The sequence below is a fragment of the Lactuca saligna genome, chromosome 2 (genome assembly GCF_052625555.1).
Source record: "Lactuca saligna cultivar CGN05327 chromosome 2, ASM5262555v1, whole genome shotgun sequence".
NCBI lineage: Eukaryota > Viridiplantae > Streptophyta > Magnoliopsida > Asterales > Asteraceae > Lactuca > Lactuca saligna.
This window is the reverse complement of record NC_136418.1, coordinates 183194738-183337825: the sequence shown is the minus strand read 5'-3', so window position 1 is coordinate 183337825 and position 143088 is coordinate 183194738. Positions and strand designations below refer to the sequence as shown.

The window sequence follows — 143088 nt, the reverse complement described above, 5'->3', positions numbered from 1 at the left end:
TTATGCCTCTCAGCCACACCATTCAACTGTGGTGTCCTAGGAGGTGTCAATTGAGAAAAAAGAACAAACCAATGAGCTCCTAGCCTCATTGATAACCTTCAAACACAAGACCACATGATGGTAGTTATGTGTTTAATCATCAATTCGCCACCTCCCTTTGTTATCCCCCTTACATCTAAGTCGTCGCCAACACAATTTAACCAACTTCCTCTCTTACACCCATTTTTACTACACATTCTAAAATGGTACTGTAACACCCTGCCTCGGTTCGTTTCATAATGTGGGTCCGTGACCCAAGGATCAAGTATCATAAGGCTTTGGGGCTTGGAAATGAGAGTTTTAGACTCATTTGGTAGTGAATAATGTAGGTTGTGGGTATCGAGTGTTCGGTTTGTGTTTTGGAACCCAAGGGTATAACGGTAAAGTGATGGTATGGGCTTTACTTAAATTTTGTATTTAATTTCAAAAAGTTTCAAGTCAAAGGAGATTTGATACAATTATAAAGATTCTCATTACCTTCCTGTGGTTATAAAGAATGTCAAAACTGGAGTTGGAAGGAAGAAGTTATGGACTTCAGAAGAATGGTGGTTTTGGTCCCTAGCCGAGTATGTTGGGCGTACTCTAGGGGTACGTTGGGTGTAGTGGCTCGATGTCTAGATTGCGGAGGCACCCACGTATGTGGGGCGTACGGCTAGTAGGGGAAAACCTTAATTTTTAGGGTTTATGCCCTATTTAAACACCTTAAGTTGCTTCTATACTCTCTTACGACCAGCTTCCACCTCTCCAAACCCTAACAATGAAACCTTAATTGTCCTTTGAGTGTTTTGAGCTTAGAAGTGAACTTTGAGGGCGTTTCTGGTGATTTTGAAAGAATAGGAACTCTTGGAAGTTACATTGGTGTGGCTATAGCTTGTGGATCCATAATCATCATCAACTTAGAAAGCTATTTGAGGTATAAAGCTCTTAACTTGATGGTTCAATTTGTTAGATCAAGTTAGGGCTTGTTTTTGTGCTTTTTATGGCCCTTTAAGTCTTGCATGAGAATATGAGCTACTCTAAAAGATAAGGATGATAGATCTTAGCATTTTTGAGGTCCCTTGCTCATAAAAATGCAATCTTGATGAGTTATTAAGGGCCATGCATGAGTTAGGGTTCTTATTATGAATTTTATTGAGTATTGGGTCCTATTAAGCCATGTAAATGAGTAAAGTTGCCAACTTTACGTGTTAAGACATCATTCGGGATCATATCTGAGAATTAGACATAGTAGCTTAACCAATTAAGCTCTTAATGGAGAAGATTATGCATGTTGTGAGTACATTAGGTGTACCCAGCTCGTACGCGGTACGTAGCGTAAACAAGCATACATAGGGCATAAGTTTGAGTATGATGGGCGTACTGAGCAGCCATGAATTTTGCTGACTTTTGCGATTTGGACCATATTTGGACTATTAGGGTTTTGGGCCTTGTTAGGCCACTAGTCTTTCTGACCTTGGGAGATTGTTAGACTTTCGACCTTCTTGGATATTGGACCATAATGGGTTTTGGGTCTCATTTAGGAATTTGGCTCATATTAGGCTTTTGGAGCCATTAGGTTGGGCCTCGGTTATTAGGCCAAGTGAGAAAAGGTTAAAATTGTCATTTACACCGGAAGTTGGACAAATGAATCAGATTCCTAGTTATAGTTTATGGCCCAATTAGTAATTGGGGTTTTGTTTGATTGATTAGCGCGAGGATTATCCGGATCAGCAGTCCAAGCGTTTATCTGATTTTCAGCAGTTTGAGGTGAGTTTACTTCACTATAGCCGTGGGTCGAAGGCACCAATATCGGCCCACTAGATTATGTTTGTAGTAGGATGATTGTCTTTGTGACATTTACTTGTTATGCCTGTATCTACCTCATGTCTCTATGACTATTATTGTTATGATTATATGTGTATTGGTAGGGGTGAAATAGACCCAATACCGGTTGAAAGATATCGAAGGGGGGTGACATAGACCCAGTATCGGTTGAAAGATACCAAAGGGGATGAAATAGACCCGGTACCAGTTGAAAGATACCGAAGGAGGTGAAATAGACCCAGTACCGATTGAAAGATATTGAAGGGGGTGAAATAGACACAATACCGGTTGAAAGATACCGAAAGGGGTGAAATAGACCCGGTATGTTTTTTGACTGTTATATACTCCCTCCGTCCCAATATTATTATCCATAGACAAAAAACACACAAATTAAGAAAACATTAACTACCACTGACTTTATATAATAAAATGATAATTTTGTCCTTACTTTGCATTTACGTTCTATTAAATGTTTAGTTGGTTAAGTGATAATAAGGAGGTATTTTGGTAAAAATATTATTTATTTTTAGAAGTGGACTATTATTTTGGGACAAACCAAAAAGAAACGATGGATTATAATTTTGGGATGGAGGGAGTATGTGTGTGGTATGAGGTATTTTAGGGAACTCATTAAACTTCGTGTTTACAGTTTTCAGTTTATGTTTCAAGTACTTCCGGTTCGAAAGGCAAGTGTCTGGTTTGATCGCAACGCATCCACTCATGTTCCCACAACTTTATGATTTTGAGATTGTATTATGATAATTATTTTCTCTCTGATATACTTTTGAATGATTGAAAATGATAAATGTTGTTTATGATTGATTTAAAAATGAAATATTTATCTTTTGATTTTTGGGATGTTATAGATACACTCAATTTGTTTTTAAATTCATCCGAATTACTACATGCGATCTCACAAAACCTTTATAGATCATTTAAACTTTGAGACCCTTATGATTTCTTTTGATCCCTAACTTGAACAAATGGATAAGGTGAGAGAGATTGATGAGAGGTAGATGTTGGATTAGTAGCATACATCAGCTCGTTCATAAAACAACTAAAACAAGTAAAAACGTAATTACAATTTTACTCCAGTGGTAGAAATGCCATATTACTTGTATTTAACGGGAAATTCTAACAAAGTTAACGGGTGGACAAATTGTGCAATAACTGAAAACCAAAGGGACTAAAATGGCACAAAATAAAAACGTGGATTAAAATTGCAGTATTCGAAAAACTGTCGGGACAATTTCTGAAATTATTCAAAGCTTTATTAGAAGCTATGGGAATGCTCGAATGCCTTTTTACCGACATATAAAACTAGAAGTGTCTGCGAACAATCCACATCAACACATTAGAAATGTGTAGATCTAGGTATCAAGAGTTTACGAGACGTTACATGATCGAAGAAGATTGCCTATAAAACCGATAGAGATAACACAAGGTGACATCGATCCAATCTCCTGACTCCTGCTACACAGACACAAGAGTACTCTCACAGTCTCACCCACAACACAACAACGCAACCACCATGGTCAAAGCAATTAGAGTCCATGAGCATGGCGGCCCCGAGGTCAACGTTCACCTTCTTTAATTGTTTCTCGCTTTCTTTAAATGATTAAAAGACTAATGGTGTTAGTTTCTGTTACAGGTGTTGACATGGGAAGATGTTGTAGTCCCAGATCCAAAAGAGGGAGAAATCAGGTTGAAGCAAAAGGCAATTGGTATAAACTTCTTGGATGTGTATATGCGTCGAGGGCAGTACCCTCAACCTGTACCGTTTACTCCAGGTATGGAAGGAGCCGGAGTTGTAACAGCTGTCGGTGCCGGAGTAACCAGCTGCAAAGTTGGAGATGTTGTGGCTTACGCTAGTGGGCAGGTGGGTTCTTATGCCGAAGAGAGGATACTCCCCGCAGATCAAGCGGTGCCTGTCCCTTCTTCTGTTGATCCCGTTGAAGCAGCTGCTGTCATTTTTAAGGGACTCACAGCATATGTCATGATCCATCGAGCCTTTAAGGTGACAGAGACACATCCAAATTAGTCTTGATTTATGTATCTATCTGTACTATGTTGATGATAAAACTTGCTTAAATATTATATTAATGGAGCACCGATTTCGATAGGTTGAACCTGGACATACAATCCTGGTACATGCGGCGGCAGGTGGAGTCGGGTATTTGATCTGTCAATGGGCAAGTGCGATCGGAGCCACCGTGATCGGAACAGTGTCTACCAAGGAGAAGGCGGTGCAGGCGAAAGAAGATGGATGTGAGCATGTGATTCTTTACAAAGATGAAGACTTTGTGGAACGTGTGATGGAAATAACATCAGGCAAAGGGGTGGATGTAGTCTTCGATGCCGTTGGGAAAGACACCTTCAATGTAAGAATCATATTAATCAATTCCATATGTAATTCTTTTTGATTTGTTGGCTCCAATTTATAAATGTGACTAACAATGATGATGCCTGTGTACGTTTTGAAATATGAAGGGATCATTAGAGTGCTTAAAAACACGAGGATACATGGTGGTTTATGGGACTGCATCAGGTGAACCAGAGCCGATAAGTGTGACTAAACTAGCACCCAGATCCATCTATCTTACATTTGCATCACTCGGGGAATACATCGGAGGTAATCGAGAACATCTGCTTATAGCTGCTGAAGCCTTGTATTCTAATGTTGCAAAGGGAGTATTGAAGGTTCGTCTGAATCATAAGTATCCTCTGTCTCAAGCAACCCAAGCTCACATTGCTCTTGAGAGTCGAAAAACAACGGGTTCCGTTGTGTTGATCCCAGACGAGGAGTGATTCCCTTATCCTTATGTTTTCTGTTTTAGATTTATTTACTTTTTGTTATTTCTGTCCATGAATTCTCTTGGGCATTAAAGTAAAGTGGTATGAATCATTGGTCCACTAACGATTTTCCACCGACTCATATTTATATTTTATTTTAGTGGCATGGATACATCATCATTATGCTTTTACTTTTTCTAAATTACAAATTTAATCAATTACATACTTATTCTCATTCTCATTCTCGTAATATATAAATATGTGATAGAATTGTCGTGTTTCTCTCAAATGCGTTTATTTTTGAAGTATGTTGTAGAAAAACGAATAGTAATAATTTAAATCGGATAAATGTTACTATAGCCCAACCATAGCCCAACCATGTTAAATGTTATGGTTTAAAAGTTTTTTTTAGGGGAACAAATTGTTAACTTATCTATTCTTAAAGCCATTATGTTCAAACAAGGGATGAGCCCGTCAGGGACGGACGCACGAATACATAGTAGGTTTTATCAGGGTTGAAGAGGTGTTGTTAGTGCATGAAAAATAGGTAAAAAACCCCCCAAAAAAAAAAAAAAATCAAAATCAAAATTTTAACCACTACGTACAGGAAAAGTATACATTGTCGGTGCCACACTGGGACACCAAACAAAACCATCCCTGGAGCCCGTAAACCTCGTCCTAGTCAGCACGTTTAAAGCCCACCTCATCTAAAAAATATACAAACTAACGTGCCGTGTAATAAGAAGCGTGTTTGTTTTTTAACATCTGCAACCTATTGCAGATATTAAAAATTTAAAATAAACTGATTTAATAAACCGAAAATAGTTTTTCAATACCGAAAATTTAATAATTCCAGTCTTAAAACATTGAAATAAAATTCATATAACCAAATCAGGCTTACAATAACAATTTGAAATAAAATTCATACAACCAAACTTTAGTAATTCGCATTCCATATTTTGCATCAATTGCTCGGCAATTTTATCCTGTAATTAAGTCATATATATTCACGATCCGCTATAGTACTATGCGTTGGAATCTCATCTTCATCACCATCAACGACTACATTATTATTCCGAAGCGAGACATTTGGTTCATCATATCGTGCAAAATACTCATCACGTAATCTCTCTCTTCTTGTAAAATTATGAAGTGCAAAACATGCAAGAATAATGTTTCGTTGTGTAACCAACGAGAATAGTGTCATCTTCTTCAATGTAGGGAATCGTGCTTTCAAGACACCAAAAGAACGCTCAATGACATTCTGAAGTTTTACGTGTGCATGTTTAAATTTTTCTTTGTTGGTTAATGGTTGTTCCTAACTTGTTCTATGAATGTTTGTGCAAACTCAAACTTTTTCTACTCATAGTTTATACTTCTTCAATACAATTATGCAATAAGAATTTTATTTGCTCATTGGTCCATATATGTTTATCTTCTATTGCTAATAACAAAAAATATATATTGAATACATACTTTAGCAACAAAGAATAATGATATTTTAACATAATTATAACTTAAATTGATGACATTTCAACAACAATGTAATATGAATAAAACACACACACATATAAGCAAAGATTATACAATAAAATCAGCAAATAAGCATAAATTTTCATGAGTTTCTTATTTCAACAAAGATTTTAACTAACATTGATAACAAATCAGCACAAATTATGCATAACTTTCTTATTTAAACCAAAGTACAACATGAAAATCAACATAAATATCCATACTTTTCTAATTTTAGCAAAAATTAAAAAATCAGAAAATTGTATTTATAATTCATTCTACCGCAAAGATTCTAAACAACTCAACAAAAATCGCTTTCAAGGAGCATAAAATCATGAGAATGATTTCAAGAAGCATGAAGACGTTGGCTACATCAGAAATAAAAAAAAAAAAAAGTACTTGCCATAGCAGATGAAGACGATGGCGAAGGACTAGTCGTCGGCGACGAGACAGAGGTTGAAGATGACGACCAGCGGACCTACGAAGAGCGATAGATGAAGGTCTCCTATGTCCGACTTGATGAAACCTGAGAACGAAAGCAAATGCAACGATGGGTAATGTGTAGACCGCTTTTTTTTTTCTTTTAATTAGGTTAGGCATTTTTTATATTATGTTAGGAAGAGGTGAGAAGAACCAAGCCCAATGTTGTATAGGGCAAAGGACGGGAAGAGGTTTTTGATCCCGAAGTCGTTTAAAAACAAACTATTGCGAAATTAAAAGTGTTGCGTGTGTGTACGCCGCGCGTCAATAAGTGGTAAGAAGAGGTTTTTATTAAAAAAAAAAACAAACACCACCTAAGATTCCACGTCACCTTGTCGTTAAATGAGCTTGCCCTTTAAATATTTTGACAAAGAACAGTCGATGTCTTGTTCTTCCCCTTTTTGTCTTACTGTTCTCCTAAAGTCTCGATACCATGGTCGTTTATATGAAGATTGATGTTCATTTTGCTGGGTTTTTTACTAGGTACCCAGTAATTCGTTATATGGATGGAGCGGATCAAAGGTTTGAGGATGTCGATTATTGTTGGAATGTACATGAACGATTTGTGGTGTTCCTTGAAAGATTTGCAAACAAGAGGTGTGTGAATGTTAATTTGTTCATGCCCGAAATGGAGTTTCCAGATAGATTGAGGATATTAGTTAATGAAATAGACTTCCAAGAGTTCATCGAAGTTAGGTATGTTGTTGCTTGTGTCGTGGATGTATACATGGATCGTTTTGGTGTAAATGTACATCAATGGATTAATGATGAGCAATTTGATGTAATCGGTGTGGAAGACAACAGTCAGGGGTAGCTGAAGTTAATGAAGAAGTGCATGTTGAAGGAGTTGTTCAAAATGACTCTGATGAATTTCAAGGTAATATACATGATGACCTTGAACATGTAGATTGCATTCCAATGACTAAGACCATGAATGATGTGTTTTTTAGCAAGCTATGCCCTAAGGTGTAGTCAACCACAAACAGTCCACCCCATGATGATATGTATGTTAAGATAGATGACAATGAAGCAAATCTTGAAGAGGTAACTACATATAATGAAAATGTGCATTGTAAAAACAAAGACATGTCTTAGGTATGCGATTTGATAGTCCAAAATAGTTATAGCATATGTGATGTAATTATGATGTTGCTAATGGCTTTCAGTTGTGCTACAAAAAAACTAACAGCAAAAGACTTTCAATTAAATGTTGTTCTGGGCAGTGTAAGTTTAGACTGTAGGCTTCATGGATAAGTGAATAACATTCTTTCCAAATTAAGTCCTTAATAGATGAGCATAATTGTGCAAGAAATTTCAAACTGGGTTAAATTGTTAGTTATGCTTGGATTAGCAGCCATTTCATAACTAAGTTCTTACATAAACAAAAAATGAGTGTTACGCTGCTTAGGGAAGAGGTCAAACATAATTTTGGTATTGGTGTGAGTATGGGTTAGTGTAGGAGAGAAAAAAAGCATGTGATTCAGTTACTTGAAGGCACATTGGTTGAGTACCATGCAAAGCTTTGGTCATATGGTGACGAGATAAGAAGATCAAACCCTGGATGTACTGTGAAAATAGATGTCAATAGTATGCCATATGGGAAGACATATTTTATTAAGTTTTATGTATGTTTTGAGGGACTAAAGCAGGGCTAATTAGGTAATTGTAGAAGAGTAAGAAACGTGGATGATTGTAGCCTGAATGGGTTATTTACTGGAGAGTTGATATGTGCAGTTGGCAAGGATGGTAATAATCATATATTCCTAATTGCATGGGCAGTTGTTTGTGTGGGAAACAAAGAGAACTGGAAATGGTTTTTGGAGAATTTAAAAGATGACTTAGGCTGGACGGAATGGAAGCGGAAAAGGGCAACAACAAGCTTCCCGCCCGGCGGAACACCGCACCATCGGTGCGGGAAAGGGTGGCGTGGGAACCGGTGAGGGAACCCCTTGCCGCGTTCTCTCTCCCTTATCATTTGGTGGATTTTTTTTAAGGGAAAATGACTTGTAAGGGTAACGAAGTATTAGACTTGTACAAAAAATACCATTGAACTTTTTTTTGTACACATATCACCAATCAACTATAGCTTTTGTACACATATGACCATCAAACTTCACCTTTGTTCAAAAAATATCATTATGTTACCGGTAATAGTAGGTCACCAGCCACGTAACATACCACGTGGCATACCATGTGGCTGCCGACGTGGATTTTATTGTATATTATGTAGACATTATACCATTAATCTATTTTTTGTACATATTATACCATTAAACTTTTTTTGTGTACATTTTACCATTAAACTTTTGGTACACATTTTACCATTAATCTTATATAATTTATTCAAAAAATATCATTTCAAAAAATACATATTTTTACATAAAATGGGTTTTCCATCACCTATTGTGACTCCCTGATTTTGTAAGGTTTGGGGGAAACGGTTTGTTTTTTACAATGATACTAAGGACTTTCTTTTATAACTACATTGTGAATTTATGTTGGTCATACATCAATTGAAATCCACGAGGTTTGAACTTGAGACTTTTATCTGGAGCGGCGAAAAAAATACTCAATTGTTCATTATTTTAGCTAATGTCTAGTAAACATATTCTTATAAGTCATTTTCTTAGGAAACTTCGTTTGAGGCACACTTATAAACTCATGAAACATTTTGTACATGTTACCTTATTATAATCCCCCCCCCCTCTTCTTGATTATGGTTGATGATTAAAAAAGTGCATTGAAATTATGTCGTTGTTTATCGATAGGAAAATGACTTATAATGATAAGCTTACTAAAATTTAGAAAATCAGTAAAATCCACATCAGGTGATGGGAAACCTACTGTTATGTAATGATATGTATTTTTTGAAATGATATTTTTTTCAATAAATTATATAACATTAATGGTAAAATGTGTACAAAAAAAAGTTTAATGGTAAAATGTGTACAAAAAAAAAGTTTAATGGTATAATGTGTACAAAAAATAGTTTAATGGTATAATGTGTACATAATAAACAGTAAAATCCACGTTAGCAGACACATGGCATGCCATGTGGCATGCTACGTGGCTAATGACCTATTATTATCGGTAATATAATGGTATTTTTGAACAAATATGAAATTTAATGGTCGTATGTGTACAAAAGCTATAGTTGATTGGTGATATGTATACAAAAAAAGTTCAATGGTATTTTTTTTACAAGTCTAAAACTTTGTTACCTTTACAAGTCATTTTCCCTTTTTTTAAGTATCCGTTTTTTAACGGTAAATTTTTTTACCAACGGCTATATGCATTAAAACTCAATTTTTTTTACCCTTTAAAACATCTATAAATACTCATAACTATTTACCTTCAATCAACATTTAAACAAACCCTCTACAACCTCTATTTCTTTAAAAAAAAAATGAATCCCGACAATCAAACCCCGACTTCCGATCGAAGGAAAAAAAACTCATGTTTCGAGTTTAAGCACCCCTACTCGAAATATTTTTTATATTGGTTCATCATCACAAGGAGTTTATCGTCCCCAACTCGATGCTCCAAATCAATCTCCACTACAATTTCAATACCAAATTATTAGACAATATTACCCGATCCAAATTCTAAATGTTACTCTGCAAATGTTTTCAAACTTTGTTGTTTTTTCCAATAAACATTCGCCAAATCATATATTCCTAATTGCATGGGTAGTTGTTTGTGTGGGAAATGAAGAGAACTGGAAATGGTTTTGGAGAATTTAAAAGATGACTTAGGCTGGACGGAATGTAAGCGGAAAATGGCAGCAAGAAGCTTCCCGCCCGGCGGAACACCGCACCATCGGTGTGGGAAAGGGTGGAGCGGAAACCGGTGAGGGAACCCCTTGCCGCGTTCTCTCTCCCTCATCGATTGGTGGATTTTTTTTAAGTATCCGTTTTTTAACGGTAAATTTTTTTACCAACGATTATATGCATTAAAACTCAATTTTTTTTACCCTTTAAAACATCTATAAATACTCATAACTATTTACCTTCAATCAACATTTAAACAAACCCTCTACAACCTCTATTTTCTTAAAAAAAATGAATCCCGACAATCAAACCCCGACTTCCGATCGAAGGAAAAAAAAACTCATGTTTCGAGTTTAAGCACCGCTACTCGAAACATTTTTGATATCGATTCATCATCACAAGGAGTTTATCGTCCCCAACTCGATGCTCCAATTCAATCTCCACTACAATTTCAATACCAAATTATTAGACAATATTACCCGATCCAAATTCTAAATGTTACTCTGCAAATGTTTTCAAACTTTGTTGTTTTTCCCAATCAACATTCGCCAAATCAACCTCAAATCCAAACCCAACCCCAAACCCAAATGTGACATCCCCAATTTCACGGCCAGAAAAACCGATTTGTTTATGCTTTGTTTTTAAAATCAGAGTAATCGTTTAAAGAAAACGGTTGCGGAATTTGTTCCCAAAACAAGATATGATAAAAAGTTATCAAACCATTTCTCAAAGAGAATGTATTTTCATAAAATAATAAAACATCGGGATGTCATGTTCCGATACAGACACATAAGCATAAACAGAACATACATTCATTTACTCTAGTGATTTACATCTCCTTTAATCTCTCAGTGCAAAGCAGCTTCGTATCGATACCTGTGATACAATTAAACTGAGTGGGTCAGGCTTGGGAGCCTGGTGAGCATATAGGGTTTTCAACCCACAATAATATAATTATTATATTTAATCATCAAACAATCAACCCAATTACCCATACCCATTATCTTCTTTTAATCTTCCCTAAAGATATTATCCTAAGGGTCATCTCCTATATCATATTTACTGCTCATCTCCTTACATCTTATATCCTTATATGCTTGTTCCTAAGAACTTTTCCTAAGGATCACCGCTTACATTGCATAGACAATACTAATTCGGGGATCACTCCCTCAATATATGTCTAGTAAGGGTTAGGGTATCATCGCATGATTACGCAGCCTCAACATCGCCTAGACTCGTAAATCATAATAAGGGTTAGACTATCATCGCATGAATACGTAGCCACAACATCGCCTGGACTCGTAGGTCATAGTAAGGGTTAGTCTATCATCGCATGAATACGTAGCCACAACATCGCCTGGACTCGTAATTTATAGTAAGGGTTAGAGTATCATCGCATGAATACGTAGCCACAACATCGCCTGGACTCGTAATTCATAGTAAGGGTTAGAGTATCATCGCATGAATACGTAGCCACAACATCGCCTGGACTCGTAATTCATCACCTACAGGTTATGAGCCTGCTGGTGTTTCCACGGGGTCATCTAGAATAGTCCGTGGTCGCCATCTATACTCTGGTAGATGACTACATCGCCAAATTGCCACATCGCCGGTCAAGGTTATGGTATCTCCTCTCATCTCACATCACCTATTTATCATCACCTATCTATCATCACCTTTCTATCATCACCTATTTCTCATCACCTATTTCTCACCACCTAATTATCATCACCTATTTCTCATCACCTAATTATCATCACACATCATCTAATTCATCTACCCATGTTCTACCCAACATATTTATAGATATAAAATACATATACATATTAAGTCATTTAACACCTATATAAAACATCCATTCCACACTCATCTCAAATAAACAACAATATATAAACACATAACACATATTTCATAGCAAATACTTAATATATATGTGTTAGAAGAAAGTGAACACACACTCACACATATAAAAAACAATATATGTACACATAGCACGTATTTTATAAAATACTTCATATCTATGTGTAAGATGAAAGTGACTACACACTCACTTCATCAGAAGATGATCGGACAACACTACGGCTCTTCAAGTAGATATTCTTCGGTGAAACCGGGATCACTTCACACACCTAGTTTCTCGCGGGTAGAGCTTCGGTTCGGAAACTCTTTTCTTCTCGGGATCTTTGGACTTCGGGACTTGCTTTGGGTCTCGGGGTTGATATCGGGTCTTTGGGGGTACTTCTTTGCACGTAAATCGATGTAATATGGGAGAGAGATGAGAGAATGAGCAACCAAACTCGGTTGACCCTTCAAATCTATTTATAGGGCAAAACTGGCCCTTGCCACGTCGTGGAACCTTTTGCCACGTCGTGGGCATGATCGTCACTGCATGCGTCATCCCAAGTTGCATTTGGGGGACTCCCGGAGGTGTCACGAGACTTTCCACGTCGTGGCACTGCTTGCCACGTCGTGGTCTCTGACAGTTTTGGGGTTTCGCGCCCCGAACTTCATAAATTCATAACTTTCGCATACGAACTCCGTTTTCGACGTTCTTTATATCGACGCGAAGGTGAGATTATGCTCTAAAACTCTCGTTTAGACTCCATTGGCTAATTTTGATTTATTTTTAATATATTATTATTATATTACTTATATATTATTTTTAGTAGGTCGGGACAGGAAAACTCCGTTATAAACTCATAACCCCTTCATCTGAACTCCGTTTTCGTCTGTCTTTTTATCGTTGGACTACTATCGATGAGATATTCAATTCTCATTTAGATTGTTTTGGATAAATATCGCTCTAACATAAATTCACTATTTCGTGTTGTGCATGTTCTGTCGCGAAACTTCGACATGTCATAACTTCTTTGTTATAACTCGGATTTTGGCGTTCTTTATATGCACAGAAACCTTGTGACATATACTACAACTTGGTTAAGATTAATCCTTTTAAATAATCTTGCATCAAAAAGTCATTTTTGATGCTTATTGTCTCTAAATTGACTAGCCCGGATCTACGGGCGCTACACCAAACCCAAACTGAAACCTAAACCCAACAACAATTCCAACTTGTCAATGAGTTGGATGACTCGAAAGAAGAAGAGATGGTTCCCGAAACTCAACCCACGCCACCCCCACAACAACGTCAAGGGAAAAAACAAGTGCGCGAGGGTGTCGCACAACCAGGAAGACAAAAGCCGACAGCATGGCTTCCACAAGAAGAGCTAGTTTTGGTAAAAGTTTGGGCTGACATTTATGAGGATTCAATTCATGGAAATGCACAACAGGGAGAGAATTTTTGGTTACGCATTTTAGAACGCTTTCGGGAGGAGCTAGAAAAATGTGATGACTACCGTACAAAACACCAACTGAATTCGAAGTTTCGAGAAATAACAAAGGGGGTTTCAAAAATAAACGGGTTGTACAACAACCTAAAAACCCAATGAAAGAACGGCCAAGGCGACAAACAAATACTTCAAGAAGCTTTGCAATTTTACCTTGAGAAAGTAACCATTCAAGTGGTACAATTATTGGAAATTATTGATTCGACGTCCTAGGTGGAAAAAAATACGAGCAAGATTTTATTTTTGGAGGCCAACAATCAAAGCGAACAAAAATGGGCTCTAGTGGTTACACAACTTCCTCCGATGCTCGGGTCGGTCTAGATTTAAATCATGATGACGAACTCGAGCTAGAAGAAATTGTCCGACCGATGGGTAGGGACAAAGCAAAGAGGAAGGGAAAAGGGACTTCTTCGGGTGCATCGAATTTCAACATGGAACTTGACAAAATACGGAAAATAACAACATCGTTTGATTGATATAATTTTAATTTCTCCAAACGTTTGACGTTCGACAAAGAAAAATAATAAGCAAGGAAGAAGGAACGGGCGGAGAGACAAGAAATGGAGGATATGAAGTTCTTGATGGAAAACCGACCATCTCTCGGGGCCGGCTCTCGAGCTCATGATGAAGAAGGCGGAAAAAAAATTTATGAAAAAAAATATTTTCCGTAGGTTGTTGTTGGGTTATTTGATATTTTTGTTTGTATTTTTTTAATTTATAAATTTTTTTTATTTTAGGTTTATTGTAATTTTTATTTTAACTAATGAAATGCATTTTCTTTTTGATTAAATTTTTTGGTTGTTTTTAATTTAAAAATTATAAATCATAAAAAATAAATTAATTTTATTTAAAAAAAATCAAAATAGTGAGGAAAGCTTTCCACCTATTCCTTGGGTTTTAGGTGAGGCAAAAAAAGTGAGGCAAAATGGTTATGTGGCCCACAAAAAGTGAGGGAAATTTCCCGCCCACTCCCTCCAGTCTTAGGAATGGAAAATCGTTTTGGATTTACATTAATGTAAGTGCCTTACTAGTATTCTCTTTTTATCTGATTTTTAGTTGTACTTTTTTTACCAATTAAACTCTTTGTGTAAGGACTATTGGAGGCTGTGAAAGAGATTTTGCTTACTGCTGAACACACACAGTGTGCAAGGCATATTCTTTCCAACTTTAGGAAAAGCTTCTCTGGAGTACACTATGAGAAGATGTTTTAGCAGGCATGCAAGACATCTATTGAGCCTTTATTCAATGCAACAATGAAGGAAATCCAACTTCTTAATCCTTCAGCCTTTAAATATCTAATGGAAAAGAGCCCACAATCATGGTGTAGAGCTTTCTTTCAAGAGGGCAGGATATATGATGCAGTAGAAAATGGATTGTCAGAGAGCTTTAACAATGCCATAAGAGATGCAAAAAAAAAAAAAAAAAAAAAAAAAAAAAAAAAAAAAACCATCACAATGATTGTATGTTATGGGAAGGAAAATTTAATTTGAGCATGAAAGGCAGTTCATGGCCTGAATTTAAACCTTATCCATCAATTGCAACATTACTTAATCAACTAAAAAAAAACTCAAAGGTAAAAAAAAATTGTTTGACTAACATCAACACTACTAAACATAGACTAACTTCTATACAATGTTATTAGATATTGGCAGGTTTTACTAACAAGTTTAAACCAGATTGAGACAAGAAACTTGATAGAGCCTTTTGTGGTGGATTTGGACAAGAAGATATATTCTTATAGAGTATGGCAATTAAATGGATATGGGTGTGTGCACTCAGTTGCAACAATCCCCTACTTAAACAGAGATGTTGGAAGTTATGTGGATCCCATGTTCTTTGGAGTTGTTTTTAGGAACACTTACAAGTAGACAATGCAAATATGTGTCCATGCACTAATTTCATAGCACCACTGCCACCTTTGAGGAGAAAGATGCCAGACAGGCCAAAAGTTAATAGAATGAAGGACCCAAGTGAAAAGACTACTAGAGATATTGTATCCAAGGTAGGGAAGAAAATTCTATGTAGTGTATGTAAACAAGTTAGTCACAACAAGGTTACATGTCCTCAAGTTGAGAAACTCAAAAAAGTTGATAAGCCCAAAAAACTCAGGGTGAAGAGAAAGATATCAAGTAGTAAAGATGTTTGGGGGGGGGGGGGGGAGTAGTGGTGTAAAATTAAATGAAGCTGTAGGAGCTGAAGTGTGACATCCCCAAAATCACGGCCAGAAAAGACCGGTTTTGTTTATACTTTATTTCAAAATCAGAGTTATCTTTTAATAAAAGGTTTGCGGAATTTGTCCCAAAACAATAATATGATAAAGATTTATCAAAAGCATTTCCATAGAAATGTATTCATTAAAAGACTCGGGATGTCATGTTCGTACAGATCAAAAGTATAAACAGTACAATATAAGCCTTACTACATTATTTCATATCTACAGGCCTATATCCGTAATCCCTCGTCCAAAACATCACACCTATGCTCATGCGCCACTACCTGTAATGCATAAAACTGAGTGGGTCAGGCTTGGGAGCCTGGTGAGCACATAGGGTTTTCAACCCATAATAAATAAGTTTATTAGTTTCATCAATCAATAATAACCCGATTACCCGTTCCCGTTATCCTCACTTTACGTCCCTAAACACCTATCATAAGGGACCTAGCCTAAGGATCATCATCGGGATGGACACTACTGCTAAGGGGATTCCTCAGCAATAAATGTCCTAATAGGCAACCATGTGGGGGATGGAGTACATCTGGTGAGCACACAGTTCAAATAAACACACAGTTCAAATAAACACCTACAGGTTGCGAGCCTGCTAGTGTTCCACTGGACTGTCTAGAATAGTCCGTGGTCGTCATCTATACTCCGCTAGATGACTGGATCATCAATAACATCTATAACGAGACCTCTCATTATTTTATTTCATCACACAACAACTATTACATCTACCCATGTTTTACCCAACACATTTTGTAGATACAAAATACATATACAGTTTAAATCATTGAAAACATGTATAACAATGTTCATCTAGTATAGATAGCAAGTATTCAGATAATATGCACACATAGCACGTAATTTATATAAAATACTTCATATCTATGTGTAAGCTGAAAGTAACCATGCACTCACTTGATTAGGTGGTGACTCAGCACTCGGTCAGCGCTTCGATACTCTCAAAATGATATTCCTTCGATAAAACCTAGTATCGATACCACTAGGGTTTAGTCTAATGATAACCGTGACAAATTAATTGTCTGAGTATTATTAAGCATTAATAATACTCGATATATCTCATAATAATAGCCCAAATAATTATTTTAAGGACCTAATAACATTCCTATAATTATTTGAAAGCTATATTAAAAATTGCGTAAGCGTAGCATACTTACAGCGAATTTTATCGAAAACCGGGACTTAATTGGAGCAGTGTTTCGAAACCGAAAAACTCCTTTTTCTCGGGACTCTGGAAGCCTCGGGGCTTCCTTAGGGTGCTAGGGGTTCGCCTAGACTTTAGGGAGGGTTCAAAACCCTAGAGAGAGAAAGATTTTAGAGAGAGAATGAGAAATGGTGTGAAAAATCCGGAGAACCTCGCCCCTTTTTATAGCCTGCGAGCTTCGGACTACGCGGGGCGTAATCCTCGGCTACGCGGCGCGTTCTCGCGGATGAGGATGCCAGCTCGCAGCCAGCTGTTTCGCACACTGGTCGGATGGGAAGCGAAGGTACTCGGGGGGTACCGGACCTCGTACGCGGGGCGTAATGCGAGTCGTTGTGGCGCGATCCGGAGCAAAGCCTTGGTCAGCAAGCAACGGTTCAGAAGCGGCCACGTCATCAGCTTCGCAACAGTTTTCGCATTTTCGAGTTCTAACTTCAAAAATTCGTAACTTTCGCATACGAGCTCCGTTTTTGACGTTCTTTATATCCACGCAAAGGCGGGAACATACTCTACAACTTTCGTTTAGACTTCGTTGGCTAATTTTGACTCGATTTTAAATTTTATTTTATCAACGGGTCGGGATAGGATTGGTCTGTTAAATCCTCATAACTTCTTCATCCGACATCCGTTTTCGCCCATCTTTTTCTCGTTACGTTACTCTTAACGAGATATTCGATTCTCGTTTAGGTCGTGTCGGCTAAAAACCGCTCGATCAAACATTTGAATTTCGGGCAGTACATTTGAATAAGCTGACGGTCAAGAACCGTTACCCGCTGCCGAGGATCGACGATTTATTCGATCAGCTTCAGGGAGCATCTTGGTTCTCCAAGATTGATTTGAGGTCGGGCTATCATCAGGTGAGAGTGCGGGACGAGGACGTCCAGAAGACAGCATTCAGGACACGTTATGGGCATTATGAGTTTGTGGTGATGCCTTTCGGGCTCACTAATGCCCCGGCTGTGTTCATGGACCTCATGAACAGGGTATGTCGGCCGATGTTGGATCGGTCGGTGATTGTTTTCATTGATGATATTCTGGTATATTCGAGATCAAGTGAGCAGCATGAGGAGCATCTGAGGGAGGTGCTTGGGGTTTTGAGAGCAGAGAAACTTTACGCAAAGTTCTCCAAGTGCGATTTCTGGTTATGGGAGGTCCAGTTTCTGGGACATCTCGTTAACCAGAAGGGGATATTGGTCGATCCGGCCAAGGTTGACGCAGTGATGAGGTGGGAGGTGCCGAGGTCACCTTCTGAGATACGGAGTTTTCTTGGGTTGGCAGGGTATTATCGGAGATTTATTAAGGATTTCTCCAAGATTGCGGTTCCGCTCACCAGATTGACCCGGAAGGGTGTGGCATTTGCATGGGGTCCCGAGCAGCAGACCTCCTTTGAGACGCTTCGCCAAAGGTTGTGTGAAGCTCCAGTATTAGCCCTTCCGGAAGGTATGGAAGGTTTTGTGGTATTCTGTGATGCATCGATCCTAGGATTGGGAGCGGTATTGATGCAGAAGGGTCATGTGATAGCTTATGCATCGAGGCAGTTGAAGCCTCACGAGACGAGGTACCCCACACATGATTTGGAGTTGGGGGCAGTGGTGTTCGCCCTCAAGATTTGGCGGCACTACTTGTATGGGGTTCGTTGTACGATTTACACGGACCATAAGAGTTTGAAGTACTTGATGGATCAGCCTAACCTAAATATGCGGCAGAGGAGATGGTTAGATGTGGTCAAGGACTATGATTGTGAGATCTTGTACCACCCGGGCAAGGCTAATGTGGTAGCCGACGCGTTGAGCCGCAGGGCGGAGAGTACTCCCCTGCGAGATGTATGTTTGAGATTGACCGTGATAACTCCAGTTCTGGACGCCATTTGTGGGGCTCAGGCCGAGGCCGTGCGTCCGGAGATGCAGAAGAGAGAGCGGGTTGTTGGGATGGTTTCTGAGTTTGTATCGGATAGTCGGGGCCTTATTACTTATCAGGGCAGGATCTGGGTACCGTTTGTGGGCGGTACCCGTGCTACATTGATGGAGGAGGCTCATAGATCGAAATTTTCGATCCACCCCGGGGCCACGAAGATGTATTTGGATCTAAGGAAGGAGTATTGGTGGCCCTGTATGAAGAGGGATGTAGCGTGGTTTGTCGAGAGGTGTTTGACCTGTCGAAGGGTAAAGGCCGAACACCAGAGACCGCATGGCAAGTTGCAGCCATTGGAGGTTCCCGAGTGGAAGTGGGAACAGATCACTATGGACTTTATCACCAAATTGCCGAGGACTGCCAGAGGAGTTGATGCAATTTGGGTGATTGTGGATAGATTGACAAAGAGCGCTCACTTTCTTGCCATCAGTGAGAGTTCTTCAGCAGAGAAGTTGGCAGAGGTTTACGTGAGGGAGGTTGTATCTCGGCATGGGGTGCCGATCTCGATTATTTCAGACCGCGATGTGCGTTTCACTTCCCGTTTTTGGAAGAAATTTCACGAGGAATTGGGTACTAAGTTGCATTTTAGTACCGCATACCACCCCCAGACCGACGGTCAGAGTGAGCGGACGATACAGACACTCGAGGACATGCTTCGAGCTTGTGTATTGGATTTCGGGGGTAGTTGGGACTCGTATTTGCCTCTAGCGGAGTTTTCCTACAATAACAGCTATCATTCGAGCATTGGTATGCCGCCCTTTGAGCTGTTATATGGTAGGAGGTGTCGGACTCCCATATGCTGGGGAGAGGTTGGGCAAAGGGTAATGGGCAGTACAGAGATCGTGAATCAGATGACAGAGCAGATACAGCTGGTCAGGCAGAGGTTATTGACCGCTCAGAGCCGGCAGAAGAGTTACGCGGATAGGCGCCGGTCCGAGTTGGAATTTCAAGTCGGCGACTTTGTTCTCCTGAAGATCTCTCCTTGGAAAGGAGTGATCCGGTTCAGGAAGAGGGGCAAATTGGGACCCCGGTTTATTGGCCCGTTTCGGGTGATCGCCAGGGTGGGCCGGGTAGCCTATCGGCTGGAGTTACCAGCAGAGTTGGGACAGATTCACAACACTTTTCATGTATCGCAGTTGAGGAAATGTATAGCCGATGAGTCGGCAGTGGTTCCACTTGAGGATATTCAGGTTGATGCAAGCCTGAACTATGCGGAGAGACCAGTGGCTATTAGGGATCGGAAGATCAAGGTTTTGAGGAACAAGGAGGTACCTCTGGTATTGGTTCAGTGGCAACATCGGAAGGGATCAGAGATGACCTGGGAACCGGAGGATATGATGCGGGAGCAGCATCCGGAGCTGTTTTAGAGCGGGACTTCGAGGGCGAAGTCCAGTTCTAGTGGGGGAGAGTTGTAACATCTGGATTTTTACCAGGTATGATGAAAGTTTAATTATGTTATTTTGTAAGAGGGACTCGGCGAGTTGGGGCTCAGACTCGCCGAGTAGGGACGCGGGATTGAGCGAAGGTGCGCGCTTGGACTCGGCGAGTCCAGGGTATGGACTCGGCGAGTCTGCGCTGTGTTATGAAACCCTAAATCCCCGGGTTTGTGGCCTATTTAAGGGGCCTTATGGCCGTCATTTGCACTCATCCAACCCCCAGAGTGTGTCCCTAGAGTTCTTGAGCGTTTGGTGAAGGATTGAGAGCAAATCTTGACCTTGTGAGTGTTGTTTAGCAAGAAGAAGGAGGCTCTAGGCAAGAGGAAGCAAAGGAGGTTGCTATTTCGTGGATTTGGAGCTTGGATCATCACTCTAGAGGTATTATTTTCAGACCATTTCCTGTTTGGTGAACTTGATGCAAGTTAGGGTTTAATATGATCATTTATGGGGTGATTTGGTGCCCTTTTGTTCCCTCTTTGAGTTGAGACCATGGATCTGGATCCATAGAGGTCCAGAGGGCCTCACTCAACAAGCTTTATGGGTGAAAATGGAGTCCTTGGCCTTGTGTTGAAGTAATAGAGTCAAAATCATCATTTGTGATCATGTAGAGGTTATTCATGCATCAAGATTGTGACTTTACGTGCTAAATAAGCATGGGGGGACTGGATCTATGGATTAGTGGACTGGATCTGGCCTTTAGAGCAAGATTGAGTCAGTGCATGGCATGGACTCGCCGAGTCCGAAGAACAGACTCGGCGAGTAGCTTGAATGTTGCACGACCACTCAGCGAGTGGCCTCGCCGAGTTGGGATGAGTGAACTCAGTGGGTCAAGGGGGAGTCAGGATGGACAGGTGGACCGAGTCAAACCGGACTCGCCGAGTCGTTCTTGAGACTCGGCGAGTTGAGTCGTGGTGGCCCCACAACTCGTGCCAGGTGGAGCTCGTCGAGTTGGGAAGGGATGCTCGACGTGTCAAGAAAGGGTTTCAGGGAAATTGGTGATTTCGCTCAGACTCGCCGAGTCGCTATAGTGCACTCGCCGAGTCCGGTCAAGTTGACCGTTGACCAGCGTTGACCTAGATTGTCCTGTTATGGTATGGTCAACCCTAGTTGAGAAAGTGTTAATTAGAGATATATTGTGCTATAGGGGGGGGGGGGCTTCAGCTTGGCGGATCGAGTGTTTAGTGATTTCAGGGTTACGGCTTACCAAGACACACGAGGTGAGTCTTCTCACTATACTTTACCTTGAGTAGGTAACCAGAGTTATGTGTTAGAGTATTTGTATGCCATACATGTTATGTGTTGTACCGCATGACTTTTATGTGTTTGATGTTGTGCATGTTTACAGAGCTAGAACCGGAAGGTTCACAGAGTGAGAACCTGAGGGTTCACAGAGTTTGGGTGCACGGACCCACAGAGTTATAGCCTCGAGTGGCTAATATGCGTTGTATGTAGTATTTTGGGAACTCACTAAGCCTTGTGCTTACAGTGTTGATGTTTTTGTTTCAGGTACTAGTGACGACCGTGGGAAGGCGCCGGCTTGATCCGTACACACACGTTTGGAGCTTGACATTTTGATCTTGGGGATTTTGTAATATATTGTTGAACAATTAAAAAAGGGTTTGTTTCTATGAATATTAATGGAATTATGCTTTTATAAAAATCGAAAATTTTGTTGGAAAAATTCAGTGTTACACTTCGATCAGCCTTTTATTTTCATCCATCCTTAACTCTGAGATTGGAATTATGTCGGGAACATCTCCCATGAATTTCCTCAAATAACACACATGGAAGGTGTTATGAATACCATTGAGTTCTTCGGGCAATTCCAGCTTGTAAGCTTGGTTCCCAATCCTCTGAAGAACGTTGAACGGTCCAATAAACCTTGGACTCAACTTTCCTCGTTTCCCAAATCGTATAAGTCCCTTCCACGGTGAGACTTTAAGTAAAACGGAATCCCCAACTTCGAAGGTTATCGGTCGTCTTTTCTTGTCAGCATAGCTCTTCTGACGATCCTGAGCTGCTAACATTCTTTCCCTAATCACCTTCAATTTCTCAGCAGTCTCATGGACTATCTCGGGGCCCATAAACTGCTTCTCTCCGGCTTCAAGCCAACAAGATGGTGTACGACACTTCTGTCCATACAAGGCTTGATAAGGTGCCATCTTGATGCTCGAGTGAAAACTATTGTTGTAGGAAAATTCAACTAGAGGTAAGTGCTCGTCCCAATTCCCTTGGAATTCAAGGGTACATGCTCTCAGCATATCTTCCAACGTCTGAATTGTTCTTTCGCTCTGACCATCAGTTTGCGGATGGTAAGCAGTACTCAAACACAACTTTGTACCCAACTCCTCTTGTAGACTCCTCCAAAACCTCGACGTGAAACGACTATCACGATCTGATACAATCGTAAGAGGGACACCGTGAAGTCTTACAATTTCCTTCACGTAAGCATTTGCGAGCTTATCCATAGACCACTTCTCGTTGGCTGCTATGAAGTGTGCACTCTTGGTGAAACGATCCACAACTACCCAAATCATGTCATGTCCGTTCTTCGTTCTGGGTAGCTTAGTCACAAAATCCATGGTGATGTCTTCCCATTTACCCATGGGTACTGGTAAAGGTTCTAAACTCCCATACGGTTTCTGATGTTGTGCCTTAACCCTCGCACATGTTACGCACTCAGCCACATACTTCGCAACATCGAGCTTCATCGTCGGCCACCAGTAGTAGGGTTTTAGGTCCCTATACATTTTAGTGCTACCGGGATGAATTGAGTACATGGTCTTGTGTGCTTCTTCCATTAGAAGATCTCTTATTCCTCCCGTCTTAGGTACCCAAATTCGATCTTGGAATACCTTCAGTCCTCGACTGTTCGTATCGAACACTAACGTTTTTCCCAAACGTTCTTCCTTTCGGTCATTCTTTTCTAAGGCTTCTTCTTGAGCTTTCCTGATACTTTCCACAATCGTCGAGACGACTTCAATTCTTAACGCTCTTGGCCTTTTTCTTTCAAGATTGACTTTCCGACTGAGAGCATCAGCAACAATATTTGCTTTACCTGGGTGGTAAAGTATCTCACAGTCGTAGTCCTTGAGAAGTTCTACCCAGCATCGTTGCCTCATGTTCAACTCCTTCTGATTAAAGAGATACTGGAGACTCTTATGATCAGTGAAGAGCTTGCACTTCGTGCCGTAGAGGTAATGCCTCCATATCTTTAAGGCAAATACTACCACTGCCAACTCCAGATCATGAGTGGGGTAGTTCTTTTCGTGCTCTTTCAATTGTCGAGATGCGTATGCTATCACCTTTTCTCTTTGGGTCAGAACACAACCCAACCCGACTCCAGATGCATCACTATAAACTGCGAAATCTTCGACTCCATCGGGTAGAGAAAGTATCGGTGCTTCACATAACTTCTTCTTTAGCTTCTCGAACGCCTCATCGTGTTTCTCACTCCATGTATACGTAGCTCCTTTATGGGTCAAAGCTGTTAATGGAGCAGCTATCGAAGAAAAGCCTTGGATAAATCGTCGGTAATATCCGGCTAATCCTAGAAAGCTTCGAATCTCCGTGGGATTCTTCGGACGTTCCCACTTCATTACAGCTTCGATCTTGGCGGGGTCAACCATTATTCCCTCCTGGTTAACAACATGGCCCAAGAATTGAACTTCCCGTATCCAAAAGTCGCATTTGGAGAACTTTGCAAAAAGCTTCTCCTTCTTTAACACCTCCAACACTTCTCGTAGATGCTTGCCATGCTCCTCCTGGCTTTTCGAGTAGACGAGAATGTCGTCGATGAACACTATCACAGATTTATCGAGGAATGGTTTACAAACCCTATTCATCAAATCCATGAATGCTGCGGGAGCATTGGTTAATCCGAATGACATAACCAAGAACTCGTAGTGTCCATATCTTGTTCTGAATGCAGTCTTCTCAATATCCTGCTCTCTCACCTTCAGTTGATGATATCCTGACCTAAGATCGATCTTTGAGAAATAGCTCGAACCTTGCAGCTGATCGAATAGATCATCAATCCTTGGCAATGGATACTTGTTCTTCACCGTTGCCTTATTCAACTCTCGGTAGTCTATGCACATCCTCATGCTTCCATCCTTCTTCTTCACGAATAACACTGGAGCTCCCCAGGGTGATGAACTAGGTCGAATGAAACCGCTGTCCAACAGCTCCTGAAGTTGCGTCATGAGCTCCTTCATCTCCGTCGGTGCTAATCGGTAAGGTGCCTTTGCTATCGGTGTTGTTCCTGGTAATAAGTCTATACGAAACTCTACTTGCCTATCAGGTGGTAATCCGGGAAGATCTTCGGGAAAGACTTCCGGATAGTCGCACACAACCGGTATATTCTGCACCTCTTTCTTTTCTTTCTTACCATTGATTACGAATGCCAAGTAGGATGCACATCCTTTGGACAAACATTTCCTGGCTTTCATCAGGGAGATGATTCCAGAAGTTACTCTGCGTTTGTCCCCGTACACCATAAATGATTCCTTTCCGGGTGGGTTTATCCTAACTATCTTCTTTCGGCATAATATCTCGGCATCGTTGGCGCTAAGCCAATCCATACCCAAAACGATGTCGAAACCGTTTAACTCTATGGGTAGTAGTTCCTCATGGAATTCGTTTCCGTTTAGGTCAATGACGATGTTCCTAATACGATTACTAACAGGTATGAATATGCCACTGGCAACTTCTACAATTAGGGCGTTATCAAGTTTTTCTACAGGTAATGCTAATTTCGCACTAAATTTATGCGACACAAAGGAGTAGTTGGCTCCGGAATCAAACAGTATATTTGCAGGCAAACCATTTACAAGAAAGGTACCTGAAGCGACGTTTGCTGCCTTCTCTGCAGCCTCGAGCGTCATCTGGAAGGCTCTCGCCTTCGGCTTCGGTGGTATGTTGGGTCTTCCTGCATCTTTCTTCTTTGGGTAATCCTTAGCAATATGCCCTTCTTCATGACACTCGTAGCACACCTTCTTGTTGGTGGTGCACTCATTGGCATAGTGCCCTGTTTTCCCACACTTGTAGCAGGTTACTTCATCGCCACATTTTCCCGAGTGCTTCTTCTTGCACTTCTCGCACCATTTAAATTCGTTTCCTCCCCCGAATTTTTTTGAACCGAACTTGTTCTTTTTGTTGGGTTTAGCAGACCCTTCAAATTTCCTCTTCTCGCCAACCTCGATTTTGCTGGCAGCTCTTCCCTTAATCATGTCCTCCACAGACTTGGCAACCCAGATAGCTGCCTCCAAAGTAGGTGCCTGACGTACTGGCACCGCATACTCCCATGGAAGTCCCTTTGCGTACTTATCAATTTTCGTCAGCTCATCCGGAACAAGACGCAAGGCAAACTCCATCTTTTCTGTGAAGTTGTTCGTGTATTCATCGATTAACATGCTTCCCTTCTTCAGGGTTAGAAACTGGTTCTCTAACTCTAGCAGGTTTTGAGCCGAGCAGTATTTTCTTTTGAATTGCACCAGAAATTCTGCCCATGTCAGTTGCAGGGGCTTGTTGGGGCTTAAAGTCTTCCCCAAGGTATTCCACCAACGTACAACGCCTCCTCGAAACTGACGTACTGCAAATGTGGTTTGTAGCTTTCCTCTGCAACCGCACGTCATGAAAGCTAACTCCATCTCCGAGATCCAATCCATGACCCCGATTGGATCTTCTTTTCCCGTGAAAGTCGATGGCTTGCAAGAAAGAAAATCCTTGTACTTGCATCCATTCCTCTCGACTTCGTCACCTTGGTTGTTTTGTTGAACTAGTGGTGGGTTGGCTTGACCAACGGTTCCACTGTAGTCTCCTTCCTCAGTCTGCCCTTCGTTCAACTCGGGCTGTTCGATTTGAATAGTCGCTTCCTCTCGATTTTGCTGGAGCAAACGCCTGGTTTCCTCCATTTGACGATCCAACATTGCCTGGATCATCGTTTGCACTCCGGCCATCGTTATTGGTTCGGCAGCGGCTTCCACAACTGGTATTTTCTCGATCACAGGGGGTTGGTGTCCATTCCCATTTGCGTTTACGTTTCCGCTACGGGTCCTTACCATCTTGATCTATACACCGAATAAGGCGAATTCAGATCTTTATTTAGGAGAGACGTTTTAAATCGTCCTTATCACTCCGAAACGTTTTCATGCTAGTTCTAATAGCGTAGTCGTACGTTTCGAATCCTAAACACATAAGGTTTCCAGATCCGGTCGGCAACAGACCATAGATCCGAACATAATAACAGCATATCATGCATAAAGCATTTAGCACATAAAAGCATTCTAGGCACAATTCCTAAAATAAGCTAGTGCTCACACCTCACAATCATCGCTTAGCATTCTAAGTTTAAGTCTAGAAATCCTACAAATTCCTAGTTCGCTTAAACTAATGCTCTGATACCAACTGTGACATCCCCAAAATCACAGCCAGAAAAGACCGGTTTTGTTTGTACATTATTTCAAAATCAGAGTTATCTTTTAATAAAAGGTTTGCGGAATTTGTCCCAAAACAATAATATGATAAAGATTTATCAAAAGCATTTCCATAGAAATGTATTCATTAAAAGACTCGGGATGTCATGTTCGTATAGATCAAAAGTATAAACAGTACAATATAAGCCTTACTACATTATTTCATATCTACAGGCCTATATCCGTAATCCCTCGTCCAAAACATCACACCTATGCTCATGCGCCACTACCTGTAATGCATAAAACTGAGTGGGTCAGGCTTGGGAGCTTGGTGAGCACATAGGGTTTTCAACCCACAATAAATAAGTTTATTAGTTTCATCAATCAATAATAACCCGATTACCCGTTCCCGTTATCCTCACTTTACGTCCCTAAACACCTATCATAAGGGACCTAGCCTAAGGATCATCATCGGGATGGACACTACTGCTAAGGGGATTCCTCAGCAATAAATGTCCTAATAGGCAACCATGTGGGGGATGGAGTACATCTGGTGAGCACACAGTTCAAATAAACACACAGTTCAAATAAACACCTACAGGTTGCGAGCCTGCTAGTGTTCCACTGGACTGTCTAGAATAGTCCGTGGTCGCCATCTATACTCCGCTAGATGACTGGATCATCAATAACATCTATAACGAGACCTCTCATTATTTTATTTCATCACACAACAACTATTACATCTACCCATGTTTTACCCAACACATTTTGTAGATACAAAATACATATACAGTTTAAATCATTGAAAACATGTATAACAATGTTCATCCAGTATAGATAGCAAGTATTCAGATAATATGCACACATAGCACGTAATTTATATAAAATACTTCATATCTATGTGTAAGCTGAAAGTAACCATGCACTCACTTGATTAGGTGGTGACTCAGCACTCGGACAGCGCTTCGATACTCTCAAAATGATATTCCTTCGATAAAACCTAGTATCGATACCACTAGGGTTTAGTCTAATGATAACCATGACAAATTAATTGTCTGAGTATTATTAAGCATTAATAATACTCGATATATCTCATAATAATAGCCCAAATAATTATTTTAAGGACCTAATAACATTCCTATAATTATTTGAAAGCTATATTAAAAATTGCGTAAGCGTAGCATACTTACAGCGAATTTTATCGAAAACCGGGACTTAATTGGAGCAGTGTTTCGAAACCGAAAAACTCCTTTTTCTCGGGACTCCGGAAGCCTCGGGGGTTCCTTAGGGTGCTAGGGGTTCGCCTAGACTTTAGGGAGGGTTCAAAACCCTAGAGAGAGAAAGATTTTAGAGAGAGAATGAGAAATGGTGTGAAAAATCTGGAGACCCTCGCCCCTTTTTATAGCCTGCGAGCTTCGGACTACGCGGGGCGTTCTCGCGGATGAGGATGCCAGCTCGCAGCCAGCTGTTTCGCACACTGGTCGGATGGGAAGCGAAGGTACGCGGGGCGTACCGGACCTCGTACGCGGGGCGTAATGCGAGTCGTCGTGGCGCGATCCGGAGCGAAGCCTTGGTCAGCAAGCAACGGTTCAGAAGCGGCCACGTCATCAGCTTCGCAACAGTTTTCGCATTTTCGAGTTCTAACTTCAAAAATTCGTAACTTTCGCATACGAGCTCCGTTTTTGACGTTCTTTATATCCATGCAAAGGCAGGAACATACTCTACAACTTTCGTTTAGACTTCGTTGGCTAATTTTGACTCGATTTTAAATTTATTTTATCAATGGGTCGGGATAGGATTGGTCTGTTAAATCCTCATAACTTCTTCATCCGACATCCGTTTTCGCCCATCTTTTTCTCGTTACGTTACTCTTAACGAGATCTTCGATTCTCGTTTAGGTCGTGTCGGCTAAAAACCGCTCGATCAAACATTTGAATTTCGGGCAGTACACTGCTAGTCCGAAACTTCGAAAAATCGTAACTTCTTCATACGAAGTCAGATTTGGGCGTTCTTTTTTTATCGATGTTCTTAGTTTAACATATTCTACACCTTTTGTTTATATTTCTAAGGCTAAAAAGTCTTCTATCGTAAATTCACTATTTTATGTCTTCCGGTGCCGTGTCGGTTTTGCCGTAAAACTTTGGCGGGTCATAACTTCTTCGTTATAGCTCGGATTTCGGCATTCTTTATATGTACGGAAACCTTGAGACATATTCTACAACTTTATGTAGAGATATCGGGATTATCTCACACTTTAATTTTGACGCTCATTTTTTATTCTTTATTAATTATACATTTATAATTAAATAATAAACACATAATTCACATAATACTCAAATATTTCATATTTATTACTTCAAAAAGAGTTACAATAGTTGACCTAGACTATTACATTGACAAAAATGCTTAGCCCTGAAACCCGGGCGTTACATGAAGAGAAAGCAAAACAACGAGTACACGGAAAAGGAAGCTTTCTGAGAGGATTATCAAGAAAAAATTGGCTAAAAGGGTTGAAGGGAAAAATGGAGAAGGTAATTCAGGTAAACATTGTCACACCCCGAACCGTCAAACGGACGGCAGAAACGTTCGGAGGTGGATGACGTCATATGTAGTATCACAACAATTGCATCATAGTAATCATAGTAAACCCAACCATTACATTATAATATGAATATTTACATTGTTTCGATATAAGATTTGTATACATCAAAAGTAGCAAAAGATAAAGACAAGACTCCAAAATGCTCCGTCTTCTCCAAAAGCCGGCCAATGTACCTGTCTATTGTTGTCCTGAGAATACAAGCGATTTTGAAAATGTATCAGCATAAAGCTGGTGAGTTTATAAGCATGTTTTTGTAATGAAAACTAGTCATTGAATTTGTATAAATGTTTGTTTGCTTTCCCAGAAAATCTAGTATTTTCTTTAGTAAAGTAGGAAGAAACCAATTCCCTTTTATCACCACTTATTCATACTAGTCACCTATATACCAACATCGAACAGATAGTTGATTATGTGGATCTGCTCTAAGCCCACAACCAAACAAGGAACAAGAAATTAGGCGGAAGTCACATACTTCACGATCTATTGAATGTTCTTTATAAGTAACCCTGATGTATAAACCAAGAGGTTATAGAACTAACCATGAATGTTTGTTATTGTATCCTTTGTAATGTAAGAGACGTGATAGTTTGTATGTTTGGTTACTACTAGTATGTAAGCTCTTGTTTGAAAAACCCTGGCTCCCACCAGTAAGTAAGGTACTTGGAGTTTGACTAGGAAAATCCCTTATTTTCCCTTGTATTTGTTTTGTTGCTTTAATGGCTCTGAAACGATGAGGCATAAGTATTATTCATACCTATGTTATTAAAGCATTTGTTCACAAGAAGTGTATTATTACGTAAATATGTCGTACTATTGGCGAGTTTTATGACCATACTTAAACTTGATACGACGTGAAACGGACGCCGATATCCTCTATGACATTTGTCACACGTAGACCTGTTGTCCGACTGTAGCTAGCAGAGAGGTGCATGATAGTCAGTCTCGTATAGATCTATACACAAAGACCATGCTTTCCCTCTAGGAAATTCTGGTTCATAAGGGTAGTCCTCCACTTGAATTCGAGGTATATCTTGTAGGGTAGAAATAATTATACTTAAATAATTATTAATTGTTGTACTCTTGTAATGTGTGTTATAAACTAAATATGTCATAGTTTATTTGTTCAACCATGTAAGCAGTTGGTATTCGTAAAACTAGTAAAGAAGTTCCTAAACTATACCTATTATAGTTTGACTGAAAAGTTATGTTTGTCATATGTTCTGAGAACTATGCAATTTTGATTAGAAAATGACCCTTAAGCTCTGCATGATACAAAAGGGATAAGTATCTAAATACTTTATGAAAACCGTTGGTTTGTATAAATTACATAAGTTTTTGATTCATTGAAAATCCTTTATGTTTGGCTTGTATTCCCCCTGAAAACGTTTAAAATCATAAAAGCATAGGGGTACAAACTCACCGTTGGACATAGGATTCGAATGTAAGATCAGTATGGATGTTGAGTGTCAAATGAAGCCACAGACACAACCGTATACTATTTAACATATAATAGCACATATATGTATTAGATTAGGGTATTTCATAACTAAACATGATAGGAAACCACTCTAAGGGCCTGGAAACACTTGAACTAAGTGTCGAAACCATATGTGGTCAAATGAGGGAGATGTACGGCCATGGGTGTATGGCACATGAGTGTACGACCGTACACTTATGAAGGAATGTGTTTTTCAGGTGTTTCCAAGGTCCTAACTAGTATCCAAGAAGTGTTCTAGGTCCCATGCTTAGTAGTTTTGCAAGTTTGAGGCCAAAAATGATCATCAAAGTGGGCGTACGGCCCTAAGGGTGTGTGTGTAGCCGTACAAAGGGGCGTGCAGTTGTACACTCTTCATTTACATGCTCAAACTATCGATTTTTAGGTGCATCAAGGCTAAGATCGTGTCCAATTGGAAGATAGGGGCCAAACTCACACTTTAGAGGGCCTTTAAGGTGTGTACGGACAACCATATGAAGGTGTGCGACCGTACACCTTCAAGTGATGAAGAACAAGGCTGAAACATGAATAATCAAGAGGTCTTTCAAGTATAACGAGCTAAGGGATGAATTACTTACGTTTTCGAAGCCTTTGGAGGGTCCTTGGATGAAGAATTTAGAGAGAGAAAGTAGTAGTGTGCAACCAAAAGAAGAAAAGAATGAAGGAACGGGATCTCCTCATATATATATATATATATATATATATATATATATATATATATATATATATATATATAGGGATGGGTGACCCACCAGCCCGAGTGTGCGGTCATGGGGTGGGTGTGCGGCCGCACACATGTGTGTACGACCGTACACTCCTCCCAAGAGGGTGTATGGCCCGATTTTGCTACTTTACGACTTGATGGTTCGTACCTAATCTCAACCTTGGTTGTACACAAGCTTAGAACACTTAAATGAAACCTCAAACGGTGCTAAAAGGTGGCAGAATCGAGTTTAACATTGATAGAATTGACCAATTGTACAAGACAGAAGTTCCGGGTTGTCACAAACATCTAGTAGATATTGATTAGGGAAAACTGGTTGTATGATGTTTGATTTAAGTTTGCTTGTTAGACTACTATGTTGGTGGGGTTTAACTTTGATGAATGTTATGAACGAAACTTGGTTGTTCGACTAATATGTTTATTGTCATGTACATGTATGAATGTAATGGTCGTGCATGGTTATATGAACCATATTATATGTTATTGTATTATAATGTGGTCCAATTACTAGTACAATTGTTGTATTTTGTATATTATTGTATTTGTATGTGGGTGCAATTGTTTTATATTGTAAGTTAATGTTGGATCTTATTGTATTGACATCTATATAACAAAGATAAGCAATTATGTGTGTAATGTGCACACAACACAATAACATTTTCATTAAATAAAAAAAACGATTTCAAATCCATTACAAATCAATTACATATACATTGTTAAACATAACAAGAAGCATGAAATTAGAATGTTAAACATAACAAGAAAAATCCATTACACATCAATTACAATTTATAGACTAATATGACAAAGAAAACAACCCAACTTAGAAATAACCAAATTTTCAGCTTCCTAACATTCGATTGAAGCTTCTTATTTGACCTAACTAAAGTTGTAAACAACTGTTCGTCACCACTTGTGTTCGTAATCTCCACTTCATCTGCCCAACATATAAACCCATCATGAGGACCCTAAAAATAAAAGTTTTAGGAGTATGTAAATCTAGGCCAACAACGGAATGAAAATGCAATTGACATTGTATCTTTTTGCAACAAGCATAGAAGAGTCGACCAGGGTTGAATGAAGTAGTTGGAGTTCTTATTATTGCATCAAATCCACATGAGCATGCCACCGTTTTCATCGACCCCTCAATTTAGTAAGGTCAGTTGAAAGGAAACAAGAAGAAAAGAGCACTGTCTCAAATTTGTATATACTTGAAATGTGAAAGGACGAAATTACTCCCTCTTTGACACTAAAGGTTATTGTCTTAAAGAAAAACATAATTTGATTTTTTAACCCTACTAAACAACCCAAACAAATATATTAAATAAGATAGTCAGGTTATAATAATGACGTATTTTCCATTAACAAAAGAGGATTACACACATGGCTATACAAAATTGCCCGTCTATACAAAGGTCCTCATCCACTTTCACAATATGAACATCAACATACTAACTAAACTGAACAACAACACATCTGAAACACATAAACCCTAATACACACATAAACCCCAAAACAAACACAATACTACCTGATCAACACAAACACTACAACGACGACCAAATCACTTCTTCAAAATATTAACAACCTTCGCCACCAGAAACCCAAATAAGACAAACACCAGTCCGACCACTAACACAGTGACAATGCAGCTTATTCTCCGTCTGCTCTAACAGACGACACAATGCTAGTAGGTCCACCCTACTTATGACAAAATCTCAACCCATTTCTTCTTTCAGACGCTCCACTTCAAGTTTTTGTTCCACAATCTGAGCTCCACATCCACAAAAAATACTATGAAAATTGTTAATCGGATTGTTGGTATCGTAATGCTAGACGGTCCCTTGAATTTATCGATACCGATTCGAGTGACTGTGATGGTGGGGTAGCCATCATGATTCACATGAACGGGATGTTTATCGGATTGTCGGTATCGTTTAGTAGAAAAAATGAATGAATATTTAGGGTATTAACCCCTCTTTTTATCACAAGGGAGGGTCCACAGTAAGTAGTAACCCTTAGGGCCTAAGTATTCCACATCAACCCAACTCAGTGACATGACCATCGATTTGATTCAAAGTTGACTCACTTGCTTACTGTGTAGTGTGACTTGTACGAGTAACCTTTTTGACTAATTCACCGCTTTATTAACAATTAGTTACCCTAAAAAACAAAACAATAAGAACCTTTTAAACCATAACATGTAACATAGTTGTGCTAAAGTGACATTTACCCATTTAAATTTGAGAAGCATTTTTTTAATTCTAAAATTTCATATTTTCATACAACTTATCCTCATATAAAATGTTTGTTTTATCTTTTTTATCATATTCTAAAAGTTTGTTATATAAAAAATATTTAATATAAAATTATAATTATTTAAGATAAAAATTATGGTAGAAAACTAGAAATCTCGTTAAAATCTTAAAATTAAGTTATATTGTCAAACAAATTTATTAAGTTGATTCGCAATGTTTATTAATTGTATTCGTATTAAACAATACATATTAGAATATCTCTTTCAATATATATATATATATATATATATATATATATATATATATATATATATATATATATATATATATATATATATAATAAAAATAAAAAGTAAATTATAACAATTCCATATTTATATATGATTCACATGGAGCTAGAATGCTCTGAAAAGTACCACAGAAACATATTTGAAAAAGAAAATAATAATAATAATAATAATAATAATAATAATAATAGATAATAAAACTAAAAAAAGCCGACACCTCAGGTGTAGTTTTTTTTTTTATTATTATTTCTTTTTGAACGGCGGGCCCAACCAAGATTATGTTTCTCTCTCACAAGTGGCAGATAATAATTGATGATTATATTTAACTTTTTTTATAATATAATCCTATCGAATAAACATATGTTGTATTAAATAAAAAAAAGAAAGAGAAAATTTTTAAAATTTGTCCCTTTGATTTGTAAGGCTTTTGGATTTTGGTCATGTGGTTTAAAAATTGCATAAAACATCCTTACGTTTCATATGAACCTAACCTTTTATATATATATATATATATATATATATATATATATATATATATATATATATATATATATATATATATATATATATATATATATTAAGGCCAAACTTTGCAATTTTCTGTATATACAATTATACATATTTTTCACAACATTTATCAAACTTTGTTCATAACAAAATACATTCATACCAACACACATTAAAATTTAAAGATAAAAAAAATATGTAGCATTACTTCATATAATCCCAGAAGAGTACAATACCAAAAGAGTACAATTACATTGTTTTTTAACCACAACAAATATATACAAATGATAAAAACATCAAATGACATCAAAAGAAACCAAACATGCATCAAATTATGTCATCCCCGACCCATTGTTTGCAATTAAAAGTTCAGAGTTCTTCAGCTTCTCTGCACCTTCTATAACTTCATCAATTGAATCATTCACATTTAAATAAGACTTTCCTAATGAAGATATGATAATATATTAGTCCTTACATTGCTTTTAGTTTCCCTCTTTGTCGCTTCTAACCGTTTGACTATACTTGCTTCATCAAAATTTAAGAATAGTTTTTCGATAGTAAAATCTAACCTCATTACTTTAAGTATGTTGACCTGACAAAATATGTTGCAATATGTTGCATGCATTATTCTATGTAGGACAAAGTACACGAATGGTCCCTATGGTTTAGTGTTTGTTACGCACCTAGTCCCTAACTCCATTTTTTAACCATGCCAATCCTTAATAGTTTGGTTTAGTGCACGGATAGTCCCTCATCTAACATTCCGTTTGATTTTGGAGTTAAAACCCCCACGTGCCTTGCACGTTGAGGGGTATTTCCGTCATTTTACTTATTCATCCTACCGCCAGTTTAAGAAATCGATGCGTTCAATTAAACGATCATACTCTACATTACACAATCGTATACCCAAAAAAACACACAACTTTGTGCAAAATCCTTACGTGAAAACCCTAGTATCGACGACTGCAAGAACAAAGAATTGCAATGGTTTCTTGGCACATTCGTGGTGAAATGGATGAAATCGACGTTGATCAAAGTTATGGTATGTTTGATTGACTTTCGTTTGAATGATATTGACTGTTAAAGGTTTAATTTTGTTAGCTAAAAACGATTCTCTCCTCTACAGCTGGACATCCGACAATGTTTTCAATAAGAATGCACCATGGAGGTGACTTTACAAGCTTTCCTGGAAGGAAGTATATTCGTGGGAAGAAAACATTTGTTGATTTACTGGACATTGATACCTTTTCCGTTCATGACATTGATGAGATGATGGAAGACCTAGGGTATGCTTCAATAGGTAAACCACTTTACTATCACTTTCAAAGGCCTTTAGGCGATTTAGATTTTGGGTTATTCGCTTTAGCTAGTGATGAAGATGTTCGTTATTTGGGGAGTTTTGTGGCTAAGCATAAGTTAATTGAGGTATATATAGAGCATGACAAAACTACTCTGCACACCTATTTAATGTCCCCAACCCACAGTAAAGTTCGTATAACGGAGATTACTGAACCTCCATCTTGTTCAAAGACACTGTTCCTGGAGTGGCATAGCACACCTGTTGTTGACTTGGAGGATGACATGGATCACATGGAGAAAGAATCGGGTAATGATCCTACACCCACTGGTCATCTGGAGAAGGATTTGGGTAATGATGCTACTGTCACTGATCATATGGAGAATGATTTGGGTAATGATGCTACTCTCACTGATCATATGGAGAATGACTTGGTTAATGATGCTAATGACTTTGGTAAGTTTGGTGAGTTAGAGAGTGACAATGATGAAAGTGATGATAGTGATTTTTTTGTGGACATTGAAAATATATTGGATGATATTAATGTGGATATGCAAGATTTTGAAATGAATATCGACAAAGATGTGGAATGGGTTGGAGGGTCGTCTAACACTGTGGTTGATGAAGGCACACAGGATGAAGCTTTAGAGGTGATTAACACTGACTTTTTAGCATCTGATTCATCATCAGATGAGGGGATTAATGGTCAAAGAAAGAAATCAATAAGAGCAATTCAAAGGGCACATGAGAATGATGAAGCACTTGTTAGTGAACCCTTCTATATTTTTCAAAAATTTGGTTCAGCAAAGGAGTTTAAGGATAAGGTAAAACTCCATGCCATAGAGACTAGAAGGGAGCTGGCTCTTGAAAAAAATGACAAGAATAGAGTGAGATGGGTTTGTAAGGGAACAATACCAAAGCTTGGGCCTAATGTAGAAGTCAACGATGAAGAAGAAATATGTCCTTGGGTCTTATTAGCTAGTAAATGGAAAAAAGATGTCAACTGGACAGTTAAAACGTACAACAAAGTCCATAAATGTCTTCAAACTAGAACAGTAAAAGCATGTACGTATAAATTCCTCTCTTCTAAAATTGTTGAACAGGTTGAAAGTAACCCTGCTGTTCCAATTAGGGCTTTGCAAGAACAGCTACAACGGAGGTTTAAGGTAGATCTTTCTAGGATGAAAACATTTAGGGCAAAATCTGAGGCTCTAAACCTTGTGCAAGGAGATTTCGTTACTCAGTATAGTTTACTCAGAGATTACATTGTTGAGTTGCAAACTCGTAACCCAGATACGACTGTTAGGGTTGATGTTGAAAGCGAAGGAAATCCACACAGTGAAACGAGGACATTCAGACGCATTTACATATGCTTGGGAGCTTTAAAGAAAGGCTTCGCAGCTGGAAAGAGGGATTTTCTTGGCTTTGATGGTGCTTTCATGAAGGGTCCATTTCCAGGACAAATTCTTTCAGCCGTGGTAAGTTTTAGTTATGGTTCTTTTACTTATTGTTATACATAAAAATAAGTAAAAATCTATTCATGATTGTTATTTATCATAAAATGCAGGGACTAGATGGTAATAATGGCACATATCCATTGGCATATGCGGTGGTTGAAACAGAGAACATCAGTTCATGGACTTGGTTTTTGAGTTGTCTTGGGGAGGATCTTGGCTTGAATACCAATTCTAATTTCACTTTTATAACAGACAGACAAAAGGTACTAAAATCATAGATTTTTTTTTACTTTATTTCTAAATTGTTTACTAACAAAATCTATGTATGATTGTTAGGGTATTCTAAATGCAATTGCGGACTTGTTTCCTTGTGCTGAAAATCGTTACTGTGTTCGTCACATTCGGGATAACATGAGGAAGCAATGGAGGGGTAAACCTTTCGAAGACCTCTTATGGACATGTGCAACTGCAACACATGTACAACAGTTTAACAAAGGCATGGAAGAGCTAAAGAAATTAAACAAGGATTGTTATGAGTGGCTTAAGAAGATACCACCTCAGCACTGGTCTAGGTCCCATTTCACTGGTATAATATTTAACTCTAATAACATTCTGTATGTTTTCCTGGTTTGTGTAGTTTTATTTAATTGACTTTAAGTGATGTGATTGGACAGGGAGAGCACATTCTGATGTGATTCTTAATAACTTGTGTGAAACATTCAATGGAAAACTGAATGAGGGTCGTGATAAACCAATTATTACTTGCCTAGAGTTCATTAGGGAATATCTAATGAAGAAGATTGTGAATGTAGAAAAGGCCATTGGGAAATGTACTGGTCCTTTGACACCTACAGCTATGCAGACTTTGGAAAATATAAAAAAACAGGCAGAAGATTATAGATCTGTATTTTGTGGAAATGGTAAGTATCAGGTAAGTGGCCCTTGGATGGACCAATGCGCGGTGGATGTGGTTCAACAAACATGCTCCTGCAGGAAATGGGAACTCACTGGGATGCCATGCAAACATGCTGTTGCTACTATATGGGAGATGAGGAAGAATAGTAAGGATGTTGGAATACCAGAAACTTGGGTGCATGAGGTATATTGGCTAAAAACTTGGAAACAGATGTACTCATTCAAAATTGAGCCCATTAATGGGAGAAGCATGTGGGAAAAGTCTGTGTGTCCAACAACTTTGGTTCCTCCTAAACATCATGTCACAATTGGTAGACCAAAGAAGAAACGCAGAAAATCAGCTTATGAAATTGATGACATGGTGAAGGGTAATAGTGCATCAAGAATCCTTCAGTCGGTTACTTGTTCAAAGTGCAACAACATTGGTCATAATGCAAGGAGTTGTAAGGGACAAAAAGCTAATGCTCCTAGTGGTTCTGGTGGTCCTGGTGGTTCTGGTAAGGGAAAAGGAAAAGCTGGTTGAGGGAAATTGATGACATTGTCTTGATCTATTAGTGAAAGTTTATTTTGTTGGTTAATAGTTCTTTTGGTTAAATTGTGTCTTTTTGGTAAAACTGTGTCCTTATGGTTAACACTTTTGGGTAAATTATGTTTCTTTTGGTTAACCATTTTGTTGATGTATGAAACTATTAACCGTTTTGTTGATGTATGAAATTATTAACCATTTTGTTGATGTATGAAACTATTAACCATTTTGTTGATGTATGAAACTATGTTATGGAAAGTATGGAAACTAAATTACCCTTTATTAAATCCCACTTGTGCTATTGGTTGTTTATGTCGATTGTTAGCATATGTTATTGGTTGTTTTTGTCAATTGTTAGTGTTTACTTTTCCAAATAAGTTCCAGAAACACTTGATGAAAATACATGGCTCATAGAAGTCAAAATAAGCTCCAAAAACACTTAATGAAACACTTAACCAAAATATTATCAAATTCACAAACACTTAATCAAAATACATTCCAGAAACACTTCAAAACACTTCAAATTCACATACAACAACCAACTAGATGGATCATAGAAGTCAAAATAAGTTCAAAAAAGACAAACATCAGACATAGCATACTAGTTGGATCTTCTTAAGCACTACAACTTGTAAATAATGATTCCTATGAACACCCAACTTAAAATAATGATTATCTTCAGCAGTCGATTCTCAGCTTCAACTTTGTTCTTAGCCTTCAACAACCCTGGAATTATCCTAGTACATCGTCCACATCCTTCCTCATCAACCCATCCAATAAACTTACATTTAGGTCCCTGTCAAGTTTAAATCCAACAGATTTGCGGTCATTGTCACACAAAAGCTTGAGTTAGAATCAAAACGACCTTACCTTCTTTGTGCAGCCATAAAACTTCCTTCCGGGGTTGTCGTCGGTCCATGATGTCAGTATAACACTTGGTTGCCCGCAATTACATTTCATCATTGTTGATTTTTTGTCCATTAAAGAAACGAGAGATGAAATGAGAGAACAAACGTAGAGGAAGAAAAGGGGGATGCACTGATCTAGGGTTTTTATAGGATGAATAAGTAAAATGACGGAAATACCCCTCAACGTGCAAGGCACGTGGGGGTTTTAACTCCAAAATCAAACGGAATGTTAGATGAGGGACTATCCGTGCACTAAACCAAACTATTAAGGATTGGCATGGTTAAAAAATAGAGTTAGGGACTAGGCGCGTAACAAACACTATATGGGGAATGTAAACTTACAAGGGGTTATATACATTTTCAAAATTACTACTTGAGAAGTTGAATGTTAAGTCATTGGTTTTAAATTTAATGTTATAGTTTTTATTTTTAAAATGTTATGAAATATATATACTTTTTAATAATAATAAAATAGAAAATGTTGGAGGCATCGGAAAGCAGTACACAAAAGGGATGTTGAATTTTTTTAATAATGATAAAATTGAAAATGTTGGAGGCATCGGAGAGCACTGCACAAAAGGGATGTTGAACATGCGAGGCGGAAAAAATAAGAAATTATATACAAAGAACCCATAAAGCTGCCCAACAACATCTCATTCACGATTATTTTGATGAGTACACAATTTTCCGAGACTACTTGTTTCGACGACGATTTCATAACACAAACATTTGTTTCAGCGTATAGTCAACAATGTCACAGAAGCATAATCATATTTACAACAACACTCAAATTCAAAAGGTACATTAGGTTTTTGTTCCTTATAAAAATATATAGTCCTACTTCGTATGATAACATATGTCATTTCCCTATAATTCGTAATGCTGAAATTTACCAAGATCTTCATAAAGATTTATAGAACATATTTAGAGAGTAGACCACGTTGATTTTAACACACTCAATGATTTATAAGGCACATTTTTGGATGAAGACTTCATATAGATTGTTTCTAGCTATGAGGTTTTTAGTTTTAAGATTTTAAGTTTATTATTATTATTTTTAAGTTTGTAAGTTTGTAAGATTTTAAGTTTTTTATTTACTGTTATCTATTTGTTATCTTTTAGTAATAAAAAATATTTAAAAAAGTTACAATTTATTTATGAAAAAATGTGGTAAAGTTCCATCAAAATGACAATAAGTTAGAATGGTCTGAAAAATGTGAAATGATATTTAGGGGGTTGTTAGCGATTAAAAGGGTGTTTGAGATTTCATTTTAAAGTTTAAAAAGGATTTTATCCAAAAGGACTTAAAAAGTGTTTGACTTAGTTATGAATGGGAAAAAAAAGAAATTTAAAAAAAATGTTTGTATTAGTTTTTTAGCGACAAAAGTCAATAAGTTAAAAAAATATTTAACTAATTTATTGACGTTTTTTAAACTAATAAGTTATAAGTAATTCCAAGAAATCATAAATTGTAACTTTTTCAAAATTTATTTTTAAAAGCTAAAGCAAAAACTATTTTAAAAATCTTTATTAAATATCAAGACATATTTTTTTAACTTATTGACTTTTTAAGAAGTCAATATAGTTTTTCGATGAAATCTCAAACATAGCTAAATGGTTATAAAGTTGTTGCGTTTGAATTTTCTTAAAATTATTTAGTTTGCTTCCATTATTTACTACAATGAATTATTTACTACAATGATTGCATATTTAGGTACTATAATTAAGGGTGATAGACCAAATAATATTTTATTACATGAAAAATGGACCTATTAGAAAAAATATAAATATGAGGACAAAATGGTTTGGAAAGTTTTTTTTTTTATTTGTCTAAATGTAATCTTTATTATAGTTTAGTAATCTATTGTTAATAATAATTGAACATATTTAATTATTATGAATTTTTAAATTTTATTCATTTTTATAGTTTTATCCAGTAAAATCGATTATTTCTATAAAATTTAAGAGTTTTAATGAACCACGAAAATAATAAAACTAAATATCTCTATAAAACATAAGAATTTTAATAAATAAAAATACGCAAAATGATAAAATTAAAAATAAAAATTACAAACCTCCAACTTTCATAAACCTAAAATACCAAAACGGTAAATGATTTTATTGAGTTTTTATATCATTGACCATTTACCCGTTCAAAGCCAATAAATAAATTTTGAGTTTTGAAACACACATCCCAAATACCCCATCGGATCTAGTCATGCATTCTAACTTGCTTTTCAATCGTGGTGTTTATGATTACCAGGTACTTGAAACTTACAATTGAAATTTTTATGGTTTTCTGCTCTACAATCTATAACTATAATTCATGATCGAAGTAGAAACATGAACTTGGTGTTTATGATTACAATGTCATATAATTAGGGCTTTTTTTTTTGTTAAATGTCTGTTTTAATTTCAGTAGTGACAGGATCGTAATTAGTATCATCTTCTTTGCCCACGTATTTCTTCCAAAACCAGTGCTTCTTCCATATCCGATCCATCTTCTCAATCGGCACATTTTTAGTCTCCGGCAGAAAAAAGTACACAAACACCGTCATCACCGCCACCCATCCACCAAAAAAGAAGAAAGTTCCCGACTTCAAATGGCAAAGCATTGTTAAAAACGTTTGAGCCACTATGAAAGTGAAGAGAAATCCCACTGCAACAGTGATGCTTTGTCCTGCAGATCTAATCTCCAATGGGAATATCTCACTAGGAATCAACCATCCTAATGGACCCCATGATAAACCAAAACCCGCTACATAAGTACATATCAAGATCAACACAGAAAAACCATATCCCTTACTCAATCCACCATGATCCCCTAGTTTTGCTGCCATGATTGCCCCCACTAGCATCTGTGAAACAAACATTTGAACACCTCCAATGGTGAATATAGTCCGGCGACCAACTCTGTCCACTATCAGCAACGATAGAAAGGTCATGCTAAGACCCACAAGCCCAGTCACCACCGCTGACATAAGCGAAGCACTTTCACCAAATCCTATTGTTCGAAACAGAATCGGAGCATAGAACGAGATCACATTGATTCCTGTAACCTGCTGAAAGAATGGAATCGCAATTGCCATAACAAGCTGAGGTCTGTACTTTTGCCTCAAGATGTTCTTGAAAGGGTGTTTAATGGTTTTTGAGATTTCATTCGCTGTCACAAGATCATCAAATTCAGCCTTCACATCATCTGTCCCTCGGACTTTCTGTAGCATTTTCTTAGCCTTATCTGGATCATCCCTGTTATGTTGTATTAAGCTGTTAGGTGTTTCCGGGAGAAAAAGAGCTCCAATTGTTAGAATTGAGGCGGGAACAGCAGCCATGGCTAATGAGATTCTCCATCCCCAACCACCTTCTATCTTTTGAATCCCATAGTTTAGAAGATTTGCAGCTAGAACGCCTATACCAACACAAAATTGAAACCCCATGTTGAATGCTCCTCTGTATCGCGATGGTGCCATTTCCGATAGATATAATGGAACCGACTGATGATACAAAACACACGACGTTTTTAAGTAAAACAAAAGTAAATATTTGATTCATTCCACATATCAGACTCCATTTAATTTTGGTAAAGAAAATTAGGAAAAGTGGTTCACCTGGTTTGCGAAACCAACTCCAACACCAAGCAAGACACGGCCGATTATAAGCATGTATATATTGTAAGCGGCCCCACCAAAAGCTGCACCAGCAAGGAATGCGACCCCACCAATAAGAATGGAGGGTTTGCGTCCAAAAGCTCGAGTGATAGGAGAAGCAAAAAAGGTTGCAATCAGACCAGCTACATATAGTGAAGATGTGAAGGAAGTCAGTAGTTGGCTGTCGAATTTGCAGTAGTTGCTTATCTTGGTGTCTTCTTCCATTTTCGTGTACACTTTTCGGAAGAATTTTTTCAAAAATGGCTCCATGGAGGTCACTCCACCTTCAGATTCATAAATTCATTACAGCTTGTTACTTATTGAGGATTTAGAGAAATATAATAATAATAATAATAATAAGAATGAGTGGTTGTTTGAAAACCTGAAATTCCGATATCATATCCGAATATGATACCTCCTGTGGCAGCAACCATACATGACAACACCACAAATGGTGTGATCTGACCATTGTATTTCCCGACTTCACTGCCTACACTTACACCCGACCCAACAGCCATACATGCAGAGTTCTAACTGGAGTAAGTATATTCTTTCTATACGTATATATGTGTGTGTATATAACATACTGAAAGAACATGAGGTGGTTGCTGAATAGTCTACCTCGACTGCTGGAGGGTTAGATACCAGTCCAATTTGACTGCTAGAGATCAGCATCATCTAATTTATATATGGTTGAAAAGGATCCTACTTTAATTGCCATTCTATTTCTATTGATACAATTATCGAAAATGAATCCAAAATAATCCTTTTTAGGTCAACTTTGTTGACTTGAGTGACAAACATTTTCCGACAAAATTATAGGATTGTGCACGCAAATTGGTCTTGTATTTCTTTGATAGGAGTTAGGAGTGGAGGGCCATTGGAGTTGAATTATGTGGATGTGACAAATTTGTAGGCTCATGGCCAGTTGGCCACTCGCTATCACTCTTTCACAATAAAAATTCAAAGTTGTCCAACTCTATTACAATCCTTATCAACATAAGACATATTAAAGTGAAAAATTAAATAAAATAGCAATTAACTATGATTTTTTTTTAATGATTTTCTAGCTGGATCTATTTTTTCACAACATGTTGACTTCTAATAAGACTATTGTAGTAAGTAGTATGTTATCTTGTCTAGATATATGTAAAGTAATATTTTATGGGCTTCATTAACTTTTTAAGGGTCGTGATGTTTCTGCTGAAGTATTTTATTCATCAACTTGATATTAGAGTATTTTGGTATTTTTGGTTTTTTGCCCTTCTTTTTAATTTACAAAAATATGAGAAAAGAGAAAGATTCCAAACACAGGTTTCTTCCTTGACGCCAATTCTTCTTCCCAAAAGAAACATTGATTCCTAGTTGTCATAAAAGAATAAGCCAGACTCCATTGCTTCTTTGCCATTCGCCGGTCTCCATTGCTTCTTTGTCGTTAGCCAGTCTCGCTTCTTCCAAGTCGTCGGTTCCCCCTTCTGAATTGGTCTCGTTCTAAACTGAAACCCAAGATACACCTCAGTAAAATCGAGACCCATCCCCAATAGATGCTTCAACTGTGTGTGCAGGTCTCTTGTTCACTTCTGGATGGCGTGAATGGACTGAATCTAAAATTATCCATACCCAAATCTTGACTAAAGTTTTTTGTAGCCTTTTTCAAATCAATTCTGAATACTTTCATAATTGGAATAACACGGTGAAATCACCAACAAATCTACTGTTGACCTTTGCTATTATCTGATAGCTTTGAAATGGATAAATACAAAAAAAAATTATATAATCACTATATTAACTATTATTATGTTGTAGCGTCATTCCGCAGGTGAGATACAACGTTGGTGTTGAGATCTTCGCTGGAACCTGTAGCTACAATCAAATGATACGTCAGTCGCATCCCGGGGAGGCACTCCGACGGTCAAGTCAGATTGGGAGGAGAGTGTATGAACATGTATGAACGGATGTAAAATGAGAAGGGTCTAGAGAGTCTGCCTATGAAGACGTTCCTTCTCTTTTATAGTTAGGGTCATGTATGGATGAGGGGACCATTATAACGGTATCTAGAGTACCGGCCTCTGATTAGTCCATGTGTCCTTGTCTTGATCTTTTCCTATTATGATCGGTGCAGAGGGGATAATGGTAGTGGCATGTGCACAATTTTTCTGACGTCTTCCTCTGTGTGGCAGCCAGTAGCCATGTGTGGGGAACATGAAGTCCCTGCCTAGACGATGATGGCTTGTTGCTTAGGCTATGAAGCCTTACCATCTGTCTAGAAAGGATTTTTTCGTGGAAAATCCTTTAATTAGTTTGTATGGTTAGTTAGGCTTGGCCGGTCAACTGTCTCTTTCTATTGTCCTATCATATCAGTTGCTGTCTCGTTGGACTAGTTGTTGTCTTGCTAGTCGCACCATGACAGACCGACATGGTGTACGTCACCAATCTATAAGATGTGATTTTGTTCATATTCTTTTCAATGAAATAAACATACATGTATGGTGATTATCAGAAAAACAATGTGGGGTCGTAGATGGAGATTTGGTTGCTTGTTTTTTTATTGCAAGTTTGATGGTGTTGGTGTATGGTGAAGCTAATGAAGAGGGGACATAGGTAGCGATGATGATGTTAATAACCTCAAGTGGAATTAAGATGACTATTCATGTGTGTGATGAAGGTTGTGCTGAACTGGGCCTGATCAAGAAAATGGTGGAGGTTGTGTGGTAATGATGTGCGACGTGAGATTATTGTGTTGGTTATAGCAGTGTTCTTGGGGGAAGATGATGAGCATGTCGCCGGCTTTATGGTGTATCAATGGTTGGTTGATGGTGGTTGGATGTGAATGATGGCGTGGTGGTTGGGATGAAGAGAGTGTATGATGGCAGATGGTGTAATGGTGGAATGTAGAAGATGAACGGCTGAAAGAGTGAAAGAGAGATAAGGTTGTGCAGATGTTGTTTATGGCGAGCCTCAATTGTAGTTGGTGGTTGTGATGGTGTTTTCTGGTTAAGATAAGGCAGTAACATATAACTCATTTATCTCTTTCATATTAAATTAGCAATCAGGGTAAAAATGTTATAATACTATAATTTTAAGTGGATGGATAAAATAAAAAAGTGGAAAGTATAATGTAACACCCCATTTATTAAATAAACAAATAGACAGATTAATAAATGAATAAAAGCCCTAAAATCAATAATAACTGAGCAAGGTGTTGGTTTCAAGGAGATAAAAGTCACAATAATAGAAGTTGGGGGTTAAAATGTAATTTTCGGATTAAATTGTAAAGAATTTTGAAGGTTGAGGACTGTTTAGTAAATTATGGGTTTAATTTGAAAGGACTTTTGCAGATATGGCTTCTTGTTAATTACTAGGACTTATTATGAAAGGCATTATGGAAGAAAGGGGTTAAAGGGTAATTTTTGGACTTATAATGGAAACTCTTTATGGAGGAGGGACCAAAGTGTATAAAAATGAATTAAGTTTGGAAGGAAACACGAGACTTCAACCCGTGCCTTCTTCTCCCCGTTTGAATATATATGGCATCAAGAAACCCTAACCCTAAATTTTATCTGGCCGCCACCTTATAACCCCTAACCACCGGCCGCCACCTACAACCACTCCAACCGGTCACCGTCGTTGCTTCTTAGCCATTATCGAAGTCGCAAGCCACCTGAGGCCCTCTTGTCTTCCGACCAGAAGAAGTTCCGAGCGACGCCAAGACTATTGAAGACGACGTCAGGGTCGTGCGCTGCCATTCCCGAACACGTCTCCGCCTTTTCTACCGTTGCAAAGTCACCGTCGTCACCTTTCCGGACAATTGTAGCGGGTGACATTCTCCTTCGACTGCCTTATGCCGCTACAAGGTGGTTGTTATCGCAACCGCCACTAATGTCGCTCCTAGCGCCGCTGTTGCCGACTGTTTTCACCTCCTGTCGTTGCCACACACCACAGGTGGGTGATTGGGTTTGCTTTATGAGCAAGGGAGGAGTGTGTATGCGTCTTCAACTGCTTTGCATACCGTGGGTGTATGTGTTTGTCTAGCTAAAAAAACGAGAACAGCCACCTCCACCACCACCATGAGGTGGTGGCTGCCACCATGTACCACCGTGTGTGTATTTTAGTGAGTGTGTGTGTGTGTCCAATTGGTATTTTCATTGTAATATTGTAACTGTTGCCAGAATAATAGTAAGAAAACTCGAAACCACCACCATGAGGTGGTGGCTGCCGCCACCAGTCGCTATGTTGGGTGGCGGTGTGATTAGTTGTGTTTGGATTGCTTTTGAAGTGTTTGGACACAATTGGACTAGAACTCTAACCGCCGTCGTGAGCCGCCTTTGACCACCACTACCTGAGGTGGTAGTGGGTGGTACCCGACTAGCGCAACCCTAATGGGCCTAGTGAAACCCTAATGGGCATGATGAACCCTAATTGATCAAGAAACCTAGCTATTGGGCCTATTGGGCTATGATTGGGTTGGAAACCCTAATTAGGGTTTAGAAAACCCTAATTTCATATATATAGGCCTTGCACTTATCTGAACCCACATTTGGGTCATTAGAATGGAATTGTGAATTACCTCCGATCACATCATATGATTTATCTAGTAGAGTGATGGACTTAATGGATTAATCTTTAATGGGTTAAGTGAGAAACACTTAAACCTAATCGTCATTTTATGTGAAGACGCTAATTTCACTTGGGCCTTAAGTTGGGCCTCTCTATTAGGCTTTGGTGTTTGGGCCAATAATGGGCCATCCAAGAATAATCATATGGACTAGAATATATTGATGGGCTTTAGGGCAAGGCCCATAAGAGGGTTTGGGACCAATTTAGAAAATTGGGCCATAGATGGGCTATATTTTGGGCCTTTATGATTATGAGATATTGGGCCAATAGAAATGCCAAATGTTTGGACTGGACTAAATGGTTGGGAATTTGAATAAGACCATGTGAAGGTTTGGGCCCAGTTTGGAAAATTGGGCCATATGTTGGGCTTTGATTCCTAGTTTGACTTTTAGACCTTTGAATTCGGCTTTGGGCTTGAATCAAGCTAAGTTAGGGGTAAAGTAGTCTTTTACCCCAAGCATGGACTTATGGATATGTGGTGGGACCTAATTATTAAGTGGGAGTTATTTTGATGTTGACAGATTCGAGAATCTATCAGCTAGCAACCACAACTTTATCCGCAGGACTTTAGTAGTGTGAGGTGAGTCTCCTCATTGTTTGTATGGGTCTAAGGCACCAATGCTAGCCCATTTAGTTTATGTATGATAGGAAGACCCGGGGGTAGCCCTAGGCATTATGCATGAAAGACCAGGGGGCGACTCCTGGCACACAATATGTTATTATGTATGGTAGGAAAACCCGGGGGTTAGCCCTAGGCAATATATATGAAAGACCAAGGGTGGCTCCTAGTGCACTGTATGCTATTATGTATGAAAGACCATGAGGTGGCTCTTGGCACACTATATGCTGATTAGCTAAGTAGAGTATTATGTATGCTAGTTATTATTGTGATGCTTGTATGGAAGACTAGGAGGTGGCTCTTGGCACTTGTATGTGAGACCGAGGGGGTGGCCCCCGGCTTTGCAAGAAAAGACCACGTGGCGGCCCATGGCATAATGACAAGACTTTGTTTGGCATATATCATCTTTACTGATTATGATATATGTATGGGTCATGGTTATGTATGACAGTATGTGATTTATGTGCTCATATGCTAGATAGTATTCGGTTGAAAAAGACCGAATGGGTAGTCTAGCACCTAGAAATGCTAGGCAGTATGTTGATATGTATGGTATGTGGTATTTTGGGAACTCAGTAAGCTTCATGCTTACGGTTTTCCGTTTTGGTTTCAGGTACTTCGTTTTCAAAAGAAAGGAGTCGGCTCGATCGCAGCGCATCACACTATGTTTCCGCACATGAGATCTTTGGGATTACACTATGATATTGTTTAATGATAATATGTTTTGATTATTGACAATTTGGTTTTGACATGAGATGTTATTATGGATTTTTTTTATACTTATGGTTTTATAATAACTTATTTAAAAATGAAATTTTTGACCTTGAATTTTGGGATGTTACATATAAACTCCCTTTTTTAGTACCCATGAATTGATTTTACTTATACTTCAATAAATAAAATGGGTTAATTTTCACAATTTAGCTCAAATGTAAGGGGTTGAACGTGTTTATAAGGTGGAAACTAGGGATGATAAATATATATATATATATATATATATATATATATATATATATATATATATATATATATATATATATATATATATATATATATATATATATATATATATATATAATCGAAACGATTTTTGGTTCCAACAATTCCTAATTTTCGGTTTTCGGGTTTGTGGTCCTCCAGTTATTCGATTTGAGAACCGTTAAGGGTAAATCGGTTTAATTCTTAACAATGTTTATAAGTTTTACCCAACTTCGAATTGCGATAACTCCTTCATACGAGCTTGAATGAGTTGCAGGTCATAGCCCTCTATTTTGGATACAAATTAGGCTTAAAAAAACTTAAATTGGTTATGAAATAGCCGAGTTACACAACTCTAAACACCGCTATTATGGTTATATGTTATTTCTCAGCATTGTTTATAAATTTTACCAGACTTTGAACGACTGTATTTCCTTTATACAAGCTTTTATACAAGCACGGAATGAACTGGTTTTTTCCCAAGTTGTAGACCTATGTCTTGACTACAATTTAGGCCAAAAAAAAAGTTAAATTGGTTAAGAAATACTTTAGTTACACAGTCCTAAAACATGGGGTGTAAGGTTGTTGGTTTTCTTTTCTAACAAATGTTTTTCATTTTATCTCATCATAATGGTAAATGATATTATTAGATTATGCGAAAATGCCACGTCAAAATGCGAAAAAACGACAATGTACTTCAGAAGTTTAGTTCTTTTCGGTTTTAGAACCAGAACTTAACAAGTATTTTCGATTCGGTTTTCTGATTTTCGGTTCGGTTTAGTTCTGAGACCGATATTATCATTAGTAGAAATTAACCTAAACTCTACTTAGATACATACAACTTTTGATATTGTTATTATAAAAGTAGGTACATGTCCGCACATTGCGCGAAAACTATTGTAAAATGATATTGACAAATATATGCAGTAAAACTAATAATTCGTAGTAATTAACTAATAAAACAGTTTTGGGTATATATTTAATAGCTGGACGATGAGATTCAACAAAAACTAGTAAAAAAACTAGGAATTACGAAGTATTCATTGCATTGTGAAGCCAACCAACCCAAGAAATGCAAGCTTTACAATTTCTATTCTTATACCACAAAAAAGAAAATGTTGTGGATTCAAAAATAAGGTCTCAATGTTTCAGGTTAGACTGAGAGCTAACTTCCTTCGTGAATCTCCCAAGCAGCCAACGCGTTGTTATTACTATCGTTTCCACAACCATTTTTTCACATGGGGCAGGTTTAAAGAATCAATCATGTTAGCTTATATATTATTAGTCCACTTGTTTATGGACCCTTTAGTCTTTAGCCCATTAAGGTTTTGTCCAGCTAGTATTTATATGCCACTTTATCCTTTGTAGTATTTATGTTTTCCATTGAGAACCTTTGTAATTTCTCTTTATTATAATCATATGATAATGTAATCATGTTGAGAACTCTTGTAATTTCTCTTTATTATAATCATATGACAATATTATCAAATCCAATTTATAATATCAATAACTTCACTATGCCTAGGAAAATCTATCTCCAACCAACGAGAAAGAGCGTTCAACGTCCTCGTCGCAATTTCACATTCAACAAACAAGTGAAAAATAGTTTCATCATGAACGGTACACAAAGGACACTGGATCTTGGGAACATGAATAACCTTAGTCATCAAGTCGGCCTAAGATGCAAACAATCAAGACTAAATCTCTAAAATAATCACCTTGACGGGAACACAATTATTTCATCCGGTCTAAATAGCTCCATTTGTAACAAGAACTCCTTCAGATGATATCTCGTGTCTTTGACTGTGAAAATTCCACCAACAAACAACTTTCACCACGAAGAATCTACCTAGGATCAAAAAGGAAACTTAAACAATAAATTTAGTAAAATTTGAAGTTGGTCCGATTCCATCCCATTTCTCAAATGTCTTCTCCGAGGCTAGTTCCACCCAAGATTAGACAATCAAACTTGAATCACACAATCTTTAGTCTTTACTTCTTTCTAAGGAAAACAAAGTTGGAAATCTAACATAAAGCAAAATATTACCAAGCCACTCGGCTCACCAAAAAAGAGTATCACTACTATTTCCTACTTTATTATTGCTAATAAAAGTGATGAATAATAAAGGTCGCTCACACTCTCTGTCCTCGGTTTTGAGTATAAGAAAAAAAAGGAATTTTTTTTTTTCTATGCACTCAGTTGCACTGCCTTGATAACTTGCAACCATAAGGCTTGTTTTCCATACAAATCTCCACCTCCATTTCTGCAACAAAGCAAGGTTAAAACCTTCAAGACTACCAAACCCAATCCCTCTTTTTCTTTCAACAAAATGACCAGGTCCCAGTTTATCCAATGTATTTTTCTAAATCATTTTGACCACTCAAAAAAAGGATCTTAATGCATCTAACTTTTTAACTTGAATGGACATAACAAATATAGGCATAAATATATCACAAAACAATCCAAGAACTAAAAACAAAAGCATAGACCTCCCACCACTCTCACCGATAGAATGCATATTCAATTTCCATTTTGAAAGGTTATTGAAAAATTTGTCAATGATTGATCGCCTTCCTTTAATTCTCGCCATTAAAAACCTAAAAATTTCTTTTTCTTTGATGTATACATCCAACTAAGTTTAATTTTTCACATCCATCATCAATCAATCTAAACCAACTTTTTATCACATGAATATAATTTTACGATTATTTACTTTTATATTAAAAATATTAAAAGTAACTATTTTATTCAGAAAATAATCTATTTATTTTAAATATAAAAATAAATAAAAGTATTTTACATTCAAAAGGATTAGAAATAGAGAATCATGGATGGAGGGAATTAATGTTGAAAGTGTGAAGTCAAAGAAACTAGAAATAGAAATTTGAGTTTGAATATGTAAATATGTAGATATTACACTTTATTTACAAATAAATTTTTACACATTTAAATAAAATTTTACCGTTCTAAAAAAAAAATTTAGTTTTGTTAAATAGATTTTTATAGATAATAACTTCTATAAAAATAACCTTAAAACTATACATTGTCATATGTATTGTCATGTTTCAAGACATATTACAAAAATATTCAGAGTGGCCTTTGTTGGCTCAAAACCGTGGGGTTTTGGGCTTTTTGTTAATATTATTTCGTTATTATAAAATTAATTAAAATTTTATAATAAAAATTTAAAATTATTAATCAAGTATTTTAAATATAACGAAAAGTTAATGGACCAATAATTTATGCCACAGTCTAAAAGGCTTTTACTTTAGTGTTATGCAGCTTGGGTTAATTATTAATCATAATAAGTTCAAAAAGAACAAGAGAATTACATGACCAGAAATAACAAAGGATAAATACATCTATAACAGACAACATTAAGGGAACCACTCCTCATCCGGGATCAACACAACGGAACCCGTTGTTTTTCGACTCTCAAGAGCAATGTGAGCTTGGGTTGCTTGAGACAGAGGATACTTATGATTAAGACGAACCTTCAATACTCCCTTTGCAACATTAGAATACAAGGCTTCAGCAGCTATAAGCAGATGTTCTCGATTACCTCCGATGTATTCCCCGAGTGATGCAAACGTCAGATAGATGGATTTGGGTGCGAGTTTAGTTACATGTATCGGCTCTGGTTGACCTGATGCAACCCCAAAAACCACCAAGTATCCTCGCGTTTTTAAGCACTCCAATGATCCCTTCATTTTAAACGCAAACAGTCCTCATCGTCATTACTTACATTTTGAAAATGGAAACAACAAACTAAAAAGAAGGAAGGAATTAATTTCGTACATTGAAGGTATCTTTCCCAACGGAATCGTAGACAACATCCACCCCTTTGCCTGATGTTATTTCCATCACACGTTCCACAAAGTCTTCATCTTTGTAAAGAATCACATGCTCACATCCATCTTCTTTCGCCTGCACAGCCTTCTCTTTGGTCGACACTGTTCCGATCACGGTGGCTCCGATCGCACTTGCCCATTGACAGATCAAATACCCGACTCCACCTGCCGCCGCATGTACCAGGATTGTATGTCCAGGTTCAACCTATCGAAATCGTTGGTCCCTTATATTAAGCAAGTTTTATCATCTACAGCTGTCTACAGATATATAGATATATAAATCAAAATTTGGATGTGTCTGTCACCTTAAAGGCTCGATGGATCATGACATATGCGGTGAGTCCCTTAAAAATGACGGCAGCTGCTTCAACGGGATCAACAGAAGAAGGAACAGGCACCGCTTGATCTGCGGGAAGAATTCTCTCTTCGGCATAAGAACCCACCAGCCTCTGGGTGCCAGCGTAAGCCACAACATCTCCAACTTTGCAGCTGGTTACTCCGGGACCCACCGCTGTTACAACTCCCGATCCTTCCACACCTGGAGTAAATGGTACAGGTTGAGGGTGCCGGCCTTGACGCATGTACACATCCAGGTAATTTAGACCAATTCCCTTTTGCTTCAACCTGATTTCTCCCTCTTTTGGATCTGGGACTTCAACATCTTCCCATTTCATGACCTGTAAATACAGAAACTAACACCATTTAGTACGCTTTATTCAATGAAAGAAGGAAAAAAGAAAGAATCTAAAGAAGCTAGCTAGGTGAAGGATGACCTCAGGCCCGCCGTGCTCATAAACTGTAATTGCTTTCACCATGGTGTTTATGTTGTGGCTGATTGTGTTTGTGCGTAGCAGGAGATTGGATCGATGTGGATCACTTTGTTATCGGTTTTATAGGCAATAAGGTTCGGTCAGTTAACGTGTCGTGATACCATTCGAGCCTTCTCATAGTTTTAATAAAACTTGTATACTATCAGAATATAGGAAAATAAAGATACATATTGTTTATCGGAAAGTATGTTATTAGAAGACATTCTTCTAAAACAATCTAGATGAAATTAATGTAAAAAACTAAAACGCTTACACCCATAGCGATTATATTTAAATTATATTTTATTGGTTTTTATTTTAAATTTATATTTGTGATAACTTATATTTTATTGTTATAACTAGTTTATAATCGATGGGAATCTCAGTTACAAAATTAATTTAACTTTTATAATAAAATTTAAAATTATTGATCAATTATTTTAAATAAATTATTAATTAAGAAATATTTTTTTATTTATATAAAATTATAATAATTGATTTATATAAATACGTGACCTTATAATCTGTATTAAGTTTATTTTAATTTTATTCTGATGTTATTAATTTAATATAATTAGAGTGTAAATTTAAATTTTAAATTTTAAAATTTGAAATGGAAAATCAATAAATTGATAACATTAGTTAAAATTTAAGATATCTAATGGGATGACACATGATAAAAAAAATAATGAACCTACTTATTTATTGGAATAGAAAAATTATACACATGTGCTTGAAAAACAAATTAAATATGGGCTTTTATACAGAATTTAAGATTCATTAATAAATTAGTTAACTTTGGTGAAAAAAAAAACACTAAAACATTAAAAAAGCATTTTCCACTTTTTGATAATAAGCTAGTTACTAAAGAACAATATACGCTAAACCATTTCTTCGATATTTTTATGTGTGTTCGGCATAGAGGTTTTCACATTCTTTGAGACAAACTAAAAGAAAATGTTTTGCAGGAAAAGTTTTTAGATTTTATTTTACAAAAAAAAAAATAAAACACCTTATAATTTAAAAACTACTTGAAGTAACTTTTGGAAGTGTTTAGTTTTTCGAAGCTTTACGTTATGTTTGACACGCTAAGTAAAAAGTTAACTAATAACTGAGCTTATGGATTAATAGTGTTTTGTAAAAAGTAGATTTTGAATTAATATTATTTTCTAAAAAAATAGATTATAAGCTATATTGCAAATGCAAAATAACATAATTAGACATTAAATATATAACTAAAAAAATAAAAATAGATACAATTAAGGTAATATTTGAAATACTTTTTGAAAAAAAAAACTCCATAAACTTATTAAACAGCCAAAAACTATCTCAAAATAAATTATCAAAACCTACTTTATAAGCAAGTTCATAAGCTATTTTGAGATAGCTTTTAATAAGCTTATGAAGTTTTTTTAAAAATATTCTAATAAGTATATATATATATATATATATATATATATATATATATATATATATATATATATATATATATATATATATATATATATATTATCTTTTAAGTTATATATCTAAATATCAATTTATATCATTTTATATTTATATCATTTTGTATTTACCAAAACTATTTTTATAAAACACTATTAATTAATAAACGAATTTATTAGCTATCTGTTAACTTTTTAGCTAACTTTTGAAATATGACCTAAATTATAATAAGCAAGCTTATTTTTGTTAAACAAAGTCTTGAGTATTTGGTTCCCATCTAATTTTGTAATATAAAAGCTAACATCATTTTCCTAAGGGAAAATGTCACGTAGCCCCACTAACTTACAAGTTTTGGTTTAAAAGGTCTTTTATTTTATTTTTTGGCTTTAGAAGAGCATACACTAACATTTAACCGGCTAATTTGGGATTTTGACCCAATTCAACCGGTTTGCTTGCCATGTCATCATCCAAGTAACCTACTAAGTCAACTCAGACGAGTCGGTTTACACGTCATCGACTCACCACCGAGTTCACTTACTTGGGCACTAAGGGTTAGGTGGTCCTGTACTATATAAATGGATGGTCTTTTGGACAAAACCCTAAGACTTTGTTACCACTTTCGGCCAAACACAACCCGACAAACGAAAATAGAATACTCGTGTTCCCTTTCACTGTCTTCCATGGAGCCTACCCCACCACCATCACCAGATACTATAAACTCTAACAACTTGATTAGCTCAAGAGACGGGCTATACTTGAACGATTTGCACACGATTTTCTGCGACTGTGGTGATAAAATAGCCGAGCAAAAAAGTGAGGTGGAGCGCATGAAGGAGGAGATGGGTCGCGATTACCTTCATTCCAAGGTTGATGTCCTGAACATGCAGCAAAGGTTAGAAAAGGTTGAGAAGCAGATTAAAGCTATTGAGTTGTTGGTTGTGGGTCTTGTCGTGGTGATGCTCCTGCTGATGATTTTCATCATTCACTTGATAGTCAGCAAGTAATTCTCAAGGAGGTGAATAGTAGTGGTATGATAATCTAGTGTTCATCGTAATCGTCTATTATGTTTAAGGTTTTTATTGTAATATATGTTATTAGGATTATGTGTGTTTGTTTGTGTTTGTGGTAATCGTGTATGATGTTTGTGGTAATCTAGTGGTGGTTGTTTACGGATGTTTTTTGAAGTCCTGGGAACATGTAACAGGCATTTTGATATTATCTTGATGAAATGTAAAAACCTTGAATCTGTTTTGATTTGTTGGGATCAATGTTCTTGATTAAGACTAATGATTTGGACACTTGGTTGGCTTATTTAATGAAATTTAATTGTTGTTGGTACACCAACTGTGACAGATGTTACTGAGTGTCCAAATCTAATGTAAATAATGGACCCCAATACCATGCACCAATGCCATGTTCATCTAATGTAAATTGGTACACCAATTGTGGTTGGCTTATTTAATGACTTTCAATCACTAATGTCAATAATCGACACCAATGCCATGTTCACCTAGAGTAAATGGGACCATATATATATCCAACACTAATGTAAATAATGGACCCAAATATCATGCACGTCCATAAATACAACACACCATCATAAGGACATTAAAACCTTTTGCATACATAACACCACAACGAGTTCATAACATAGTAATTTATATTAGATTAAAATTAAACAAAAATAGTACATAACATAAAATCGAAACACTTAATCCAACATTGTTTAGCATAACCAAAGTGACTACATAACATCACAGTGAGTACATAACATAAAATTGAAACACTTAATCCAACATTGTTTAGCATGACCAAAGTGAGTACAAAACATCAAATGAAAACACTTAACCCGGAATCAGTTGTCATAAACACATTAACTACATAACTATATTGACCACACTTAACCTATTCTAGTTCCATTGGCTTGTCAATAGTGTGTCCTTCTCCATTTTTACTTTCAACCCGTGTACCAAGTTTTTTCTTCAAAATTCTTTCCGACTTCTTACTTGTCTTGACAATTACCTTTTTACCCCTCCCTCCTATATCATCTTTACCATCCTTTGTCTTCCTACCATTTCTTCTTTCCCCAACATTACCATTACTGCCCTTTTTACCCCTCCCCCCTTTATCATCTATAACATCATTTGCCTTCTTACCACTGCTTCCTTCCCCAACTTTTCCATTAATGCCCTTATTACCCCTCCCTCCTTCCTCATCTATCATACCTTTTTCCTTCTTAGCACTGCTTCCCTCCCTATTAATAACATCTTATCTATTCCTTTTTCTTACCTTTAGTTTTGTTGGCTTTTCAGATTTAGGACATGTAACCTTGTTATGTCTTGCTTGTTTGCATACACTACACATAATCTTTTTCCCAACCTTTGACACAGTGTGTCTAGCACCCCTTTCACTTGAATCCTTTCTTCTATTAACTTTAGGTCTACCTGACATTTTTCTTTTCAATGGTGGCAAAGGTGGAATGAATTCAGTAGGTGGCCACATGTTGCTACCATTCATCCCACACATAGGATACTTGTAAGTGTTCTTATAAATTTCTCCATAGTACATTGGATCCACATAATTACCAACATCACTGTTAAGGTATGAGATTGTTGCAACTGAATGCACACATCCATACCCATTTAGTTGCCACATTCTACATGAACAAGTCTTCTTATCTACATCCACAACGTAAGACTCTGCCAAATTCCTTGTTTCAAACTGGTTTAAACCAGTAGGTAAAACCTACCAATACCTAATGCAACGGTATAAAAGTTAGGGTGTATAGTGGAAAAACTAAATAAAGTATTAATGGAAAAGAAAAAACCTTTGAGATCCTTTCAACTGATTCAATAGGATTGTAATGGCTACGCATGGTTTATAATCAGGCTATGAACAACCTTTGATGGTGAGATTGAATTGCCTCTCCATAACATACAACCTAATTTCTTCTAACATTATGATTATTGGTTCTTTCCTTACATCTCTAATGACATTGTTGAAGCTTTCAGATAATCCATTTTCAACTGCATCACATATTCTCCCCTCTCTAAAGAAAGCTTTACACCATGATTTTGGGTTCTTTTCCATAAGGTAGTCAAATGCTACAGGATTTAGTACTTGTATTTCCTTCATTGCTGCATTGAATAAAGGTTTAGTTGATGCTTTTCAAGCTTTCCAAAACATCCTCTCATAATGTACACTACCGAACCTTTTCCTAAAGTTGGCAACAATATGCCTTGCACACTATTTGTGTTCAGCATTAGGCATTACTTCCTTCACAACCTCTAATAGCCCCTTTACAATTTAAATTCATATGTTAAGAAAATGGAAATTTATTAACAAGAAATATGAAGTATAATAAGTGATTTACCTTATGTTGATCTGACATCAGGGTGATACCACTACCATCATCAACTTCTAGATCATCTTGAAGATTATCCAAAAACCATTTCCAATTTTCTTTATTTTCCACACACACAACTGCCCATGCTATTGGGAAAATATGATTTTTAGCATCTCTTCCTACGGTACATATCAATTCTCCACTACATAATCCCTTTAAGAAACAATCATCCAAGTTTATTACTCTTCTACAACTTCCTTTCCAACCTTGTTTCAGCCCCTCAAAGCATATGTAAAACTTACTAAAATATGTCTTCCCATCAAGCCTACTGTTGACATCCAATTTGATAGTTGATCCTGGATTGGATCTTCTTATCTCTTCACCATATGACCAAAGCTTGGCATAATTCTCAACTAGTGTACCTTCAATAAGTTCAATTGCATATTTCTTTGCTCTTCTACACTGTCTCATACTCACATCAATTCCAAAAAATTTTTTTACTTATTCCTTTAGTAGCCTAACACTCATTTTTTGTTTTTGTAAAAATTTGGATGTGAAATGGCTACCAATCCATGCATAGCTTACAATTGACCCCATTTTAAAATTTCTAACATAATTATGGTCATCTATAAGAGACTTAATCTGAAAAGATTTTTCCTCACTCATCCATGAAGCCCACAATCTAAACTTGCATTGCCCTGAACAACATTCAACTAAAAGCCTCCTACTATCATTTTTTTGTAGCACAATTGATATCCTTTAGCAATGGCATAATTACACAACATATGTTTTAATTGTTTAGGATTTTCAAATCTCATTCCTAACATAGGTTTTTGTTTATTTCCAATGAACATTTTCATTAAAAGTTGTTACCTCCTCATGAATTGGGTCGTGTCCATCCATCTGATCAAATGGATCTTCATGAGATGGATCCTCTTGAGGTGGAGTGTCTGGAGTTGGCTGCTCCTTGGGGCAGAGCTTGTTCAAAAATACATCATTCAAGGTCTTGTTCATGGGTATGCAATCTCCATCTTTAATGTTATCGTCCAAATCACCTTGCACTTGTACTTCATCTAGGTCAATGCCTCCTTCTGTCTCAACATGCAACTCTTCTACTACTTCACCTACACCAGAAAACTTGTCCTCGGGGGTGCATACTTCAGCCATCTCATCAACAATCCATTGATAAACATGAACACCAACATGATCCATGTATACAGAAATTACACAACCAGAATCATACCCTACTTCCATAAACTCCTGGTATTCTTTCTTAGTTGCTATTATCCTCAGTCCTTCAGGGAACTCAATATCGGGTATGCAAAAGTACACATCAACTAACCTCTCATTTGCAAATCTCTGAATGAACAGTAGAAATTCGTTTTTGTCCATTCCAGTAAAATCCACATCCTCAAACCTTTGCTCCACTCCATCTGAGTAACTAATCACCGGATACCTCGTAAACAAACCAGCAAAATGAAGATCTATCTTCATGTAGATGGCTATAGAAAAAATCCAGGTTTGATTTTTGGATGAACAGTAGAAGAAAATGGAGATATTGGTAGATGAAACCGATTAAAGACAAAAATTACTTGGAGAGGAAGGGTTGGTTTCATTTATCGATACACTAACATGTGGCATATGATTTAGTTTAATGACCTAGCTTTCTTTTAATGACATGTCCAAGAAATAATGCTGATTGGGATTAGGGTCACCGGGTGACCCCTTCACTTTATAAAAAATGGCCTAATTAGTCGGTTAAATGTTAGTTTATGCCCTTCTAAAGCCAAAAAATAAAATAAGGGACCTTTTAAACCAAAACTTGTAAGTTAGTGGGGCTACAGTGACATTTTCCCTTAAATGAATAAACAACCTGAATATTGACTCATAAAAAGCATAAAGACGTTACGTGTATAGTAGTAATGCAAACCCAATCATTCTAAAATAAATGATTGATAGTATGTTCCTTGTTTAGTACACTTGAAATGTATTGTAAGTTGTACACACATGTTTAGTTTTGAATCAAATCCTTGTTCTTGTAAAATAATGTACTCTTGTATACTTGACTCGTGAGTTAATGTTCGTGAATCATAAATTATACCTATTATATTTTATATGTACGTTCTGTATTGATACTAACTGTTCATGAATGCAACCCTTTGCTCGACATGTTATAAACGGTATTGAATACTGAATGAAGTATCTTTTATATATATATATATATATATATATATATATATATATATATATATATATATATATATAATCGATACCCTAAGTCCACATCCAAACAAGGAAAAGGAAATAAAGCGAGTTATCAGTCCTAAGCCCTTTAAATCTTATATATATATATATATATATATATATATATATATATATATATATATATATATATATATATATATATAGATTTTTGGGGAAAATATAAGTTTATAAAATATTTTAAAGAGTTTAACAATTTTGAAATACTTTTAGTGACTTGATGTCATTTTAATATAAATTTGAAACCATTTGATTTGAAGATAATTTGAATCCATTTTGTTTGTAAGATATTTTGAAACCATTTGTCTGAAACACAATATCCTTGTGTTAGACTTGTATCCCCCCCCCCCCCCCCTAAAAACTGTAAAAACTGTGAAAATATAGGGGTATGAATTCACCTTTTTGAGGGTGATTATATTGATGATTTGATATTGGACGTTTATTTCCACAAGTGAAATCCCGAAGCAAAACAAGTCCTATATAGCAATTTCTGCAACATATTGACATGAAATTAGTGAGTATAGCCTCTAAGGCATCAAGGAAACAACCTAGGATGTAAGAATTACTTACCAAAGAAGTATTAGAAGCAAAGATATAAGGGTGAAAAGTGTCCACGGCGAGGAGGGATGCTCACGGCCCAAGAACACTTGATGTTCTTGAGTTCACGACCCACAATCAAGTGTGTGTTCTTGGTGAATTAAGGAGCTTCAAGGGTTTGTTGCCCAAAATTATGAAGATCTGGAGATGATTTCTTGAAGAATCGAAGAACACAAGGTGTGTTTAACAAGATTCAAAGGTGAAAGGAGGAACTTCGGATGATAGACGAGAGAAAACTTGAGTTTTCGGTTGAAGATATTGAGAGAGAATGCTTGTGTTTACGGCTAGAAGAGGAGAAGTGAGGGAAAAAGTTGACTTCGCATATATATATATATATATATATATATATATATATATATATATATATATATATATATATATATAGGTGGAAAGTTTGCGATCTGAGGAGCTCACGGTCCGAAGCTAAATCATGGCCGCAATCTGTTTACAGCTCGCACGAGGTTCACGACCCTTGCGAGGTTTGCAATCTGAAGGAAAGAAAGAATGAGAGGGGTTGCGAAGTTTCTTGGTTTTCAAGTGTTTTCCTTCTAATTTCTACCACAAACATTCTAAGAGTTTTAACATGAAAAGGTTATTATTCTAACCTTTATAAAAATCCAAACAAGTACGGGGACTTTAGTTGACCCAAGTGTGACTTTGGTTGACTAGGGTTAACTTTATAAGTAGAAAATAACGGGATGTTACATGTTCTGGTAGCATTCACTTTTCGTATTAGATTCGATGGCGATAGGTAGTCGGACTGTCATGATCGGGAAGATCACAAGGAATAATGGAGCCATGATTGGCAATATGGTTAGGGCAGATTTTGATAGCCGAAGTTCTCTTTGGAAGTCACGTGGGGCGACTGTGAGGTTGCTCTTGGCTCAGCAACCAGACAGGAATTCAGTATTCCAAATAAGTTGGGGACTAAGGAGGTCTCGGTTTCCTTAGAAAAATAGCCAGGAGGGAGCATGATGCTTCGAGAAATAGTAGTAACTTGGGGATTCATGTGTGTGTGGAGTAGCTTTTTTATCGAAAGTGCTAAGTCACTTGCAGTTTGGATTAAATAGTCTCAGAGTAATTGATTTGACCCTGTTGTGCAGCTCTCTTCCGAGTCTAACCATTGCAGGGATGAATCTTCTACTTGAAGGATTATATGAGCCTTCTGTTAAGTATAAGTGTTCTGCAGGGACATTTGGTCTGTGACACTGTTTTCTAGTGGGAACCTCAAGTTATCGAAAGCTAAGTAGTCAGTTGAGAGATAAGTGGACTGGTTCAACAATAATGATTCAATATGGACGGTCTGTTAAGGAGTCAGACATCTCGAGACTTCATATTCAGGTTGAGTAAATGTGATCACGTTGCAAGGAATTCGTTCACCTTTGGGTTTTAGAACCCTGCGAGGGTTGGTTTTGGTTGCCTTGGAAAGGTTGGGGTATGTTCGAGGTTGTTGTTGTGTTGCTCAAGTTGGGTGGTGTGCCGAGAATGGTAAGGAATGATTTTGAGGACGAAATCTAATTTAAGTGGGGGGGGGGGGGGGTTGTAACATTCTGTTTGAAATTAAATTAAATAAGTAAATAAATAATGAACCCTACCTCGAGATGTAAATCATATTATTTTATTGTAACCCTAAATCGTTAATAAATTAGTAGGGCATTGGGTTCGGGAGTTAAATGATATAATTTGGATTTTTGGGGGTTAAAAGTGTAATTTCCGGATTAATTTTGTAAAGATTTCTGAACGCATGGGGTGTTTGGTAAGTATGGGGTTTAAGTTGAAAAAGATTTGGTGGTGAAGGGCCAAACTTGGAAAAATGGTTATATGTTTGAAAGAACAGGGCTAACAATTATCGACACGACCAGTGACACGACACGAAATAAATGGGTTTGGGTTGAGTTTTTCAACCCGCCAACATGTTAATTAAACGGGTCATATATGAGTTTCTAAAAAAAAACGGGTTAACCCGCCAACCCGTTTATATATATATATATATATATATATATATATATATATATATATATATATATATATATATATATATAAAATTTGTAAATGTACTTATGTATTAAGTATTATATTTTATAAGTGTTATATAATATATATGCACCATTGATTCACGACCATTTGACTTTTTTGACATTGTGACTCGTGGTGGATGGCCTAAGGTCGTAAGTCGTAACCTGTAAGGCTAAGTGACTAAGTCTGTAACCATTTTGCCCATTTGACGTTTGGTGAGTTATTGTTAACGACAACTATACATTTTTATAATTTTACTTGTGTGTGTTTTAACATTGGCTATTGTTTCTACGTGAAGGTTGATGTTCATCATAAAAAAGAAAATGGTGTTGGAGAATTAACTTTGTTTTTTTGGGAGAAAAAAAAAAGGGATTTGTAGCTATTACTTTAGCACTTGAATTATCTATGTTTGAATTAATGTTTAGTTTGAACATGTTTCTATAAATGTTTTTAATTTTCATCTGGATGTTTAAGACTTAAGTAGTTAAGTGTCTAAAATCCGGATATGTTTGCATCAACCATCAACAATTTATTCATGTTTAATTGTCAATTTTATTTATGGAATCTGACCCACTTACCCAAATCTGACCCGCAAACCCGCCAATCTATGAACTCGTATAAATAAATTGGTTGGCGGGTAATATATGGGTTTATGTTCCAAACCCGCCAACCCGTGACCTGTATAATTAAATGGGTCGTGTTTAGGTTGGCATATTTTGACCCGCCAACCCGTAACACGCCAATTCCGAACACGACACGATTGCCAGGCCTATGAAAGAACACGAGATTAAACTCGATGTCCCTTCCCGATCGTCTTACCTTGTTTAACCCTAACCCTAGCTGCATTTTATCTAGCTGCCACCTTGTGCTCTAGCCGCCACTACCACTTATCGAGCCTCATAGTTCCGCTACTGCCACCACCGAACTCAACCGCTACCATCTTGGTTGAACGACGACATTTCTTCCGCCGCCCCCCTATGACAAAAAGAGAGCGAGGCAGTCGGGAGAAAGAAACCTCTGGTTTTCGCACCACTATCTTCATCGTGGTGGCTTGCTGCAGTGAAGCTGAGCAACCACCGCCCTGCTTCTGTCGTTGCTGTCATTTCCGGCGAGTAAATAGAGAGGCCGAGTAAGGGAATCAAAGCAGGAAGCAACGAGATGTTGCTGTTGCATTTGTTTCACAGAAAGGAAATGTTTTCGACTATTTCTTCCTTTTCTTTTGTGCGTGGAACCGACGACAATCATCTAGTTGCCGCCGCTCACCACCACTGTTAAGTAATGGTGTGTGCAATGCGCATGTGTGTTAGTTTCAACCAATTGTTTGGCGTTAGTATGTGTTGTGGGAGTTGTATGGTGTGTTTGTTCCTTGCTCAGTCGGAAAACCAAAGGAAAACCCACAACCACCACAGTAAGGTGGTGGCTGCCACCCCATACCGCCATTCTGCCGCCATTAGCCACCACCTTGGGTGGTTGTGTGCTTATGCATGTGGTTGGGCTGATGAGTGAGAAGCTTGTGATGTTGTTAGGCCTAATACCATAACCACCACCACCGTGGGGCGGTGGATGCCGCAGCGAACAACCATTGACCACCACCACCCGAGGGGGTTGTGGGTGGTGCCCGATTTTTTAGACTCTAATTAATGTAAAAACTTAACCATTGGACTAATTGGCTTGTTATTGGGTTGGAAACCCTAATTAGGGTTTAGAAAATCCTAATTTTGGAGATGTTAGTTTTGGATTGCCGGGACCCGACCATTGGATTGATGTTATGACTTATGCCCGCTTACATTGTATGTTTAGCCTAATAGGGTGATGGAATTAATGGATTAAGTCCTTAATGGGTTAAGTAAGAACACTTAACCCTAATCGTCATTTGATGTGAAAAACCCTAATTAGGTTTGGGTTCTTGTTGGGACATTTCTTGGACTAAGTTGTTGTGGGCCTTCATGGGCCAACTGGGAACAAATTTATAGACTAAGGAAATTATTAGGCTTTAGCATAAGGCCCATTGGAAAGGCTTGGGCCTAATTTGGAAAATTGGGCCATAAGTGGGCTATAATTGGGGTATAGGATTATTATGAGATATTGGACCATCGGAATGCCAAGTGTTGGGACTGGAATAAATGGTTGGGCCTTAAGATAAGACCATGTAAAGGTTTAGGCCCAATTTGGAAAATTGGGCCATATGTTGGGCCTTGGTTGATTATTTGGATTTTGAGCCTTTAGAGTGTAAGTTTGGGCCTTGGTCTTGGACCAAGCTAGGTTAGGGGTAGAATAGTATTTTCACCCCAAGTATGTACTTATGGTTATGCATTGAAACCCGAATGTTAATTGGGTTTTGTTTTGATGTTGACAGTTCGGGGATCTGTCAGTCAGCAACCAGAGATTTATTTACGGGACTTTAGCAGTGTGAGGTGAGTTTCCTCTTGTATGAACGGGTCTAAGGCACCAATGCCGGCCCATACATATGTTTGTATGTTCCGGACTACGGTTCGATGTCGGGCAATGCCCGATGTAGGTTTATATATTTTTTTGGATTACGGTCCGATGTCGGGCGGTGCCCGAGGAATGTTTGTATACCTGATGTCTTCGTGATTCATGCATGTGTCTGTATCTGTATGTTTCCGGTATAAGGTCCAATGTCGGGCGATGCCCGAGGAATGTTTGTATGCTTTCAAGATCACAGTTTGATGTCGGGCGGGGCCCGAGGAATGTTTATATGCTTATGTTATGTGATTATTCTATGTGCATTTGTTGATATGTTTATATATATACCGAGCTTTTCTCGATGCCGGACATTGTCCAATGTCGGGTGGGGCCCATGATATGTTATTCTGTGATAATGTGATATGTGTATGGTATGTGGTAGTTTGTGGAGCTCACTAAGCTTCATGCTTACGGGTTTCAGTTTTGGTTTTAGATACTTCTGGTAGCAAAGGGAAGAGCTTAGGATGACTGCATTGCACACACCATTATGTTTAGCCTGGGATAATTACTCTAATGTTTTGATTTGAAAACTTTAATAATAATGTTTTGAGATATTTTGACTTATGTTATGATGAAATGTTTTGATAACTATGGTGTTATTTAATGATTAAAAATGGAATTTTTGGCCTTAAATTCTAGCATGTTTCATATTTGGACCTTGGATTTTATTTGTTTAGACTTAGACATTTTGGGTTGTTGCGCCTTGGGAGGAAAAGGCCAAACAAGGCAAGGATTAGAAAACCTACTACCTTAAGTCGTGAATTAAGGTTGGGTCTTGGAGTCCGAATGGGAAGGGGCCGACTTGATTGCATCGCATCACACTATGACTTTCTGCAGTAGAGATTTTGGGACTTATGCTCTGATAATGTTTTTCTACGAATTGTCTTGATTATACACTATAACTATCTTGTGTTCTCCTGGTTTTGAAATCAATGATGTTTTGTGTTATGAATTTGGTAAACTAATGAATTTTTGGGTCATATTTTTTGGATATTACAAGTTGGTATCAGAGCCTTGGTTTGAGGGATTCGGGCATGCTCTCAGGTGTACCTGAACTCAAATCGAGGGTTTGGTAGGCTTTTTATGAAAAGAAAATTAATTTCAAGAACTAAGAAATTTGAATGAAAGACAATGGGTGTGATGCATGCAATCGTCCGAGCTCAAGTAAGTTTTCCCCCAAGATACCCATACATGTTATCAAAGAGGTCACCAGTTGTGTCATATGCCAACTGGCGTATGTAGCAGTGCATTTTTGTAAAGGGGAAAGACCATTGTTTCCTAAAGCATCTTTTCTTTGTTGAAAATAAATAGAATGGTTAGAGATATTGTTAACTATTTGAACAAATAGTTCTCACCTGGCGACATTGAGGTGGGAAAACAAGATGTTGAATAGTCTTTTCAAAGAAGTTTATGGCGATCTTCACGATTTCTATCTATATATCTTCAACTTTGCCCAAGACGTCTTGAACTTTCAGCATCTGACTGTTCTGCTTTCAAACATTTTAGCTCCTTATATAGTTAAAATGTAGAATTACTTGTGAGATGGTCGATTATGAATTCAGAAGTAGAATCATCTGGCGACGTTGCAAGAACTCAAGCCAACCTCAAAACGCATTGGCATTACACGAACCCATTTGCAGTTGCATTTAATCAAATATATAGTGTTGAAAAGTCAACACCTCAGTGGATGATCTAATGATGATCTCAAAAGTGCAGCTTTTAAGCATTATTATGTTAGAAATGGTGCCAATTTTAGGCACGAACATATTTAGAATATCCTTAAAAATGAACCGAAATGGAAAGGTTTAAGAACTGCATCTGGGCGTCTATGTCTTCATCAAATACATAATATTTCATTAACCTGGATAATGATGAAGTTACAACTCGTCTAATTGGTAGGAACGCAACAAAAGGGAAAGCTACCAATTCCACTTCGTCATCTGGTAATAGACTTGATGAAATACTTGAAAAACATATAGAAGAAAATAAAAAGACTTTTAACGCTACCAAAACTCTTTAGATATGAAGAATGCATTAAAAGAAAGAAAAATGAAAATTAAAGAAGAAAATGTAAAAAATGAAGAAATTTTAATCATTTTCATGAATCCCAGTATTATATCGGAAGATGGACGTAAAATTTGTAGAAACCGTTGTGACGAGATTAAAATAAAATACAATATGAAGTAAAATTTGTATTTTAGATATTGTACTTTTTATTTAGAGTATTATTTGTATCTTTTAATTTCTAAATTTGAATTTTTAATTAATATTTAGTAATTGTAATAATATTTTTGTTTTATTTATTAATATTATTTATAAAAAATAAATTATAATGATAACGTGATAATCCATAAAAATTTAATAGAATATAAAATTTAATAGGGTAAATGAAAATAGATTAAACTTTTAAAAGTTACAGTAATATTAATATTTTAATATGGACACGAGTCGACATAAAAACATGCATTATTCTCTAACTTTACAGGATAGTATGATAAATTAGTAAAAAGGCATGTGAACTATCGTTTTGTTGAATGTATGGGCATTCCACAGTCCACGAGTGATACAGTAGCCTCAATTCCTCAGTCAAAAAGCAGATCTGATTTGTTTTGGAGTTAACTTTTATTCTATTCAAAATAAAACACGATACCTTAAGAAGATTGCGTGTGCATTTTTTCTTTTACCGACCGACCGAGAAATCTAGAAGAAGTGAAAAATCCACATCACCATTCGCCATTCACTATACGGGAAGTCTAGAGGTAACCAGATTGCCTATTATATATAAATACCCAGACAGAGAAGACAAATATCACATCAAACCCTATCTCCTTAATCCAAACGTACACAATCCAACCCAACCCAACCCAAGCACCATGGTTAAAGCAATTAGAATTCATGAGCACGGAGGCCCTGAGGTCAACGTTCACCTTCTTTACATACTTTCTTTCTTTCTTAATTTCCGAGACTAATTAATGGTGTTGAATTTATTTTCTGTTACAGGTGTTGACATGGGAAGATGTTCAAGTCCCGGATCCAAAAGAAGGAGAAATCAGATTGAAGCAAAAGGCAGTTGGTCTAAATTTCTTGGATGTGTATATGCGTCGAGGTGAGCAGAATCTAGCTCCGCCCTTGCCATATATCCCAGGTATGGAAGGAGCCGGAGTTGTAACAGCGGTGGGTCCCGGAGTAACCAGTTGCAAAGTCGGAGATGTCGTGGCTTACGCCAGCGCGGAGGTGGGTTCTTACGCCCAAGAGAGAATCCTTCCCGCAGATCTAGCGGTGCCTGTTCCTTCTTCCGTTGATCCCGTTGACGCAGCCGCCGCCATTTTTAAGGGACTCACTGCACATGTCTTGATCCATAAAGGCTTTAAAGTAGGTGACCCATTCAATTCTTGATTTATGTATTATCTGTAGATGATAAAAAGTTTCTTTCAGTTTTAATGAAACAACGTACGATTCCCATCCATATATATAGGTTGAACCTGGACATACGATCCTGGTACATGCGGCAGCAGGTGGAGTCGGATCTGTGGTTTGTCAATGGGCAAATGCGATTGGAGCCACCGTCATCGGAACGGTGTCGACCAAGGAGAAGGCTGCGCAGGCGAAAGAAGATGGATGTCACCATGTGATTCTTTACAAAGAGGAGAACTTTGTGGATCGTGTGATGGAGATTACATCAGGCAAAGGGCTGGAAGTAGTCTACGATTCGGTCGGAAAAGACACCTTCAATGTAAGATATAAATAATACTGTATTAATTAATTGTTTCTAATTAATTTGTAGCTGGGTTTCAACTAATTAAATGTGATTTTGTTCTTTTGAAATGAAGGGATCATTAGCGTGCTTAAAGAACCGTGGATACATGGTGCTTTTCGGGACTGCCTCAGGTGTACCAGAGCCTCTGCGAGTTGAACAGATTGCACCCAAATCACTCTATTATACCTTTTCATCGATCACAGAATACACAGTTGAAAATCGAAAGGAGCTGCTTGTGGCTGCTCAAGACTTGTTCTCTAATATTGCAAAAGGAGTGTTGAGGATTCGTCTTAATCACAAGTATCCTCTGTCTCAAGCAACCCAAGCTCATATTGATCTTGAGAGTCGAAAAACATCGGGATCGGTTGTGTTGATCCCAGACGAGGAGTGATTTCATAAGTTTCATGTTTGTTTGTATGTTTACTGTTTTCCATCTATCTCGTTTTTTGTTTCTTGTATTCCAACGGACCTTTGTAATTTTTTGTGGAGGAGGACTACATATCCAACACCAAATTCAATTTTGTAATATAACGTCACTGTTTTATTTATTCTGTTCCTCTGTATTGTTTTCTAAAGTATCCTAATTATCATAACTATAGATAGTTTTTTACTACTCCTATATGTTAATAGTTAGACGTGTACAAACCGTTTTTTTTTTCCAAACCAATTCGGTTCGGTGGACCGGTTCGGTTCAAGTCAACAAAGTCAACACTGGTTCATCCTTAAACCGGTTCACCATCAAATTTATCCGATCCTATACAAACTGGTTCGAGATTGAGTATGTATGATGGAGATAGAGTTCGGAACCCCTAGGGGCTAGAGCAGTATGCATGGGAGGATTTCCCGGAGAGGTAACTCGGAATGTTGATTGCTAGTTGAGCGGTTCAGATAGACTAAAGGCCAATAGGCGTACCAGTCAGGCCGAAGGCTCGGTGAACGGTCCAGCTAGACTGAAGGTCCTGGAGGGCGGTCCAGGTCTGCTGAAGGTTATGAGAGTGGTCCAGTTTGGCTGAAGGTTTGGTAAGGCGGTCCAGTCATGCTGAAGACTCTGCATGTGTCGTTAGATCGGTGCGAGGTAATGGTTTGAGTATATCGCGTTATGTTAGCGTTAGAAGGTCTGGCCCAGGATATTGATCAAGATAGGAAGTCGAGTGTGGACTTAAGAGTCTTCGCAAGTGGATTCAGAGTATGTATGGTGCGTGGGATGGCGATTATGCCATAAGGAACGGTGTAATTTTGGGTAAGCACCGTGGCATTTGTGGTAGTGTCAAGACTGCCAAGTGGATCTCCTTGGTAGGGAAAAAGGGAAAGGAATGTAGCTCCGAGAGGGAATGTAAGTCACGGAAGTGAATTAGTAGTGCGAAGTTATGATTGGGGTGTTCCAATTATGGTTATGGCGCAGTGTGTGCGGCGGTGGTATGGAATCACATCCGGTTTGGATGTCGGCCGAGGTTACGGAAGGAAATTCCGAGGGTGTAAAGTCAAGAGGCTCGTAAGGGATGCAAGGATGGAGTTTTGGAGTCCCAACTTAATTTAGGTGAAGGATTTGTGTTGTAGTGGTTCATCCTGAGGGATGTTTTGAGGGTCGTCAGTGTGATGGGTTTTCCTAACCCGAGGGTGCTAGAGCTAGTTCAGCATGTGCATGTAATTGCAAGACGAGAACTCATGAGAGTTGCTCTGAAGAATGTGCCTTTCTGTCAGCATGGATAGGATAGAGTTGGACTTAGATCGGGAATCCGGTAGTGTATGGTTATTTATAGCTCACATGGGTCGAGTCATGGTTATGATTTGGAGCAGTGTTGCATCATGGGTGGTACTCAGTTGTTATGTGTGGTTATCAGAGGGTAAAGCCGGTGGCCGGCTTGTGACGGTGGTCAGGACACCGCGAGCAAGGAGAAAGTGAGTTTATGGGTTCCATGGTTGTGCTTTGAGGAGCCTGGTTGGGTTAATACCAAGAGTTGTAATGCGAGAGAATTTCTAGAGTCGAGTTATCGCAGGCTTCGAGGGCGAAGCCTAATTTAAGTGGGGGAGAATTGTAACATCCCGAAATATCAAGAGTAGAGTTGAAGGGCTAAAAGTGTAAAATTGAAGGTCAACTCGGCGAGTCCATGGGTGGACTCGGCGAGTAGGGTCGCGATTCAGGTCGCGTGTTAAGTGGCCAACTCGGCGAGTAGGCGCTGTGTATGGAAAACCCTGATTTCGAGGGTTGAGCCCTATATAAAGAACATCATATCTTCTCCCCAGCTTCCTTATCATTCCTTGAGTTCCAGAAGTCCTAAATTCGTGAGGAGACCCCATTACCAAGTGAATTAGAGCTTGGAGGAAGATATTTGGTGCTTTAAGCTTGAAGATTGGAGGCTTGTATCAGGAAGCTTGGGGGAGATCAGGAATCTACAGTTGGTTGGGCTCATTCTAGGGGGTAAGGAACCATTTCCTTAAGCTATTTTCTTCATGGGTTCATGGGTGGTGGTTGATATGACATCTAAATTGAGATAGAAGCTTGGATTTGAGGATGCTACTTCAGATCTAGGCTTGGAATGGTCTTATATGTCATAAAGTCCCTGTTGATGAGTGATTGGTGAAGCTACCTTGTCCCAAACCCTAGCCCTAGAGAGTAAACGTCTAGATCTCCTTGGATTCATGTAAAGATTGCCACTTTACGTGATGGATGGCTTGTAAAATAGTAGATCTATGGTTTAGAGCTTCTCCATGGCTTGGAAAGCCTCTGTATGGATCCAGATCTAGGGGTACTCGGTGAGTCACAAGGGTGTACTCGGCGAGTAGCTTGAAGATAGGCTGGAACTCGGCGAGTTGGCTGAATATGGACAGGAACTCGGCGAGTTGGAAGAACAACTCGGCGAGATGGTTGCAGATAGCCTTGGACTCGGCGAGTCTATTCTTGGACTCGGCGAGTCTGGGCGTGAGGTCCTAACCTTTATTCTGGTTGTGCTGTGACTCGGTGAGTCAAGGGATGACTCGTTGAGTTATGTGCGAGCAGGCTCAGAGTTGTTGGACTCGGCGAGTCTCGGGGTGCCTCGGCGAGTTGGGTCGCGAATTGAAGGAGGTTCTGTGTATGAGGACTCGGCGAGTCATCGGGTTGACTCGACGAGTAGAGCCAGTCAGGGGTAGACTTTGACTTTGACTTTGACCAAGGGTTGACCAGTTGACTTCCAGGGGTAATTTGGTAATTATTGGTATTTATTGGATTCAGTCTTTTGGGTATTGACAATGTTGAAGTTCGGGTCGGAGGTTGTGGCAGCGTGATCTTATCATTTCAGTCAGCAGTTGCGAGGTGAGTTATCCTCACTATATCAATAGGGTCTACGGCACCAAGGCCAGCCCTTTATCGGATTGAGATCCGGGTATCTGTTGTTATGTTATTGCTTTGATATGTTTGCATCCGGGTAGTTACGATGGTATTCGTTAGAGACCTGCTTAAGGTCGGTATCCTGGTATTTAGGATGATGCTATGCTAGTGACCGGTTAGGTCGGTATCCTATTAGAGTATGTTGTGTTATGTGATCTGCTAGATCGGTTTGACTGTATATGAATTGTTATGTGATTGTATGTTTATGTGCACATGGTTGTTTGGACTGGAGTTGGGTTGAGGTGGGTCCTGCTTCGTGCTGTAGGCCAAGATACCCAGGGCGGACCGGTTGTTCAGCGAGCGGTCCGGATAGGCTGTAAGCCCCACGAGGGCGGACCAGACGTGCCGAGGCTCGAAGAGTGGACCAGACCGACTGAAGGCCCGATGCGGGCAGACCAGTCATACTATAGACTCAGAGAGTAGACCAGGTGGGTTGAAGGCCCGATGCGGGCGGACCAACCACACTGCAGACTCGAGAGACATGATAGGACTCGGAGGGTGGACCAGGTCGACTGAAGGCACGACACGGCGGAACAGTCTCACAGTAGACCCGACATGCATGGTTGTTCTGGAATTCGTTATGATATCGCATGTTATGTGTATGGTATATGTGGTTGGTATTTTGGGGGTATCTCACTAAGATTTCGGGCTTACAGTTGTGGTTTAATGTTTTTTCAGGTTCTTTAGGAGACTGTGGCAAGGCAAAGGCGTGATCGTACTGCTCCTCGTGTTTATGTTTTATGAAATGGACCTGGGAATACTCTGATAATAAATGTATTGAAAACCTTTTTGTAATAACTTAACGAATTGGGATGTTTTTGAAACGTTTAAATTTGAAAATTTGGGTCGTTACATCAGCAAGTTCTTGTGGTTCTACAACTATTTGTTGACTTTCATCTGCTTTACATTTGATGTATTACATTTATATACTATTGGAACGATTATTTGTATGACATTAAATTTTGTTCAATGGATTGTATTTTTTATATATGACACTTTATTTTGTATTATGAGATATTAAATGCTAAGCAATTTTAAATTTAGTAAATCTATGTATAATATATTTTTTTTAAACATTTAAAATTATGATACGCAAAAATGTGTGTCATTTTCATTTATGACAGTGGCTTTAACGATACGCAATTGTGTGTCATAAATATGTGTCGTAAGGTTACGACACACAAATGTGTGTCGTCTTCCATTATGAAAGGGTCTTCCTTGACACGCAATGCATGTTGTAAATGCGTGTCGAAAGTTTACGGCACGCAAAATCGTGTCGTCTTCCTTTATGATAGGACCTTCCTTGACACGCATTTGCGTATCATCTGTGGCTTTTTAAGACACACAATGCGTGTCATTAAAGAGTATTTTTGTAGTAGTTTTCTTCTCTCAACACCTCTCTATTCCATACTTCTACTCACCAAATAATGTCATTGTTGCCGACAACCCTCTAACAAGCACAAAATCTTATCGAGGACCCTTTCTTTTCCTTTTCTTCTTCCTTATTATTTCTTCCCTTTCCATATCCCATCCTTTGTAACCCTAATTCACCAAAGCAAGAACACAAACCCAAAACAATTGGATCGTCGTGAACATTGAAATTTGGATCAACGCTCGGCACTTGTCGACATCAAGACCCAGAACGAAGATCCACCTAATGAATCGATTTATGAAAATCCACCACCGCTTAGGTCTGTCGGGATCAAGATGCATAAACAAATCTCCATTTCTTTATGTCAGGAAAACACTACCACCATATGATCGGTAGACGCCCGACCACCACGTAAGAAAGGAAATCGATTTTTGAAGTTCTATTGCCACCGGAAATATCCTGTCACCATTGATTGATCTACACGGTCTGACTTGTTTTTGGGTATTTCACGTCGCTCGTGAACCCTTTGGTCTAATTGTGAGGTGTACCAAAATATCTTTACAATAGAAAAGTTTCCATTTAGGTTTTTCGATTCAGAAATTTATGACGTAGTTGAAGAGCAAGTTCAGAAGTTTTTCTTTTTGAAACAAGATTAAAGTTGGGATTTGAAAGAAAATAATAGGTTTTGCTTGGTATATTTCCGATTATTCTATGTAATCTTCAAAGCTAACTATTTTTTTTATGTATATTGTCTTTTGGAGTTTGGAGAAGACAATCATAGTATGTAAATATGGTGGAGAAACCGATTTCACAGACGTGTTATATTCATGTTCGTTGATGTTTAGGTGCACAATTTGAAAATTCATGAAGCATGGGGAAGAGATTATGTGCATGTGTATTTGATACATTGTGATTAGGTTTTCAATTGTCTGATAAAAAGATGGGGGAGGAGGGGGGAGTGGGTGGTGTGGGTGGTGGAATTAAACAAATATATTTAATTAATACTATTTTTATATTTAATTGATATTTTGTTAATTAATTGATATTTAATAAAAGGTACAAGAAATCAATAAGGGTAAATCAGTCTTTTTAGAACGGATAGCGACCAAACGTGTAACAAAAACGTAAAATAGGGACGATCCGAGTTAAAAAAAAAAAGTTGTTAGGGACCAAGCGCACAAATTACCCAAAACCACAGGGACCATTCGTGCAATTTACCCTAAAAATAAATGTCATTAAGTTCCATTAAACTAAGGATTAAATACCTATATAACCAATTATTTGCCACAAAATAATAACATCAGCATCATTTTGAACTCATCATCGTCCCTATTATCTATTTTCCATACAAATTTATCTTATAAGTATTATAAGATATTCAAATTATATGTTGAACACCTTAGTTTAATTTACCTAAAAGTAGATTAATGGAAAATCAACTGTTATTTTCATATAAGAAACCATTGATTGATGACAAAACAATCAATATAATAGTAGGTTAGGTGATGTTGTACGGATTATAGAGAAGAATATGAGTTTCATCCTTAAATCTTAAACATATATGAACAATTCCGTCATTAATTAGTTACTTTATGAACATAAAGTAATTGACCCGTTGAGGAATTGTATAGTAATTGATACATGTATCAATTACTTTATGGGAAATGGATTATAGAGACGATGATGAGTTTAAAATAGTGCTAATATCTTGTGGCAAATAATTGATTATAAAGTTTTTTAATTTTTAGTTTTACGGAGATTAATAACGTTTATTCTTGTTCATATTTTCATTAAAGAAAATTTCAGATTTTTAGTGAAAGAGTAAAAGAAGAAAATGACTATTTAATAAATTGAGCCAAATAATGAGACTTTTGTGAAGGTAACTGGGTGAAAAATAGTTTACTGGTAAAAAAAATGGTTGATTTGAGTTTTTTATATGGTAATCGGGATTTTTTTGTTAACAAAATAAAATTTGAAATTTGGCATAAAGTAGGGGTGAGCAAAACTAAAATTAGAAACTGAAAAACCGAAAAAAAAAACACAAAAAAAATCGAAATCAAAACAAAACCGATGGTTAGGGTTTGATTTTTTTTTTTAAACCGAAAAGTTGGGTTCGGTTTCGATTTTTAGGAATGTAAAACTCGAGCGAAACCGAACCGGACCAATTTTTATATATTATAATATTTCGTGAATCATATAATATAATTGTTTGTATGACTTCTAAGCACAAAAAAAACATGTTCTGATGGTTAACGCACGCAGTGGCCAACAGACGTCCTGGTTCGATTTTTGCCCAAGGCGCTTTTAAAATTATTTTGCTTTCAGCTTTGAACTCTTTCCATGCCCCACATCATTGGTACTTTGAAACCTCATTCCGTTGCACACTAAGTGAGAAACGAAGTCATAGATACGTAGGTTCAAGGCCATACCTACTACTCCTAAAGCGCTAACTTGTAAACCAGTTACCAGTACAAATAACGTAAAGAAACATAACCAACGTTTATTGGAAAAAGCAACCCCAAAGATTTGGGACCAAAAGCAATTAATAGTGACCATTGAATAAGTTTCTTTAGCTTGAGTTGGGTTAAAAGTATGGAATGTATTTGCCTCATCACCATGTTCAAATAAAGTGTTATCTACGGTAGCACAATTAATAGCGCATAGCAAAGCAGCATCCAATATACCTGCAACTCACATCATATGAAATGGGTTCAATATCCCGTTATGGCTCCTTGAAAAAATAGGATAAATTGAAATATAGCTGCTACACTAAAACTAGGCGCAAAGAACCAAGATTGACATAGTGGATAAATCAGAAATACAAAAACGAAAACAACAATTGGACCAAGGAATGCGATTGCATTATAAGGTCGATATAGAGGCTTGAGTTGTTTCAAATATTAAGGTAACAAGCCTAAAACCCTTAAAATCGGTTAGAATTGGTTTAAACCCGTAATTGAACCCGACAAAAATCAAAAACCGGGAAACCGAACCTATTGTTTTGGGTTGGGTTGCGTTCCATTTTTCTTAAAACTGATAAATCGGTTTTGGATTCGGTTTTAAGTCAAAACCAACCCATGTTCATCTCTAGCATAAAAATATCGAGATTTTTTTGAAGATTTCATTATTATTAATGCTCTAACAGATGTTAAATTTTTTATATTATTAAAAATAATTACGATGTTATATATCAGTATATCACCTTAATATAAAAATAATTATTTTATAAATAATATTAATAATATAGTAATTTTCAATAACATATATTTAATAAAATTTTAAATACATAATGCACGACATAAAGATACACGTTGTTTTCTAACTTTATAGGCGCCTACAATAATGGGAGTAAAAAGAGATGTGAATTATCGTTCCGTTGATCGTAAAGCCATTCCACAGTGTCCAACAGCATAAAGAAGTGATACTGTGATAGCCTCAAATCCTCAATCAGAAACCAGGCGCTACTTTAAGATTGCGTGTGACTTTTTTTCTTACGAGAAATCTAGAAGAAGTGAAGAACCCATATCACCATTCACTCACTGTACGAGAACTCTAAAGCTAACCAGATTGCCTATAATAAATACCCAGACAGAAAACAATTAATATCACATCAAATCCAATCTCCTGAACTCAAACGCAACAGCACAACCACCATGGTTAAAGCAATTAGAATTCATGAGCACGGCGGCCCCGAGGTCATAGTTCACCATCTTTATATTCTTTCTTTCTTTCTTTCTTGATTTCACTCAACGGAGACTAATGGTGTTCAACTTCTTCTGTTACAGGTCCTGAAATGGGAAGATGTTCAAGTCCCAGATCCAAAAGAAGGAGAAATCAGATTGAAGCAAAAGGCAGTTGGTCTAAATTTCTTGGATGTGTATATGCGTCGAGGTGAGCAGAATCTAGCTCCGCCCTTGCCATATATCCCAGGTATGGAAGGAGCCGGAGTTGTAACAGCGGTGGGTCCCGGAGTAACCAGCTGCAAAGTTGGAGATGTCGTGGCTTACGCTAGCCCGGAGGTGGGTTCTTACGCCCAAGAGAGAATACTTCCTGCAGATCTAGCGGTGCCTGTTCCTTCTTCCGTTGATCCCGTTGACGCAGCTGCCGCCATTTTTAAGGGTCTCACTGCACATGTCTTGATCCATAAAGGCTTTAAAGTAGGTGACCTATTCATTTCTTGATTTATGTATTATCTGTAGATGATAAAAAGTTTCTTCAGTTTTAATCAAACAACGATTCCCATATATAGGTTGAATCCGGACATACGATCCTGGTACATGCGGCGGCAGGTGGAGTCGGATCTTTGGTTTGTCAATGGGCAAATGCGATTGGAGCCACCGTGATCGGAACAGTGTCGACCAAGGAGAAGGCTGCGCAGGCGAAAGAAGATGGATGTCACCATGTGATTTGTTACAAAGAGGAGAACTTTGTGGATAGAGTTATGGAGATAACATCAGGCAAAGGGCTGGAAGTAGTCTACGATTCCGTCGGGAAAGACACCTTCAACGTAAGATATAATATTAATTAATGGTTTCTAATTAACTTGTGGCTGGTTTCAACTAATTAACTGTGTGTGATTTTGACATTTTGAAATGAAGGGATCATTGGAGTGCTTAAAGAACCGTGGATACATGGTGCTTTTCGGGACTGCCTCAGGTGTACCAGAGCCTCTGCGAGTTGAACAGATTGCACCCAAATCACTCTATTATACCTTTTCATCGATCACAGAATACACAGTTGAAAATCGAAAGGAGCTGCTTGTGGCTGCTCAAGACTTGTTTTCTAATATTGCAAAAGGAGTGTTGAGGATTCATCTTAATCATAAGTATCCTCTGTCTCAAGCAATCCAAGCTCATACTGATCTTGAGAGTCGAAAAACATCAGGATCAGTTGTGTTAATCCCAGACGAGGAGTGATTTCATAAGTTTCATGTTTGTTGTATGTTTACTATCTATCTACGTTTTGTTGTCTGTTTTGTATTCCAATGGTCAATGGACCTTTGTATTTTTTTTTTTTTTTGTGTAGGAGGACCATATTATCCAATACCAAATTCAGTTTTGTAATATAACGTTACTGTTTTATTTTATTCTATTACTATGTATTGTTTTTTAAAGTATCCCAATTATCATAACTATAGATAGTTTTTTATTATATGTTGGTAGTAATAACATAAAAATAGTGAAAAATTTCAGAAATGGTCTCTTAACTTTTCAAAAAATGGCATGTGGAAGTAATTTTCAAAAACACTTTAGATTTGTTCATATTGTTTCTAAACGATTTAATGGATGGTCATCTTGCCTACCATTGTTTGAATTTTCAGTTAAATGTGTTGTAAATAGATTTTTTTGCCTTCCGAACCAAAGTTGATCAAACATATATATTTGAGTGACCATTTCTAAACTTTTTGAATAAGTATAACATCCTTATTTCCAGTAATGAGATTTATTCTTTAAAAAGACAAATTTCCTTTGGAACTCGTCGAGTTGATGGCCTCAACTCAACCTCTGAAGACTTTTGTGTTGCGCATCTTTTTGGACCAATTCGATGAGTTGGTGAGGAAAACTCGACAAGTTCACGGCTGAATGAGAAACCCTAAATTTTTAGGGTTTGCACCCTATATAACCTCCTTAAGTCCTTGAGGTTGATCTTTTATCAACCTCTAAACCTTAATATCGGCCTTGTGAATCCTAATCTTCATTCCATCTGATATTGTGAGTTAGTGTGTCCTTTTGGAGCAAAATAATGAGGAGTTTGAGAGAAGGAGGAAAGGATCTAGCAAGCTAAGCCCTCATCTTCAGTTTGAGACTTTTTGGACCATTATAAGTATTCAAGACCCGATTTTTATCTATCTATAAAGCTAGATCTTGAGTTTTGTCCCTTTTCTTCCTTATTCTTGGATGTTGCAATGGATGGACTTCATAAAGTTTGCAACTTTATATATCTACTGGTCAAGGTGACCTTAGAATGGATTAGAAATGGTCATTTGTCAAGTTTTGATGCCATGCATGGAGTTTAGGTCATATTTCCCCCTTTGACCCAATTTTGGCTCAAGACATGCATTAGACGTGCATGTCTATAAAGCACCCACCTTTGGGACGTTTTTGAGGTTAGAACCTCTTTTAGAAAAGTTGGGTTCCAAACCTCAAGGATTTGTGCTTAATGGTTAAGCCTTTGAGTTTTCAAGCCTTATGGTAGGGTTTTTGAGCTTTTGGAGTAGTCCCAAGGGATAAAGTTGGAAACTTTATCATTTTAGACACATTTGGAGTTTAGATCTGAGCATTAGAGTCTTTGGAATCGAAGAATTAGCTATATGTGTTAAGCTGGGGAAAACTCTTCGAGTTATCCGGCTAACTCGGCAAGTTGGCTAGGGTTTTCCCTTAATTTCTGAGTTTGGTAGAACTCGACGAGTCCAAGAGGTGCACTCGACGAGTTGGATCAACATGGACTGTTGACCTTGACCATTCACTTTGACTTTGACCATGGTTGAGCAAGTTGGAATTTTAAGGGTATTTTGGGTATTTCGGGATTTTGATGGATTTAGTCATGATGGTTGTAGGCTCTGATTCAGGAGATGAAATTTGGAGTCAGACCTTATCAGTTTTGCACTGCTAGTGAGGTGAGTTGTCCTCATTGTACTTGCGGGTCGAAGGCACCAATATTGGCCCATTGGATTGATATCCTGTTATGCATGCTATTGTATTGTTATGATCTGTTAGATTGGTATCCTAGTATATAGGATGTTGCTATCCTTAGTGATCAGTAGATATGTGTGACTGGATGTAGACCATTATATGATTATCTGTTATATGTGCACATGATTTGTTAATGGCTGAGGCTTCACTGCTTCGTGCGTAAGCCAACAGGTCGAGGCATTCCAACCTGATGGTTGAGGGCCTAGGGCATTTCATCCTAATAATGATTGGACCCATAGTATGTTGGCATTCCAACCTAATGGTTGATGGCCTGGGGTATTCCATCCTAAGGATGATTGGACCCGTATTATATTGGCATTCCAACCCGATAGTTGAGGGGTCTGGGTTATTCCAACCGGATGGTTAATTGGGCCCAAAGTATGGTGTTATCATAAATGTGCTATTTGTTATGTATTGGTATTTTGGGGGGACTCACTAAGCTTTGGTCTTATAGTTTTGAATTGTGTTTCAGGTGCCTCAGGGGATCGCAGCAAGGCAATGGCATGATGTTGCACCTCTTTATGATTTGATTTTACGATTTTAGGATTTCTCTGATATGAAACTTATTTTAAGAACAAATTGTAATAATTGATGGTTTTGTGGTTGTTTAAATAGTTTAAAATTTTCAAAAATTTTACGAATATTACAATAAAACTACACCTCTTCACCACCACCTTCGCCCACAATATTCATCCTCTTACCACTTTCGACCACCACCACCATAGTAGGATGAACCATGACATTTGTGCAGTTCACACACACAACTCATGCACAACTCACATGTTGGAGCTTTCGATTGAAATAGAAGGACTCCTAGTTCTAAATACACATAATCATCCCAAAACTACTACTTAGAGATCCCTAAACCTCTATGTCTTAGATCCGTAGGAAGACTACATCCATGATGGAGAAGCAAACGTATTCACCGAAGAAGATAATTCCCTACGCTATACCCGACGCACACGTGTACTCGCTCCTTTGCGGCAACTCTTAAGCAAATTGGTATCCCTAAGCTAGCCTCACCTTTTTATACCAAGCTCCTAAAACCTAGTGAATATATATACATACACACATGAGTAAAAATGGTTGGAACTACTCTCCTTTTGATCATAATTCATGTTGTAGGATCATATATATATATATATATATATATATATATATATATATATATATATATATATATATATATATATATATATATATATATATGCCTTATGAACAACATGTTGAAGATACACATATTTGGTCCTTTTATTTATCTCAATAAACCAGTATGCTCCTTAAAGTACCAATGTGGCAATATCCTCTTCATTTAGGAGTACACAACCATTATCTCTCTAACCAGGTCCCACAATTGTTGCTTCCCACTACCTTCTTTTTTGTTCTGTCTATTCCACCTCAGAGTCGATTATTCTTCTTCAATTGCCCTACTATTTCCATCGATGAGAAATGCTAAAAACACCAGTGATTCACCATCTCCTTTCCAAGCAGACGATTGAGTTATCAACACATTCAAATCACCATCTTCTTTGTGGGATAATTCAATCGATACACAGAGTGTAAGAGAACTCCTTTTTTTCTCCATCCACCGCCATAAAATTTATGTTCTTCTTAAAACCTTCTACTCCTTTATTTTGCTCTTAGATTCATTCTTCGTCTTTCACATGATCAAATCAAGATTAAAGATTAAAGATTCGAACTTATTCGATTTATGTTATCTTTTGGCAGAAGTGTTGAGGGAAATTTTGAGTTCTTTCCCAAATCTAGTGATGCCGACGGATTCAGCGAATTTAACAGCTTTACACACAACAGCCACTTAAGGACACACAAATATAGTCAACTTGCCTCTTGATGTTGATTCAAATCGTGTAAAAATAGCCAGAAACAATGGGAAAACAGTGCTTCATACTTCAGCAAGAATGGTTCATTTTGAAGTTGTGAAATCTATATCGACAAAAGATCCAAGCGTCGGTTTCAAAATCGATAAGAAAGGTCAAATTACTCTTCACATGGTTGTAAAAGGTCTAAACATGGAAATGGTTGTTGAGTTAATTAAACCCAATCCTACTGTTTTGAGTTTAGAAGATAACAAAATGAACACCACTCTTCATATTATCACCAAAAAGTGTCGTACTAGGGTTAATTTCTTACATTTTCCTTCTCTCAAACTTGCAAATGCAAATTCTAATACTCTGTTTTTGTATTTTCATGATTGTCAAGGTGAAATTGATTCTTAAATTTCCATTTTAGTTTTGTTTTCAAACAATTTTGAGACCTATGTTAATTATATTATACATGGGGAAGGGCATTAGAAGTTGTAACAACCCGTTATTTCAAGTCAATGTAAGTCAAACTTGTTCAAATAAAAGTCTAAACTACAACCGCGTACAAGTGAATCTGTATCATAACATTAATATAATAAGAACTTTGAATGTCGTAAGGGCATGTTTATATAAGTTATTATATGAGCATACTTTGATAATCATTATATAAGTTATATATACTTATATATTGAAAACCATGCGTATATATGTTTATATAGGTTGATATGTTTATATATACTAAATACTATGATGAAATAAGATAGTATGAGACAACATAAGTTAAAAGGTGAAGTTAAAATCCAAATTTAATACCTTAGATATGAGATTTTGGTTTTGGGAATCTAGGATCAAAGGTGTTTTCGGTTTTAAGCATCTAGGAACAAGGGTGTTTCCGGTTTTGAGCAACTTGTGTTTTCGGTTTTGTATCCTCCACTAAGGCCGAAATCAAGCATTGTGGGACAACCAAGGTAATTTTGGTCATGCTATGACCAAAATCAACCATATTTTGGCCGAAATCCCCTTTAAAAATCTAGATATTTTACTTGATTTAACTTCCCAATGTGATAATTCCATTTACCAGCGTAACATCACCTCAACCGCCTATCTTTTCCTTCCTATGTAAGATACAAAATGAGATTCATTTAACACTTCCAGTAAACATCTTTCACCTCATATGCTCTCAAATATCAAAACAGTTACCCAGTTAATCTTCAAACCATCAAATTGCATTCAAGAACACATCGCATCTGCATCCAAAATTTCCAGAAAACTTGTAAGTTATTATGAAATAGTTTAGTCTTTTAAAACATTTAACATATAAATTCAACTAATTTATACATAATTTTATGTGATAAATATTGACACGTGTTCGAACCCAAGGATCATCACAACCCTATCATACCCAACCTAGAACACACACCTGATGTGAGTTCATACCCCTACGTCTTCATGATTTTTCATTGTTTTAGGGGGGAATACAAGTGTAACACAAGAAACCTTGTGTTAATATCTAAAAGATTTAAAATATTGTCATTCGTTATCGTTGCTAAAATTATATATTTATATATACATATATATATATATATATATATATATATATATATATATATATATATATATATATATATATATATATATATATAATTATATAATTAAGATTCAACAGACTTAGAATTTTTGATTTTACTTTATTTCATATTTCTTGTTTGGTTGTGGGCTTAGGGTAGAATCATATATTCTACAGCCTTTTTAATCGTAATTATATAAGTATTATATTTATATAAGTATAAAACAATTAAAGCATGTTAAACAAAAATAATATTTTTGCAGTCTATTTTAGTACCATTTGGACATAAATGTTAAATTTCATGGAACATATTTATCACGGATTTTACGATTAATTTGCAAAATTGTTAACAATACAAAGGTTTTCATTTCAATAGAACACACACATCCTCTTTAATTAATGAAAGTTTTTTGACACATGTCAATCTCTTATGAATTTTGATACTTGTCATTTTGTGGTATTTTTTAAATAAATATTATCCACTTGTCAATTTGTTAATTTTTGATTTGTTTCAATTTTTTAAATTAAAGACATACTTATATATATAAATTATTAAATATCATATGTATGATATTAAATTATAATAAATATGTTTTTTCTTTTCTTATTTTAAAGTTGTACATTAAAAAATATTTTCTATTTATATTTTAATTTAATGTTTAATTTTTTTTAAATCAACTCACACCTCGTATAAACTATAATATGTATAGTTTATGGAACTTACATATCATTTAACCAAGTTCAAGATATAATACAGAAAGAAACATATAAACTATAATATGTATAGTTTATGGATCATATGCACTACTATATTACCAAGTTTAGAATACATTACGGGAAAAAAAACATATAGACTATAATAAATATAGTTTATGAGATATATATATACAATTTTTATTACAAAAGGACTTTTCATTATTCTATACGTAACCGTCAATATAGGTTTGTGAATTATGAGACACACTTCATGTACTTATCTAAGCACCAACGAAAGCCTTGAAATTATAACCAGAGTCTCATGGAGGGAGACCGTGACACTTGTGTATAGATCTATACGGGACTGAGAATCCTGCACCTAAATTGTTAGCTACAGTTAGGCTGGCAGGCCTAGGTGACAAATGTCGTACCGATTCCGACGCCTGAAGAACGTCGTATTGAGGCCATCTTAGGTCATCAAGCATGGCTATAATAACTCACAATTGGGTATTGAACAATACGATTAGTGTACAAATAAGTAAACAACTTCACATAGTTTTATTAAATAATAAAACTACAATACAATATTTTACAGTATAGCTGGTGGATCCAGGCACATACACTCACATAATTTCATACAAATACAACTACAGTATACTAATTTCTTAATATAGAGAAACTTACATTTCAGGGAACATTTATTTTATGGTTTTATGTGGATTAAAACTATATCATACTACTTCAGAGTATAACAACATTTACACGTTTTGGTCTTAGGGTATTAAGACTACTATATATTTACAACAGAAAATATAGGATTTTATGGAAGAACATACTTACATTTTCAAGGAACAAAAGAAAATTTTCAATTACAAATATGCTTCTGAACTCACCAACTTAATTGTTGACACTCTTTTCAAAACTACTTGTATTCTCAGGAAATCAGTAAACAGGTACTCACAGGTTTTGAGAAGACAGGGCTTCATAGTGTCATGTCTTTTAGTTTTTGCTATACATTTTGGTGTCAAGTATACACTGATTTGAACACAAATGTAGAACTGTACATTATTTATATCATGCTTGTTGTACTCTGATTACTATTATGCAATTTTTGTGATACTATACATGACGTCATCCGCCCCCGAATGTTCCTGTCGTTCTGGTTTTGGGGTGTGATAGAAGTGGATAGCAGACCCCTTCCTAAATATAAATTTGTAAATGATGAGAATCAATTTGATGTTGGGGGTAAAATGGTCCCTTTTGAAAAAATGATCTAAATTTCTCTCGTGAACATGTACTTCAATTCGAAGATGTTGTAAGTTTATTACCCACCATAGGAATGGTTGCTTGATTGTTTTTGTAATCGTGTTTGGTTCCCAGATTCTGATAGGATTGGAATTCAAGATTCCATTATATCTGCTATTTGGTTGCCAATAGATAGAATTCAATCCTGTTGGAATCCTTCAAATTCCGTATTTGATAGATTTTACCATTATTAGAAGATGATGAAAATGATTCATTTACATTATTCAACTTTTTTAATAGACCAAAATACCCCTATTAAAATAGTAATGACATGATTGGTTTTGTGGGCTCTTATAGTATCAAAATTGGAACCTAAGATTTTTTTATCAGTAAAGAAAATAATCCTATGGTTACATTTTGTCATTTTATTTGCTTTCATATATAGTGATCCATGATTTTCGGCTTGAAAGTTTTCACAGAAAGAGTCATCACTTTGACGGTGAAAGTTTTCACAGAAAATAATCCTTATAGCCGGTCTTTATAACCTTAATAAATAATAATTGATTTCATATGTGTGATAGGGAAGGTGTCCCTTCGGGGACATCCAATAAAATTGGAACGATACAGAGAAGATTAGCATGGCCCCTGCGCAAGGATGACACGCACAAATCGAGAAATGGTCCAAATTTTAAAGTGGGTTAGATCTGATCCCACATCGGCTGGGAAGGAGAACTAATCATTCCTTATAAGGTGTGTGGATACCTTCCCTATCACAACGCGTGTTAAAGCCGTGAGGGCAGCAGATCCCATAAGAACTCTGCAGTTAAGCGTGTTCGGGCGGGAGTAGTACCGGGATGGGTGACCCCCTGGGAAGTCCTCGTGCCGAGTGGCCCAAAGCGGACAATATTGTGATACGTGCTAGAGGGGGATGTTACAAATGGTATCAGAGCCAGGGCACAGGTCGATGTGTTCGACGGGGACGTCGAACCTTATAATGGGGGGTGAAAGTGGGTTAGATCTGATCCCACATCGGCTGGGAAGGAGAACTAAGCATTCCTTATAAGGTGTGTGGATACCTTCCCTATCACAACGCGTTTTAAAGTCGTGAGGGCGGCAGATCCCATAAGAACTCTGCAGTTAAGCGTGCTCGGGCGGGAGTAGTACCAGGATGGGTGACCCCCTAGGAAGTCCTCGTGCCGAGTGGCCCAAAGCGGACAATATTGTGATACGTGCCAGAAGGGGATGTTACAAGTGAGCCATGAATGGATTAGGAAAAGGTTTTGAGCTTCAAGGTAATAGAGTTTAGACCTTATTGGATGTTGATAATGTTGGTTAAGTGATTAAAGCCTTCGAATTGTGATTGAAGAAAAAGGCTAAATGGGAAAAGTACTATTCCAGGCTTTTTGCATGGATTATGGTTTTAGTTCGACATGTATGAAGTCAAAAGTAATTAGATAGGGTTGCAGGGCTCGTCAATACCTTTCTGTGTATATAAGCCGAAAATGGATTTGAAAGGAAGAAGTTATGATTGTTTGAAGTTGAATGGAATTGGGTGAAAACACATTGTCACGGGGTGAGGAGCATATCCTCACAACGTGAGGAGCCTGTTACGAGTTGACAAGTAGATTATCATAAGGTGAGAACTGGGCAACCCAAATCACACAGATTTCAGGTTTTTCTATGTATTTAAAGGGTGGTTATGTATTTTGCGGTATTTTTCTGCCCTCCATCACACCTAAATCCTTTTAAAAGAAACCTTAACCTCCCTTTCACTACTTTGAGCCTTCCCTCTCCTCTCTCATCCATTTTTGGAGTTTTTTGTGGTTTTGGAGCAATGTTTTCATGCAAGATTGATCATTGAATCTTGGCACTTGAAGATCTCAACTTCCATCCACCTTCTACACTTTTGTAAGTTATAAAGCTCCAAGCTTTATTGCATTTCATGTTTGGATCTAAGTGTACTTGGTGTTTTGGACCATTTTAAGGAGTTTTGAGTGAGAGTTGGGAATAAAGTTTGCAACTTTGTTACTCTCTAAGGTCCCAGGAACATTGTATGTTTTAGATATTATTACACCCCCAAACCAGAACGGCGGAAACGTTCAAGGGCGGAGGACGTCATGTCAAGTATCAAAACACATGCATTATAGTAATCAAAGTACAACAACCATTGCATTAATAAGTATAAGTTTTACATAAGTGTTTAAACATTACATATTCAAACATCATAGTAGATATGGTAAAAGACATAAGACGCAACACGGTACTAGGCAATCTTCTCAAAAGCTTCGGGAGTGTATGTGTCTACTGGAATCCTAAGAATACAAGTTATTTTGAAAGAGTAGATCAACATTTAAGCTGGTGAGTTCATAAGTATTTTAGGTATATGAAGTATACTCTAAGTTCTTGGAAAAGTTTGTCGGTTCCCCCAAAAAATCCTATATTTTATTATATGATAAAAATGATAACCACAATAGTTCTTTCTGTAATTACTTAGTTTATACTAATTATATATAACCTAATATCGAACGGACAATTAAATGTGTGAATCTGCCCTAAGCCCACAACTAAACAAGGAACAGGAAGTAAGGCGGAAGTCACACATTTCACTGCCTATCGGATATTACTTATATATAACTTTGATGTATAAACTAAGGAATTATAGAATTAACCATTAAAGGCCATTGTGTTATACTAGTTTAAAGAAAGTGAATGACTAAGTTCCAGAAAATCCTATATTTTATGCTTTACAACTGATAAGTATTTTTAAATCCCCATAAAACTGATATGATAAGTAGTTTTAAATTCCCATAAAACCATTCTGATAAATAGTTTTAAATTCCCATAAAACTGATCTGATAAGTAGTTTTAAATTCCCATAAAACCGTTTAGTTTTTATTATGGAAAGTGATTACTACAGTAGTATTTCTTAAAAAGAATAAACTATTGGTGAATAACTACCCTAATATTAACCTGGTTAATTAGGGTTAAATGTGATAAAGTTGTAACCATGCTAGACGAGAATGAACACGACGACCTACTGGCGTCGAAAACTGAATATGTGACATTTTTCACCCCATGACTGGTCTACTGGACTGTAGCTAGCAGTCGGGATGTGGGATTGTCTATCTCGTATAGATCTATACACATAATGTTCGCTCTCGCTCCAGGAGACTCTAGTTACAAGAATGTAACATAGCAAGTATATTTCTATATCCTAAAGACGTACCATCACATTTTAGTTTGAGTAAAGACTGAATTATACCCTTTTCTTGACAAAGTAGTTTAGACCTCATATACTTATCTAGAAAATAGATTTCTTGTTTGTTTCATAAATTATACATATTATAATTTATACGTTCTATCTGATTAGCATGATCTCTCATGAGTGTACCCCTTTGCTCAACATGATACAAAGGTAATGATACTTACTTAAATAACCTTATATATATATATATATATATATATATATATATATATATATATATATATATATATATATATATATATAAGAAGGAAACGACCTTCGGACAAATAACACCTTAAGGCCACATCTAAGCAAGGAAAAGGAAATAAGGCAATTCATTAGTCGGAAGCCTTTTAAGTCTTATTTATATATCTATACATATATAAACATGATTTTGAAATTTATAAGTTTAAAGAGTTATAAAAACATTTAAAAGATTTTAACGGTATTCTAAAAAGAGTTTATGTGACTTTTAGAAGACTTTACATGACTTTAAGTTATTATGGAAGTACTTGGTAATCCTTAAAAGCATAAGGATGTCTTTTGTGTGATTGATATCACAAACAATTATTAACACAATTAAATTGTGTTCAACTTGTATCCCCCCCCCATTAAAAGCATTTAAAACCATTTAAAAGGTAGATTATAGGGGTATGAACTCACCTTGTATATAAGTTCCTGGTTGGTTTCGATGTGGTTGCGATGATTCCCGGTATAGAATATGTGTGATTAACCGTATCATGATTATATTGTTCACATAATTGTATCCCTAAATTAGTTAACTAGTAATATAACAAGGAAACTGATATTTGTCCAAAGGGATTACTTACAAATAGTGAAAGAATTATGGAAGAAGATACGAAGTTTGAAGGTTCTCTGGATAAAAACTTGATACTTCAGAGTAAATGAAGAACTAAAGCTTGAACTTTTGGAAGAGAATGAAGTGTACGGTTATTAAATGTGCAAATGAATTCAATTTACACTTTAAATATGGAAGTAAACTCATGAGACGGTTGTATGTTTACGGAGATATCACATTGGGAAACTGAATTCTATCACATTGGCATGTTGAATATGAATTATTTAAGGGGGTTTACGCTCACAGTCACTTTTTGGTCGTGAATACCTTGGATCTTATCATTAAATCTGTAAACCACATGTTTGAATTGATCTTGAACCGTGAACTATGCCTTAGGATGGTTCCATGGTCATGAACTCCTTTCTAGATTTGCTTTATAGACCGTGAACAACATCCTAGAATATCTCTTGACCGTGAACACTTTAATTCTTACACCTTTAGGCCGTGAACACAAAGATCTTTGGACCTTTGGACCGTGAACACCTTTGGTTCACTTTATTGGACCGAAAACACATTTGGGTATTCATTATTTGGCCGTAAACACCATGTGGTGGGGTATTTTGTGATTTAAACTTTCATATTTTGACTTATGTCAACATATATTAGCTTATACTTGCTTAATTCAATCATAGTTTTCAATTTAATCTCAGTTACTAGGTTTTAACATGTTCTAATGGCCATAGGAAATACAATGCACCAATGATTGCCATGTAGTTTACACTACTACTTGATTAAGGTTTAGACCATGCTAGGTCTAAAGTTTTCGGATTGTGATAGATATGGACTCATAAGTAGTTTTGATGTCATGGATTGGATTTTGACCCATTTATTACCCCTTTTTGTCCAAGTTTGACTTTGAGTCATATTTTGGGGTTTTGGGATGTATTTTGAGATTTGGAACCTGATTGTTATATAGGTGACTTACAGTGCCAATTATTGGATTTATGAGCAGTGATGTTTCTACTAGAATGCAATGTGAGTCTCTCACTATACTAGTAGGTCGAAGGCACAAATGTCGGCCCACTAGATTGTGTTATGTATCCATGTGTATAAGATGTTTCTATGATATATTGTTCTATTATATTGGTAAATATATGTGATTACATATACTTGCTGGTCATTTATTTCCTGTTTGCAGATGTCGCTATAGTGCGGTTAGGTTGAGGCAGTCTGGCTTTGTGTTGTAGGCCAACAAACCCAGGGACAATCCAATTGGGAGACTGTGGAACTAAGGGCAATCCAATTTTATATGGTGGGCCCGGTATGCATACATTGTATATGTCTTGTACGTGTGGGGTATTTTGGGGAAACTCACTAAGCTTTGGCATACATTTGGGGTTTAAATGTTTTTTAGATACTTATGGGATTGCGAAGGCGGAGCTATAAACACGCACATCAACAGTTTTATGATTCAAGATTTCACATTGTTTTCCTTATAACTATGATTTTGAATTAAAGTTTCTAAACAAATGGTTTGACTTAACGTAACTTTATAAGAATGGGTGTTTAATCTAATTTAAAAATGAAAACTTTCTATACTGGAAATTGGGACGTTACAAGTTGGTATCAAAGCCTTGATTTAAGGGATTTCGATGAACATTAGTGTGAATCCCAACTCAAACTGGGATCCGATAATTTTCACAAACGTTTAAAAAAAAGGATTTAAGAAAATAGTTGGTTTAGAAACCTGCACTCGCTTCTTGGTCATGTTCTTGTCTGATTGTCGCCCTGGTATCGAGAACATGGATCTCTGACTCGACTCTAGTTTTAACAGGGAGGATGCACTGGGAAGATGAGGTGTGTACAGTCATCTGGAGCTTGAACAGATGAATGGCTCCCAAAATACCCATTTTTATTGTATATATCTGTTGATATGAGAATTGTTAAGAATGCATGCTAGTTGTAGGCTAGGGAGTTGCATGATAGAACTGTCTAATTTATGAAGCCTAATAGCCTAGGGGATTTCGTTTTATGCTATATGAAACTGACATTATTATTGTAGTTGTTTATTTTATGCATCATGGTTGTACATAACTAAGATTTTATAGCTTGAGAATGTTTAATTTAGCCCTATTTCCCGTTTCTTGTCTGGTTATGGGCTTAGGGTAGAATCAATTATTCGGTTGTCTATTGAATCCAGTGTTATGTATCATTATAATATACAAGGCGACAACAGAGTTAATGAAGGTTTCATGAGTTGGTGTGGATTTTTAGAAGGCCATCAATTATGAGGATCTGGTAGTTACTCGTGAGAGAGTGAGTATAGGGAGTATGCGTACCCTAGCTACTTGGGGCCCAATAGCCCAGGAGATTTGTGGTGATCCTTTGAAACAAATACGGGTAGGTGCGGAAGGTAGTATGGGCACACACTACTGGAAGCACAGCAGTTGTACACGTATCAAGGAAGTCAAGTATCAAGGAAGTCACGAGTTGCGAGCAATGGATGGGTGGTTAAGTAGTAATTTGTTAGGGTATAATGTGATTTTATGTCATGTCCGGTTTAGTTTTCGTATGTATAGCACTAAGGATATTGCAGTAGTCATTGTGTTGTTGGTCCTTCAATTATGGTTACTCTATACGAGGATGGAATTGATGCTTGTTCGAGCTTATATGGACATGGCAGTTTGGGTGTAACATCCCGGAATAGCAAGAGTAGAGTTGAGGGCTAAAAGTGTAAATTTTAAAGGGCAACTCGACGAGTCCATGGATGGACTCGGCGAGTAGAGTCACGACTTTGGTCGCGAGTCAAGTGGCCTACTCGGCGAGTCCAAAGATGGACTCGGCGAGTAGGTGCTGAGTGGAGAAAACCCTAAATTCGGGGAATGATCCCTATTTAAAGAACATTATATCCTCTCCCCAGCCACTTTGATCCCCTTTGAAGTCCAGAAACCCTAGAAAGCGTGATTGAAGAAGATTAGAGTGCATTTGGAGCATGGGGAGGTGTTTGTTGAAGAAATCTTGAAGGAGAAGATGCTTGGATCAAACGGCTTTGCTTGGATTCGAGTTTCATTGTAGTTGGGGCATTCTTTTGAGGTAACATCTCGTTCTTGGGCTATCACTCATATGGATTCATCATTTTGGGGTTTGTGGGGAGTTTATTTTGGTATGTTTTGGAGTTTGGAGGTTAGATCTAAGGTTACTACCTCATATCTGGAATATTGAAGGCCTAGAGTGCATTAAAGTTCCTGTGTTTGAGTGCTTAGTGAAGCCATCATGTCCCAAACCCTAGCTCTAAAGTGAATAAGGCCTAGATCTCTTTGGATTCACGTAAAGTTTGTCACTTTACGTGATGAATGGATTGTAGGAGGCTAGATCTATGTTTTGGATCAAATGCATGGCCTGGAATGCTTCTGTATGGATTCAGACCGGTGGTACTCAGCGAGTCACATGGGTGGACTCGACGAGTTGCTTGAAGATGAGCTGGAACTCGACGAGTTGGACGAACAACTCGGCGAGTAGGTTGAAGATAGCCTTAGACTCGGCGAGTCTGTTCTTGGACTCGGCGAGTCTTGTCGAAGAGTCCCAATATTTTATGGTTGAGTTGAGAATCGGTGAGTCAAGGGATGACTCGGTGAGTTGGGTGCGAGTGGACTCAGAGTTGTTGGACTCGGCGAGTCTCGGGGTGACTCGGTGAGTTAGGTCGCGGATTGAGGGAAGTTCTGAGCATAGGGAATCGGCGAGTCATCGGGTTGACTCGGCGAGTAGAGTCAGTTAGGGGTTGACTTTGACTTTGTCCAAGGTTGACCAGTTGTTGTCCAGGGGTATTTTGGTAATTAAGGGTATTTATTGAGTTGAGTGTTTTGGTGCTCAGTGGAGGAGTTCGTGTCGGAGTTTGGAGCAGCGGGATCTTATCCTTTCAGCCGGCAGTTTGAGGTGAGTTATCCTCACTATATCAACAGGGTCTAAGGCACCAAGGCCGGCCCTTTATTGGATTGTGATTCGGATATGGTTGTTATGTTATTTCTTGCATGTCTGCATCCTGGTAGTTAGGATGGTATATGCTACAGACCTGATTAAGTTCAGTTTCCCGATATGTAGAGTGATGCTATGCTCGTAACCGGTTAGGTCGGTAACCTGGTTAGGGCAATGATACGTTATGTGATATGTTTGATCGGTTTGTTGACTATGACTGTCATATGATTGTATGTTATGTGCACATGGACTAGAGATGGGTTGAGGCGGGTCCTGCTTTGTGCTTTAGGCCAAGATACCCAGGGCGGACCGGTTGTTCCGAAGGCCCAGCGAGCGGTCCGGATAGGCTGTAGGCCCCATAAGGGCGGACCAGACGTGCCGAGGCTTGGAGATGGACCAGACTGACTGAAGGCCCGATGCGGGCGGACCAGTCATACTGTAGACTCAGAGAGTGGACCAGGTGGGTTGAAGGCCTGGTGCGAGCGGATCAACCACACTGTAGACTCGAAGGACATGACTAGACTCGGAGGGTGGATCCGGTGGACTGAAGGCCCGATACGGCGGACCAGTCACACAGTAAACCCGATATGCATGGTTGTTCTATGTTCTGTTATGTTATGTATGCTTTTTATGCTATGGGCCGGAAGGCAATATGTTATGGGCCGGAAGGCAATATGCTTTGGACCGGAAGGTCGTAGCCTGGAAGGGCGTATATGTGGTTGGTATTTTGGGTGTATCTCACTAAGATTTCGGGCTTACAGTTGTGGTTTAATGTTTTTCAGGTTCTTCAGGAGACTGTGGCAAGGCAAAGGTGTGATCGTACCGTTCCTCGCGTTTATGTTTTATGAAATGGACCTAGGAATATTCTGATAAATAATGTATTGAAAACCTTTTTGTAATAATTTAATGAAATCGGATTGTTTTTGAAAAAATTAAATTGGTTAGATTTTTCGATCGTTACATTGGGCCTTAGTGGTGCGTATATATACAAGTTAGATTATCCGAATGTGTATGTTAGATGCCATTTTATGCATCTTATAGGGATGTTTTTACTATAATTTTAGCATCATATTTTGTACATTTTCATGTCATTTATTTAAATAATGTTCAGCTCATTATTTTATTAGAATTCCCATACTGCTCATATCTTTTATGTCAATTTTAGATAATTCGAGTGGAAAAATGCTTTGGAAGCAGTTGGATTTCAAGCATGGCGGCTATATCACAAGGGTGACAGGGTGACAACGGTGGAGTTAGATGGCCATGCGACGAGGAGGTGGCGATCGGTGGAGTATGAGGGCACAAGGATGGCGGATGGACTTCAAGCATGGCGGCTATATCACAATGTTAGGGTTAGGATTGCTGGAGCACCTTACACAGGATGAAACTGCCGAGTCCAGAACCCGTGTACCAACAAAACTTGCTTTCCATTTATCCAATTTCGGCCCCTGCTCCATAATCCCTTTCAACTTTAGTCTAATATTTTGCCTTTTAGCCCATGAAGCCTTTAAATCCTTTCAAATTAAGTCCATTAATTACCAAACGCGCCTTGGCTTCTAAAATCTTTCTAAAATTAAACCCAGAACTTATTCTTTTAACCCTCAAAATCCAAAAATTATATCAACTGGTTCCCCAATACCAACACTCCACTAAATATAATATACTTTAGGGCTATAAATCTTTATCTATTTATTTATTCAATAATCGGGATGTTACAAAGGGAGATCTCGGCCTCGCATGATCTCGGTCCTAAGAGGTTTCGGTCTAGGGTGTTCTCGGCCAAGGCATGAGATTTCGATCCTAATTGAACCACAAATGGTGATTACGGTTTGCATGTGATTTTTGATTTTTGCATTCCTAAAATCGAAAACCTCAAAAGAAAAGTGAATTTTCATGATTTAATTTTAACTATTTGATTTTGGTTGGCATAATTGACTTTTGGTTTGACTTGTTTGACTTTTATTGACCCGAAATAACCTATTGTTACACGTTATAAGACCAGTGTTGAGTACTTTCGATATTAATTTGGTACAAATATCATTAAATCTATTTAAAATAGTATTATAAATGGGTGTTTAGTCATTTAAATAACTATAAAGTCATTTAAGTAACTATAGAGGTTAGTTTTTTAAAATTTAATTACTATAAATAAGAGGCTCTAGGCTCTCATATTTCTTGCACCATTATCTTGATTCAAGATTCTTTCTCTTCTTATCCCCGAGCATATCGGTCCCTTGTGATTCGACTTCACTTTCTATAGTTTTAGTATAGCAAGGTGAGTGCGGAAGCGATACAATAATCTTTTTAGAAAAAAGATTCAACGACGAAGTTTTACCCACGTAGAGTCCAGTTGCTCGCTAAACCACCTGTAAGTTGAGTTATGCATACCGTACTTTAAGTATAACTTATGTTTAAGTTTATTATATAAACAAGATTTATTAGTAATTCAAAGTCGTTATATTGATTGATCTACTTACGAGAAAGGGTCAAGAATGGTTATGTTGGCTTGGTTGTTGGATTTCAGAAAGGTTGTACGCTGAAATTGTCCTGCCTCCCAACTATCCTGCCTGGCTGATTCTTACTTGATAGATTTTGAAGTAGACATTGAGTTAATGATAAATCTAGAATAATAATCAGTCGCAATAAATAATAAACTAAGACATAGTGATAATGATATTAAGTTTCCTCAAAGGAAGAGACAATTGTTAGAAGCGAAGCGCTGCCCAAATTACAAGTCATCACTTTAACAAGTGAGTGAATAGTTACTTTCACCCTACACATGGATATGAATTATTTAATATAAATTACTTGCTATATTTTCCTATTATCTGTGTTCCCGATATCTTTGCTAGATGAACGATTTATATATGTATTACTCGATTTAAACAATATATGTATTTTATACCTATAATTATATTGGGTAAAGATGGGTAGATGATATAGATGATGAAGGATGAAATAATTGACGAAAGGCCTTGATGCTAAAGCCGATCCAGTCATCTAGCGGAGTATAGACGATAACCACAGACTATTCTAGACAGTCCAGTGGAATGCTGTCAAACTCGCAACTTGTAGGTGTTTGTGAACGACGTGTTCACCAGGTGTACTCCATCCCCCTCATGGTTGCCTTAATAACATATATTGTTCAGGAATTACCTAAGCATTATTGTCAATCTCGAGATAATCCTTAGGCTAGGTTTAAATTAGATACTTTAGGGACGGAAAGTGAGGATAATGGGAACGGGTAATCGGGTCGAATGATTTGATAAAATTAAAGAACCTAATTATTATGGGTTCAAAACCCTATGTGCTCACCAGGCTTCTAAGCCTGACCCACTCATTTTCTTGTATTTCAGGTAGTGGCATAAGAGCACAGGTGTGATGATCAAATGAGAAATCTATGGATTATAGGCCGTTAGAATAATAGATGTTTGTAAGGCCTATACTATTTTTGTTTATGCGTATGCATTGTATTGACGATGACATCCCAACGTATTTAATATAATTAAAATACATTTCTTTGGAAATTCTTTGATAATATTTTTATCATATTTTGGGAACAAATTCAGCAATATTATTCTTCAAAAAGATACTCTCATTTTTAAATAAAACATAAACAAATCGGTTTTTTATGGTCGTGAAATTGAGGATGTCACAGTTGGTATCAGAGCATTAGTTTAAGAAAACTAGGAATTTGTACGATTTCTAAAATTAAACTTAGAATGCTAAGAGATGATTTTGAGATAGGTGTCCGATATATTTAGGATATATACCTGAATAGACATGAACACTAGCTTATTTTAGGAAAGATGCCTAAATTGCTTTTATGTGCTAAATGATTTATGTATAGCTATAAAATGCCTTATGATGCTATTATTTTCTTAGATCTATGGTCCATTGCCGACCGGATCTGGAAACTTTATGTGTTCAGATTTCTAAACGTCTATTTACGGTATTATAACTACCATGTAACTTTTGGAGTGACAATGAGAATTTAAACGTCTATCGTAAATAAAGATCTAAATTCACCTACTTTGGTGTATAGATCGACATGGCGAGAACTCGAAGCGGATTCAGAAATGCTAGGGGAAAGGTTAATGGAAACAACGAACCTGAGCCATGTGTGATTGAGCATGCACCAAAGGTAGGAGTTGCACCCGAGCCAATCATGATGGCAAGAGTACAAGCAATGATACAAATGATGTTGGATCGTCCGATGGAAGAAACAAGGCATCTAATTTAACAGAATAGGGATGAACCTATTGTACCCATTGTAGAACCTGAACTTAACATTGAACAATCAGAGGAAAGAAACTTTAGTTAGACTGTCAATCAAGCTGAGACACGTATGGTTAGAAAAAATCAACCCAATGGAGGAAATGATGGACATGGATGTAAGTACAAGGATTTCATGGCATCCAAGCCACCAAGTCTTTCTGGAAGCCCAACACTAGTGGAAGTGCGCCAAAACACACATTTGTTTGTTGATGCATGATTCTGGGGCGGAATCATCCTAAGGAGGGGGGGGGGGGGGAATTGTAACGCTCGTGTTTCTGGTTATGCATTATTATAATGATGTAATAGTTAGGGTCAACAAGTGTAACCTATTTGACATAATAAAGAAAAATTATGTGTTTCATGATTATTATAATATAATAAAATAGGAAAAATCAGCCGAATCGTCTGTAAATCGTAAAAATAAGTGCGCCAAAACACACACACACACACACACACACACACACACATATATATATATAAAGTACAAGTCGTCCCAATCCCGAAAATATAAACTTCGTCGAAATCCGAATCCGTATGAATTAAATATGATTTTTATAAGATATAAAAGTCAGTCACGCATAAGGAATATGTGATGTAAAAAACTACGAAGAGAATGATTGACTTTTAGCTAAAGCCACCGAAAGGAAAATCGTAGTACTCTTTAAAATATGAATTTTGAGAAAAAGAATGTCAAAAACGGAGTCCATACGAGAAAGATATGATTTTAGCAAAATCATATAATTTTATAAAAATATATGGACGAAAAATAAAATCACAATTAGCCGACGGAGTCTAAACGAAAGTTGTAGATCTCGTCGATAGCTAAGTGTGGATATAAAGAACGTCAAAACGGAGTTCGTATGAACGAGTTATAATTTATAATAGCCTATTTATGACCCACAACCTCTTCTACAGTCATGTTTTTTTAAATCACCAAATTGTTCGATAGATCTTACGATTGTATAAATCGCAAAGGGACAACTCAAAGGAACTTTTTCACCACCGTGGTGTCCTCAATTTTCTCGCCTTGAGATCGAATACTTGTCACTATGGTATTTAATATCATGAAAAAATCATCCACCAATTTGTCGTCTTTCATTCGGATAACCTTGAAGTCATTTCTCAAGGTTTGTACTTTAGCCTCCTTTACCTAATCGGCATTCATGTGCATTGTCATAAGCATTTCCCATGCTTCTTTAGTTGTGTCCTTCTCGGCTAACATAAGTAGCACATCCTCCTGAATCGCTTGATAAATAGCCGTAAGAGCCAGCCAATCTTTCCGTATTCCACATCTTCCTTTTGAGTTGCATCCCACACTCCTTGTGCTTGTAAATTTACTCGTATTTTTATAGCCCACACCGAGTAATTTAACTTCGTAAGCATCAGGTAGTGCAACGTAACACTACCAGTCTTCCCGGTACTTTGAGCACTTTCAACTTCGGGATGAGAAGATAACGAAATCAATGTTGACATTCTTGGCATATACTTTGGCATACACAACCTTACATAACCTCGCTGATCTAATACTGTTTGTTGGAAATTATAAAAGACAACTTGTATGCAATTTTAGAAGGCAAAAGATAGTGAGTAAAGATGGGTTTTGATGCAGTCTAAAACAGGAAAAGAAAGAAGGGTTGAGGGGTTTCCAAATGCCTTTTCTTAGATTAAAATGAAAGACAAATTACAAGGTGAAAAAATATATAAAAGTTGCTACGTTTAGGGTTCTATTTAAGCTTACAAATACTAACTACCTAGCATTAATAGTCAAGGATCATCTAATCCAAATACCACACTTACTAGTTTAGTAGAGGTATATGGTATTTTTAAACATAAGGGAGCAGAAATGAAGTTTGTATGGAGATGAATTAATGTTGTTGACTTTTGTGGTCAAGTTTAATAATCACAAAAACAAATTATATTTTACTTTGAAACTAAAAAATTTAAGTGAAAAAACCAAAATTTTCAGTGCAGTTTTTGTTTTAATCAAATTCATATCAGTTCTTACTCGTAGTTGTTAACAAACTTTTTTAATGGTTAGAAATTACGCTTGTATTCTTAAAAAAACTTAAACATAAATTTTTTAAATCTTTGATATAAGTGATTTTTTTTCTGAAAAATTAAAGAAATGTGAATGAGTTTTCTTAAAAAAAAACAATGAACTTTCAAACAAAAACTTAGAATACTTAGACTTGAGTATCATACCACATCTTAGGTTAGGCGGAGTGGTGCTCAGTAAACCTCAGCGAATCCTACATGTACTCGTCATGTCGAGTTTGGCCTAACTCTACACCTTATTACGGAGTCTCTCTCTCTCTCTCTCTCTCTCTCTCCCTCTCCCTCTCTCTCTTCTCCCAATCCTCTTAGTTAGCAAAAAAGTTGCAGGCTGAGGTGGAGCTCGATGTTGTAGCACCTGGTTCCTGGTATGTAAATCTTATTTGAGTATTTTCCATTTTAAGCCTTGGACTCAGCGAGTCATAGGTCCGACTCGCCGAGTAGGGACGGGACCCGGGACACGTTTAAGTTGGCGACTCGGCGAGTCTCTTGGACTCGGCGAGTCACCGCTGTTGGATGAAACCCTAAGTTTCAGGGGTTTGCACCCTATTTAATCCCCCTTTCCGCCCCCAAGCCAGCCCCCATTCACCCTCAGAGCCATACACCTCGTTCTAAGCCTTGTTTTGTGGATTTGAAGCCATTTGGTGTGTCCTCTTGAAGATTTGAGTGAGTAGGAAAGGAGATCAAGAAGAAGAAGAGGAGGTCAAGCACTTGTGAGCTATTTCAGAGTGTTCACTAAGGTATGACTCGTTTTCCCCCTTGTCTTCATGCTTATGGCCCCATTAAAGTCCTTCATGACTCATTTTCCAAGCTTGTATGTGCATCATATTTCGAAAGAAGTTGATTGGCCTCTAGATCTAAGCATGGTTGAGCTCCAGGAGCTCAGATCTACTACCTTTATGAACCCATATTGCATGAAAACCTTAGATCTACTCTTTTGGTGCATTTTGAACCCTAAAAACCCCATAGATGGATATTTACACGTAAAGTTGGAAACTTTACGTGTTATTCATGCTCTAGGAGCCCAGATCTACGAATAGCATGGACTGGATTCGAGCAAAATTGCGTTTTCGGCTCTTGCATGAAACAGACTCGGCGAGTTGCTCATCGGACTCAGCGAGTCTAGTCGCGAGTCTCCGAGTTTGTCCCCTTTTAGCTATATCGAGTTGTGTGGTGGGTCCAGGGTGGACTCGGTGAGTTGGAAGCCAAAACTCACCCATAATGGAACTCGACGAGTCGATGCCAAGAATCGGCGAGTTCAAGGCAATCTCCTTAGATCAAGATCAGACTCGGCGAGTTGTTCATACAACTCGGCGAGTCACAGTATAACTTGTTCATCGGATGAAGATGAACTCAGTGAGTTGTTCATACAACTCGGCGAGTAGGATGAAGGACTTGAACATCAGTTTGGAAGGAGAACTCATTGAGTCGACGCCTAACTCGACGAGTAGAAACATAATTCAGGTCAGTCGTTTGGACATGGACTCGGCGAGTTGGCGAGCCAACTTGGCGAGTCGGGTCAACTGGAAGTTGACTCTGACTTTGACTTAGGGCATGATTAGGGGTAAAATGATCATTTTACCCAAAGGTCAGTTAGCAGTTTTTGACTAAGTGTTTGGTGGGAATTACAGCCGGAGGATTTCCGGAGCAGTAGCAACAATCAGACTATTCCCACGAATATCAACAGCTACTCCGAGGTGAGTTACCTTCCAGTAGCGGTGGGTCTAAGGCCACAATGCCGGCCCAACAGTAAGAGTTGTATGTTAGATGGTTGTCTTTGTGATATCATCTAGGTTTGCTACTACCTGATATGTTATATGTTGGCATGATATGTTGTATGTGATAGTAGTAGAGTTCGGTTGTTAGGACCGAAGGGTAGTCAGACACCCCAGAAATGTCTGATATTACATTTGTGTTATGATATATGTGATGGTAGTAGTAGCGGGTGAAATAGTCCCCGAGGTTCGGTTGTTAGGACCGAAGGGTAGTCAGCACCCCAGAATAGCTCGACATGGGTAGGTCAGCACCCTAGAATGGCTTAAAACGGGTAGGACGGCACCCCAGAATCGCCGCGCGGGTAGTCGGCACCCCAGAATGGCCGTACCGGGTAGTCAGGCACCCAAGAATAGCCTGGCAGTATGTATGATATGTATTGTATGGTATGTGGTACGATGGGGGAACTCGCTAAGCTTTGTGCTTACAGTTTACAGTTTTGATTTCAGCTACCTCTTCATCAAAGGGGAAGGAGCTGGCACGGTAGCAGCACATCATACACACACACTGGTTTCCGCATCTATTAGATTTCTCTGGGATTTATACTCTGATATTTCGATTGGTTGTATGGTTTGGCTTTTGAACATGGTTTATGTTGTGATGTAGTTTGATCAAACAATGTTTTTATTATTAACGTTTTCTAAAGTAATGTTTTAAAAACGAAATTTTTGGACGTGAAAATTGGGTCGTTACAAGTTGGTATCAGAGCCCTGGTTTGAGGGATTCGGACACACCTTCGGGGGTGTTTGAACTCAAATCGAGGGATTAAAAGATTTTGGAAAGAGAAAATCTTTTCTAAAAGGGTTAAGTAAAGGTTTTTAAGAAAGAACAATGTGTGTGATGTGCGTGACCGGCCAAGCTCAAGTAAGTATTCCCCAATGTACCCATACAAGTTTATTTATGTTTATCAGTTTCTGTAGAACAGCATGCTAGAATAGGATTAAGGATCTAGGAGTGATGCCTTATGTGCCTGCTTTATGTGCTTTAGTATATGAAAGAGTTGCATGCTAGAGTTGAGTAGACAGTAGTAGGGTAGCCTGTTTAGGTTATTCCTGATAGTAAGAGTTTAGCATTGTATGTTGGTTCAGTTCTCTCTTCGAGGATAGAGTTGCTTGAGATTGTTTTTCTTACGTCCAAATGTTGTTTTCTTTGTGCTATGTGGCTCTTGAAGTGATAGGAGTTAACTGTTAGTTGAATACGTTTAAGTCACATGTGATCAGGGTTGAATAATATCAGAGTGTTGGATTTGACTCTATTGCTTAGCTCTTGTTTGAGTCTTAACCGTTGTAGAGATGAGTCCCTTACTCGAAGGATTATCCGAGCCTCAAAACATGTGATTATATTCAGGTAATAGTTAATTGGCATCACCAAGAGGCCTTCAGCAGCTGAGGACTGGGTTGGGTGGAGTTAGAGGTTCCCTAGGGTAAGCCTAGGATAATGAGTAGTAGTGATCAGCAGTAGGGGAAGGGACCTGGTCGAGTCAAGGCGGTCCTTGGGGAAGGTACAGATAGATGTGGAAGGTAGTATGGGCCCGTACTATTGAAAGCAGAGGATCCGTACCCGAACCAAGGAAGGCTAAGATAAGACTAGGGAACTAGTAGTGGGTGGGATCCCTCCAGGGGTATCAGTATTGCTAACATTTGTTATTTCTTTGTATTTCAGAATGGTGGTACTACGCCCGAGACCAGCAGTTGGCAGTTCAGGAGAGGGATCGGGTTCTGGATCAGGTTCCGAGCCAGTAGATGAGAGGCTACGCGAGTTCATCGCATCAGAGATCACCAGAGGTATCCTTGAGTCGACCCCCATCATCTTCGGGTCGATCAAGGAAGGGATCATCGAGTTGATGGAGAATCGCCTCAGGGCGTTCAGGAGCGACATGGCATCTGGCCAGTCGGGATCTCGCACGCTGTCCTTTAAGGACTTCAGGGGCAGCGGTGCGCCGGATTTCCACGGGGTGAAGGACCCCATTGTTGCAAGGCGATGGATTGCAGACATCGAGTCTACACAGTTGACTAGCTTCTGCCCCGAGGGGTCGAAGGTGAGGTATGCAGCAGGGTGTTTACGGGACCGAGCTCGAGACTAGTGGGAGTCGGTGGGTGACTCGTTGGGAGCCTCAGCTATCAAGGCTATGACCTGGTCGGACTTCGTGACCAGGTTCAGGTCAGAATTTGCACCGTCTGTCGAGCTTCAGCAGCTGGCCAGGGAGTTTTTGGACATGAGGCAGACAATTGAGACTGTGACGGAAATCACCGCCAAGTACCGGGAGAGGGCTTTATTGGTGCCCCAGTATGCAGGTGACGAGTATATTAGGAAGACCCGTTATCATGATCTGCTTCGAGCAGACATCCGAGAGCATGTTAGTTTTTCAGCTTGCCCCACCTTGGACTCCATGATTGCCAGGGCGAGGGAGAGGGAGATAGATTTGGAGCATATATGGAAATGGAAGTCAGAGGAGGGATAGACAGGAGGGGCTTCGGGGAAGAAGCCCAAGGGATCATATGGTAGGCCGAAAGGCCAGTCAGGACCGAGCCGCTGCAGGAAATACGGCAGGCCGCACGAGGGGGCGTGCAGGATGGGATCGTCAGGCTGCTACAAGTGCGGCAGGACTGGGCACTATAGTAGGGATTGCACTGCTCCGGTAGTAGTTATTCAGACATCGGAGTTGTTGTGTTTCCACTGCAACCAGAGAGGCCACAAGAAGGCCAATTGTCCCCAGTGGACAGCTTCAGCGCCGGTGAAGGCGCCAGCTCCAGCGACCCTGCGGATCACGGATGGCCGACAGGGCAAGGCAGAGGCTCCAGTGGTTAGGAGTCGGGCATTTTAGTTGACCACTGAGGAGGCACGCGCAGAACCCGATGTGGTGATGGGTATGATTCTTTCCCTCTCATTTATTTATATGATGTTATAATATTGATATGTGCTCGGTATATGTATATGTGTTAGGATCGTTCCATGTGAACGGTATCCCAGTTCAGGTGTTATTCGACTCGGGTGCATCCCGATCGTTTGTGTCCCTTGCGCTTAATAAGAAGTTTCCTAAGTCTTTGGGCATGTTGGATTGCCCTTTGGAGGTAGAAATCGCTGATGATCGATCTGTGCGAGCATCGATGGTGTTTCGGGACTGCATCTTGCGTTTGTTCGAGGAGCGCTACTTGGTAGACTTGGTTCCCATTCCGTTGCGTGGGAACAAGGTGATTATAGGCATGGATTGGTTGAGCCCTAATTGGGGCAGTGAAAGATTGCGCACAGCAGCTAGTGCGAGTCCGGACCCCAGGTGGGGGAGAGTTAGTGATTCATGGCAAGAGGCCATAGTGTGGACCAGCGAGGGCTAGACGATACCTTCAGCAGGAATGCGCAGGTTATGTTGCGTACGTGATGGATACCCGGGAGGCGGGTAAGGCGTCAGTGAGCGAGGTTCCAGTGGTGCGAGATTTCGCGGATGTTTTCCCAGAGGAGCTTCCTGGGATACCTCCGGAGCGACAAGTGGAGTTTAGGATTGACCTCGTTCCTGGTGCGGCTCCGATAGCCAAGGCACCATATCGGCTGGCTCCTCCTGAGATGCAGGAGTTGTCTACGCAGCTGCAGGAGCTGCTAGACAAGGGATTCATTAGACCGAGCAGTTCACCTTGGGGAGCCCCGATTCTGTTTGTGAAGAAGAAGGACGGATCGTACCGGATGTGTATAGATTATCGGGAGTTGAACAAGGTAACGGTGAAGAACCGTTATATACTCCAGAGGATTGATGATCTCTTTGACCAACTTCAGGGAGCATCTTGGTTCTCCAAGATTGATTTGCGTTCGGGTTACCATCAGATGAGGGTCAGGGAGGAGGATACGCAGAAGACCGCGTTTCGGACGCACTATGGCCACTATGAGTTCGTGGTGATGCCATTTGGGCTCACCAATGCTCCTGCCGCGTTCATGGACCTCATGAACCGCGTATGCAGACCGATGCTGGATCGGTCTGTGATAGTCTTTATCGATGACATCTTGGTTTATTCCAAGACGCAAGAAGAGCATGAGGAGCATCTGAGAGAGGTGTTGGAGATCCTGAGGAGGGAGAGCTTGTATGCCAAGTTCTCCAAGTGTGAGTTTTGGTTGCGTGAGGTGCAATTTCTCAGACACCTTGTCAACCAGAACGGGATTCTGGTCGATCCAGCCAAGGTCGAGGCCTTGATGAGATGGGAGGTTTTGAAGTCTCCATCTGAGATTCGGAGTTTCCTGGGATTAGAAGGCTACTATCGGAGATTTATTCAGGATTTCTCCAAGATAGCCGTACCCCTGACGCGGCTAACGAAAAAAGTTGTGGTCTTTCGGTGGGGACCCGAGCAGCAGACTGCATTTGAGACACTGAGACAGAGATTGTGCGAGGCGCCAATCTTAGCCCTGCCGGAAGGCGTAGAGGATTTTGTGGTTTACTGTGACGCATCCATTTCAGGGTTGGGCGTGGTATTGATGCAGAGGGGACATGTCATTGCCTACGCTTCGAGACAGCTCAAGCCTCACGAGGCGAACTACCCAACGCATGATTTGGAGTTGGGGGCGGTGGTTTTCACCCTCAAGATTTGGCGGCATTACCTCTACGGGGTTCGGTGTACCATTTACACGGACCACAAGAGTTTGAGGTACCTCATGGATCAGCCGAATCTAAACATGAGGCAGCATCGGTGGTTGGACATGGTGAAGGATTATGATTGTGAGATCCTTTACCACCCGGGAAAGGCCAACGTGGTGGCCGATGCGCTTAGCCGCAAGGCGGCGCCGATCAGGGATATTTGCATGAGGATGACTGTGGTGACTCCCCTGTTGGAGCAGATTCGGGAGGCTCAACAGGAGGCTATCAAGGAGGAACATCGGAAGAGCGAGCGTGTGGTGGGTCAGATTTCCTCCTTTAATTATGATATTTGAGGACTATTAACACTACACCGCAGGGTATGGGTGCCGTATCACGGAGGTGTGCGCCAGATCTTGATGGAGGAGGCGCACAAGTCTCGATTCTCTATTCATCCCAGGGCGACGAAGATGTATAGGGATCTTTGTCTAGATTATTGGTGGCCCTGCATGAAGCGGGATGTGGCATGGTACGTCGAGCGGTGCTTGACTTGCAGGCAAGGCCGAACATCAGAGACCGCATGGGAAGATGCAGCCGTTGGACATCCCGTTGTGGAAATGGGAAGACATCACGATGGATTTTATCACAAAGCTTCCCAGGACTGCGCGCGAAGTAGATTTGATTTGGGTCATCGTGGATCGATTGACCAAGACCGCCCATTTTATTCCGATCCAGGAGAGCATCTCGGCCGAAAAGTTGGCCGATATCTACATCAGGGAGATAGTAGCGCGGCACGGGGTGCCAGTGTCAGTGATATCAGACCGAGATGTGCGATTCACTTCCAGATTTTGGAAGAAGTTTCATGATGAGTTGGGCACTCGTTTACATTTTAGCACCGCCTTTCACCCGCAGACGGATGGTCAGAGCGAGCGGACCATCCAGAATTTGGAGGATATGTTGCGGGCATGTGTGTTAGATTTCAGTGGTAGCTGGGATACCTATCTTCCCTTGGCTGAGTTCTCATACAACAACAGCTACCATGCGAGTATTGACCGTCCCCCATTCGAGATGTTGTACGGACGGAGGTGCAGGACCCCGATATGCTGGGGTGAAGTTGGCCAGAGGGTCATGGGGAGCACCGAGGTGGTGCTCAAGACGACCGAGAGGATCCAGCAGGTTCGGAGCAGGCTTCAGACTGCTCAGAGTCGGCAGAAAAGTTACACCGACAAGCGTCGATCCGACTTGGAGTTCCAAGTCGGGGATATGGTTCTCCTGAAGGTGTCGCCTTGGAAAGGCGTCATTCGATTCAGGAAGCGGGGCAAGTTGGGCCCGAGATTTATCAGACCGTTCAGGGTTGTAGCCCGGGTGGGCAAGGTGGCGTATAGATTGGATCTGCTGGTCGAGCTCAGCCAGATCCACAACACTTTCCATTCTCTCAGCTGCGGAAGTGCTTAGTGGATGATTCAGCAGTAGTGCCGTTGGAGGATATTCAGGTTGACGACAGCCTGAATTACATTGAGCACCCAGTCGCAATCCTCGACAGGAAGTCGAAGGATTTGAGGAACAAAGGGGTGGAGCTAGTGAAGGTGCAATGGCAGCACCGCAAGGGTTCAGAGTGGACTTGGGAGCCGGTGGATGAAATGATGGAGCATTACCCCGAGCTGTTCCAGGATCGAGCAGCAGACTTCGAGGACAAAGTCTAAAATAAGTAGGGGAGATTTGTAGCACCTGGTTCCTGGTATGTAAATCTTATTTGAGTATTTTTCCATTTTAAGCCTTGGACTCGGCGAGTCATAGGTCCAACTCGCCGAGTAGGGACGGGACCCGGGACACGTTTAAGTTGGCGACTCGGCGAGTCCATATCCTGGACTCGGCAAGTCACCGTTGTTGGATGAAACCCTAAGTTTCAGGGGTTTGCACCCTATTTAAACTCTCTTTCCGCCCCAATCTCACTAAGCTTTGTGCTTACAGTTTACAGTTTTGGTTTCAGGTACCTCTTCATCAAAGGGGAAAAAGCTGGCACGATAGCAGCATATCATACACACATACTGGTTTCCGCATCTATTAGATTTCTCTTACTCTGATATTTCGATGGGTTGTATGGTTTGGCTTTTAAACATGGTTTATGTTGTGATGTAGTTTGATCAAACAATGTTTTTAATTATTAACGTTTTCTAAAGTAATGTTTTAAAAACGAAATTTTTGGACGTGAAAATTGGGTCGTTACAGATGTCCTGTGGACCACTCCCTTTAGCCTTGTCACATTTTTGATTTATTACATCAATCTCAAATTATTTTTCATTCACCCACAAAAATAATAGGAATAGTCACATCTCACTAATTCTCGCCTCCTTATTATTTTAATAGTTAAATATGTATAAAGAATATATCAATGTTATTTTCTATTTGTAGGGGATTAGAAAGCATTAATTTATATATTTTTTATATAATTTTTTAATATATATATATATATATATATATATATATATATATATATATATATATATATATATATATATAATATTTGATAAAAATTAAAAATGAAAAAAATAGAAAAATAAAAACAAAATAATGTGCGGCAATGTCCACACGTGCGGTAACCTCATCGAGTCAAATATCCCGTCGGTGTTTCACAACCCCATAATGGTGACAATGTGACATTATCCCATTTGGATAGGTGTTAATGGTTGTATGATAATTTCCTATTTTAATATACACAAACATAAAAATACACGTTGTTTTCTAACTTTATAGGCGCGTCCAATGATGGGAGTAAAAAGCTATGTGAACTATCGTTTCGTTGAATGTGTGGGCATACAGAAGTAAGAAGTGATATAGTGACCACAAATTCCTCAGTCCGAAACCACAAGGGACCGAAAAAGCACATTTGAATTTCGATAGGTTACTTAATTTATTCTGTTCAAAATAAAACACGATATCTTAAGGAAAGATTGCGTGTGCGTTTTCTCTTTTACCGAAATAGAACTCTAGAAGAAATGATGAGCCCCACATCACCAATTCACCATTCACCGAGAACTCTAGAGGTAACCAGATTGTGTTACGTCTTCTAAGAAAATAGTGACCAGGTTGCCTATAATAAATACCCAGAGAGAAGAACACAGCATCACATCAAACCCAAACTCCTTAATCCAAACAACAACAACCCAACCCAAGCACCATGGTTAAAGCAATTAGAATTCATGAGCACGGCGGCCCTGAGGTCATCATTGTTCACCTTCTTTACATACTTTCTTTCTTTCTTAATTTCCGAGACTAATTAATGGTGTTGAATTTATTTTCTATTACAGGTGTTGACATGGGAAGATGTTCAAGTCCCGGATCCAAAAGAAGGAGAAATCAGATTGAAGCAAAAGGCAGTTGGTCTAAATTTCTTGGATGTGTATATGCGTCGAGGTGAGCAGAATCTAGCTCCGCCCTTGCCATATATCCCAGGTATGGAAGGAGCCGGAGTTGTAACAGCGGTGGGTCCCGGAGTAACCAGTTGCAAAGTCGGAGATGTCGTGGCTTACGCCAGCGCGGAGGTGGGTTCTTACGCCCAAGAGAGAATCCTTCCCGCAGATCTAGCGGTGCCTGTTCCTTCTTCCGTTGATCCCGTTGACGCAGCCGCCGCCATTTTTAAGGGACTCACTGCACATGTCTTGATCCATAAAGGCTTTAAAGTAGGTGACCCATTCAATTCTTGATTTATGTATTATCTGTAGATGATAAAAAGTTTCTTTCAGTTTTAATGAAACAACGTACGATTCCCATCCATATATATAGGTTGAACCTGGACATACGATCCTGGTACATGCGGCAGCAGGTGGAGTCGGATCTGTGGTTTGTCAATGGGCAAATGCGATTGGAGCCACCGTCATCGGAACGGTGTCGACCAAGGAGAAGGCTGCGCAGGCGAAAGAAGATGGATGTCACCATGTGATTCTTTACAAAGAGGAGAACTTTGTGGATCGTGTGATGGAGATTACATCAGGCAAAGGGCTGGAAGTAGTCTACGATTCGGTCGGAAAAGACACCTTCAATGTAAGATATAAATAATACTGTATTAATTAATTGTTTCTAATTAATTTGTAGCTGGGTTTCAACTAATTAAATGTGATTTTGTTCTTTTGAAATGAAGGGATCATTAGCGTGCTTAAAGAACCGTGGATACATGGTGCTTTTCGGGACTGCCTCAGGTGTACCAGAGCCTCTGCGAGTTGAACAGATTGCACCCAAATCACTCTATTATACCTTTTCATCGATCACAGAATACACAGTTGAAAATCGAAAGGAGCTGCTTGTGGCTGCTCAAGACTTGTTCTCTAATATTGCAAAAGGAGTGTTGAGGATTCGTCTTAATCACAAGTATCCTCTGTCTCAAGCAACCCAAGCTCATATTGATCTTGAGAGTCGAAAAACATCGGGATCGGTTGTGTTGATCCCAGACGAGGAGTGATTTCATAAGTTTCATGTTTGTTTGTATGTTTACTGTTTTCCATCTATCTCGTTTTTTGTTTCTTGTATTCCAACGGACCTTTGTAATTTTTTGTGGAGGAGGACTACATATCCAACACCAAATTCAATTTTGTAATATAACGTCACTGTTTTATTTATTCTGTTCCTCTGTATTGTTTTCTAAAGTATCCTAATTATCATAACTATAGATAGTTTTTTACTACTCCTATATGTTAATAGTTAGACGTGTACAAACCGTTTTTTTTTTCCAAACCAATTCGGTTCGGTGGACCGGTTCGGTTCAAGTCAACAAAGTCAACACTGGTTCATCCTTAAACCGGTTCACCATCAAATTTATCCGATCATATACAAACCGGTTCGGTTGCACACCGGTTCACTTCAAACCGGATCATCTTAAACCGGTTCAAAACCAGTTCTTCGAACATGTTAAAAAAACTGGCAGAAATTGTTTATTTTTTTGATTGTTTGTTTTATTTTTTGTGATATTATAGGTTACATAAAAAAAAATGTTCAAACATCTCGAAAAACCGATTCATAACCAGTCCAAAAACCGGTTTATAACCAGTCCAAAAACCGGTTCATAATTGGTTTGAAAACCGGTTCATAATCGGTCCAAAACCAGTTCGGAAGTCCGGTTCATTGTAAACCGATTCGAAACCGGTCCCGTCGTTCGGAAATACGAATTGGTTCAAACCGCCGGTTCGGTTTGACATCGGATCGGTTCTAGCTTGGAACGGTTCAGAGGTGAACCGGTTTTCGGTTCGGATCGTGAACCGGTTTTTTTGTGGACCACTATTAATGGTAATAACATAAAAATAGAACAAAGTTTCAGAAATGGTCTCTAACTTTTCAAAAAATGACATGTCGAAGACACTTCAGATTTGTTCATATTGTTTCTAAAAAATTTCATGGATGTTCATCTTGCCTACCATTGTTTGAATTTTAAGTTAAATGTATTGTAAATAGATTCTTCCGAACCAAAGTTGACCAAATATATATATATATATATATATATATATATATATATATATATATATATATATATATATATATATATATATATATATATATATATATATGTGTGTGTGTGCGCGCGTGTGACCATTTCTAAGATTTTTGAATAAAACCCCACCTCTTCACCACCACTTTCGCCCACAATCTTCATCCTCTTACCACTTTCGACCTCATACGACTCATGTATGACTCACATGTTGGAGCTTTCAATTGAAATAGGAATCCCAGAATACACATAATCATCCCAAAACTACTCCTTGGAGATCCCCAAACCTTCATGTCTTAGATCCATCGGAAGACCACATCCACAGTTCACGCGAGACAACTTTGTTGTTATTTGTCGCCATTCGCCATTGGGCTGCCAAAAAGTCAAGCAAACAACAAACAAAGCTCACAATCTTGTTAGTTGAACATATGTTTATTATGTATTAGGTGTGAGACCCGTGTAATACACAGGTTTATTAAAAATAAAATTTTAATATCAATATATAAATATGAAATATTTTATCATGTAATATTTTACATAACATAATATAATCTTCTGAAAATTTGCAAATAAAATTAAATCGTTTGAAGTATTTATGAGAATCTATTACCAAATTAAAATGATGATTTTATTTCTTTATAGAATCCATTACAATTTTATGGAATTTTATTTTAAGAAAATGGAAATTCTTAAAAAATGACAAGTGGAAAATAAAATTTATAAAATTCTCACAAAATGACAAGTGTCAAATGAATAAGAAGATGACATGGTAAAAAAAAACTTTTATTTATTAAAGAGGATTTATATAGGTTGTATTATTTCCTTGGTATCGGCCCACCCATTTATTGTTTGTATTTTAGTATATATGTTTCGTATTAATGAGAAGATCACCATGGGAAATTACCTGATATTACCATTATCCTCTTTACTTAGACCTTACTCGACGGCTCCTCTATCATAGCCGTCTTCTTCATCAACAATAAATGGGTGAGTTGATACACAGGAAATAATACAACCTATATAAATACATAATAAACATATACATTATAAACATATGTTCGGCTAACAAATCTTTCTTCCTCAATAGTGTCACAGAAAACAAAGTTTTATCCTACTTGCTCACTCTCGCTCGCTCTCCTCCCCCCTTTTCTTTTTGTTATCATAAGTAACCAGCCTCGTAGGGGATTATTGTTGGAAACCAAAAGCCGTCGTGTTTTGTCGATGAAACTCCAATGAAACATAATATCATATCAAACCTAACCCTCAACTACATTTTCTCTCAAACCCTTGGTCTTTCTTTCTTTTTATTCCATATGCTCTCTTCAAAGCTGGCAGAGAAGCAAACATATATATATTTTTTAAACGGCAAATCTATACTACTCCTAAACTACTCCTTAAATCCACATATGCCTACTATGGGACTTGAGTCCTCAACATCAATAAGGAAGGGCAACACTGGATACCGTTAGACTAGAAGTTCTTTGGTAAGCAAAAATATTACTCAAGAAGATATTCCCCTACACTATGCCTGAAACACACTTTTACTCGCCCGTTTGAGGCGAACCTTAAGAAAATCGGCAACCCTAGGCTAGCCTCAGTCTTTTTATACCAAACTCTTAAAACGCTAGTGTATTCACATACATATAAGTACACATGGTTGTAATCACTCTCCTTTTGATCATAATTTATGTTGCAGGATCGTTTATAGAAAAGGAACACGTCTAATGCACTACGTAGAAGAAGCCATCTGTGGGTGAAAATTTAAAGTTACAAGAATGGTCCCTGAGGTTTATTATCTTTTTACACTTGATCCAATGCCACATTGGTCATTTAAAAAAATGCTCAAAAGTTATATATTTAACGTCTGGAGGATCAACCATGCAATTTTTAATTGAAAACCATAGACATATTTGAAACGTTTCTAAAAGATATCTTCAACATGTTACTTTTCAGAAAGTAAAATAACTATTTCTAATATTTGTCTAAAAAATAATATAGTTTGTCATTTTTTTCAACTTAACCATTCATTCCGCTTAGAAAACTGAAGAAAACTGGGGATAGTATGCAATGGTTTTTCAGGATTATATAAACAACTTACATCACTCGTTTAATTTTACCAGATTGGGTTTTGATCAAAATGAATATTGGATGATTATGTCGGATACGTGTTTCCTCATTACTAACAAGTGTGGTGTGATTGTCTATTTTTTAGATAAGAAGGTTCGTCGTCCTGTTTTTGGCTTTGACATGGTCTACAAGACAGCTCACACCATAGATCTATTCAGGGGTGGAACTTGAACGTATAGTTTGTTGGGGGGGGGGGGGGGGGGGGGGGAGGGGGCGAAAGTATTAGAACTTAAAATTAACGTTACCTAATTTCAGCAATTTAACACCAAAATACCTAAAATTACCGTGTTTGTATCTATAAAAATCAAAATGGACGAAAAGTTCATTCAAAATCAGCCATCTAACTTAAATCAAATTTAGGACAATAAAAATCAAATATTAGATAAACAAAAGCAATGCTCATCACTCATCACTCGTCAGCTAAATTTAGACAAAACATTAGCACATTTATGCAAAAGAGAATATTTAAGAGTGTGTGAAATCTTAATTAGTTGATTCCCAAATTCCAATAACAAGCAAATGGAGGAACAATTCATATTACTCATCAATTCGTTCTAGACAAGCATTAGCAATTTTCTACAAAATTCCATTTAAACGTGTGTGAAATCATAATCAGTTGTATTCCAAATCCCAACAACAAGCAAAATGGCGAAGCGGAGGAAACAAAGTCAATACTTTCAAGACTAAATAGATTGACTGCTAATTTCCAGTAGAATTGGAAAAGAGAGAAGACATAACAGTCGAACGAGAGATAACTCAAGAGCATACCTGATTTTCTTCAGTTCTGTGAACAAGAAAGAATAGCAGAAGTACAGAACAATTCAATAGTAGGTGGATGGTGGTGGCTAGCGGAGCTGCAATGGACAGTGGTGATTGGCAGACGTCCCACACTCCAATTATGTATGAAGTTTTTTTAACAATCCAGCCCATCATGGGCCCTCCGTTCACTTTGATTTTCTCTGAAGCAGAACCAAATCAATCTTTTTTTTTTTTTTTCTGTTACTGTGGTGTCATTAATCGACAGCTTGAAGAGCTAAACAAGTCATTAACTAGAGTACTAGACAACTAAGTCAAAAACATAAACTAACTCAGGATATGAAAATTGAGGTTTTAGATTTGTAAATTCTAATTCCTAATTCTACAATTCCAATTTCAAGAATAGATGAATCCGAGAGATTGAGAGAACGGGAGAACAGGAGAAGAAAGAGCAGGTTCATTACATACCTGATTTCTGGTGACCAGTGACAGATGTTGCTGTGGTGAATGGCGAGACCAACGACCTGCGATTGAGCGAGGTACGGAGGTAGCAACTAGCGACGATGGGGGAGGAACTGAGTAAGATACGAATCGATTTTGATTTATTGTCGCTTGGTTTGGAAATCAGACTGAAATCGAGAGGGGCCACAACCCAATTTTGACACCAACAAGTTTGTCATTAAAAATTTTGAAGATACATTTGATATTTCTAACCCAAATATCGGGGGGGGGGGGGGGGGGGGGGGGGGGGGCAAAGCCCCTCCTAGCCCTAAACATAATCCACCCATGGATCTATTGTTATCGTCCACGTTCATAATGACCATTATATGAAAGTTGATTTACAAGAATCACATTTAATGCACATAGTTTTGCCACATTGACATCACAACAAATCAGAAAGTTCTATTAGATAATAAATATTGTATAATGTTTTGTTTAATGCATATATTCCACTGAATGCACCAGTAGTAAATAAAAACTATAATTTTTATTTATTGTGGTAAAGTTATAATTATGCTTTTTTAATATATTTTTTCTTGATGTTTATAGTAATAAAAGAAAAAAAAAATACTATGCACCATCGATCTAACAAATATCATCAAACTAATTATATATGTAAAGATTAATTAATTAGGTGCGGTAATGACAACCACATAAGGTACATACGAAACTAATCAAAAAATAAAAAGACAACAATTATAATAGTTTATAACAAATCTATTTTATATGATAAGAGAATATAATTTAGACATTATAATATAAATGAATAAAACATAAAATGTGTTAAATAATGATTAAAAAATGAAATTAGAGAATTATAAACATTAATATAAAAACTAATTATTTAAAAAAAATGAAAATAATGATAAGAAATTTGAAGGATAGCCTAAAAGCCCCAAACCAACTCTTCCATTCATTAAATATGACGATTAGGTTATTACATTTTTTATATTTGACTTTTTATTAGTTGTTTTGACTAAGGAGTTAGTTTGTTTTTTTTGGAAGCGAAAATTCAAGAAGTCTGCAGATCTCCTCTGTAATTAGGGGTGTAAGTCAGCTGAACTACTCGTGATCTACTCGGGATTGACTTGTTAAAAACTCGACTTGAGATCGAATTAAACGAGCTCGAGCCGAGCTCGAGCCTAAATATGAGGCTTGTTTATTTAACGAGATAGAGCCCAACTTTAATTATTGGCTCACGAGCTTAAACGAGCATATATATATATATATATATATATATATATATATATATATATATATATATATATATATATATATATATGGGCTAGGTTATAATGTGGATTGACAACTATTGTACGAACGTGGACAATACTATTTTATGAGAATTATTAAGAGAATAAGTTGTTTAGTAATGTGAATACGTTCAATTTCACACAACTATCGTCATTTTCATGCATTCTCACTAATTCTTATTTATTTTTATTATCACATATCGTTTTTCACTCATTTTCATTCTAATACGACTCAATAAAGATTCTGACAGAATGAGAATAATAATAAAAAGTCTATAATAACATTATATACGATTTAATTAATTAGAATGTGTTATAATAACAATAATTATGGAAGATTGAACGTATTCATATTATCAAACAACATAATTTTCTTTCTCATTCTTATATAATAACACTGTCCACATGTCCGTACAATAGATGTCAATCCATATTTGAACCTAGCTCTCTGTGTGTGTGTGTGTTGCTCTCTCTCTCTCTCCCTCCTTTTCTCTCTCTTTATATAATCTCTCAACATATATATATATATATATATATATATATATATATGATGAGAGAGAGGCTTATTTAGGCTCGCAAGTGCACTAAATAGTTCTCGAGCCGGGTTCGAGCTTCATTTTAAGGCTCAAATCGAGCTTGAGCTTCTTCAAACCTAAATGAGCAGAGCTCGAGCTTGATCAGACTCGAACTCGGGCTCAGCTCGTTTACACCCTATCTGCAACCCTCTGTAGTAGAAGAGGTGGACCAAATGACTGTAGTTTTTAATAAAAAGCTTGTTTGTTTTTTAATCTCTGCAGACTGCTGCAATAAACTGAAATTTAAATAAACTAATTTTACAAAATTAAAAAGTTTTTCAAAACAAAAGGTTTAATAATTTTAGTCTTGCAACATTGAAATAAAATGACTACTACTAGATGTATACTATCAATCCCACTCTTTAGACATTCAATTCAACGAATAAAGGAAACATATACATGGTCGGAAGCAAATCAGAATAAAAAAAAAACATGATTTTTCATTGACATGCATCAAATCAACATAAACTTGTCAGGAAGTCAGAAAGTCAGCATAAGCTTAACATCATAAACATATAAATGTTGTTGATTTCAGTAAGAAAATCAGAAGAGCAATTGATTTCAAGAACATACAACAATAGTTGATTTCATAAACATATAAATATTGATGAAAAGAACAATTGATTTCAATAACACCTGTCTGTTTCAAGAATTGAATCAGAAGAAGAAACATACTTGTTGGAGCAGCGATGGGAGATGAGAACAACAGACATAAAATCAGCGTGGGTAGAGCAATCGTGGCGACCGACGACGTGCGAGTTTCTGCGACGACTCGATGGGAAAGGAAGAAAGATGACAGATGGAATGAGTAATTTTTTTTTTTTTTTTTTTTTTTTTAATTTCAGCGTTATGTTTGGTAAAAGGCAAGGCAAATGTTATATGGGGCAGAGGACGGGAAAATGTTTTTAAGCGCAAGCCGGTTAAAAAATAAACTGGTGTGAAATTAAAAGTGTTGCGCGTATATTTTGACGTGCAGCAAATAAGTGGTAAGAAAAAATGTATTTTTTTTTTCACAAAAAATCAAACAGTGCTAAGTGATTAGTGGTTTTAAATAGGTGTAGTTAGAATCCCCAAGATGGTTATATTTTTATAAACAATTTTGCGACTTGGTTATAAGTAGAAGGACCAAAATTGTAATTCACTAAACTTATGAGAAAAAGCCCCCTCCTAGCAATTAACGGGACCTCATCGGTAAACTGTAAACACTCCATCCGCCAAAGCAACGGAGGTGAAAATGGCGGCCATCTTGCGTCTCCTTCTCATGGCTCTTCTCTCCACGGTAATATATTTTAACTGCATACGTAGATATATCTGTGTGTCTGTTTATGGGTGTGAACTACTGTCGTCTCATCTCTGAATTATATCTGTGTCTCTGGATATGAACTTATGAAATACTATTGACTGAATCAGAGGCAATACCCCAGCCAAATTGGGGATATTAGTTATACGCATGTTGTCTGCTTTTCTGAATCATATGATCGGTTTATCTGTTGGGATGTTTCTCTTAGTTTCACTATCCCAATTCTGTATTAGGTAAGTGCTGGGCACAGAAAATTAAAAAAAAAATTGCGGATTTCTTTTCAAAAATGGAATTAATTAGCGGTTATGGAATCTAATATGTTGTTATAGCATCCACAATGCATAGTTTAATGTAAAAATTGAATGAGTTGGAATGATTAGTTGGTATTTAATGTATTAAATTCAAACCATAGTGGGGATACTATGTTGATCTTTGATGGATATGGAATTCAATAGCCATTGAAGAGTTCAATGGAAAAAAGGAAACTTTTTTTTAAATTTCTTTGAACTTTTAGAGTTAAATGAATTGTAGGAACAAAAATGGTATAGTTGTATGAAAGTTATAATAATGATGTGTCAATCCATTAAACTCTTTTTCATTAGGCAACAGGACATGAGGGTAAGAGTTCAAGTAACTTTCCATTAGTAGTGAGCACCTGGCCCTTCTTAGAAGCTGTAAGAGCTGGATGGAGGGCTGTTAATGGTGGATCATCTTCCATTGATGCAGTTGTTGAAGGTTGTTCTACTTGTGAAGTGCTTAGATGTGATGGTACAGGTAAGTTTCTTCAAAGCAATGATTCATTTTTATGTTACTCATTACTAAAATTTACACTTTGTTGAAAATCAATTATATCAAACAGTTGGACCTGGTGGAAGTCCAGACGAGAATAGTGAAACAACAATTGATGCCTTGATCATGAATGGGGTAACAAACAACACTTAACACTGCATGCATCTTGTGCTTGATTTTGTCTGAAAGTGAAAACCATGGTAAGATTCATATATAGGCAACAATGGAGGTTGGAGCTGTTGCAGGCATGAGATATGTGAAAAATGGCATCAAAGCTGCAAGATTAGTAATGCTTTACACACAACACACTATGCTTGTGGGAGATGAAGCTTCAGCCTTTGCCATTTCAATGGGTCTTCCAGGACCTTCAAATCTTAGCTCAACAGAATCAATGGAAAAATGGATTAAATGGAAAGAAAATCAATGTCAACCTAATTTTAGAAAAAATGTTGTACCCAAAAACAGATGTGGTCCTTATTACAGGGAAAAAGATGTAAATGTTGGTGAGAAGACATGTTTGGTGGAGGATGTAGCAGAAAATATCAGAATGAAATCATCTTATGTAGATTTCCACAACCATGACACCATATCCATGGCAATATTTGATAAAGTACATTTTTTACTTATACACTCCTTTTTTTTAATGTTTTATTTTTCCTTTGAATAAATTTTGTTCTGGTTTCAGTATGGACACATTGCTGTGGGTACATCAACAAATGGTGCTAGTTTTAAGATCCCTGGCAGGTGGGTATTTCACACACACACACACACACACATAATTATGAATTATGATGAAAGGATTATAAAAAAATTTATTGAGTGTAGGGTTGGTGATGGACCAATTGCTGGATCTTCTGCATATGGTGATGATGAGGTTGGAGCTTGTGGTGCAACTGGTGATGGTGATATTATGATGCGTTTCCTGCCATGGTAATCTTATGTTATACTATTTTATATTTTTCAATCAAGCCATAAGACCTTTTTCTAAACTAACCATTTTGAGATGTTATTTGATTTATATGAAATTGATTGTAGTTATCAAGTTGTGGAGAGTATGCGGTTAGGAATGGAGCCAAGGGTTGCTGCCAAAGATGCAATATCTCGAATAGCAAAAAAGTACCCAAATTTTGTGGGCGCTATTTTTGCGGTGGATAAAAATGGCATGCATGCTGGTGCGTGCTATGGATGGACTTTCCAATACTCTGTTAGAAGCCCGAGTATGGATGATGTGGAGGTCATCACTGTATATCCGTAGACCATATATAATAGGTCTAAGGAAGACCTTTTCCACATTTTGTTCTAAACTTCTACCTTGTTTATTTTTATTAGAGGCTCGATTCATGATATGATCAGTCATTGTGTTCTTTGTATAAGCGTTTGTTGTGTAATGTTAGTTGAACATTTTTTTTTCTCTTTTGGACAACTAGTCTTTAGTCTATGAATATAATGCAAAACATATCCTCTTTATGTATCAAATAATTTTTTTTTCTTTGAATCAATAGGTCAGATGTCGTAGGGTTTATTAAAATTTATAAATTATGAATCATGGGCAATCCAAATGGCTTCAAGTTTGAATTAAACCATGGGAACCCTTTTAGGCTTTTATAGTTTTATCAGACCAAAATCCACAGTTTTAACTTTTTCTCAAACGGATAGGCGAAGACTCGCACCAGCCACCAGGGCATGAAACACAAAAACGCACATGTTATTCGTTAACTTTATTCTTGTTATCTGTTTACGTCAAATATAAAAAGTTAAAAAAAAAACATTTCTTTCTTCATCTTGATCTTTCTATTTCTATTTCTCTTTCCCTCTCCCCTGTAAATCGGCATCAAACCTTGATAGATCCCCTTCAATTAAAAAACAAATCAAGGTTTGACTCCTCTTTCACCCAAACCGCGCAATCCCTATTTTGTTAGTTTTGACTTAAAGATTGAATTTTTCAAGAGATCTTCGGAAATCACTATTTCCCGTTTCAGAAAGTTCTGATATCGTTATTTTCCTTTTTTTTTTCTTTGTTTTGTGGGTTTTATCTCGTATGGAGAGAATCGGTGATTTTGTCACGAGAGATGACGATTCTCAAGCAAATACCCAATTTATTGGTGCCGAAGAACACCCGATTTTGACTTCCAGTTTCTTCTTGGATCATGTTGGAGAGGTTTCTCTAACCCTTAAACCAGACGGGTTATCATGGAAATTGATGGATTCCCTTTGCAATGTTAGTTTTTCCAGGTTACATTAAACTGCTTTTGTTATCTTTTGAGATTTTTTCAAAGCATCAATTTGATATTCCTATGAAACTGATTTAGTTCACACTCGTCTGAATTTGTTCTGATCGATTGTTAATATGTATAACTGTTTGTTCAACTTCAAGGACCACGAAGACAGGTCAACTTGTTTGGGAATACAAATTCTTTCCCGAAATAATACATCAATCAACATCTCAGACGTGTATGCTGTCGAGTTTATAGATTGGGGTTTAGTACATGAAACCCTTCTCACAAATCCAGGATGCCTATTGGGTCATGCGTCCGAGGTTAAAAATGTGCACACCTTTTTATCGATTTCTTGGATTTTCCTGTTTGTTTTTTATTATGTTTTTTGGGAAATTGATTAGTTTCTTGGGTGCATTGCTTTTAGATGTACCGATTCACAGTGCATGGTGTTGATAGGTCAAAGAGTCAACCTTCTCTTTGGGCTCCAATCGTTTATACATTCGGTCACATGGATAAACCGACATGTCAAATGTGGGTGAACCGGTTGAACGGTTTTCTATCCATGGAAACTCACCGCCCTAAGAATCTTTTGGTATGTTCTGATAACAGTGTGAGAGTTCTAAATTCTAATTCCAATGTATGTGGATTTGTCTCTTATGGTATGTAAATACAGCTCAGAGGTTGCTGGAAGAATAACCCTTTTACAGAAGCATATATCTTACTGTATGTTTTGTTTCTGTTGTTTTAGGTTTATGTTAATCCAGGAAGTGGAAAAGGAAATGGATGTCGAACTTGGTTGAGTTTAGCTCCAATTTTTTCGCAAGCCAAAGTGAAAACAAAGGTTTGTGTCTCATTACATATAATATGAAATTATTTGGGTATCTTTAACTTAAAATTGGTGATATTATAAATATATATAAGTTATCCAAAATGTGAACTTTTGTTTTTCGATAGGTTACAGTTACAGAAAGGGCTGGACATGCTTTCGAGGCTATGGCTTCTATGTCAGACAAGGAGCTTAATTCATATGATGGAATCGTAGCTGTTGTGAGTAATTATATATTTATATTCCTACATAAATTGGGGTGTCTTTTGTAAAATTTAAAATTTATGAAAATTTAGGGTGGTGATGGATTTTTCAACGAGATTCTGAATGGAATTCTGTTGTCAAGACATAAAGCTCCATATCCACCTTCCCCTCCAGATGATGAATCAGAAAATGATGTATTACCTCATGATCCAACGGTCACGATTACAGAGCCTTCGGTTTCTAGAGAAGATGAGTCTCCACTTCTCTCCGGTTCGCCACTCGGTGGATCACAACCCGTGAATAATATAAGTATTCATCTTTCTTCACGAGTCTCCATTTTTTTGTATTAATTTATTTTGGAATATGATTCACTTATTATATTATGTTCTTTAAGCAGATGAAAATTCTGAAATGTCTTTCCCAAATGAGAGATTTCGATTTGGGCTTATTCCTTCCGGTTCTACCGATGCTATTGTAATATGGTAACTTCCTTTTAAATTCAAGAAATAGCAATGTACTTTTATTTATAGAATCCTACTTGGTTGTGTTTATGTGTGAATTCCCTTTGACTTTTTTTTAACAGCACAACTGGAGTTCGGGATTCGATGACATCAGCACTACAAATAATCTTGGGTAAACGGTTATGTCTTGATATAGCTCAAGTAGTCAGATGGGAAAAATCACAATCCGGAAAAGATCCTCGTGTACGCTATGCAGCTTCTTTTGCAGGGTAGACTCGTAATTTCATTTGTTTCTTTTAGAAAGATAGAAGCTTTCCTCTCAACTTTTTCTTTGTTTTCTTGGATGTTACCAGGTATGGATTTTATGGAGATGTAATTACAGAAAGCGAGAAATATCGCTGGATGGGTCCAAAGCGATATGACTATGCAGGAACAAAAGTCTTCCTTAGGCACAGGTACGCCTTGGCTTTATCTGTTAAGTCGTTCTTTCCGTATTAAGTCATGTTAGTTGTGTTCATATATCTTATCTTGGAAGGTCATATGAGGCGAAAGTAGCATATATGAAAGTAGAAGCAGAAAAAACAAATGCGGGTGCGAATGCAAGAAGGGTAAAGGCATTTTGGGGTTTATCTAAGGAGTCTGAAAGAGTGCCGTGTCGTGCCAAATGTGATATTTGTAATACACCTGTCACCCCGCAAATGGAAACACGGGACCCACAAAAAGAATCGAATTGGGTGAGAGTTAAAGGAAGGTTTCTTAGCATTGGGGCTGCTGTAATCTCTTGCAGAAATGAAAAAGCACCTGATGGGTTGGTGGCTGATGCACACCTTGCAGACGGTTTCCTGCATCTTATTTTGATCAAAGATTGTCCTCGTGCTTTCTATTTATGGTAAAAACATATAACTTCTCTCTATCTCATATTTGTCACTGTCTAAGTCAAATACAGTACAACCTGTTCTGTTTTGTCCGGTTTTCTCCTAAATGTGACTAATGACGTTTGATTGGTCGTATGTAGGCATCTCACGCAGCTAGCAAGGAAAGGTGGAACACCACTGAATTTCGATTTTGTTGAACACCATAAAGTAAATTTTTTAATTTTTTTTTTATATAAAGAAACTGAAATAAAAAGCGTATCCTTATTGTATTGAAAACGTTTTGTTTATTTTTACAGACTACGACCTTCACATTTACTTCTTCTGGGGAGGAGAGTGTGTGGAATGTGGATGGTGAGATACTTCAAGCACAAAAACTCTCTGCGCAAGTCTTTCGTGGTCTTATTAGTTTGTTTGCTTCTGGCCCTGAAACATAGGTTGATCTGATAGGAAATTGATGGTTTTGCCCCTTACGTATCTATACCCATGTATTTATTTGTACATCACTATTATGTATATACATAGAGACCTTTTTTTTTTCTTCACAAAATTGTAGACATTATGAACAATAGCGTGAGTTTACAAAACTAAATGAAATTTGTTTTATGTTATTTTGTGCATTTTTATTTTATTAGGCTTGTGGGTACACCTCCCACACTAAGAGTGTGGTGATGTGTGGCATATGCGTGGAGTTGCGCACACTGTCCGTTGAGGTCAGACATGTGGATTCTTACAGTGGAATCACTTCGACATCATCGTTGAGGTCAATCCAACCCATATGTCGGACGTTGGTACAATAATGACCTCAACGACGATGTTGAAGTGATTCAAGTGTAAGAACCCATTCAAAGACTGATTGGAATGGATAAAGGAAAATGAGCGGCATCGTTTTCCCGAAAAACTATATTTTGAACTCTCTTTCCCAAATCTTAATTGTTATGTAATTTTAAAGATGTCGGATGATGTTGTGCCTTGGACCTTAAAACGATTTTAATGGTGAAAAGGAAAATTCCTTATATTTTTATCTAGTTCAATGTAAATTTTATTTGCTTTTATGAATGTAGTTTTTATTTAACTTTATGAATGTAATTTTGTATTTAAATAATTACAAAATAAGAATAAAATGATAGACAGAAGTGGTAAGTATTTCCTAGATAAGTGGCGATGATGGGATGTTGAAGTGACAATACTTTTGGTAAGCAATGTCAAACCTACTTGGTTGGTTGGGTTCAAAGGCGAAGCCACTTAGAACCAATGTAGGTTCTAGAACCAATGTATTTATATGAAATGAATTTTAGGACCTACATTGGAAAACATTTAAGACCTACTTTATATTATTTGAACAAATAAATAAAAAATTGTGGAGGGTTTATACTTAAATTTGCAAAGAAAATTGTTAATGTTTATCAAAACCTATCCCACACGGAGATAGAGAGAAAGAGATGCATATGTTTGTTTCTATAAAATTAGTAGTAGAATGTTATAAAAACTTATGAAAAACAATACAACTCCTCCCATATTGTTGATCGTGGGAAATGGTTGTTGTACATTGCTTCTTTTAAAAGAAAAGACACATTTATGTAAACTAGTTATTATTATTATTATTATTATTATTTTGCAAAAATCCAATTTTAGGGGTTAAGGTTGGTTTTTGTTGGTTTGACTCGACCCATCATGTGTATTGTTGACGCTTTGGATTTTTTGGTTTCATTTAACTAAGGAACCATATGTTTTTCTATTTTAGATTTGTTAGGGTAATCCATGTTATCCCTCCAATTTTTTCGATAAATTTTCTGGTAAATTATAATTTTTCCGGTGTCCTACCCATAAAATCATTTATGGCTGACTTTGTTCTTTGTTCCGGTCAGCCACTACCTAAGGTCGACTGTGAGTCAATATGAAAGTCTCCTCTTGATGGTTGACCAAGTCTATTTGTCTGCCGTGCAGAAATAACAAAAAAAAGTTGTATTGGGTCGTCTAATGACTCCAAAAGTCTTCGTTGGGATTTCCGGTCTTTAAAACTGATAACTTTTAAATATTTTGAGATACAGAAATCATTCATTAAATTCATAATCGATTACAGAAGAACCAAATTCCATCAGCAACAATGACTACCCCCAAGGAGTAAGACTTCTTCTCTACCATTTTTTTTTTTTTTTTGAAATTCATTATTTTTTGTAAGAAGATGGATGTTTCGGAAATTTGCTGATAAATAAATAATCAGGTATTATAATTCTTTACCACCTGTGGCCAAGACATATGCAACCATATGTTTAGTAACAACCGGAGCCTATCATCTTGGGCTTTACTACCCTGATACCATAGCTCTCGTTTACAAAGACGTTTTCAAGCAATTTCAAGTAAACTTCACTAGCTCACTGATTTTTTTTTATTTACTTCTACACAAATAGTGCTACTTGTAATATTGCTGTGGTGCAGATTTGGAGGCTTATAACAAATTTCCTTTTCCTCGGGCCTTTCTCTTTACCATTTGCGTTTCACCTACTGATGATGTAAACTTTTTCCCAATCTTTTACCGTTTTTGCCACTACATGGAAGTTGAATTTTCTTTAAAGTTCAAGTGTTTTTTATTCTAGATTACGTTATGGGGTTTCTTTAGAAAGGGGTCCTTTCGACAAGAGGACAGCAGATTACGTATGGATGTTCTTCTTTGGATCATTCTCCCTACTGGTATGGTAGCAAAGAACATGCTTTTTATGATGATGATGATGATGATAATTGGTGTCTTTTTTAGGCTGTGGCTGCTGTTCCATTTCTTTGGTCTCCCTTCATGGGAGCCTCGTTGGTGTTCATGATTGTTTATGTCTGGAGCCGTGAGCTCCCTAACACACGTATTAACATTCAAGGTCTTGTAGAGTTGAAGGTATCTTGATTCTCACTTATTTGTGAAGATTATTCACAGCTCTTTTAATATATTGTGATGGTTTATTGATGGGTTTTTTGAACGAGATAATGTAGGGGTTCTATTTACCTTGGGCTATGCTTGCATTAGATTTAGTGTTTGGGAATCCATTGATGCCGGATTTACTGGGAATTGGTGTTGGCCATTTATATTACTTCTTGACGGTTCTTCACCCTCTTGCTGGTGGCAGAGATTTATGCAAGACTCCTCTTTGGGTGTATCCTCCTTTGCATTTTTTTTCATTCAATTCTAGCAACTTCAAGTAGCAAAAAAAATAAAATGGAAACAATGTACGTATCAAGCACACAGTTAAGTTATGCTTGATACGTAAATATGTAAGATACATTACATAATTGTACATATCATGCACAATGTTTTGGATTGTTATCCTTGAATCTTGTTTTATAGTCACAAGCTGGTTGCGTGTTGGGGTAAGGGATACCAAATGAATAGTCCGGTTCAGAGGGACCCAGCCACCGGAGTTGCTTTCCGAGGGGGAAGTTATCGTGTTGGTGGGACCACAACAAGCCGTGAAGGGGAAACAAACACAGTGACTACACAAAATGGAGCAACTTTTCGTGGCAGGGGTCGTCGCCTCAACGAAAGCTAAATCCTTACACTTCCATACTTTAGATATTTTACGTAACACTTATAATATTCAAGAAAACGAATAGACAAACTACCAATCTTGTTTAAGCAAATCATATTATGCATTATTTCTTGTAAAAATTACAATGTTGTTGTACCACAGTCAAGCTTGGGTGTGAATGTATTAATAATAATATTTGTTCAAGAACCCAGACTCAATTTGCAGTATTTTGGAGCCAAAAACATGTGCATGCATACCAATTATATAGGATTTTCAAAACTCAAGGTTCTTCTTGAGAACCCAAATAGCATCTAAATCAAAACAAACATATGCACATAAAACAATTAAAAACGGTATTGCACCAAAAAAAAAAACTCACTCAAATTACTTTCTTGATTGTACACATACGTGCCCGATACATATTTGCATGATACATATCAAGCACATCGTTTTGGCTTCTTATCCTTGAATCATGTTTTATAGTCACAAGTTCATCATGTACTTACTATTCACGGTATTTGGTACATGTTTTGAAGTCAAAATATATACATTTATAACATTTATATAAGCTTTTTAAAGCTCAAGGTTCTATCAAGACCCAAAATGGCATCTAACTCAAACAAAGATATATGTACCTAAGCTAAACAATCCTAAAAAATGGGATTCCACCAAAAATACTTACTCAAATCATTGTTTAGTTGATTTCCATTCCATTATTGCGGAAAGAAGTGTGTAGTTTGGTGTTAAGCTTCTACTCAGTAACGGTAAATTAGTCATGGGGGAAGTATCACTCGCCTCCAACCATTTCTCCATCGCCCTGCGATCGTAAGTGTAACCATCAGCAGCAACACAAGGATCAACCATAACATCCTGCATGAAAACAAAGTTATTTAAGGGCAAAAAAGAACAAAAAATCAAATTTCTATACCCTGTTTAAATAATGATATAGTAGAAGGACCAAAACTGTAATTTACTCATCTTTATAATTTTCAAAAAGCAAGCATACCTTGAGTATCGGGCATATGAAATGGTTCGGAGGGGTGGTCGGTGTCATGGATGCGATCCTTTGAGCTTCACCGGTGACCGTTTTCAGTCTTTCCAATACCGGAAGGACCGTCTTCTTCAAATCCGGTCTATCTTTCCGGCGAATCTCCGCACAACTCAACCCTAAAACAGCCAACTCTTTTGCCACATCCATCGGCCACTCACCAGCTTCAGGATCTAGCACCATGGCTAACTCATCATCTTCAATAGCAGTTTCCACAGCATCTGTTATCCCTATCGCCGGTTTGGCTGTCAGCAGCTGCAAAATCACCATACCCAAAGCATAAACGTCTGATTTTGGAGAAACGAGTCCCGTTCGTTGATACTCTGGATCGATGTAACAAAACGTGCCCGCGGGACCCGTGTCCTTGTACACGGTGCTCGTGGAACATGAGTCTGATTGAAGCATTGTAGAGAGACCAACATCACCGATCTTGCTCACGAGATTTCTATCGAGTAATATGTTTGCTGGTTTTAGGTCACGATGAACAATCGATTTTGGCTGTGCGTTGTGAAGGAAAACTAGGGCTGATGCTACTTCCCATGCGATTCGAAACCTATCGGACCACGGGATTGGAGGCGTGTTGTTTTTGCGAAATAATCTCTCGTCTAAGCTCCCGTTTTCCATGTATTCATAAACTAAGCAACCATGATCCACACACGCACCGATAAGAATCAGCAAATGCGGATGCCGTATTCTGCTCAACACTTCAAGCTGTAACATCATTGATTAGGTTTCAGTATGGGCGTCTACAAATCTTTATTAGTTAAATTGGATACATATTTAATACCTCCTGCTGAAATTGTTTAGTTCTGTGAGCTTCCTGAGAATGAAGAACTTTCACAGCAGCAACTGTATGATGAAAGCTCGATTTGTACACAATTCCGTTCCCTCCTGTTCCTATCTTAAGATCTTCAGAAAACGAAGAACAAGCATCCACGATTTCTTCCCAGGTGAATTTTTGGTAGTGTGGAGAACTCCCGATTATGGCATCCAGAAGCTTTTCTTTCTCTCGATGTTCCTGTAACGCCTTCTCTTCTGCATCTTTCCTCACGGCAGCTTCTCTTCTTAGACATTCTTTTACATATTCCGCTTGTCTTTTAGCTTTTTCGTGCTCCTGCTTCTCTTGTTCAGCTAACGTTTTTGCTTCCTCTTCTTTAGCTTTTATCTCCTTGAGCTTAATCGACTCCTCTGCCTGTCGTTCTTTAAGATCTTTCAACTGACAGAAAACAGTTAAATGGGTATCAAAATCGATGAGATTTAAAAAAAATAAAAATAAAAATTAAGGTTTGAAGAGGGAAAACGGAAATTACCTTTCGGGACGCGTCAAAAGACTCATTTTGTGCAATTGCATACATCCCGCGAACGTGTCGGAGTTCAACACGAAGTTTTTCCAGCTCAAAATCGACATTATTACCCTGCACAACCAGTTTTTGACAAAATTAGAGCTTGCTAGAACCCTAAATCAAGGTTTGGATGCAATTGATAGAGAAGAAACCTGAATTTCTGTTGAAATTTCTGAAAGGGCGTAAGAGCTGGAAGCTTGATCGGATGTCCAAGAATGGTTTTCAGTCCCGAAGCTTCTGGTGCTGAAATCGTTACTATTTGCTCGATAAAAGTCGGTATTTTTCTCGGGATTTTCGAACGAACTGGTTCTTTGGTGAAGGGTCCGGTTTATAGATGAAAGTGCTTCGAATCGTTGCATTGGTAGTGAAGTTGAAAAGAACTGGGAAAAGGAAGTAGCAGCTGACCCTTGGTCTGTCCACTCTGTTGCAAAATTATAAATTAAAAAATAATTTTTTTTGGACTTTTGAGGTCAAATCCATAATTATCAGAATTAAATTTCGTATGAATCTTGATTTATATTTGATACCAACATCTTTCTACTCATTCTAATTGTTATAGTCTTTAATAGGTTGTTAATTTTTCGAAGAAAACAGAAGAATTTGTATCGAAATTGACTTAGAAAATCAATCTCGTTGACCTAGTAAGTCAAAGCCAAAGGTGTTCTTTTTCATGATTATACGAGGTACCTGTTCTTGAAGAATTGGTGACAGAACTTGAATCACTACTGTTATCATCTTTACTCGATCCAATGGTATCAGAATCAGAAGCCCTGAGTGATGATAATTTCCCTTTTGAAATCGCATACACTGTACAAAAACTCGGAATGCTTTCAGATATTCTAGACGACAAACCCTTCCCCCTAGAACACCAAGAACACATCGACATTTAAATAAAATAACAAAAAAAAGGAAAAAGAGAACAAAAAGTGCATAAAGTATTGGGTACCTCGAGAACATGCCACTCGATGAAGCTCCAATCACAAGCTTGTTAATATTGCCTTTTACAATTTCCTGTTTTATAGCATCCACCACATCATCTGATTCGATTTGCAAGATTTCTACCTGCACCTGAAAATAAAAAGAAAACTTTAATCTTATGATCAAGAATCAAGAAAATCATATAAAAATCAAACCTTTTTCTTGGCACACATGTTCTTGAACGGAAGAAGCTTTTCGTATGCTTGCCATTCGACTTCCTTTTTGTAAGCAATTACTACATCATCTCGCACTTGTGAAGCAGGAACAACACCCACTGTAAAAAAATTAAGGATTTTTTTTTTTTTTTTGAAATTATATGAGAAGTGAAGGGTTTTTGAAAGTGAAACTTACTGGGTGTTGGAATTCGAGTGATTTTAGGGCGAACAAGGATCAATTTGAAGAGAAGAATACCCTCAGGAACGAATTTATCCAATGCCCATCTAACCACATATTTGGTTTTTTTATTTCCGTTGACAGCTAAAGCAACGACCAAATATGAAGGCGTTGTTAATTTATCCACCCCTTGAATCATTCCTTCATCCTCCATTTTTTTTTTCTGCAAAATTAACCATAGGAATGTATGAAACATATGATATAAAAGAATTGAAAGGTTTCTCGAAAATAATTTCAAACCCAGAAACGATGTGAGAACCTAACTGCAACTATTTCATACACCCAACCAGTTTCTTGAAATAAGGGTTAAAACATCAAGAAGATTTTTCATCAAGATTGAAAACTGGAATGGAGTTAGTGTGTGTGAGAGAATTTCGGAGTCCTGAAAAACCCAGAAAAAAAAAAAAAAAATCTTTGATAACCTATAAAAATTATGAATTCAAAGTTTGGTAAAAAGTTATAATCAAGAAAAGCGAAGCTCTTAAGCCCATACCAAATCATATGAAGTCTTTCAAATCAGATTGATGAACTCATCACTGATAGAAGACATTTTCAAGAACAACAAGAATCGAAGGTTCTCTCTCTCTCTCTCTCTCTCTCTCTCTCTCTCTCTCTCTCTCTCTAGAATATCTTTGATTACGTGATCTTCTCTCTCTAGAATCGCTTTAATTTCGTGGAAAGATTGGATCAATCGTGAAATCGGTTACTTATTATTAGGTGTCAAAGAGAACCAAAAACCTGAAAGCGACCCTGGGGTTAAGTTAAAGAGAAACCTTGCCGTAATCGCACCTCCCAAAACTGGATTTGTTTTATTATTTATTTGTGGAATTGTGGAATTAACAATGCCACAGTGTTTTTTGTTGTTCAACGACAATGATGAGATGATTTGATATCCATAATTAATCTTTTTTAAACATTTAATTTTTGGTCCAAGTTATTAGTTTATGTCAACTTGATAAGATGTGACAAAGTACTTCTCATTTAATATTACTTTTCTATAATTGTACCTTTTGGCAGGTAAATTTCCGAGGACTTTACATGTTTTGTAACAAATTTTCTAAAACCATGGTGTTGGTTGCTTGTTGTCTTCTATAAAAGAAAATATATTACTATAAGAGGTTTAAAATACAAAATGTCACGGCACATCATTGACAATTAAATCGGCATTACTCGCACCTATATGAAAAAGGGCAAACTTATCTCTAAATTTTAAGTATTGTTAAATAAAGGGAGAATTTCATATATACCATTCTTAAACCTTAAAATATCATATTTGCCCAACTTAATTTCTTAATATCATATATATCCTTCATAAACCTTCAAAATATCATATTTGCTCAAATCTTTTTTTATAATGTTTTTAATATTTTATAATCATTTTTAATAACTTAAAATTACTATAATAATTAAAAAATTTAACAATATTATCCTTACGTCTATGATAATGAAATGTAAACTTTTAAATTGTTGGAATATCGTCATCTTGACAAACAAAAATATTCATCTTCAACCCTCTCTATAGAATGTATATTTTGATTGTTTAGTTTTTTTTGTTGATTATGTTGTAGATGAAGAATATTTTAGATATTACCATTGATATTTTGATGTTTAAAAAGTGTATATACGATATTTTGATATTTAAGAAGGTAATATATGATATTATGATGTTTAAAAAGGACATATATGATATTTTGAAATTTTATGAATGGTAAATATGATATTTACAAATTTTATGAAGGGTAAATATGATATTTAAAAATTAAGTTGGGTAAATATGATATTTTGATGTTTAAGAAGGGCATATATAAAATTTTCCCTTAAATAAAAAAGAGAATGAAAAAAAAAATCCAAAGTACTTTCACAAAATTGAATAACTCCTTTAAATATAAATCTTAAATTTTAAAATCTGAGATAAAGATATATGGTGAAACACTTTAAGACCTCTGGTCCCACCACCGACGGTCTTCGTTTATACTTAGAGCAATTCTAACCACATCAATTTTTTGGGTTTTGAATTTGTTGGATGCAAAATATCATTTCAGCGGCACTCTATTTTCATCATCAAAGTGATTAGTAACATTGTTTGACAAAAACAAGTAACTACAAGGTAGTTTTTTTTTTTAAAAAAAATTTATAAAATTGTTTGACTAAAATAGATAAAAAATATTAAAGCTAAAAGCTAATATGCGTTTTGTGTGTCATTATATATATTCTGCGATTGTCATTAAATATTGATAAAAAATCAATACATATCGACGGAAGGCAATCAGGCAACAAGTTGCACCGCTAGTTTTTTTTTGATGACAAAACTAATTTTTTTGAAAATAACATTTGTAGATCTATGAGATATAGTATTAGAATGCATGATCCATAAGATTCTAGTGATGAGCTTCACCGCATCTGGTGTGAGAAAACCAAATGTATCAAATATGAAATGTATAAACACATGTTGATTTTCAATGCATGTATTATCATGTTTTGCTACTCTGCACGCAACGGCTTTCAAAGCGGCATATCCCGCTGTGAAACCTCCGCTCCTCAAACCGAAGAGAGGGGAGACCCAGTAAGATCCACACAGGTGTGCTTCCCTCCTACTCATCAAAAGACCAAAATGTCAGTCGTCCTGAAAGTAGATATTCCATCAAGCGGATCCGTCAAAAAATTCACAGATGTTTCTTTCTTTACGGAAATATCAACTGTTGATTCAAGAAATATTGAATCTAATGATGTGCATTTCTGATTGAGAAGGTGTTATGAAGTAATAGATAGAGAAGTAATAGGCCTGAGTTATACTATACATTTAGGAGTCTATGTTAATACTAATATATATAGTATTGTAGTCTTAAGTGTTTTTTTAACAGCATCAAAATTTTATAAGACCAAGAAAAAGCTAGCCAGTGGCTAGCACAAAAAACAAACAAAGGCAACATTGGATTGGTTAACCACCCAATCCAGATGTTACTAGCCTTAGAATTCCGAGAATAAAACCAACTAAAAGACAACTCAACAGTATCGTCAAAAATAAATTGTTTCTTATACTTAGAATGGGAAAAAATAGTTGAATTCCTATAGGACCAAATCACCCAAAGCATTGTCATAATCACCGATTCCATAATCAACCGCCCTTTCCTAGCAACTAAGCAAGAATCGTATAGCACCTTGATATGAAAATATATGTTTATGGATTTCAGAGGCCAAGGTTAGGGGTGTTTCGGTCTTTTATGGGTTTTGAGTTTTTATTCGTGAGGTTTTGGGCCGGGGTGTGTCGCTAGATGCGTAGGGCTTCTCACCACCTTTTCATGGATATAAAGTTCGCCGGAAACGGACTTGGAACGAAGGAGTTATGACACTTTGAAATTATTGACAGAAATGAACCCTAATGGAAATAAATGGCAAGAAGAACCATGCATGCAAGGTGGCAAATGCGCGAGTACGCCCAACGTATAAAGGTAAATGGTCGCGGTAGCTTTTTTGCGTACGCCCAGCGTACGTCCAGAGTCCAGAAAACCCTAATTTAGGGTGTGTCACTATATAAGGAACCTTATACCCTCAAAATTCAGCCTCCATCTCACCTTGAAGAGCTGCTACGAAACCCTAAACCCTTTTGAGTGTGCTTGGAGCTTGTAAGACCATTTTGGAGTGTATTCTAGTGTTCTTGGGGAGGAGTGATCATCTTGGAGTCTCATTGATCAAGGAAGAACTTTTAGATCCAAGTTCTCCAGCTCATTTCCAAACCCCAGAAGGTATAAAGCTTCTAACTTTCCTTATGGCTAGTATACTTAGCGTACGTGAATGTACGCCCTGCGTACTCTAACAGTTTGGGCTTTGCGTTATTGGGCCTCGGTTTGGGCTGTGCTTTGGAATTTAGGCCTTTAGGTCAGAGTGGGTCATCAGGAGTCAGTTGATATGGGCCAAAAATATGTTATGGGCTTAGGTAAGGCCTATTAAAGGGAATGGGCCCAATGGAGCAAATGGGCCATTAGTGGGCTACTAATGGGTTGAAAAGCTTACCTAGTATTGGACCTTGTGAATCATGGTAGTGGATCTTGGATATGTATCAAGTCGGGCTAGGAGGGGTAGAATGGTCATTCTACCCTATGAAGAATTATTGTATTGGACTAAGTGATGTTTTGGTATTGATAGCTCGGGGAGCTAAAGGAGCAGCGGTTCGGGAATTGTCACATAGCAGCCAAAGGGATATCAGTAAGGGTTCAACAGTGCAAGGTGATCTCCTCATTGTGTGAATGTGTCTAAGGACACAATGACAACCCATATAGTTTAGGAGTAGGAAGACCCAAGGGTTAGCCCTAGGCAATGTATGCTAGTATGTTATTCCGGACCAAGGTCCGATGTCGGGCGGGTGCCCGGAGAATGTTTGCATGTTAGATTATACTTGTTATTTGTGTGATAGTTGTATGTGCCCGGTAGGAAGGTGGGTGTGGGAGAGGACCCGTATCTCATCATTAGCACCCGTATCTCATTAGTAGCATAGCAGGGGCGAGGCCCGAGGTAGGGGAAGAGTGAATGTGGGCGGGGGCCCGTATCTCACCAACAGTAGGAGCATGGACGGGGTTTCATGACTCACCAGTAGCAGGACAGGGGTGGGTCCCAAGATAGGTGAGGCCTTAGATCATAATTTTAGTAGAGTATGTTAGCTACTTGTTATGCGTTATGTTATATGTTGTATGTGTTTAGCGGGCGAGGCCCAGAGATAGGTGAGGCCTTAGATCATGATTATAGTAGTATAACGCCTTTTCATGAAATACCTTCAGTATTACTAAATCATCCACCCAGAATTCTACGGGTCGTCTCCTCTTTTCTGCATAGGGAATTTATCGATCCTGGGCCGCTTTCATTCTTTCTCGGAAAATTTGTGTCTTGTTAGTGATGTCTTGAATCATTTCAGATCCTCTAAAGATCTTCCATCTTACGTCACGCCAACATATGACATTTATGCTCATACAGTACTTTATATACCTTCACTATATTTTCTATTGTTTGGATTTCTCTCTTCTTTTGATCATTTATCTGAGGATGATAAGTTGTACTAAGAGCAACTTGAGATCCTAACTCATGCTTTATTCTCACCCAAAAGTGAGGAGTGAAACGAGTATCACAGTCGGAAATAATCTATAGTGGCGCATCATGACTTGCCACAATTTCGTCTAGGTAACTTACGCGTATTTCTCCAATGGAGTCATTTCACGTGTGGCGAGAATATATGCTCTCTTCATCAGTCGGTCGATGATTATCCAAAGGTTATCATTCACAGTTTTCTTCTCCTCTTTCAAGGTATTAACTGTATAAGCCGGATAAGTAGAATATCCCTTCGACATAATTTACGAGTTTTTAAGAAAGAAATTTATTATTTTCACTGTAGACATAAATAGAATCTTCCCTTCCGATAGGGATGCATATCACCTCCTTCTAGAACAAGAGCTTTGATTGGTTCTTTAACAACCATTCCATGTTGAGAATAATATCAAAGATAGGAATTAGGTTAGCAGGAAGATTATAACTTTCAATTCCTATAACACTAACTCTATAGGCTTTATCAACAAGTAATGATATATTTCTTATGTTATCTATATGAAATGATTGGACAACTGCGTAACAAGCAATTTGAAAAGAATATGCGAATTTATAAGGCACGAAAGAATCTGAGGCATTAAAATCAAATAAGATGTGAGTAGATCTAGAGTTTACGAGAAAAAAATTACTAGTCACAACATTCGAGTTTTAACTTACTTCCTTTGTGGTAATCTAAATGTACGATATTTAGCTTTTAGTTTGCCAAACGATTGTCAAATTCTTCAAACTTCCTAATTATTGGCGGTGTTCAAATTTGCACCTGCTCTTCATTCTCTATTGAACATTCGATCCTAATCTTTGAGTTAAAACTCAATTCTCATTGTAGACTCCTGCTCCTTCTTGGTTTATATACTAAACCCAAGATAAGGTCTTAACTTTTTCTATAACAACAACTCGAATGGTCATATTCTAATGACCTTTGATTTTATATCACACAAGACACATAACGATCCAAACTCTTGTATTAGAATCAGATCGATTAAATCGAGCTGATAGAATAGCGAAAACAAAAAGAGTTTGGTCAACACGTGGATGCTTAAGAATAGAAAGAATAGCACTACGTATCTCTAATTCATGATTTCGGATATACACATCTTTTAGCTTTTGTCACCTCCTCCTTTTTAGTTAGAATACTCTTTGATTGTTGATCGGCAACTTGACTTCCCGCCATTTGACTAGTAAGAGTAGGGCAGAAACATTTCTTGTGGCCAGTAACACCACATAGCAAGTCACATCTCTGGCTAGTGATTGCTCAATTCTTTAATGAAGATTGTTATATTTCTATCGACTATCTCGACCATTTACTTCTTCAGTATTCCTACTGATGTTTTGTCACTATATATGACATGGTTCTCTGAACCAATTAACTCCTTTCACGGATTTATACTAATCGGACTCGATTCTTTATGACATTAAGAGTTGAACAATACTTATCTTCTTATTCATTACCGAATCGAAGGTAACGACACACATGAATAATATGGAATCATTTACTAGCTTCTTGGTAACCTTGTGACTTTTCCTGATCCAAGTGTGAGTCTTGTGCTTCCAGTAGTATAGGCCTCTACTACTATTCACACCTACTCATACTCGTCCCAAGTATTGTCTCGCAGTTCCCAAGTCACCATTCAAAAGTTTTCACAAAGCAACTTATCACACATGAACGTGTTCAAACAAATACGTACAACAGTTTCTCCTAGACTCAACTAGGGTTTTCAGGTTTCTATCAAACATATATTAGATTACCTATACTCGCCTTCTAGGATTCTTCTCATGTATATGCTCGATTTAATATATTCTAATACTTTTCCATAGGTCGATAGAAAATTTACTTCCATTTCTTCATACTAATTCTTTCTTGAGTAGTGTCTACTCTACAAGACACACTATTCCAAAATTTACTTTAGCAACATGGAGATAAACGGTCTTCTACTACCTACATCATATTCTAACTCATGCAATCCACTATGCACTTTTGTTCATTTCATTATTCTTCCTTGACATCGTTATTCTTGTATCTGAGTAAGTCTAAGTCTATTTCATAGGAGTCTATCCTAAGAAGTCTGCGTCTTAGCTGCATCTCAACAAGCTTTACTAGCTTCAACTTGGTTCTTTGTCATTCCTGACTACAACATCTCTTCTCATATGATAGGATGGGTGTATTTCTTCTTCAATTAAGCATTCTACCTTACTTAAACAAGTAAGTTGCTTAACCATTTACCACTAAATGAATCAATTCACCATCCCAATCTTGTATGTTAAAGTCGGCTTAACACACAATGGAACTTTATATCACAAAGTCTTGGCCTATTGAGTCTGAAAACTTCATTAGCCTTTCTTTTGATCTTCATTTAATTCTTCTAATCTTGTACCACATCAATTGAGATACTATCGAAGTATTGATCGCCATCTTCGGTTCTTTCGACTTTCTAAACAATCACTGCTTCAATCTGAACAGCGGTAGAACAACTTCGTGGATTTGTACCAACAAATTTATCTTGCCCAAACGTGTTTCAAACGCACATCTTTCTTCCAAAGATGTTATTATATATCAAACATACTTTAAATGTATATTACCACTCTATTGGTATTTATACACTTATTACGATAACAATTCATATTTATTATTTTACGATATCTCGCGATCGTTTATTTATAAACTTATCGATGTCAACTATCATAAGTTTCTTTATCACTCCGAAAAATTCTATTATGAAAATTCTTAAAATTTTCTAAACCATGGTCGGCAACAGACCTTAAGCTTTCTCACATAATAGAATATAAGGCATATCTCTTCTTTATATTCATTTATCATTTAGCACATAATAGAATATAAGGCATATCTCCTCTCTATATTCATTTATAATTTAGCACATAATAGAATATAAGTCATATCTCCTCTTAATATTCTACTGCTTGCCTCCATTAGGTATTCAACCTAAAATATATCGTATCATCTTTACTTAATAATTCTTGTTTAAGTTTAGAAATTCTTAAAATTTCTAGTTCACTTAAACTAATTTTCTTAGAATTCTGAAGTAACTTAATATCTTAGAATACTAGGGTTTATCACTACCCAATCCCCCACTTAAATATTTCCTATGGTTTGTATCCATATACTTATTATGAATCAGCTCATATATTGAGCTTCCAACAGTTTAAGTCTAAATACCAATCTGTGATATTTAGCTCACTTAAACCATTGCTCTGATACCATGATTGAAAGACCCTAACTTTCATATTTATGAAAGACCCAAACTTTCATACTATTTCAAAAGATTTCTTAAGTTACATCCTCAAAACATGCTACATGCATATTTATAAAACAATAGTTTATATTGATAAAGTGATTACAAAGGATTGGATACAAACCAACTAAGTTTTATTACATTTCATGTCTACCCAGGAATCTACTATTCATATACATACATGAACATTAAAAATACAGAGAAATACTATTAACTATTCTAAATCTTTCAGCAGTATAAAGCTATATTGGAATACTAATCACCCGCAATTGTTAAATATTGAGAGGAATAAACGATAACGCTTAGTGAATTCAATAAATAGATACAATATAATCTTATGCCTTACATATACCAATACGACAGAAGCAGAAGGGAACAAGAAGACATATGTGAAATCATGTGACAAGCGTTTATATCAATCAAAGACTTTATTCAAAGATATACTTTTCAATGAGACATAACGATTTCAATACTTGATATGCATCAATAAAGCTTTGGCCCAATTGGCACAGAAGACATATAATTTCTGATTAACATTTTGGTAGATTTCAGGCTTATAGCCCTGTCTAACCATTTGCCAATACCATAGAATAGAGTTCATTCTCTTACGGAGTCATGCTCTACATGGTCAGAGGCTACATATCATTCTTATCTAACCTTCTGTCAATGCCATAGAATAGAAGTCATTCTCTTACGAAGACATGCTCTACATGGCCAATGGCTACGTACCAGTACCAATGTGAATCTAAGTCCTTTCACTGATCACATGGTCAAAGGTATTATAATTGCTATAAACATAGCAAATAAAATAACACGGGAGAATAACTCAGAATAATAAGACTGAGAAGCATATAGCACATATAACACATAACATGCAATTGTTCCTATATATTGAACTTACCTTAAGTTAACCGGGGGTTAAAATAGTAATTTGGACAACATTTCGGCTTTAAATATGACTTTCTATGTTGAAAACTGGAGCTTAATTGAAAACCGGGCTCTGCGAAGGTAGGGCTTCAAAACCGAAAAGATAAAATTTTCGGGCTTCTCGGGGGTCTCGGGACGTATTTCGAGTGCTAAAATTGATACCGGGGTTTCGGGAAAAGTCAAAATAAACAAAATATGGAAAAAAGGGCCAAAAATGGAAATTTTCAAATTCTAACTAGGAGGGTTCGCAACCTCCTATTTATAGGGGCGAGGTTCGGATTCGGAGGAGCAGGTGGCAGCAGCAGCGAAGACCACGCAGCAGCCGGAGCGAGGTTCGGTGGCTAGATGTCGCACTCGCGAGGCGTCCAGGTGCGAGGTTCGGAGGGGTGACGGAGCAGCTCGGTGGCTCGGCTCGCAGGTAAGCACGCGTCAGATCTGGATTGTCTTGCACTTCGGTCCACTCGGCATGCGACACGCGATGCTTCTCGGAACGGCCATGTCTCTGGTGACGCTGCTGCTTCACGCGAAGTGACGTGGCAGCGACAAGGGTCTCCGGTGGCTGTACTGTTCATGCGAAATTCTTGGATTTCGATCCCCGAACTTCTAAAATCCATAACTTTCGCATACGAGCTCCGTTTTTGACATTCTTTATATGCAAGCGTAGCTAAAATTACGCTCAACAACTTTCGTTTAGACTTCGTCGGCTAATTTTGACTTTATTTTTAGTATTATTATTTTTAACAGACCGGGACAGGAAAATCCGTTAAAAATTCATAACTTCTTCATCCGACATCCATTTTCGTCCGACTTTTTACCATTGTACTACATATGACGAGAACTTCGATTCTCATTTAGGATGTATCAATCAAATATTGCTCGATCTAAAATTCGAGTTTTTAGTTGTCTACTGCTAAGTTGAAACTTCGAAAAATCATAACTTCCTCATACAAAGTCATATTTTGGCGTTCTTTTTATTGAATTTCTCGGTTTAACGAATACTACGACTTTCATTTAGATTACTAAGGCTAAAAAGTAGTTTATCAAAAACTCACTTTTTACGTCATTCGGCGTCGTGCCTGTTTTGTCGCGGATCTTCGGTTGGTCATAACTTCTTCGTTATAACTCGGATTTTGATGAGGTTTTCGCCTACAAGTTTCTAACGAGATGATTTAAAACATCAAATAATAAAATTTTACTTATTTCAAATTTTATATTTTCGCTAAATTTCACTATTTGGCTATTAATTGGAATCTCATAAGACTTCCAATATTTTATGAGTGATTCTAAACATAGTGTTACTTCATTTCTAGTAAAAACTAGTTGTTAGAACTCAACACTCAATTTTATTCACTTTTAATAATAACAATACACAATTTCAGAATGTGTATGTTACAATTAATTATA

The 143088-nt window shown here is 37.5% G+C and overlaps 11 protein-coding genes, 2 long non-coding RNA genes and 1 other non-coding gene across 20 annotated transcripts; 11 read left to right on the top strand and 3 right to left on the bottom strand.

The window, feature by feature from the left end:
* Positions 1 to 3229: 3229 nt before the first annotated feature.
* LOC145028469 (uncharacterized) lies at positions 3230 to 4826 on the top strand. The gene is made up of 4 exons (XM_078977162.1): positions 3230 to 3415; positions 3494 to 3859; positions 3966 to 4223; positions 4333 to 4826. The coding sequence occupies exons 1-4, from the start codon at positions 3374 to 3376 to the stop codon at positions 4648 to 4650; spliced, it is 984 nt and encodes a 327-aa protein (XP_078833288.1). The 5' UTR covers positions 3230 to 3373; the 3' UTR covers positions 4651 to 4826.
* A 31574-nt stretch (positions 4827 to 36400) lies between these two features.
* On the top strand, positions 36401 to 39233 carry LOC145028468 (uncharacterized). The gene is made up of 4 exons (XM_078977161.1): positions 36401 to 37595; positions 37685 to 37837; positions 37911 to 38160; positions 38249 to 39233. Exons 1-4 carry the CDS (start codon positions 36402 to 36404, stop codon positions 39010 to 39012), a joined length of 2361 nt encoding a protein of 786 aa, XP_078833287.1. The 5' UTR covers position 36401; the 3' UTR covers positions 39013 to 39233.
* Positions 39234 to 42061: 2828 nt separating this feature from the next.
* Positions 42062 to 49620, top strand: LOC145028467 (uncharacterized). Its single transcript, XR_013676012.1, has 2 exons — positions 42062 to 42186; positions 49420 to 49620. It is a non-coding gene; the product is annotated as an uncharacterized LOC145028467 (long non-coding RNA).
* On the bottom strand, positions 42154 to 44231 carry LOC145028466 (Major facilitator superfamily protein). The gene is made up of 3 exons (XM_078977160.1): positions 43953 to 44231; positions 43532 to 43854; positions 42154 to 43417 (listed from the first exon to the last, which is right to left on the bottom strand). The coding sequence occupies exons 1-3, from the start codon at positions 44086 to 44088 to the stop codon at positions 42320 to 42322; spliced, it is 1557 nt and encodes a 518-aa protein (XP_078833286.1). The 5' UTR covers positions 44089 to 44231; the 3' UTR covers positions 42154 to 42319.
* Positions 49621 to 53073: 3453 nt separating the features above from the next.
* On the bottom strand, positions 53074 to 54547 carry LOC145028464 (uncharacterized). The gene is made up of 4 exons (XM_078977159.1): positions 54410 to 54547; positions 53942 to 54313; positions 53584 to 53841; positions 53074 to 53489 (listed from the first exon to the last, which is right to left on the bottom strand). Exons 1-4 carry the CDS (start codon positions 54449 to 54451, stop codon positions 53163 to 53165), a joined length of 999 nt encoding a protein of 332 aa, XP_078833285.1. The 5' UTR covers positions 54452 to 54547; the 3' UTR covers positions 53074 to 53162.
* Positions 54112 to 54768, top strand: LOC145028465 (uncharacterized). Of its 2 annotated transcripts, none has more exons than XR_013676010.1 (2): positions 54112 to 54229; positions 54326 to 54768. It is a non-coding gene; the product is annotated as an uncharacterized LOC145028465 (long non-coding RNA). The 2 variants fall into 2 exon arrangements; XR_013676011.1 differs by having other exon boundaries at positions 54115 to 54229; positions 54363 to 54768.
* A 14591-nt stretch (positions 54769 to 69359) lies between these two features.
* Positions 69360 to 70904, top strand: LOC145028463 (uncharacterized). Its single transcript, XM_078977158.1, has 4 exons — positions 69360 to 69514; positions 69600 to 69971; positions 70075 to 70332; positions 70430 to 70904. Exons 1-4 carry the CDS (start codon positions 69473 to 69475, stop codon positions 70745 to 70747), a joined length of 990 nt encoding a protein of 329 aa, XP_078833284.1. The 5' UTR covers positions 69360 to 69472; the 3' UTR covers positions 70748 to 70904.
* A 7533-nt stretch (positions 70905 to 78437) lies between these two features.
* Positions 78438 to 80208, top strand: LOC145028462 (uncharacterized). Its single transcript, XM_078977157.1, has 4 exons — positions 78438 to 78790; positions 78881 to 79252; positions 79345 to 79602; positions 79694 to 80208. The coding sequence occupies exons 1-4, from the start codon at positions 78749 to 78751 to the stop codon at positions 80009 to 80011; spliced, it is 990 nt and encodes a 329-aa protein (XP_078833283.1). The 5' UTR covers positions 78438 to 78748; the 3' UTR covers positions 80012 to 80208.
* A 7498-nt stretch (positions 80209 to 87706) lies between these two features.
* LOC145033082 (U6 spliceosomal RNA) lies at positions 87707 to 87809 on the top strand. Its single transcript, XR_013677325.1, has one exon. It is a non-coding gene; the product is annotated as a U6 spliceosomal RNA (small nuclear RNA).
* A 23003-nt stretch (positions 87810 to 110812) lies between these two features.
* Positions 110813 to 112401, top strand: LOC145028461 (uncharacterized). The gene is made up of 4 exons (XM_078977156.1): positions 110813 to 111008; positions 111097 to 111468; positions 111572 to 111829; positions 111927 to 112401. Exons 1-4 carry the CDS (start codon positions 110967 to 110969, stop codon positions 112242 to 112244), a joined length of 990 nt encoding a protein of 329 aa, XP_078833282.1. The 5' UTR covers positions 110813 to 110966; the 3' UTR covers positions 112245 to 112401.
* A 7234-nt stretch (positions 112402 to 119635) lies between these two features.
* On the top strand, positions 119636 to 121978 carry LOC145028460 (N-terminal nucleophile aminohydrolases (Ntn hydrolases) superfamily protein). 2 transcript variants are annotated; one of them, XM_078977154.1, is made up of 7 exons: positions 119636 to 119755; positions 120379 to 120550; positions 120636 to 120700; positions 120783 to 121175; positions 121251 to 121309; positions 121391 to 121495; positions 121601 to 121978. In XM_078977154.1, exons 1-7 carry the CDS (start codon positions 119711 to 119713, stop codon positions 121818 to 121820), a joined length of 1059 nt encoding a protein of 352 aa, XP_078833280.1. In that variant the 5' UTR covers positions 119636 to 119710; the 3' UTR covers positions 121821 to 121978. The 2 variants fall into 2 exon arrangements, with proteins under 2 accessions (XP_078833280.1, XP_078833281.1); XM_078977155.1 differs by lacking the exons at positions 119636 to 119755; positions 120379 to 120550 and having other exon boundaries at positions 120637 to 120700; positions 120771 to 121175.
* Positions 121979 to 122326: 348 nt separating this feature from the next.
* On the top strand, positions 122327 to 125755 carry ACD5 (Diacylglycerol kinase family protein). 2 transcript variants are annotated; one of them, XM_078977152.1, is made up of 12 exons: positions 122327 to 122783; positions 122940 to 123110; positions 123206 to 123373; positions 123530 to 123622; positions 123736 to 123828; positions 123904 to 124120; positions 124209 to 124293; positions 124395 to 124541; positions 124626 to 124727; positions 124808 to 125161; positions 125288 to 125354; positions 125444 to 125755. In XM_078977152.1, the coding sequence occupies exons 1-12, from the start codon at positions 122604 to 122606 to the stop codon at positions 125579 to 125581; spliced, it is 1815 nt and encodes a 604-aa protein (XP_078833278.1). In that variant the 5' UTR covers positions 122327 to 122603; the 3' UTR covers positions 125582 to 125755. The 2 variants fall into 2 exon arrangements, with proteins under 2 accessions (XP_078833278.1, XP_078833279.1); XM_078977153.1 differs by having other exon boundaries at positions 122328 to 122783; positions 122940 to 123101.
* A 1481-nt stretch (positions 125756 to 127236) lies between these two features.
* Positions 127237 to 128860, top strand: LOC145028458 (derlin-1-like). The gene is made up of 7 exons (XM_078977151.1): positions 127237 to 127268; positions 127369 to 127504; positions 127584 to 127657; positions 127742 to 127835; positions 127900 to 128028; positions 128124 to 128284; positions 128476 to 128860. The coding sequence occupies exons 1-7, from the start codon at positions 127252 to 127254 to the stop codon at positions 128675 to 128677; spliced, it is 813 nt and encodes a 270-aa protein (XP_078833277.1). The 5' UTR covers positions 127237 to 127251; the 3' UTR covers positions 128678 to 128860.
* Positions 128861 to 129012: 152 nt separating this feature from the next.
* LOC145028457 (U-box domain-containing protein 35-like) lies at positions 129013 to 133127 on the bottom strand. 4 transcript variants are annotated; one of them, XM_078977148.1, is made up of 11 exons: positions 132912 to 133126; positions 132678 to 132800; positions 132377 to 132581; positions 132181 to 132299; positions 131994 to 132115; positions 131735 to 131907; positions 131200 to 131468; positions 131015 to 131119; positions 130492 to 130920; positions 129663 to 130415; positions 129013 to 129526 (listed from the first exon to the last, which is right to left on the bottom strand). In XM_078977148.1, the coding sequence occupies exons 3-11, from the start codon at positions 132570 to 132572 to the stop codon at positions 129344 to 129346; spliced, it is 2349 nt and encodes a 782-aa protein (XP_078833274.1). In that variant the 5' UTR covers positions 132573 to 132581; positions 132678 to 132800; positions 132912 to 133126; the 3' UTR covers positions 129013 to 129343. The 4 variants fall into 4 exon arrangements, with proteins under 4 accessions (XP_078833274.1, XP_078833275.1, XP_078833276.1 ...); XM_078977149.1 differs by having other exon boundaries at positions 132683 to 132800; XM_078977150.1 differs by lacking the exon at positions 132678 to 132800 and having other exon boundaries at positions 132181 to 132275; positions 132912 to 133127.
* Between the last annotated feature and the right edge of the window lie 9961 nt (positions 133128 to 143088).

What these genes read in the sequence shown, in the direction of transcription:
- LOC145028469 (XM_078977162.1), top strand. Translation starts at nt 3,374, where the DNA reads ATGGTCAAAGCAATTAGAGTCCATGAGCATGGCGGCCCCGAG. An exon ending in ATGAGCATGGCGGCCCCGAG is followed by an intron (nt 3,416 to 3,493) that starts GTCAACGTTCAC and finishes TTTCTGTTACAG; the next exon opens with GTGTTGACATGGGAAGATGT. An exon ending in TTGGGAAAGACACCTTCAAT is followed by an intron (nt 4,224 to 4,332) that starts GTAAGAATCATA and finishes TGAAATATGAAG; the next exon opens with GGATCATTAGAGTGCTTAAA.
- LOC145028468 (XM_078977161.1), top strand. Translation starts at nt 36,402, where the DNA reads ATGGATCACATGGAGAAAGAATCGGGTAATGATCCTACACCCACTGGT. An exon ending in TTATAACAGACAGACAAAAG is followed by an intron (nt 37,838 to 37,910) that starts GTACTAAAATCA and finishes TATGATTGTTAG; the next exon opens with GGTATTCTAAATGCAATTGC. An exon ending in GTCTAGGTCCCATTTCACTG is followed by an intron (nt 38,161 to 38,248) that starts GTATAATATTTA and finishes GTGATTGGACAG; the next exon opens with GGAGAGCACATTCTGATGTG.
- LOC145028466 (XM_078977160.1), bottom strand. Translation starts at nt 44,088, where the DNA reads ATGGCTGTTGGGTCGGGTGTAAGTGTAGGCAGTGAAGTCGGGAAATAC. An exon ending in ATATGATATCGGAATTTCAG is followed by an intron (nt 43,855 to 43,952) that starts GTTTTCAAACAA and finishes ATGAATCTGAAG; the next exon opens with GTGGAGTGACCTCCATGGAG. An exon ending in GAGTTGGTTTCGCAAACCAG is followed by an intron (nt 43,418 to 43,531) that starts GTGAACCACTTT and finishes TTGTATCATCAG; the next exon opens with TCGGTTCCATTATATCTATC.
- LOC145028464 (XM_078977159.1), bottom strand. Translation starts at nt 54,451, where the DNA reads ATGGTGAAAGCAATTACAGTTTATGAGCACGGCGGGCCTGAG. An exon ending in ATGAGCACGGCGGGCCTGAG is followed by an intron (nt 54,314 to 54,409) that starts GTCATCCTTCAC and finishes CTGTATTTACAG; the next exon opens with GTCATGAAATGGGAAGATGT. An exon ending in TGATCCATCGAGCCTTTAAG is followed by an intron (nt 53,842 to 53,941) that starts GTGACAGACACA and finishes CGATTTCGATAG; the next exon opens with GTTGAACCTGGACATACAAT.
- LOC145028463 (XM_078977158.1), top strand. Translation starts at nt 69,473, where the DNA reads ATGGTTAAAGCAATTAGAATTCATGAGCACGGAGGCCCTGAG. An exon ending in ATGAGCACGGAGGCCCTGAG is followed by an intron (nt 69,515 to 69,599) that starts GTCAACGTTCAC and finishes TTTCTGTTACAG; the next exon opens with GTGTTGACATGGGAAGATGT. An exon ending in TGATCCATAAAGGCTTTAAA is followed by an intron (nt 69,972 to 70,074) that starts GTAGGTGACCCA and finishes CCATATATATAG; the next exon opens with GTTGAACCTGGACATACGAT.
- LOC145028462 (XM_078977157.1), top strand. Translation starts at nt 78,749, where the DNA reads ATGGTTAAAGCAATTAGAATTCATGAGCACGGCGGCCCCGAG. An exon ending in ATGAGCACGGCGGCCCCGAG is followed by an intron (nt 78,791 to 78,880) that starts GTCATAGTTCAC and finishes CTTCTGTTACAG; the next exon opens with GTCCTGAAATGGGAAGATGT. An exon ending in TCGGGAAAGACACCTTCAAC is followed by an intron (nt 79,603 to 79,693) that starts GTAAGATATAAT and finishes TTTGAAATGAAG; the next exon opens with GGATCATTGGAGTGCTTAAA.
- LOC145028461 (XM_078977156.1), top strand. Translation starts at nt 110,967, where the DNA reads ATGGTTAAAGCAATTAGAATTCATGAGCACGGCGGCCCTGAG. An exon ending in ATGAGCACGGCGGCCCTGAG is followed by an intron (nt 111,009 to 111,096) that starts GTCATCATTGTT and finishes TTTCTATTACAG; the next exon opens with GTGTTGACATGGGAAGATGT. An exon ending in TGATCCATAAAGGCTTTAAA is followed by an intron (nt 111,469 to 111,571) that starts GTAGGTGACCCA and finishes CCATATATATAG; the next exon opens with GTTGAACCTGGACATACGAT.
- LOC145028460 (XM_078977154.1), top strand. Translation starts at nt 119,711, where the DNA reads ATGGCGGCCATCTTGCGTCTCCTTCTCATGGCTCTTCTCTCCACG. An exon ending in TCATGGCTCTTCTCTCCACG is followed by an intron (nt 119,756 to 120,378) that starts GTAATATATTTT and finishes CTTTTTCATTAG; the next exon opens with GCAACAGGACATGAGGGTAA. An exon ending in ATGATGCGTTTCCTGCCATG is followed by an intron (nt 121,496 to 121,600) that starts GTAATCTTATGT and finishes AATTGATTGTAG; the next exon opens with TTATCAAGTTGTGGAGAGTA.
- ACD5 (XM_078977152.1), top strand. Translation starts at nt 122,604, where the DNA reads ATGGAGAGAATCGGTGATTTTGTCACGAGAGATGACGATTCTCAAGCA. An exon ending in ATGCGTCCGAGGTTAAAAAT is followed by an intron (nt 123,111 to 123,205) that starts GTGCACACCTTT and finishes CATTGCTTTTAG; the next exon opens with ATGTACCGATTCACAGTGCA. An exon ending in ACCGCCCTAAGAATCTTTTG is followed by an intron (nt 123,374 to 123,529) that starts GTATGTTCTGAT and finishes CTGTTGTTTTAG; the next exon opens with GTTTATGTTAATCCAGGAAG.
- LOC145028458 (XM_078977151.1), top strand. An exon ending in TTGGATCATTCTCCCTACTG is followed by an intron (nt 127,836 to 127,899) that starts GTATGGTAGCAA and finishes TGTCTTTTTTAG; the next exon opens with GCTGTGGCTGCTGTTCCATT. An exon ending in TGCAAGACTCCTCTTTGGGT is followed by an intron (nt 128,285 to 128,475) that starts GTATCCTCCTTT and finishes CTTGTTTTATAG; the next exon opens with TCACAAGCTGGTTGCGTGTT.
- LOC145028457 (XM_078977148.1), bottom strand. Translation starts at nt 132,572, where the DNA reads ATGGAGGATGAAGGAATGATTCAAGGGGTGGATAAATTAACAACGCCT. An exon ending in CACCAATTCTTCAAGAACAG is followed by an intron (nt 131,469 to 131,734) that starts GTACCTCGTATA and finishes ATTTTGCAACAG; the next exon opens with AGTGGACAGACCAAGGGTCA. An exon ending in CTTTTGACGCGTCCCGAAAG is followed by an intron (nt 130,921 to 131,014) that starts GTAATTTCCGTT and finishes GTTTTCTGTCAG; the next exon opens with TTGAAAGATCTTAAAGAACG.